This window comes from Podarcis vaucheri (genome assembly GCF_965113315.1).
Source record: "Podarcis vaucheri genome assembly, chromosome: 5".
Taxonomy (NCBI): Eukaryota; Metazoa; Chordata; class Lepidosauria; order Squamata; family Lacertidae; genus Podarcis; species Podarcis vaucheri.
The window spans coordinates 17,804,183-17,945,995 of record NC_138763.1 but is presented as its reverse complement, the minus strand read 5'-3'; the positions used below and the strand labels follow the sequence as shown (position 1 = coordinate 17,945,995).

The 141,813-nt window shown below is 44.7% G+C and overlaps 2 protein-coding genes across 10 annotated transcripts in view; one reads left to right on the top strand and one right to left on the bottom strand.

The window, feature by feature from the left end:
• Positions 1-25,374: 25,374 nt before the first annotated feature.
• GOLIM4 (golgi integral membrane protein 4) lies at positions 25,375-81,585 on the bottom strand. 2 transcript variants are annotated; one of them, XM_082224159.1, is made up of 16 exons: positions 80,580-81,585; positions 57,073-57,147; positions 55,423-55,472; positions 54,491-54,544; positions 53,530-53,680; positions 53,234-53,316; positions 52,173-52,256; positions 47,566-47,733; positions 42,565-42,924; positions 35,032-35,270; positions 33,174-33,250; positions 32,717-32,835; positions 30,360-30,527; positions 28,627-28,695; positions 26,710-26,790; positions 25,376-25,641 (listed from the first exon to the last, which is right to left on the bottom strand). In XM_082224159.1, the coding sequence occupies exons 1-16, from the start codon at positions 80,764-80,766 to the stop codon at positions 25,477-25,479; spliced, it is 2,130 nt and encodes a 709-aa protein (XP_082080285.1). In that variant the 5' UTR covers positions 80,767-81,585; the 3' UTR covers positions 25,376-25,476. The 2 variants fall into 2 exon arrangements, with proteins under 2 accessions (XP_082080286.1, XP_082080285.1); XM_082224160.1 differs by lacking the exon at positions 52,173-52,256 and having other exon boundaries at positions 25,375-25,641.
• Positions 81,586-107,079: 25,494 nt separating this feature from the next.
• LOC309533018 (uncharacterized protein) overlaps positions 107,080-141,813 on the top strand; it is a 219,310-nt gene continuing 184,576 nt past the window's right edge. For all 8 annotated transcript variants that reach the window (XR_014220091.1, XM_082223867.1, XM_082223869.1 and 5 more), the window contains exons 1-4: positions 107,080-107,488; positions 124,532-124,666; positions 125,640-125,752; positions 127,579-127,674. Coding sequence is in view for 7 of the 8 variants with exons in the window: in XM_082223867.1 (XP_082079993.1) it covers positions 107,403-107,488; positions 124,532-124,666; positions 125,640-125,752; positions 127,579-127,674 (430 nt within the window). In the remaining variant the exon portion in view is untranslated. The remainder of the gene's footprint in view (positions 107,489-124,531; positions 124,667-125,639; positions 125,753-127,578; positions 127,675-141,813) is intronic.

Here is a 141,813-nt window from a genome sequence, read left to right as displayed (position 1 = left end):
GAACAGGACAAGAATTAGGAGAAGTCCATACAGATAACTTTGACGCTGATATTTTCAGAAAATTCCAAGTCTTGAGCTTCCGTATGGGAGGAACAGAGAGTTATGCATAGCAAAGTCGCAGGCAAAGTATGGCAAAGTGTCACCAGAAGACCCTTGAACCCTCTAATTGTTTCCTACAAAGACATACTATGTCCTGCCAGAGAATGTGTTGCGCTGACAGATAGCCAAAACATTTGCTTTCTGCCCTCTCCCTCTCCAGCTGATTATAATCAGACCCTTTCCATTCATGGTGACCACTGACCTGTCCATCCCCAAAATTGAAAACTGCAGCAAGCCTGTGGAGAGAATTTCTTGGTCATCAGCACTAAAAGAGAAAAATGAATTTAAGCACACATGTGCTGATGGATGCTCTGATCAATTTGGATGCATGTACAAAAGCACGCAGGGGCACCGTTATGAGAACTCGAGTCAGGCGCATGCTATTAAGCTGTTTCGGAGCCCATCATTTTTCATTTGTGAACTCAATCGCAATATTTATTTCAGGTGGTGTGCACTCTGCCACGCTTAATAATTGAAAGTGCTGACAATAAGGAATGGGGTTCACAGGCAGCATATGCCGGAGATCAAAGGAACTGTATAAACAAATGTAATCAGTTTGAGAAGAATCCTGCAGGCTGAGACAGTGATGAATTAGCAATGACCGCTGCACTCATGAATAGTCAAGGGACAGGATGTCCCTAAAAGCAACAGAAATGACGAGATGCTTTAAATATGGAGAAACAATTGACACTGAAGAGTGTGTTCGTTGTCCTAGCACCGTGGTCCTCCATGTACAAGACTGATATCCTGGGGCTGTGGATGTAGACAGAGAGAGAGAATTGACAGCAAGGGCAACCTTCCTACAATGATCTTGAAACTTTGTGCTGGGGCATGCGAAAGGGCTGCAAAAAGGCACAGCAGTGTCCATTGCCTGTTTTAGTCACCATACTGGATGCATCCATTATGCTAGACACATCTGGGGACGGGGGGTTGTTGCAATGATCCCTTCTTTTATCTCCCACCTTATGGACAGGGGCACCATCCCATCAGATGGATTAAGAATGAGCTGGGATAGCTCAGTTGGTAAAGCACGAGACTCTTAATCAAAGGTCACGGGTTCGAGCCCCGCGTTGGGCAAAAGATTCCTGTATTGCAGAGGGTTGGACTGGATGACCCTTGTGTGGACCAGCTCTACAATTCTATGATTCTACAAATGAACTGGGATTCTTTGGTTATTTACTTAGAGCAGGGGATTTCAGGCCCAGGGGATGCAACCCTACAGGCCTCCTTATTTGGCCACCAGGATCCCACCTCGGCCACATCAGTCTCCCAGAGACACCCATCACAGCCCCTCTGCATGTCCTCCCAGAGGGCTTACAATTGAGACAATGCCTCTTGCTTGCCTGGGTGGGGGATGCAGAAGCATTCGTGTATGTATAGAAACCTCTGACCTTTACCTGTAGCCCATTATACCAGAGTCACATCTGTTACTCTGCCCATTATTCCTTCTGGCCCTGCCGGATCTTGAAGGATGCCTACAAGGGCCTCTGGAACCACATAACACTGGTCCTAAAGGATCTGCACTGGCTCCCAGGAGGCTTCTGAGCACAATTCAAAGTGTTGGTGCTGAAATGCATACCCTCCAACATCAGATGAAAATAGGGACATTTCTCACTCCCCCTCAACTGACCCTCTGCAACTCCCCATTTTTAGTGGAAGCCTGGGAGTGGGGTGAGTTACACACATTTAGGGTTAGTTACATACCTACTTGATGCAGCTTTCTCTGCATGGAGCTGTGGAGAGGAATCCCAGAAATATCAAAATTTGCCCCCCCCCCCCGAAAAGTCCCATTCTTAGGGATAAGCAGATCTGCCTGTTTCTTTTTCTCTCAACTTCCCCATTTTTCCAACCTAAAATTCAGTTTTCCACATCAAATGATAATGATGATGATGATGATGATAATAATAGTTGCTGAAAGCCCCTGGTCTGATCCAGCAACCTCTTATTATGTTCTTATCACCATTTATGGCTAATGGCCATTGATAGACTCCCATGGTTGACTATGCTTAGCCTGGATAAGATGAAACTGGGAAGAGATAAATAAAGGTAAAGGACCCCTGACAGTTAAGTCCAGTCACAGATGACTCTGGGGTTGTGGTGCTCATCTCACTTTACAGGCCGAGGGAGCTGATGTTTGTCCGCAAACAGTTTTTCCAGGTCATATGGTCAGCATGACTAAGCTGCTTCTGGTGCAACGGAACACCGAAACCAGAGCAGCAAACGGAAACGCCGTTTACCTTCCTGCCAGAGCAGTACCTATTTATCTACTTGCACTTTTTGGCGTGCTTTCGAACTGCTAGGTTGGCAGGAGCTGGGACCGAGCAACAGGAGCCCACCCCATCGCGGGGATTCGAACCGCCAACCTTCTGATCGGCAAGCCCAAGAGGCTCAGTGGTTTAGACCACAGCGCCACCCGCAGCCCTTTGGGAAGAGATAGCCCTCTTCAAATACTTAAAGGGCTGTCATGTGGCTGATGGAGCAAGCTTGTTTCAGAGATTCCAACAAAGCGTTAGGAAGAACTATCTGGTGGAAAGAGCTATTTCAGTGAAACATACAGCCTCAGAAGGTGGTGGACTCTCCTTCGCTGGAGGCTTTCAAGCAGAGGTTGGGCGGCCATGTGTCAGGGATCCTTTATCTGTGGTTAGTCTAGATGGCCCTTGGTGTCCCTTCCAACTCTACAATTCTATGATTCTATGACTATTCAATGGGTCTTGATTGGACATGGGTGGCGCTGTGGTCTAAACCACTGAGCCTCTTGGGCTTGTCAATCAGAAGGTCAGCAGTTCGAATTCCTGCAGCAGGGTGAGCTTCCGTTGCTCTGCCCCAGCTCCTGCCAACCTAGCATTTTGAAAGCATGCCAGTGCAAGTAGATAAACAGGTACCACTGCGGTGGGAAGGTAAACGGTGTTTCTGTGTGCTCTGGTTTCTGTCACAGTGTTCCGTTGCACCAGAAATGGTTTAGTCATGCTGGCCACATGACCCGGAAAGCTGTCTGTGGACAAATGTCAGCTCCCTCAGCCTGAAAATGAGATGAGCACCACAACCCCATCCTCGCCTTTACTGGACTTAACCATCCAGGGATCCTTTACCTTTTTTACCTTTACTACTTCAAGGAAGCATGTTTCTAAACATCAGTCACCATGGATCAACTGCAGTCATGTCCTGTTTGTGGACTTTCTATAGACAACTGAGGAAAACTGGACAACGGCCAAATAAGTCTCTGTTCTGATCCATCAGTACCCTTCTTATGTTCTTCTTCTTATTATGTTCTTTCTTCATCAGTTTCTTCATCAGTTTGTTTAATCACCTGTTAAAGTCATTTCAGCTTGGTGGTCATCATAAATTTCAAAAATTAATCATACATTTTATGAAGACATTCTTTCATTTATCCGTCTTGAAACGACTTTTCATCAATTCCATTGGGTGACCTCAAGCTCTAGGAATGAGAAGCAAAATCTCTGTATTCAATTTTCCCCATTTCCTCCCCCCCCCCCCAAGGTGAAAATGAACAAAAGCAATACTAGTTTCAGCATAACACTAGAACGTGTGTGTGTGTGTGTGTGTGTGTGTGTGAAGTTTCTTTCTTTACCCCCCAAAAGTTAAAGAAATATTTAGGCAGGTATCCTTTGGAGGATACTTCAGGAAAAAGGAATTCTGTCTTGGGACTAGGAGGTCACGTGAGATGATGCATTGGATTCCTCGCAGCTCCCTAATTCTTCCTTCTGTATTGCTCTCCGGTTTGTATCATCCATCACTGCAATCAGCGTGTTCAACATTAGCAGGTTGGCATCTCCTATGTAGCCCACGTAGTTCCCATAAATCACAGGTGGAGCAGGTGCGTCTACAGGGAAAGGCAGATCCATCAAGGCTCTCATCAATTCCAGTGTTGTACACAGCGTCCTTGGGTAGTCTTTAGAAGGCAAACACTTCTTCGGGACGAGCGTCTGAAATGGCATATAAAAATGCGAGGGAGAAATAACTAAGAAAAATCATAAATGCACCAAGGTCCCAAAGACCTGTAAGATTAAGCCAGAACACAGGCAAGAGAAATGGTGCCTGAGTTTTTCCTGGTTATACAGAGAATGTGAGAAAAGCCGTGCTGCATCAGATCAAATACCCTTTCCAGTCCTGTTTCCTACAGTGACCTTCCATAAGGCCTTTCCCACTGTTAGGCCCCAGCAGCTGATGCTCAGAAGAAAGTTGATTCTCATCCTGGAGGTAGCATAAAGCAATTATTAGAGGATGTCTCCCGGTACATTTCTGAGCACAAATCAAAGTGTTGCCCTAAATGGCCTCGGCCCAGTATACCTGAAAGAGCATCTCCATCATCCAGCCCAGACACTGAGGTCCAGCTCCGAGGGCCTTCTGGCAGTTCCCTCCCTGCAAGAAGTGAAGCTACAGGGAATCAGGCAGAGGGCCTCTCAGTAGTGATGCCCTCCCATCATATGTTAAGGAAATAAACAACTATCTGACTTTTAGAAGACACCTGAAAGCAACTCTGTTTAGGAAAGTTTTTAATGTTTGCTGTTTTATCGTGTTTTTAATATTCTGTTGGGAGTTGGCCAGAGTGGCCGAGGAAGCCCAGCCAAATGGGTGGGGTATAAATAATAATAATAATAATAATAATAATAATAATAATAATAATAATAATAAGTTGTTGTTGTTGTTGTTGTTGTTTCTACTCAGAGCAGACCCTCTGAAATGGGAAGTTTTATTCACACAGGCACTCCAGTTGCGGTTAGTATGCCAGATTCCTGCTCCCAACACTGGCCCGGGCTTCATTCTAAACACTGTGCATGCTCAGCTACAGACATGAATTTCCTGCACACAGGAGGAAGGCAATACACAGCCTTAAAGCGACTCGTGCGCTTACTATCTCTGTTTAAAATCAGCCAAGATACTCTTTCATTTGAGTGAGCCCCTTGCCTATATTGGAGCCCCTGGATCTTGACCACTGTGAGTAGTTGACTAAAGTTCTTAAGGATCTTTCCCTTGAGCAGTTCCACCTATTTCAGTAATGTTACTTCTGAACAAATATCCTCACTCCTGGAAATGAATTTGTAGAGTTCCACAACTCTTCAATTAGTACACAAGCCCAATATGAAGTTAATAAAGCAAGAGATTTCTGCATGGACAGAATCCAAAGCACGTAGCCTTGCCTTCTGCATCATAATTGAAAACTGCCCCAGCATTGTACATTTTCTGGCACAAAAGGTCTGAATTGCACCATCCAATAAACAGCAGCTGGAGACAGAGGAACAGCTCCCAAACCATGACCGATGGTCCACGGAGTAACTGTCTGAGAAATTAAAGCGAACTAGATTATCCTCAGCAAAACAAATGTGTTATTAAGAAGCTCCCCCAGAGGCGTTTGAAGATGAATAAGCATTTCAGAGGAGAGAGAAAAATTAAATTAGCTGAATACCTTCAAACTAAATGCCATCTAAATGCCAAACTCTAATCCAGAATTCTTATTTACTTTTTCAGTTTCCCTCCCTCCTTGTTTGTCTTAAGCAACTGGCTGGAAATTGTTTCCCCCAATTAAATTCTCAAAGCAGATCTTAACATCCTCCCTCCATCCCGTCCATTTTCTAAAATATTTTTCTTTAAGGGTGTCATGATTTGTGAACATTTCACATCCAGTTTTTAGCGCTGAAAAATTGCCAGAAATAATCCCTACTGCTTTTGTTACAGTAGCACCCCCCACATCCCTGCACCGGCAAGATAGGCAGACCTGTGGAACTAATGAGAATGAGCATTGCAAAGTTAATCCAGTCCACATTGCACTTGAGGGATTCATCCTAACTGAATGGGAACAAGCATCCCAGTTCAGACCTATTGGTTGCATACATGCCCATGTATGTGGATATGTGCATGCACACACATAAACACACACACACACAAGTTAGTTGCAATCAACTAATGTGTACCATTTGTTTCAATGGGACTTATTCATGGCTAACATTAGTTTACCATTCAATTTACATAGCCTGTGACTCCCTCATATCAGCCTCAGCCAGCATGACCAAGGATCAATGGTGACTGAAGTTAGGAACATAAGACGCTGCCTAATACCGTGTCAGATCATTGGTCCATCTCGCTCAATAATGTATACACTGACTAGCAGTGGCTCTTCAAGGTTTCAGACAGAGGAAATTCCCAAGCCTGTTAAGTATAGAAATTTAATCCACCGAAATGGCAAACGTTTGTGTGCATTATTATGTGTTTAAATTTGATTGGTTGGTAACTGAATTCTAGAGAGTTCTCTAGTAGTTCTCATGTGATTGGCTAACGTTGGTCACATGGGAAATACCTGGTGAAGAAGAGTCTCCATTTTATGTGAAGCAAGATGACTGTGTTTTAGAATCTACTGTGAACACTGCTAAATTGACTAGAGAGTTGTAGTGTTTCTTCTCTGCTTGAAAGGAAAAGAGCAAAGCTGCAGGAGAAGCTAAAAGTGGGAATCTCTCATAGGAGCTGCAAGGCATGGCCTAACTGAGATAAAGAAGGCTGAGTGCTGAGCTCTGGAAAGAGAGGGGACATATAGTTGTTCGGAAGTTAGAAGAAGAGACCGCAAGTGTTAAGTTGTGGGTGAACATATCAGACGACACAGCGATTCTTCAAACAGCTCTTGTTTATTCAGAGGCCAGAACAGAACTGACTGAAGGGCTCAGTCAGCCTGCTTATATAGAGCTCCAGTACAACGTTACTGTAGCAACTTTCTAAAACTATCCAATCACTGAACGTCACTTTCGATCCTTCATTTGCATAACTATCTACAGTATCCCCCTGCTGGCCCAGGGTGAGAACTTCAGTACATAACAGCAACCCCATGCTTGGAGAAGCATGTGACTGTAAATAATATTTTAATTCATCTACGGTATATCTATAAGTTTCTGCAAGTAAAGTTTTGAATGTTAAAGTCTGGACATTGGTTTAATTTCCAAAGAACAGTGTCGATCATATATATGATTTGAGCTTCTTAGCTGTGATTTTGCTACCCTTACTTCAACAAAACCTACCAGGAGATTCCAGAGGTTGAACTTGGAACCTTATGCATGCAAAGCAAATGCTCAACAACAGAAGTTGAGAAATATAGTGGACCTGCAAAATTGCATCTACTCTTGTAATTTGTAGCACTTTCAAGAGTTTGGGTTAAGGTATTTACTTGCGACTTCATGACCGCCATTGTTTGCCATTTCTGTAGTCCAGGGGTAGCTCAAACCTTGGTGTCTGAAATTCGGTGGCACCCTGTGCAATGCCAACAACTCTCATCTCATGTCTACTGTTGGACATCATCATTGTGGGTGCCTCTGCTACGGTGCCCCAGAAGCTCCCTCCCCTAGACCTGCCTTTGCTAACGTGATTCTCTCCTGACATTGCTGGGCTACAACTCCTATCAGCCCCAGTGAGCACAGATCACCCACCCTTTAATTTCATATTATAGATACACACACATTTTACAAAGCAAATGCAATGTTACAGAGGGATTTAGGCACGTCATTAGGAAAGGTTCTGCTTATCCAATATTTGTACTTCAGCTCAATCAGTTTCAGGTGCTTGGCATGGTTGCAGGTATTATTCATATTACAGCATGAGCAAGAAGTTCCATCAGCATATTGTGATGTTGGTGCTTTATCACTATTTGTTTCAGCGACATGCATAACAAAATCAAACTGCTGTGAAATAAACACATTCCTATTTACCCTAGCCATTCTTAATTTATTTGGCAAATTTTCCATTAAAGCAATGCTCCGTATCCTTTTGTAACAATAAGCTTTCATGGCCCCTGTAGTATCTTTTCCAAAATTGCTAAGTGGACAGTCAGGCTGGCACTAGTAAGTCACTAATGGTTGATACAGAACCCCTGAGGTTGATGGGACACCGCAGGGAATGAATAAACTCTAGAACAGCCTTCCTCAACCTCGGCCCTCCAGATGTTTTGAGACTACAATTCCCATCTTCCCTGACCGCTGGTTCTGCTAGCTAGGGATTCTGAGAGTTGTAGGCCAAAAACATCTGGAGGGCCGAGGTTGAGGAAGCCTGCTCTAGAAGTTAATAGAGGGCTGAAAAAAGCCTTAGTGTGGAAAAGAAGTTTATGAGGTTTAGTGCAAAAAAATTATTTAGGAACTATGAACCTCAGAAATAAAGAACATCATAGGCATGTGCAGAGCACATTCACCATGCCAGTGAGGAACTTCTGCATTTAATAAAATGATTCCACACCGCAACAAGCCATGCTGCTTTATTGCTTTAAGTCCTGGTTATTTTACATTTTATGATCCCTAGAAATGGCGATGGATGATTAGGAAGTGTTGATTATATATTGATTTTCCTTGACTTTATTTCATTGATATTCCTAAGAATTTGGCTTGAAGTTGACCTCAACTTTATGAGCTCACCAAGGGCTCAAGTTTTGGAAACCCTGGCCTGAATCCATCCATGAGTGGTGCATCCTTTACTTTGTTCCTCAGTGTAGTGGAATGGGGTGGCTAAAACTTCCAGGAGGTCCTGGCTTTTTTTCTGCTGGAACGTTTGAGAATTTCATATGCACAGCAATGAAAACCAGTGAGAACCCGCCTGTTTTAATCTAGTAGCAAAACATCCCTGTGATTTACAGTCTCCTTTGCTGCATCCTATTAAGCTCAATGACATCCCAGAGTATTGAGGCAGAATTTAATTTTGCCTGCTACAGATTTTTATAGGGGGCTATAAAAAAAGTTATGTATCTGTGTTGGTGTGATGGTCCCAGAAAAAAGGCCAGCTCCTATATTTTGGTTCAGAGTTAACGGTTGTTTTCTAGGCCTTCTGAAATTTGAGGTTCTCAGGTCCTGCTAGAATTCAGTGAAGAGGTATGAGCTCAGAGTTAGAGGATGTGAGAGCATGGGAAAAGGCAGGATTGTACCTTTAGGAGTCTGTGCTTTTTAGCAGCTATACAATGGGCCCTAATACGTGGAACTGCCACATCCTCAGCTTCTCCAAACTAAGGAAAGCTGAATTTTGTTAAAAGGAAAGCACAAAGAGCTTCTCAGAACAGTTGGCCCCCAGAAGCTTGCCCAGAGGGGAATGTGGCCCTTTTAATGAAAAAGTTTCCTTTCTCAGCAGTGGCTGGTGCTCACTAGGACTTGAAGGGCAGAAGACAGAGAGCCCAATAACAGGAGGAGTCAGAGCCAATGACAGGTATAACCAATGGATTCTAGTTTTGTCCCCATCAGAGGCGCCAGCATCTCCAGAGTATTGCAGCATCCTCTATTGAGGGGACCCAAGCCCCTGGAAGAAAATATTTAGGGGACCAAAACTGCCTCGGCCCCTAGGAGTTGACAGCAAAGGGCCCCATCCTTCCCCCTGCTGAGTTCTATAAGGGCAACACTGAGACTCCAGAGAAGGAAGTTGAAGAAGAAGAGTTTGGATTTGATATTCCGCTTTATCACTACCCTAAGGAGTCTCAAAGCAGCTAACATTCTCCTTTCCCTTCCTCCCCCACAACAACACTCTGTGAGGTAAGTGAGGCTGAGAGACTTCAAAGAAGTGTGACTGGCCCAAGGTCACCCAGCAGCTGCATGTGGAGGAGCGGAGACACGAACCCGGTTCACCAGAATACGTGTCTACCGCTCTTAACCACTACACCACACTGGCTCTCTCTCTTAACCACTACACCACACTGGTTGGCCAGACAGAAAACATTATGCTGGGTGCTGAACTAGATAAACCTTTGGTCTGATCCAGCAGGGCTTTTCTTACATCCTTGTATACAGAGGATGTGTTCCCCCCTTCCCACTAGAAACACGACTTATAGTCCCTCTGTTAAGTTCTGGCACTGTCACAGCAAAGAAATTTGCCCTGATCTGCACAGTCTTTTTAAAAAGCAGCCAGTTGATGTGATGGATGGGTCTCTCTGCCTTGCCAAGCTGTAAACTGAGCTGAATCCACACCTGATGGCTTTAAATGAAGTGCTGGACGTTCATTTAAACACAATGAAAACAAATGAGGACGTGCCTGTCTCCTTTTAAAGTCAAATTTGATTTGATTTACAGTCTCCTTGGCTGTATTCCTTTCAGTCAAATGTTGTATTGCTCTGAGAACGAGAGAGCAGGCAGGTGAGGTGGAGACTTGGTCAGGCTAGAGGGGCAGAGAGGAGTTGCTCTCCCTCTTTCATACAGCTAGGACCTGGGGTCATCAAAGAAGTTGACTGGTGAGAGATTCAGAACAGACAAAGTGAAATCCTCCTTCATTTGGGTCAGTATCAAGGATCAGCAACAGCAGGTGCCTGCTGAGTGCCTGGAAGTTTAGAACTGCCCATTATGAACCCAACTACCAATGAGGCTCCAACCACTATCAAGACTCACCCGCCCCACCCTTTCCTCTTTGTAGACATATTTACCCAAGCAGCAGTGCTTGTTGCCCAGTTGGCAGCAGCATTTATTGCAGGAGCCAAGAACTGGGTCCGCATAGCTCAAGGAATCAAACATGGTGGCTACCAGAGTTTGGAGGGCAAAGTTCTGAAGCAAAGCGCTTCCCCTACTGATGGAGGCGCCCTGCACAATTTAGAACCCTGTATTGTCACGACTCTTAATGAAGCAGAGAGCCTCCCTGCTTTAGAACTTCACCCTTCAACTCATGGGGAGCTCTTAGGTAGATGGATAGAGATATTATATTGCAAATATATCATTGGCCACTTTGAGAATTTACCTGAAATATGTCAGGTAACTAACTAACTAACTAACTAACTAACTAATAACTCTTAGCTGATGATGGGATTGAGCCAGCAGTAAATCACACAGAACAAGTGATGTTAACTCCTTATTAGCAAAAACAGAATTTGCACAGGAGTGCCAGGCCTAATAAGCACAGCAACTCATCTCCAGTAGCTCTTGCCCCCAGGAAGCAGTTGCTGGGACTGAAGGTCCCTGCGTCCCCACAGCTGCCTAAGTCCCCTCTTCTCCAGGGTTTTCCCCAAGCAATCTGAGACTGTGCCTGCACAATGCTAGTTTCTCCTCCGCCCTTTTCATACCTCTTCTGGTTCTGGGAGACAAGTGGGGAAGGGAGCTTGTCACAGCAGGAGAGGAAGACACCCTGGCTTCTTCACTAGCCGTACTCAATGCTTCCTCTTGGCCTCTCTCCTCTCCTGTTTCAGCTTCTGCCTCTGATTCTGGACTTCTCTCTGCCACAGACTTTCCCCGCTCACTAAGCCCTGTTATCTCTTCAGCTTCCAACACCTCCTCCTTAGTCTTCTCCCTCTGACCACTCATCATCGTCCCACTACCAATCCCCAGGCTCTGAGCTTTCTTCCTTTAGGGTTTCCCCAGTTGGTTCCTCTCACATTCCTCTGCATTTAACCTTTCCATGATATCTGGTTGGATCCTAATTAAGGCAAAACATCTTTTCAGCAAGCCTAGGCAGGCCTGAGGCTTGGTGTCCACCCATTTTCTTCAAGATATATACCCAATGTGTCAAAGGAGAAGCAGACCCTGCCCTAAGGGCCACCGTCTATGCATCTACCACCACCAATGTCTGTACAATCAGTGTGAAGTCCAAAAAGAGTGTCTCCCATCAGAAAGCAATGTGGAGTGTTTAGGGAGGCAGGAGAGGATATATTGTTTAATAATATCCTTCCTAACTTGTGTTAACAAGTTCTATAACTTAGCAAAGTTCCAAACATTCCCCCTTTTAAATTACGCAGCGGTTAGCTTGTTGCTGGCTCGTCTGAGTCTCACTACTTAAGATTCCTGGTAAGATCCCTTCTAATCCCGACATCTCCGGGTTAGCGCCTCCGGCAATGGCAGATTTCCTCTGATCGGGAGGAATCCGCTTCGTGGGAATTAGGGTCTGGACCGCCACAGCGAGGCGGAGACCCACCAAAAACCACAGGCGGGAGAAGCCTGTGGACATGGGATTCGGCTGGCACCTTTTGCGCCTCCCCTACTCACGGGGAAACCCGGTTTCGGGGATCCGGAGCGACGTGGGGTGAGCGGCGCGGTGCTTTGAATCGACTGCTCTTTTCATGGAGTGAAGCCGCATTGCTGTTGCCGGAGAGCGCTGACTTTTTCCTGTGGACAATTGGACTTTAAACAACTACCCGTGAGTAGAACGGAAAATTGGACTATGAAACATCTTAATTTGGCACCGAAGCGGGAAGGTCTAAACAGTAAGTCCGCCTTCCGCTTTTGTAAATAGATTGAAGCAAAGACATTGCAAGCTAAAGTCTGGAAAGTCGTTTGTAAAGGACTAAATTTCCATCAGCTAAAACTACCAAACCCCCCTTGGAAGCAGGAGAAGAGGGGGAAAATCTTAGACTGTTTAAACCTGCAGGAGAGAGAGTAAAGAAAGATAAATTTCCACCATCTTGAACCTGGGAACGGGGTGTCAGAGACAGACGCTTTGGGGAAGTTCATTGACTGTGAATAAAACGTTTTTTGACAGATAGTTAAAAAAGAGAAACATATTGATTCCAATGTTTCCTTTTGCATTTAAAAGGAACAAAATATCTGAAAAACGAAAGGAATTTTGTTGCTGGATCTGCTTTTAAAAAGACGGATACAAACAGAAATTGTTTCCTCTAGAGGGAGCTTGTGAAACTGTTGCTGGAGTCAATCTGGGGAATTTCTACAGCTGTAGAGATTAAAGATCGTGAGAACCAGACATTGACCTTAAACAAGAATGTGCCCAGAAGAAGCCTTAGTGCTTGCTTTTTGCAAGACAAGCGCTTTACTGGAACAGCTACATGAGAAGATGGATTTGATGACTGTTGCAGTTAGCAATTTTGGACAAACAGTGAATACCTATATAGAAACCACTCAGGTACCAACCCAGGAATTTGCTTTGACAGGACAAGTTGTGCAGAAGACAAAGGAGGAGGTTGTTGCTGAACCTCAAGTAATAGAAATGGAGAGAGCCTTGCAGGAACATAAGTTGTTGTTTCTGACGACTGAACCTGGAGAAAGTCAGATTTGGAGAGATGGAGTACTGTTTGGTTTGGAGATGGGAAGTTGGATAGATCCCCCTATGCAGGGATGTTTTGACTTTTGGGATCTGGTTTTGGGCCAGGGGGAGTTTGGAGTTGTGGGGGCCCTTAATATTGGAGGGACTTTGAAATATGCCTTCAAATATTTTTTGGATTTCAGTGCTGACTATGGAGAATGGGCTGACCTGTCGAGAAGGGATAAAGACATTGTCAAGTTGGAGTCTCCCCGAGATCTACCCCTCAGTGAGAAAGGAAGGAAATTAAGAATAAGATCAGCAGAAGACAAAGTGAAGTGCAGGTATAAACATGAAGAAGACCTGCAGAAGGGACATGGAAAAGACTTAAGAGCCTCGGATAGAAGGTCACCAGGTTGATGGACTAGATGGAAGGGATAGAAAGGACTGACAAAACCCGAGACCAGGAAGAAGAGACGATGGATGAAGATTGGAAGAAAGTTTAAAAATTCATTTAGAGAATTATTGTAAAATTAATGAGTGTTAGAAAAAACGTTGGAATGAAACTATTTGGCTTTAGTAGAAATGCTAAAAGGAATTATGTATAAATAAGTTTTAAGTTTTAAGCTTTAGGGCTTTTTATGGCAAGATAAGGTTAAAATAAATTAAGGTAATTTAATGACAGAATATAGTGAAAGATGGAAAGGATTTGCTGAGATAATTAATAACTAGAATACAAAAAAGGGAGGTGTGAGGAGGTCGATGAAACAAGTTAATGAAAGATAAAGATTTGGGAATATTGGATTTGTTTTTAATTTTTTTGTTTGCTTTTGTTTTTGGTTTTGATGTATTGTGTGTTTTGTTTTTTGTTTTTATTGACTTGTTTAATTCCTTTTTTGTCTATCTTTTTTCCTTTTCCTTTTTTTCTCTGTAATTTTAAATTCTCAATAAATATCATTTTAAAAAAATTAAAAAAGATCCCTTCTAATCCCTCTTAAAAAGAATAGACACAAGAATCTGATTAAACTTAATATAAAAGTCGTTTACTCACAGATTCATTCAGGTTCACAGATAGATCCCTGAAGGCAGGCTTAGATTACATAACTATATATCTACATGAACTGTCTCATAAGGGAATTAGTCCCAAGTGACTGCAACTGAGCTGTCACTTCTCCTAACACACAGGAACACAAAATGGAGAAGAAGATCAGAACAACATGGAGGAACGTCTGCTCCTCTGGCCAGAACAGGCCACACCCTCTTCAAGTCACATGCAATGGAAGTCTGTCCCAGCTCTGGAGGAAACAGGAAGTTTTCTCCTGAGTGGTACAAAACATCCCCTAACATGTCCACTGGATGAATGTTGTGCTTGACTGCTATAAGTTTCACATCCCACAAGCAATACACATGTAGGCTCTCTGGCCAGCCCATGCATGAGGTGATGTGGAGTACCTGCTTCAGGCGATGGAAGTGCGAGAGGCAGCACTCTGCCTACCCTCCAACTTCTTTTGCTGGCATTCTGGCACGCAACATTGCTGCTCATCTTCTGCACCCGTGGGTGGAGAAGCTGAGCAACAACGCTTTGAGGAGTCTCCCGGCTCCCGCTGAGTTTGGCGAAAGCTGGGGCATGACTGTGTTGCCGATTGGCTGTCACCCCAGGGGGAAGCCAAGGGGCAATGCTTGAAGGATTTAATGGCTTCTCTCAAATGTCACTAGGATTTCCTTACAACCCTGGACATAGGATCTCAAACAGTAGCTAGAATGGGCTGGAAAGGAAATCTGCTGTTACTAATACAATATTAAAATCCTGTCACAGAAGCCTTTTCCTACTTAAGCCTACTCTTATGTTTCGAGTTCTGCTTTTTAAACAGATTTGCCCAGCTGCACATCCATAATAGTTGTAAAAAAAGAAGAAGAAGAGAGAATTAAGGTGTTACTCTTTCAATAGGGAAGTCACATAAATTCAGTGGATTTCAACCTGAAAGAGGTACCTGCACACATAAGAATTTCACTGAATATTTTCCTCCCATTTGATAATTTTTGTATCCAATTTCCTTTCTCATGAACTCACAGAGAATGGTTAGCAGGAGAGGAGAAGCACTAGTATGTATTGTGATTATATTTTATGTTTATTTCTTTATTTTCATTCTTTGTTAACTTCTTTACTGACCTGTTATCAAGCAAGGTTAGCAAATAAAGCATTTCAAGTAGAAGAGAACAAGTTATTTGCAACACATCAACAGCATAAAAAAGAGGATATTCTTCTCCCTTTTTAAATAAATAAAAAACTACCAATGAAGAGACTGGTGAGATGGGGATGGCAATGATGTAAACAGTCTCTCTGCACCACTTGCATTGGTTTTTGTGGGCAGCTGGGCTTGTAAAATGGGATTCTCATTTTTGTGCAAGCCTGAAATAGGGCTTGGAGGCCCATTATTTCGGAGAGTGTTGCAGTTTCCTAAAAGCATCCTAAAAGCATTACCCATGAACATTTACTGGTTATTCACAGTGCTATCCAATGCATGTCTACTCAGAAGTAAGCCACATTTTAATTAAACTAAACCATTCAGTATTCCATTATTACATCAATCAGAACTTATTTACACTATCAAATTTATCTTAATGCTGCCAACGTTTTCAAATGTACACAATTTCCCCCATATATTCAGTAAACATTTTCCAATCGCCTTTAAACGTATGTTCTTCTTGTTCTCTTATTCTATATGTTAGGTCCGCAAGCTGTGCATATTCCATCAGCTTAAACTGCCATTCTTCTTTAGTTGGGACCTTGCTTGTTTTCCATTTTCGGGCTAACAAAACACAGGCCGCAGTAGTGGCATACATAAATAACCTTTTTTGACACCTGGGAATTTCCATCTGAATTATCCCCAACAAAAAAAGACACTGGTTTTTTGGGGAAAGTACTTTTAAACATTTTTAAAAATTCATTATGGATTATTTCCCAATAATCTTTTACCCTTTTACAGGTCCACCACATATGAAAGAGCGTTCCCTCAACCTCATTGCATCTCCAGCACTTATCTGATTCAGTCTTACACATCTTAGCAAGCCTACTCAGAGTTAAATACCATCTTTGAATCGTTTTCAAGTAGTTCTCCTTCAAAGAATAACATGCTGTAAACTTCAAATCGCTTCTCCAAAGTTTTCCCAGAGATTAAAATCTATATTATGTCCAATGTGTCATAGAGGCTTTGACAAGCTCGTCTTTTGTTTCCCTGACCGGGATTCATTTACAGTCCATTTTTCTTAGGATCAAAGTCTCATATATTTGCATGTACACAGAAGGCACCTGTGGCCCAAATCTAGGACTTCTTGCATTAACAAAGAATTGGAACAGGATTGGTCACAAGGGTCCTGGTCTAGTGCCACTGCAGTAGGATCAAGGAAGCATGTCAGCGGTTAACTCATCTGGTGAGATCCCACAGAACTGGAGGTGGCAACCCTATCCAGGAGACCCCCCCCCCACACACATCATTAGAGCAGTTCACGGTATCTGACCATTAAAATACAAACCCATTCGTGCTGTAAAGTCTTCTGTGTGAGCTACACAGCACAAAGCGCAACAGTATTAAATGTCTGTGCAGATGGGGTGTTAATTGGTGACTGAATGATCAGCAAACAGAGACGTGTGCAGAGAGCTAGATGGGATCTTGCGGAAATTGGCGCTGGCTTCCATCCAAAACTAAATCATTCCACTAAAACAACTTCAGCAGCAGGATTGGGGGGGACAGGACGACGACTGTGCTTGCTATTCAAATAAGGAAGAATGTTTCAAGTCTTGAGGCTCCCTCCTGAAACCATTTCTAGTTATAGGCAGTTGTACTTTACCCCATATTACCCTCAGTGAAATTAGTCACCTATTTATTAACAACTTTTCTCTGGCTCGCAGCCAAAGGACTCTTGTTATCCGCATATAATGAAAGAGTGGGGAAATCAACACTATTGCTACAAGTGGAATTCCTGGACCGGAAAGAGTGTTGTGAATGTGGAGGGGAAGGGAGACACACGCCCCTCCACTAAACCTAAGAAATTAACGAATGCCAGAAGCTAGATAATATTTGGGATGTTGAAGGGAAAATACAAGCTGTAGAGGAATTCCTGGGTTAGCCTATGCAAACCAGCCAGAGCCATTAATGGAGTGCCATTAAGGGCCATTGGCAATGCCAAATAACTTTCCTCTTCCCCCTCTGCGGTGTGAACAAAGACAGGGGGTGGGGAGTGATGTCAGAGGGAAATCTGTCCCGCTTGGAAATCTAAGGGTGTTCTGGAAAGGAGGAGAAAAAGGCCAGTCACCCATGAACTGGAGGTCAGACCATCTTGGCTCTGGCTTGAAGAGGCTATGGTAAGAGACCAAGACTGCTGCTTTGGAACCAAGCTTGCTGAAGCCAAGAGAGCGGCAATGAGAGACACACTTGGAATATAATGTGCTGTGCCTCCTCCATTGAAGACTTCCAGGTGTAAATAAGTGTTGATAAACCGTATTTCTTAAAGACACAATCCTGGGTAAGTGCCAGGATCCCCTGGATTTTCACACCACTCGTGAAGTCCAACTGCTGCTCCATTCATCTCTTGTCAAGGCCAGAGATACACTTCTACAGTTTCTGGGATTACTCATTACCTGGGGTTATTCAGGTGTGTATATTTCTCACAAAGGAATAGATTCTCCACTGTTGTTTTTTCCCCCAACAGAGATCCCATAATGGGAGGTAGAATAGGTTTCTAACCTTTGCAGGGGAAGTAGACTCACCAGCCCCACAACCAGAAATGTGCACGTCCCGTTGTGTTTTCGCTATTCTTAATCACCCTAAGGTCCCAGGGCAGGTTAGAACAACTAAAACACAATGTTTAAAACAACTTACAATTCCGGAAATAAGGTGGAGCCTAAAGAGGTACACCTCAAGTGTCAAAAGCCAGGGTAAAGGGGTGTCTTCAGAAATCACCTAAAGATAGCGATAGTCACTGGCACCCACAAGGATGGCCTTTCAGTTGTTCCTTGTTCATTGGCCATGCTGGCTGGGTCTGATGGGAGTTGCGAGTCTAACATGTGAAGGACCACTGGTTACTCAACCCTAGCAGACACCACAAGCAATGGAAGTTCATATAGCTCCTCCAGCTCTTGTCTGTCTCCAGCTGAAGTGAGCATAGCTCACTGCATGAAAGGCAATGTATGAGTAGATTGGGATGGGAAACTTTATCTGGACAATGTGCCCGTTCTTTATTTTCCCATCCCTCTGCTGGGCCCAATTTGACAGGTGGGAGGGCCTGATCACCTGTCAACTACCTGACATAATGCAGGTGAGGCTGCACTTTGAAGCCCTTGCTACATCCTATAGCAGGCACCCCCAAACTCGGCCCTCCAGGTGTTTTGGGACTACAACTCCCATTTTCCCTAGCTATCAGGACCAGTGGTCAGGGATGATGGGAGTTGTAGTCCCAAAACATCTGGAGGGCCGAGTTTGGGGATGCCCGTCCTACAGCTTCAAAGCATAGCGCAGGCTGCTTGAAAGCCATGTGCAGGCAGCCCTACAGTTCTTTAGACCTCCAAAAACCACAGGTTCATAGGACAGTGTGAGGTTGTTTGCAAAAGGGCTTTCAAATAGCCTTGTATAGCTTCGGCTGTGCACACCTGTTCCCAAGTGAGCAAGATTCAAACGGTCAGTCACTGATGGTAAAGGTAAAGGGACCCCTGACTGTTAGGTCCCATCACAGACTCTGGGGTTGTTGCGCTCATCTCACTTTACTGGCCGAGGGAGTCGGCGTACAGCTTCCGGGTCATGTGGCCAGCATGACTAAGCTGCTTCTGGAGAATCAGAGCAGCGCACGGGAACGCCGTTTACCTTCCCGCCAGAGCGGTACCTATTTATCTACTTGCACTTTGACATGCTTTCGAACTGCTTGGTTGGCAGCAGGGACCGAGCAACGGGAGCTCATCCCGTCACAGGGATTCGAACCGCTGACCTGTGCTTGCCAGTTCCCAGCAGGGGAACTAGCATGTCCAGTCAAAGCAGAATCAAACCTGACCTGCCACTCACCAGCTGACATTGGAATGGCATCAGCTGATTGGCAGGTGGACATGGATTTTTGAAAATGTCCTTGCAGGCCACATTTGACCCCCGGGCAGGCCAGGACTGGCCCATGGCTAAGAGGGTCCCCACCCCTGAAGTAGAGCAATGCACTTGTTTCACTTGGACCCTGCATAACAGCTGTTAAGATGCCTTTCTGCTATGCTTTCCATTCTCAGCAGCTGCAAATATTTATATTTAATACGAAGCAAACTAGTGCCTCTTTTATATTCCAGGATTCAACTAAAGTTCAACATTGACATTTAAATTCCAATAAAAATGTAAGCATGTGTTTTGGCTTGATGTGGCAGGCACATTTATTTCTTATTTTGTTTATATGTATAAAAAAATGGCTGGTGATGACTGAGAAATTAATGAATAAGTGAAAAATTGAGCCAACCCAAAATATTGAATTTCTTCCAGGAAAACTATCAGAAGTAATATTATTATGTCATGCATATTAAGGGAAATGTTTTATCTTGCTGCAGTTCAGCAGCTTTGGGTGAATGGGTCTTGACATTCTGTAAGTATTTCCATTGTTAAACTACAAATGCACCTGCTTATAAATAGCAAACAAATGTGCACTTTCAGAATTTGAAAACCCTCATGAAGGTCACTTAAGAAAATCAATAGAGTGCTGTGAAGCAGCATTAAAATTTAAAACATACTGTCTTCTGTTCAAATATGTTATTGGTTATCTTGAGTCAGTATATATGGGGTAGGGGGTGGGGAGAAGACTTCATAGTCTTTTTGACCGCCTTCACCTCCCCACAAACAAATCCTTTCCTTTCCTGTCATGGCATTCTGTTCCCATTTGTCTCCCAATTATAGGTCTCCATCCCTCAAACTCTAAATTCCCCATCCCTCTACAGTACAAAACTCTTCATCTCAGAAGTTCCTGGGCTTTCCCTGCTCTCTCTTCCCCCCTACATACTTTGACATCCTTCTCCTCAGCTACCAAGCTTCCTTCAAAAAAGTGTAGGTCAGGGAGAACCAGTAACTTCTATGGCGCCCATAAAAGTTCTCAGCAGAAAATGCCCTCAACAAGCCCACAAAGCTAGGAACCTGTGCTTCCTGCTCAGTTCCTGTCGGCATTGGCTTGGCCTCACCTACACTGAACCACCCCTTTAAACTTGCTCATTTTTCACTGGGTGCAGCCGACAGCTTCTCTGCAAGCAAATGTGGTGTTGTGCCAGGCCTTCACAGCAGCCATCTTGTCACTGCCACCCACTGCACTATTTCAAGAGCATGAATGTGCCAACTGACCCATGAAACTTCATCATCCAGTGCCGTTTCTCAACGCTTATCTTGTACTGTCAGTGAAGCGTGAAAGGGTTTTCCCTCACTGTACCTCAACATTTTGGGGGCCCTGCACCCCCTCAGCCCCACTCTTATACCTATGTCCTCTTCCCACACAAATGTACTTGCTTTTCCACTAATAGCAACTGCACATATTTTAATACTTTTTTTATTATTATTACCAGCACCTTGCTCCTTAGCAATTTAGATATGCCTAAGCCAGGCATGTCCAAAGTCCAGCCTGGGGGTTAAAATTCTACAAAAAGCTCAACAACTTCAATCCTAAAAAAAGCTCAACTTAAAAAAGGTCAACCACTTTGGTTGGCCCTCACGCATGTTCACTTCATCAAATCTGGCCCTCTTTAAAAAAGTTTGGACACCCCTAGTAAGCATTCTGGTGACATCCTTTGTTTTAGAAAAGCTTGGAACATAAAGACATGAAGGAAGTCAATGTACTATGATTATAAGGTCAGTAAAACATGGCATATGAGTCAAGACTGATAGGGTTGGGTTGGGTTTGATTAGCTTGAAGTAGAAAAGATGGAAATCGGTAAGACTTCAAAACGCAAGGACCCTTGTCTATCCTGACTGTAGTATGTCCCATTGATTTTAACCATAAGATGTATTTCTACTTGAGTGTAAGGATGTCTCCAAGGCCACCACATATCACTCAGGCACAAGCCAGGCAACTCCAATGCACCCTTGAGCAAAGGGAAGATTCTCCAACTCTTGAGCTAGGTTCTCTTCCTTTCTCCTATCTTACTTCAGAGGCCTATTCAGAGCTGAGGCAGCAACAGGAACACAAACAACTTTCTCTGACGCTTCAGCTTTTGGCCTTCAAATGATAGGAGCCTAAACCCACTTGGAGATATCCAACACTCAAGAGAGAAACACATACACATCACTGGATATGGTCCATCATCCTTTCCCAAGGCAGGAACAGATTGAAGCTTCCTCCGAGGTTCTGTGAAATTTGTTCTAGAAGACTGAGCTGCTTTTTTACCTTCTTTGACGAAGGGCTTCCTATAATTAAAATGTAAATAGTCTGCACCAACTGAAGTGGGTTTAATAAAATATAATTTTCTCGACCATCAGCACATTATGTTTTTTCTCTTCCCACCAAATAAAATACTTTGCTCTTGTGTCAGAGCAGATGCAGTCAAGATGATCCATGTGTGAACATTTCCAACTAAAGATGAAACAGGAAATACTTAATATTTGCAAGCATTCCTTACCTGCAGTTTTATCCATTCATTCTCAGAACAGCTGTGAAACTGCCACCAGAGCAATAGCAAAAAGAGCACCAGACTAACATAGTGGTCAGTTTTGATTCTAGCTTTTATTGATGACCCTAAAATATGCCTCAGAATAATTAAATACTGCCCCATGGCATTAAAAATACACACAAATGTATCAAAATATTTGTATTCCGAAGATTATGTACATATCATACACTTTACAGTCATTTATGTAAACAGGAATATCTTTTCTCCGTGTGATAAATCTTTTTTGTAACATTTAGAAAACTTCAAATCCGCACACACACAGTCCTATGAAATGTTAAGAGTACCCCTACTCTTAAATATATATATATAAAGGAAATAGTTCAAAGCATCTACAAAAGCAAAATTAATAATTAGGTTAGTACAAAAATGAATTATATTACATTCATATAAAAAAGTTAAAATAGTAGCCTATGGGTCATATATATGCAATTTCTTAAAAGATGGAGGAAGTGTTGGAGCCAGCCCAAGACCTTTTGCTTCCAAAATGTGAAGCGTAAGATGGTGCCTCTATCTCAATCCATGTGTAGAAGCTAACTGGCCTGACAGATTAATCTTACTTCCAACATTGGCCGCAGACATCATCTTCTGCCACATCTGTGGGTGGCAGGTTAGCTCAGCAGCCAAAGGGCAGGTCATGTGGCACACACAATTCTGTCCTCCAATACCTTATCCTATTCCCTGCTCACTAGTATCCCTAGGAACAGAAGCGCATGAAGGATGGGTGGTGCAGCATATTCATGGATATAAGCTCTGCAACTCAGCTACGATCTTACAAGCCCACGAGCACAGAACTTGCCACCTGTCCTCAGACAAAGCAGCAGTCACACTTTGTGTCGCCTGCAGAAATCACAGCTATGCACTACACCAGCGTCGCCAAGGTCCTAATTTCTGGCTAGGCCATTGTGAACTGTTGCCCGTAAACCTGGCCCACGCCCGTGATGCTAACCGTACAAGATTGCAGGTGGGTAGGCAGAAGGAAACAGGTGGCCCATGTGGTCACCGTTAAAATTGCAGGAGAAACAATAATATTAGTGGGAGAATAAGAAGCAACAGAGTTGATGGTCCAGTGATTCAGGTACGGTGGGGCTAGTCTATCACTGCTATCAATTCCCAGTGTCTGACATTTAACAATGACTACTTGATCTTTAACCCTTTTGAAGCCAACGTACCATCACATTAAAAAATACAAATAAAATACGTAATGGGGGTATGCAACATATATGATCTGATTGCGGTCCCCAGTTTGAACCCTTAGAGGGATTATGCGGTATAGGACTTGTGTGGCTAAAGATGTGTATCCTCCACCATGCCAGGAAAGAACCACCCATTTTATTTCTGCCAGGTGAAGCCTTTCCGCTTGCCTGGAAAGCAGCACATCATTAGGGAGGTGAGGAATATGGACCTTGTAAGCAGTCCGGTGTACCACATTTTGTACCACACACTTTTCTAACTTAAAATAGAGCTACTGATCCAAGTATCAACAGATTAACATACTCTTTTTTTCACATTCTTTTCATTCTTCTGTCAAACATAATACTAAATTTTATTTGAGGTTAGAGGAGACCATCATCTCCACCCATTTATGATAGGAAAGGTCTGGTTTCAAATCTCATGTTAGCCATATATTCAGTATATGTCTTAATACTATCCGGTCTTTTACACTGGCTAAGCGACCAGAGGGCAAGAAGAAGAAGAAGAAGAAGAAGAAGAAGAAGAAGAAGAGGAGGAGGAGGAGGAGGAGGAGGAGGAGGAGTTTGGACTTGATATCCCACCTTTCACTCCCCTTAAGGAGTCTCAAAGGGGCTAACAATCTCCTTTCCCTTCCTCTCCCACAACAAACACTCTGTGAGGTGAGTGGGGCTGAGAGACTTCAGAGAAGTGTGACTAGCCCAAGGTCACCCAGCAGCTGCATGTGGAGGAGCAGGGAAGCGAACCTGGTTCGCCAGATTACGAGTCCACCACTCTTAACCACTACACCACGCTGGCTCTCTGGCAAGCCACCAGTCTCCAGCCTTCTTATGCATTTATTTGACCTCCTGCCTTCCTTACTGACATCATGACTAAGATTCAAGCCAACAGTGGAAGCCCAGAGAAGGGGAGCTTTTATGCACAAGAGGAGAATGGCTTCAATGACCCCCTGGGTAACCTCCAGCCAGCTGTCTTCTTTAAACATTAGGCTACATCCATTTGGAAATAAGAGGACAGTATTGCTGGTTTACCTTACAAGGGTTGTGGTAAGGATTACTGAGATAATATATGTGAAATACTCCTTTAGCCCTTAAGAAAGGCACTTTACGGTCTACAAACAAAAACAAATCCCACACAACTTTTTGAGAGGTGCACAATGCTAAAGAAAAAGAAATTGTGACTGTGACTTCAAAATGTGTGCATCATATGGTAAATAAACCAAATTTGGGGGGGATCTATATCTATCTTCTTTTGATCTAGAAGGGAATTTGAGTGGTGGTAGAGTCATATCCCAAATATGTTTACTCAGAAGTAAGCTTCTTTGTTTTCCTTGGGGCTTATTCCAAGATTGCAGCCTGAGATAGGGCAATAAGGCTAAGGACAGATCTATCTCCACCAGCACATGACAACAATGTTGGGGTCAGATGTACAATGGCCAAGTCTACATGTGCATAATATTTGAAGCGGTAAGAAGAAACCCTTTGATCCATCTATACTTTATGGCCTGCGGTAACACACTTGTGTGAGTTGGGTACTGCATATATATGGGTAAGACCAAATTGAGCTAATCCAATCAATTACACCTCTATAGGAAGAAGAGCAACAAGAGGGTGTGAAAGACCTGCAACATGAGTCCCACCCAGTGTGTGCGTGAGTGTCACATGCAAAGGGATTCAAACACTGCCATTTTTGGCACACTCACAACTGCCAAGTGATATTCACTTAGATGCTGCAGATACTGTACTGGCCAAATTCATTCAGATCAAAATGAATACACAGAGGTGCTCGAATGTGCTGTCCCGTAGAGAGCTGGATGTAAAATCCAGCATCTCACAGAGATATGGGTGCAACTCTGCAGCCGGCCGTTTCTCAAACTCCAAGAGATTAGGCACTAATGATCAGTCCCCCCTGACCCCCAGCAATACACCTGGAAGCTAAAGTCTGACAGTTTGGACAATGCCAAAAAGATTTAAGTTGAAACTGATCCTCAAACTTCTAGAAAAGAAACAGTATAAAAATAAGGAGGAAAAATAAGGGGGTTGCCACCTCACCTATTTGTTTTTGTCACTTAAAATCTTGTACAAAAGGAATGCTAACCTAAAATATTGCATTTGTATAAAACCACAAAGACTTCTAAGAGAAAAAATTTAAATTATGTATACAGTGGTGCCCCGCAAGACGAATGCCTCGCAAGACGGAAAACCCGCTAGACAAAAGGGTTTTCCATTTTTGAGCTGCTTCGCAAGACGATTTTCCCTATGGGCTTGCTTTGCAAGACGAAAACGTCTTGCGAGTGTTCCGATTTTGTTTCGCTCCCCCCCTTTTTCTAAGCTGCTAAGCTGCTAAGCCGCTAATAGCCTTTTAGCCACTAATCCGCTAAGCCTTTAATAGCCGCTAAGCCTTTAATAGCCGCTAAACCGCTAATAGCGCTAATCCGCTAATAGGGTTGCTTCGCAAGACGAAAAAACCGCTAGACGAAGAGGCTCGCGGAACGGATTAATTTCGTCTTGCGAGGCACCACTGTACATATAAAAAGGCCTTCTCTAGCAACTAAACATTTTCTTCTTTTTTTCCAAGCAGATGCCATTTTGCAGCTCAAGCAAGAATCACATTTCCCCTCGTCTATGAGCCTTTGCTGCCACAGCGCCACCTTCCTCTTCTTCCTCTTCCTCCTCTTCCTCCTCGTAGTTCTCATCACGGCTTTCTTTACGATTATTTTCCTCTTTGACTTCTTGCTCTTGCTCTGCACCCTCACTCATTTTTTCTTCAGCCTGGCAGCATGAGAAAATAATAACCCCAGAACAAAGATAACAAAAGAGAAAACTATTCAGCTTTTTGGAAAACATGTATTTGATGATAAAACTCTGCAGCATTTGCTATGGCGAAATATTTCTTCACACACACACACACACGTCACAGCACAGAACAAAACAGGATTATTGTGCTACTGCAGGCTGTTGAAATTCTATGATTACTAAAGCCTTGAACCGAACTATCCTCTGCTGGGGGAGATCAAGTTGTGACAAACAGCTGGAGCAACATATTGTGCTCTTTTAAGACTCCCTTCAACCCTATTGCTATAAATTCTTCTAAAAAGAATACCAATAATTACACTTGAGGTTTGGGCCAATTAACCTGTCCAACATTGTCAACTGATCACATATTGTTTGACAAAGGTCAAATAGTCCAGGGAAACAAGAATGCCCTGGTGTTCTTTCCATTGCATCACGGAGGCCGTTCAATAGCAACTGCAAGAGCGCAAGCTGCTTGCTCCTCAGCCTGGAGTAGTCGGGGTCTAGGGCCATGTTCAAACAACCTGCTTGCAGCACAAAACATGTTGTGTTTCCTCAAACCAGAATCAATCGTGCTCACCCTCAAAATGCTGCTAGATTGATTCCAGATCCTGCTGTCCACAAAGTTGGGTGTGATTACTTGATATGCCTTTTGAAAAGCCTCCTCTTCTCTTGACTAGGTGACCCATGCCTTCTCCTCCTTGCACATGCCCCAGGTGAATTGGCAAAGTGGCAATTACAATCTTCGCATATGCTTACTCACACTGCCACTGGGCAGGTGAATGAACACACACACACACACACACACATTTCTGGGAGTGCCTATATCTGTTTTCAAATGAGCACACTGTGGGGTAATGCGGAATTAACCCGTGATGAGCTTTCCTTTCTGGAATGAAACCAGTTTGTTATTTTTCTCATTTTATACGTAGACCAGTAGTGTTATGCAGACATCTCTAACCTCAATATTCAAGGTGCAGGAAGCACACAAAGCCTCCCTTAACCACCCATTTTATCAAGCGTCCCCCATCTACGCAGTGTGCCTACATTTTCATCATTTTCGCCGTATGGCTCCTCGCCGTTGTGATCCAGCTCCCTCTTCTTCTCCTCGGTCAGATCTCCCTGGGCCTGAAAAGAGACACATATGCCCAGTTGGAAGGGAAGTAAGAACCCATTTGATGCCACCTAAGGTTTTGTGGCCATTTATTCATTGCATTTATATCCTGCTTTTCTCTCTCTGTGGAACTCAAGGTATTGAGAGCAGGTGGTTTTTATACACAAACAATCCAGTCCAACATGACTGCACAACCTCTTTGGATAATTAGTTTAATTATCCTCCTCATTTAATCCCCACAACAACAACAACAACCCTGCAAGGGAGGTTAGGCTGCTGAGAGGCAGTGACAGGCCCAAAGTCACCCAAGGAGTTTCATGGTTGAGTGGGGATTTTGAACCCTCATCTTCCTCATCTCCCAGTTCGGCACTCTAACCACTATGCCACACTGAAGACATACCTTTGCAATGCATAATAGAGGAAGAAAACATTCGTTAAATACATATGCATATAGGAGGGCCCAAAGTACCTTGACCTGCAGAAAAAGGGGGATTTCTCCTCCTATCTCCTAGAACAGGGGTCTGCAACCCGTGGCTCCGGAGCCGCATGTGGCTCTTTTACACCTTTGCTGCGGCTCCGGGGTGGATACTAGCGAGGGGAGGAGGCGCATTGTGCGCCCCGAAACTCCCCACTGTGGCGGGCGCTGTACTGGCTGTGACGCCGCACGGGGGTGGTGCGTGCGTTGGTCACGCACCGTCCCGACGTCACCTTCCTGCCCGCTGCGGCTCCCAGGTTTTTTTTCTTCGGAAACGGGTCCAAGTGGCTCTTTTTGTCTTAAAGGTTGCAGACCCCTGTCCTAGAATATGCTTTGGTTCATTTCGCAGCCGCAAGAACTCAATTGTACTCAATATATTCCATTTTCTTTCTCCCATATCCTACAGGGAAGGGCCGCAGTTGAGTGTACAGCAAATCTCTTTCTTTTAAACTGTTTTTAATGTGGTGTGTTTTTTTATTTTAAAAAATGCAGTAACCAGCCTTGGGACCGTATGGTAAAGAATGGGTAAGGAACTTAAATAGTAATAATACAGATATATGCTGGCAATTAAGAGAGCTGTTGCTTTGGCTCTTGTCGGTGTTACCATACTTTTCCGTGTATAACATGCCTCCGTGTATAAGACATCGGGGACTCAAATTTAAGGAAATGGGGGGAGATGGCACAGAGTTGTTCAGCTTTTGGTGGGGGGTTACCCAGGGTTGTTGGGCTTTTTTAAGGGGGGATTGCCAAAAATCGCCTCCTGTCTGTCCCATCACCAGCAGAAGCTGCCAATCGCCCAACCAACAGCCAGAGCGTCAGCCAGTCAACACCACCCATTGACGCAGCAACCAATAACACACACAATAGCCGCTGACAGCCATGGCAACAACCAATCAAACGTCCACCCTATGCACTACCCATGTATAAGATGACCCCCACATGATTTTTAAAGAAGAAGATGAAGAAGAAGAGGAGGAGGAGGAGGAGGAGGAGTTTGGATTTGATATCCCGCTTTATCACTATCCGAAGGAGTCTCAAAGCGGCTAACAATCTCCTTTCCCTTCCTCCCCCACAACAAACACTCTGTGAGGTGAGTGGGGCTGAGAGACTTCAAAGAAGTGTGACTAGCCCAAGGTCACCCAGCAGCTGCTTGTGGAGGAGCGGGGAAGCGAACCTGGTTCACCAGATTACGAGTCTACCACTCTTAACCACCACATCATACTGAAAAAAACATAGACTTATACACGGAAAAGTATGGTACTTACCACATTTTTAGCACATTCTTCCTCCAAAGCACTTGTGATGCATACATTCTGCTCCCCCGCCCAGCTATAATCCTCACAACCAGAGAAGTGTGTGTCCTCAGGTTCCTTACCTCTTCTTCTCCCTCTTCCTGGTACTGCTCATCCACATTGTCTTCTTGCTGATCAGGGTTACCCACCATCTGCAGACAAACACATTCCATAGCTAATATCTCCAATATCACTCAAAACCATGCACTGGCTTACTTATTGAAAATCAATTCCAGGGCATCCAGGAGAGGCATAGCTACAAAAAAAAGAAGAAGGATGCAACATGGCAAGGATTTGATTTCCAATGCTCACCTTCCACCAGGAGGTCTGTGCAGGTATAGTTTTGTTTCGTCTTTTAACAGCAATTAATGTTCCTCTACTGGAGTTTATAGTTAAGAAACCAACCATAGTTAAAGCTAGCCACAGTTTTATTACAACCAGGGCTTAGTCACCCTGGACTCCCTTTGGGAGCATGGTATAAATCTAACAAATTAAAATAGATTTGTGTAACATAAACCCAATATTTCTACATTAGCATGCACTCAAAGGAGCTTATGCATTTTGCAATCAGTGAGCAAAAGTGACAGATAATGGATGCAATAATGGAATACTAAAAGGTATAGTTTTTGTAAAATATGCAGGGATTTATGACATGTAAAATGAACCATGGAAAGAGAAGAATGATATCTTAAGGATGTAAAATTAGTATTTTAAGTTGTAAAACAGAAAACTTAATAAAATTCTATATATACAATGCAAAAAAGTGGCTACATTAAAAGGGGGCCTGGAAGAGGCAGAAATTACCATTTAAAAGCAGTAGTAAGGAAAGACATGCTTGCAGCATAACCCTATATGTGAGAAGTAAAATCGGCCGTGTTCAATGGGGCTTATTCTAAACTATGCTTTTAGCATTCTTTTGAAAATGGTCAACGAAAGGCAAAGCATTTAAAGCACATAAAAAAAATCCTGGTTACAAGGGAGCCCATTGCAACAATAAAGACTCGTGTCAATGCAACATTCACTGTGGTTAACGGGAAGAAGGAGCAATTCCAGAGCTCATTCTTGAACATTTAAGCTTAATAGGACACTACCCAGAAACCTGACATATGCTGCCCTGAATAGGATCATGAAAGGTAAAGGTAAAGGTACCCCTGACCATTAGGTCCAGTCACGGACGACTCTGGGGTTTGGGTGCTCATCTCGCTCTATAGGCCGAGGGAGCCGGCGTTTGACCGCACACAGCTTCTGGGTCATGTGGCCAGCATGACTAAGCCGCTTCTGGCGAACCAGAGCAGTGCACAGAAACACCATTTGCCTTCCTGCCGGAGTGGTACCGATTTATCTACTTGCACTTGATGTGCTTTCGAACTGCTAGATGGGCAGGAGCTGGGATCGAACAACGGGAGCTTACCCCGTCATGGGGATTCGAACCGCCAACCTTCTGATTGGCAAGCCCTAGGCTCTGTGGTTTAGACCAGGATCATGAAAGAAAGGTGTAAATAAATGAAAGAAATCAGCTGCGGCAAACTTCACATGTGGTCATTTTAGGAAATTATTCTTGTTGCAATTGGAAGGAAGGTGTGGCAGAATGCAAAGCAGAGCAACCCCATGGAAGCCCATGTCATGGGAAACTCACTTTTGTCTAGAAAAAAATCCTCAATGACCAGCAAACAGGTCAGGCGTTGTAATGCATTGTGTGTGAGGTGAAATGCCTATTTGAAATGGCTATTTCATACATGCAGGTCATCCCTTGAAGCTGCAGCCTTTGTTTGAAACAGGGCCTCCACTTGATAGCGATGGCCTTTTGTATACTGACCACTAAATGTTCTTCCATTTCAGGGTTCCCTTGTTTTGGGTTATTCGGCTTCAGTTGCTTATTCTCATCAGGCAGGTTCTCTTCCCTCTCCTGCTCTGCTTCCTCAAACTCATCTTCCCCTTGATTGTTGGGATCATCAGCTGGGTTGACATCATCCCCGGCTGTCTTCTGCATTTCAAGAGAATTTCAGTAAAGAATAAAGTGCATTTCACGACAACGTCGCCTTAGGTCCATATCCAACACATCACTCAGATCTGATTTAGATTTTCAAGAGCAGGCAAAGTTACAATCTATGGGTTGTACTCAATGAAGCCCTATTCAGAGTAGACTCACTGAAATTTAGTCAGTCCCATTAATGTCAACGGGTCTACTCTGAGTAGCATTGGTACTAGATACAACCTTACATTTCTGATTTTTCATTTTTTATTTATTTATTGAATTTATATACCGCCCTATACACGGGGGCCTCAGAGCCATTCACCACAAGGAGACATATACCCAGATGCAAATCTCCAGCGGCTGCAAATTAAAAAGTCTAATGGGCACCCAGCCAACTCTCAGCTGTTGAACTGAGTGTATGGGATGGCAGTTTAGAGGCCTTCACCCAAAGGCCGCAGGATCAGGGCCAGACTTCTTGATCCTTACAATAGCCCTGTGAAGTAGGTCAAACCAGGAGAGAAACTGACTTGCAAGTTAGCACACCCAGGGTAATTCTTTACAGCATCCACTCCCAGTCAAGGGGCACCACTATAAGAGGAGCAAGTAGGCAGGTGCTCACTGTGTTAAAACTGACAGGGCCATACTGATCTGAGCACATCTCTTCCTACTTCCAAGCTTGATCCATCAAGCCTGTGTAGCATAGCAGCTAAGAAAGCCCAACAGAGACTCCATCTCCTCAGAGTATTGCGAAAGAACGATGTCAATCAGCATTTGAGGATCTCCTTCTACCGGTCAACAACAGAAAGTGTCTTTTCATACTGCATAACGGTGTGGTACACTGGTTTGACATCAACTGATAGGAAGTGCCTACAGAGGCTGGTGAATACAGCACAAGATATTATGGGCTGTCCCGTGAATCCGCTGGATGAAATAGCGGAAGAAAGTTGCCTCTGGAGAGTGAGGAAAATCCTCAGGGATGATTCACACCCTGGCCGGCACTTTCTTGATCTCCTGCCCTCAGGCAGAAGATATAGAAGCATGATTAGTCGCACCAACAGGGTCAAGAACAGCTTCTATCCGTTGGCTGTTAGGCTGCTGAATGAAAAGATAACAACAGGGAAACTGACTTTCGGATTTGGTGGGTGTGCGTCAGTAAACAAGGGGCATTAAGACTAAGAGTGGGGGGTGTTCGTGTAATCTCACTGTATACAAGTTGTACAAGTGACAATAAAGTATTTCAATATTTCAATTTCAATGTTCAGCTGCAAACCAGGAACCCCTTGGAGACAATCTCACCCCTGCCATGAACTTAAGAAACTGCCTTATAAACAAGCCATCCTCTCTCACCTCAACCTTCGCTATGTGGAGAGAATAATTGCCTGTCTTGCCAAGATCAGCTGGCTTTATTGCTCGCTCTCTCTCTCTCTCTCTCTCTCTCTCTCTCTGTGTGTGTGTGTGTGTGTGTGTGAGAGAGAGAGAGAGAGAGAGAGAAATGCTTGACTGCAGTCTAAATTGAGCTATTAAATGGCTTTTGTTTTAAATTCGTTGCAAATCACATTGAAGTAGCATTTGCTTAGAAAGGCAGGATATAAAACCTAAGATAAAAGCATATATATGTAAAACAAAACATGGAACACTTTGAAGACATGGAAGTGCTATATAAATACTAGCTGTTATTATTCGTACTTCCTTCCTAACTCTTCCTTCCTTGAATTCTGAAGAAACTGATTTACTATTTCGAGATATGGCAAGATTCTTGGCCTACATTTTTGTTCTCTGATGTTACCACACCCCATTTATTTGTTTGTTTTATTGCTTTTAAGACAGGACCACCAACCTCAGAGCCAACTGATGAGGAGGGCTCAGCAATGTACTGCTGAATGGGCTCCTGGCCACCATCGTAGTTTTCCCAAAATGCAATGCTCCAAACATTCTGTGGAACTGTTGTTTTTCTTTAAAAAAAAATGGCTGCCACAAAATACCTGGGGAAACTTAAGATGGTGGCCCCAGTCGGTGTCACCGACAATCCCAGGCGGTACCTCTAGGCCAAACAAGCCTTGCTTCTGCCTTTGTTACAAGAAAAAGCACATCCAGCATGGTGCTTGACACACAATTACTGATTTAGCTAGATTCATGTCTATTGATGTCTGTTATAAAATTGCAATTTTAAAATATCAATGTATGCTATTCCCACTCACCGGTTCTTCATTCTGCTCGCTCTCTGCTCGGTGGTCCAGTTCATGATCCTGTTGTCCGTTTGCATTATTGTGGTCTTCTTCCTCCGCTTCATCTGGGTGCTGGTTCTGCCGATCGTAATCTGATCAAAGGCAATTCAGATCATTCATTCAGCCCTCCTTCCATTCAGAAAGGCCGCGTAAGCGGAACACAGTATTTGTAAGCCACGAAAGGAACAGCTTCCATGTGCAATTCAAGATGTATGAAAGTTGGATAATGTAGACAGGGAAAATTTCGGGACAACAAGATAGAGGTGAATGAGCCCCACCCCTTCTCTACTGGCCATGAAATCCAGAAATAAGCCAAGCTAGGCTTTACCTGCTTTAAATATGGCCAACCCATTGATTGCATTTTCAATTACACACATGTCTTATTTCAAAGACAGCGTTAAAGACAAGGGTTGGAGAGAACGTCACTTACTTTCTTCTTCTTCCTGGGCACCTTGTTCTTCTCCTTGCACAATATCCTGATCCAGGTTGTCGTAATGGGATTGGTGACTGGAGAAACATTATACAAACGGGTTAATTCGGATTCACAAGGGGATTTTTATTGTTGTTAAAACAGGGGCGGAGAACCTATTGCCCTCCAGAGGTTGCTGGACTACAACTCCCATCAGCCCCTGCCAGCATGGCCAGGGATGATGATGATGATGATGATGATAGTAATAGTAATAATTTATTATTTATACCCCGCCCATCTGGAACATTAAAAGCTTCCCTAAACAGGGCTGCCTTCAGATGTCTTCTAAAAGTTTGGTAGTTATTTTTTCTTTGACATCTGGTGGGAGGGCGTTCCACAGGGCGGGTGCCACTACTGAGAAGGCCCTCTGCCTGGCCCCTGTAACCTCACTTCTCGCAGTGAGGGAACCGCCAGAAGACCCTCAGCGCTGGACCTCAGTGTCCGGGTAGAACGATGGGGGTGGAGACGCTCCTTCAGGTATACTGATGATGGGCAATGGGGGTCCAGCAACAACTCAGGGGCACACATCCTTGTGAGAAAAGATGGAAGACCAATGCTTGCCATTTGCTCCTTTGCTGGGGTCTGGGCCAGCTAGGCACCTCTTTGTATTACAGAGTGTGTTGGTGGGGTAGGTAGCCTTCCGCCATTGTGGGTTGCACCTCCCACTTTACATGTTTTGCCACAGCAACACAATGCACCCATGCGGAAGTACAGGGCCATTGCTAGCTGCACTGTGAGTGTGAGATGGCAAGAGAGGGTGCTCTTTCATGAGTGGGAAGGATAACCCAACCCAGGACACCAAGTGAGTGCCCCCCCCCCGAACACACACACACACTCCTTTTTCCAGAATCCTCTGCAACGCGCAGGGTTTCCATGAGGGGAACTGTGATAATGAATGCAGACTGGAGAGACGCATGTATGCAAAAGCTCTCACTTTGAATGGCTGGAATGTCGTTCAATATAAAAATGCTAATAATAATAATAATAAATTATTATTTATACCCCACCCATCTGGCTGAGTTTCCCAGCCACTCTGGGTGACTCCCAATCAAGTGTTAAAAACAATACAGCATTAAATATTAAAAATGTCCCTAAACAGGGCTGCCTTCAGATATCTTTTAAAGATAGAATAGCTGCTTATTTCCTTCATATCTGAAGGGAGGGCGTTCCACAGGGCAGGTGCCACTACCGAGAAGGCCCTCTGTCTGGTTCCCTGTAACCTCACTTCTCGCAATGAGGGAACCACCAGAAGGCCCTCGGCACTGGATCTCAGTGTCCGGCCTGAACCATGGGGGTGGAGACGCTCCTTCAGTTATACAGGACCGAGGCCGTTTAGGGCTTTAAAGGTCAGCACCCACTATTCCACCTACTAGGCTGGCATGTGGCCCCTGCAAGACTTCCCTAGAGGGAATGTGGCCCTGAGTCAGGAAAAAGATCCCCTGCTTTAAGGCAATAGAATGCAAAAAGGATTCCTGACAGCAGACACTTGAAAAGCCAGTTTGTAGGCGCCCATGGCGAACGCCATTTTCTAAATGCTTGCTGACAGGACATGGTACAGGTCAAGGAATGGCCCGCATCTTTATCCTGCTCCACTGGCAGCAGTGGAGAAGTGGATCGGCCTGCACCTCCTCATGGGTAGCATATTAGCAGCCTGACCCCCCCACAAAGGCCCTGACCTCCCAGCAGGGGTTTGAAGAAAGTACCAGAAGGTTCCAGAAGGTTCTGGCAATTCTAGTCACTGTCAAAGTCTGAGGCAACCTGAGCTAACCTCCTTTCTCTGAGGCCGACAGGAGCCAAAAGTGCATTTGAGAAAGATAACCTTAGGCGGTGTTTAAATTGCTCTTCGCCCTGCTCTGCCTGCCTGCGCAGTGTCAGCTCTCGCTCCTGAAGCTGCTGCTGCCGTAGCAACTGCTCTTGTAGTCTCCCCTGGTGCAGAGACTCCTGGTGTTCTCTGAGCCGATTGGCCTCCTCCGCTCGCTGGACGGCCAGCCGCTGTTGTTCCAGCTGCTCCTCGTAGGCAGATTTGTATCGGGTTATCGTCTTCACCTTCGGTGGTTCCTGGGCCAAGACAAATAGCTTAAAGTAAAGACCTAAGTAAGAGAAGGCTTAAGTAAATAAAGGCAGAACGAACTGCAAGAACAGTAGCTCAGTGGAAAAGCATAGGCTTTGAAGGCCCAGGGTTCAATCCCCATCACCTCCACTTAAAAGAAACATGTAGCACAGGGGGCAGAAAAAACTTGTTGCAAGAGCCTGGAAGCCACTGCTAGTTGCTGCTGGGCTATACAGACGGAAGGGACCCCTACAGCCATCTCATCCAACCCCCTGCGATGCAGGAATCTCAACTAAGGCATCCATGACAGATGGCCATCCTACCTCTGCTTAAAAACCTCCAGGGAAGGAGAGCCCATCACTTTCTGGGTCATCGTGAGGATTAAAAAAAAGGGAAAGAGGATTAACCCCTCCTTGAGGGGGAGAAAGGGAGAACGAAATATTGCAAATAGATTAAAACAGTAGCCTTTTGGCCACTGTTTTGGCCAGGACCCTCCTTTATCAACGAGATCAAAGCATTTCAAGCGTTCCACCACAACTTCTCCCCCAAATCCCAGAATCTCTTCCTTCCATAGATGAAAGGACCAAAAATAATGGAGGGAAATGACAGGTGGATGCCCAGTCAGAAAGAGGGCTTGAAAGAAAACCTAACTCTCTCTCTCTCTCTCTCTCACACACACACGGGAAATTTGGGATGCTTTTAGCCAGGAAACCCTCTAAAGTTGGGCAGGAGCCCCAGGGGAAATACATTTCACGTAACGATTTGAGCATCCGCCAAGACTCTGGGGCTGAGGGACACTCATGAGTTCTAATGAAGCTTGAAATACAGGATGACTTTGTTAGTCAGATAAACACCAACAAGGTCCTGGGCTGAAACCAAAGGAACAAGCAGATTTTTGCACCCCTGAGACATGACCCAGAAGGCAGAGCCATCTCTCCGAGATTCTATTTACAGCTCTACACAAAACATGACCTGTATGCACTGTACCCTTGAGATGCTCGGTTCCTTGAGGCAGGCTGCTTGCAGAATTAAAATGGCCTGTCAAAATATTAGGGCACATCTGGATGCAAGGAAGAGTGCTCTGGACTCACAAAGGTAAATGGCAAGAACAGATTCTGCCACCAAACGCAAATATACTGCCTGCAGATTGCATACAACTTGTAAAGGGCTCTTTTATTATATTGCCGCTTTTATTTTTAATGATGTTTCCAGCTGGGCTAAAAGCCTTAACAAATTTAATTGAGAGGAAGTTGCCTTATAGAGAGCCAGACCAGCAGTCCACCTAGTTCAGTACTGTCTACGTTACTGTCTTCAGCTGGTGGGTCAAGGACCTGCTAGTGGATCATGACCTGATCCAAGGTGGGTCACAACAGGAGCACTGCCACCATGCAAACATATTGTAAAAGGCTGAGAAATGGGTCCCCTAAATGCATGTTTGGGTTAAAAGTGTGCCATGGGTGTGAAATGTTTGAAGATACCTGGCAGCAGATCTCCAAGGTTTCTGACAACAGTCACCCCTCTGGTGATGCCAGGAACTGAACCTGAGACCTTCTGCATGCAAAACATGTTCTCTACCATTGAGCTAGAGGGACGCAGGTGGCGCTGTGGGTTAAACCACAGAGCCTAGGACTTGCTGATCAGAAGGTCGGCAGTTCGAATCCCTGTGACGGGGTGAGCTCCCGTTGCTCGGTCCCTGCTCCTGCTAACCTAGCAGTTCGAAAGCACGTCAAAGTGCAAGTAGATAAATAGGTACCGCTCCGGTGGGAAGGTAAACGGCATTTCCGTGCGCTGCTCTGGTTTGCCAGAAGCAGCTTAGTCATGCTGGCCACATGACCTGGAAGCTGTACGCCGGTTCCCTTGGCCAATAAAGCGAGATGTGCGCCGCAACCCCAGAGTCGGTCACAACTGGACCTACCTTTACATTGAGCTATTGTCCCTCCACTTCCAGTGAGAGAGTCACTGCAGTGCGCCCTACAGTGCATATAGAATCATAGAATCATAGAATCATAGAGTTGGAAGAGACCACAAGGGCCATCGAGTCCAACCCCCTGCCAAGCAGGAAACACCATCAGAGCACTCCTGACATATGGTTGTCAAGCCTCTGCTTAAAGACCTCCAAAGTAGGAGACTCCACCACACTCCTTGGCAGCAAATTCCACTGTCCAACAGCTCTTACTGTCAGGAAGTTCTTCCGAATGTTTAGGTGGAATCTTCTTTCTTGTAGTTTGGATCCATTGCTCCGTGTCCGCTTCTCTGGAGCAGCAGAAAACAACCTTTCTCCCTCCTCTATGTGACATCCTTTTATATATTTGAACATGGCTATCATATCACCCCTTAACCTCCTCTTCTCCAGGCTAAACATGCCCAGCTCCCTTAGCCGTTCCTCATAAGGCATCGTTTCCAGGCCTTTGACCATTTTGGTTGCCCTCCTCTGGACACGTTCCAGTTTGTCAGTGTCCTTCTTGAACTGTGGTGCCCAGAACTGGACACAGTACTCCAGGTGAGGTCTGACCAGAGCAGAATACAGTGGCACTATTACTTCCCTTGATCTAGATGCTATACTCCTATTGATGCATCCCAGAATTGCATTGGCTTTTTTAGCTGCCGCGTCACACTGTTGGCTCATGTCAAGTTTGTGGTCAACCAAGACTCCTAGATCCTTTTCACATGTACTGCTCTCAAGCCAGGTGTCCCCCATCTTGTATTTGTGCCTCTCATTTTTTTTGCCCAAGTGCAATACTTTACATTTCTCCCTGTTAAAATTCATCTTGTTTGTTTTGGCCCAGTTCTCTAATTTGTCAAGGTCGTTTTGAAGTGTGATCCTGTCCTCTGGGGTGTTAGCCACCCCTCCCAGTTTGGTGTCATCTGCAAATTTGATCAGGATGCCCTTGAGTCCATCATCCAAGTCGTTGATAAAGATGTTGAATAAGACCGGGCCCAAGACAGAACCCTGTGGCACCCCACTAGTCACTCTTCTCCAGGATGAAGAGGAACCATTGATGAGCACCCTTTGGGTTCGGTCAGTCAGCCAGTTACAAATCCACTGAGTGCTAGCATAGTCAAGACCACATTTTACCAGCTTCTTTACAAGAATATCATGGGGCACCTTGTCAAATGCCTTGCTGAAATCAAGGTAGGCTACATCCACTGCGTTCCCTTCATCTACCAGGCTTGTAATTCTGTCAAAAAACGAGATCAGGTTAGTCTGACATGACTTATTTTTCAGAAATCCATGCTGACTATTGGTGATCACAGCATTCTTTTCTAGGTGCTCACAGACTGTTTGCTTAATGATCTGCTCCAGAATCTTCCCTGCTATTGATGTCAGACTGACTGGGCGGTAATTATTTGGGTCCTCTCTTTCCCCCTTTTTGAAAATAGGGACAACATTTGCCCTCCTCCAGTCTGCCGGGACTTCGCCTGTTCTCCAGGAATTCTCAAAGATGACTGCCAGTGGTTCTGAGATCACATCTGCCAGTTCTTTTAATGCTCTTGGATGCAGTTCATCTGGCCCTGGAGACTTGAATACATCTAAACTAGCCAAATATTCTTGTACTATCTCCTTACTTATTCTGGGCTGTGTTTCCTTTGCTGAATCATTTGCTCCAAATTCTTCAGGTCGGGCATTGTTTTCTTTATCGGAGAAGACTGAGGCAAAGAAGGCATTGAGGAGTTCAGCCCTTTCTGTGTCCCCTGTTTGCATTTCACCATCTTCTCCTCTGAGTGACCCCACTGTTTCTTTGTTCTTCCTTTTGCTACGAACATACCCATAAAAGCCTTTTTTGTTGCTTTTAACCTCTCTAGAAAGCCTGAGTTCATTCTGTGCTTTAGCTTTTCTGACTTTGTGTCTACACGTGCTGGCTATTTGTTTGAATTCCTCTTTGGTGGTTTCCCCCCTTTTCCATTTTTTGTACACATCCTTTTTTAATCTTAATTCAGTTAAAAGTTCTTTAGATAGCCACCCTGGCTTCTTTAGGCACCTTCCATGTTTCCGTCTCATTGGTATTGCCTGACGTTGTGCTTTTACTATCTCCCTCTTAACAAACTCCCAGCCATCATGAACTCCCTTTCCTTTTAGTATTGCTGTCCATGGGATCTCACACAGCACTTCCCTAAGTTTTATGAAGTCGGCTTTCTTAAAGTCAAGAAATTGAGTCCTAGTATGCTTGGCTGCTCCTTTCCGCTGTATAGTAAACTTCAGAAGAGCATGATCACTCGCGCCTAATGATCCTTCCACATCTACCCCACTAACCAGGTCATCGACATTGGTTAGGACCAGATCTAAAATGGCTGTTCCTCTTGTTGCTTCTCCCACTTTCTGGACAATGAAGTTGTCTGCAAGGCCAGTGAGGAATCTGTTTGACCTTATGCTCTTGGCTGAGTTTGACGTCCAACAAATATCCGGGTAATTGAAGTCCCCCATTACTACTATCTCCCTTCCTTTTGCATGCTTGGCCATCTGTTCCAGGAAGGCATCATCTATGTCCTCCGTTTGGCTTGGGGATCTATAGTAAACTCCCACAATGAGGTCTCTGTTATTCTTCTCTCCCTTAATTTTGACCCAAATGCTCTCACTTTGGCTTTGAGGTTCTAAATCTTGGATCTCTTCACAGGTATACACATCCCTGACATATAACGCCACTCCTCCTCCTTTCTTGTCTGGTCTGTTTCTCTGAAATAGATTGTATCCCCCCATTATTACATTCCAATCGTGGGACTTATCCCACCAGGTTTCAGTGATGCCTATTATGTCATATTTAGTTTGCTGTACCAAGAGCTCAAGCTCATCTTGTTTATTTCCCATGCTTTGCGCATTAGTGTACAGACATTGAAGTCCATTAATCATTCCCCCGTGTCTCTTATTTAAGGATTTTTTCCTCCCACCATTAGGTCCGCGTGCTGTTTGCTCCATTTGGTCTATGACATCTGGATGATCATCTTCATTAATTGATAAACTCCTACCTTCAGGAGCACTGTCTCCCTCCCCCACATTAGTCAGTTTAAAGCCCTCCTGATGAGGTTTCTGAGATTTTTGGCAAAAACATTTCTCCCAACCATTGTGAGGTGCAGCCCATCACTTGCCAGAAGTCCATCTTCAAGAAACTGCAGTCCGTGATCTAAGAATCCAAACCGTTCCTGTTTACACCATTTGGGAAGCCAGCTGTTCACTTCCACTATTTTCCCCTCTCTCCCTGGGCCACGTCGTTCAACTGGTAGGACAGACGAGATGACAATTTGTGCATTTAGTTGCTTCAATTTCCTGCCGAGAGCCTCGTAGTCTCTTTTGATCTTCTGGAGGCTATTGCTTGCAGTGTCATTGGTTCCCACATGAACCAAGAGGAAGGGGTAATTGTCAGTGGGTTTTATGATTCCTTGCAGTCGTTCAGTTACATCTTGGATCTTAGCCCCGGGGAGACAGCACACTTCCCGAGACATCTTGTCAGGCCCACAGATCACTGTCTCTGTTCCCCTCAGTAGGGAATCCCCTATCACCACTACACGCCTCCTCTTGGGTTTGGTCGGGGTTCTTCCGTGAGCTGTCCGTTCCAAGGTCGCCTGCACATTCCCTGAGGACTGACTTTGCTGCTCGTCTTCATATACCTGATCGACTGTAATGAGGGAGAGATCCTCAAATGGAGTATGCTCTCCGTCTTCCATGCTAGGGGAGAGGACCTCAAAGCGATTGTGTATTTCTAAACAATCAGAGTGAACCCTGGGCCTCCTACTTCTTTGAGTTACGTTTCTCCATATATCTGGCTCCTGTGTTGGTGAACTAGACTCCTTCTCAGGGGAGTCCCCTGTCTCCTCCTTGGTGGGGACGGTGTGCTCTGTTGCTTCCAAGAAGAGCTCCAGCTCTCTAATTCTTTGGAGCGTAGCTACACGTTCCTCCAGTTGCTGGACTTTGTCTTTTAAAAGGGCAATCAACATGCAATTGCTGCAGGTAAAGCTGCCTGCAACCTTTGGCAAGATGGCAAACATTGCGCAGGAATCGCAGGCGACTGCAGCTGTTCCCCCCCCCTTCCATCTTGAGATCGTGTCGTTGGGGGTGGCTACAGAGGTCCTCCATCATAAAAAGCTTGAAGACAGGACAAATAACTTCCCCCACACAAAAAAACCCTAGGTCTCCCCCAACAAACGTTTGAGACTAGTTCCCCTAAATCTAAAAGATGGGTATAACTGCGCGCGCCGCTGCCCTACAAACTCTGATAAGCTCCTCCCACAGCTAATCCCCTGCCTCAACAGAAACCCTGCCCCCTCTGACCTTTACACAGGGAAAACAGCTAATCAGCCACAAAGAAACACACACACAAGAAAACATATGTATGTATGTGTATGCATGCATGCACACACTTATATAATACTCATATAATTCCTGGGCCAGGAAGCAACACAACGCTGGAAAGAAAAGAGTGTCCGATCTGCTTCATTGACATAACCAGGCCCAAAGTCCCTTCTGGCTCCTGCCCACGATTCCTGTTGCCTACACCACTTATGGCATGCATGATGCAGGCTGCTTGGCCACGAATTAAAGCTGAATAAATGTTCCAGCTGCTGCCTCTGCCAGTAATGCAGCTGGATTTCAAATTGAGCACCAGCTAAGGTGACAGTCTAAACAAGGCGGAGGATGAAGAGAATAGGGTGGGGTGCCTGCTATTTAAGCACACAAAAATGTGTTTCGAAAAAGGAATCTAGAAATTCGCTCTGGCTTCCAGTGTCCCGGGGTGATGAATGTGATTTCTTTTTTGAAAGGTTAATAGAGAGATAGTGCAACAAGTTGCTCCCCCACCCCCACCCCTCCTCGCTTGCAAATTTTAGAAATGGAAAGACAACTAGTGTTACCAACTGCATCCGTCACACAGCACATTCTGTAAGATATAGCATGCGCTGCATTTCAAAGTGGCACGATTCCCCTTCCAAAGTGTGGCCGGGTCTGCGCACATCAAATTAATCAATAGGGTGACAGCGACAGCATCGCACTGGCAGGCTCCATCCCTTGCCCTTTGCAAATTGCAGCACACCCCTCTGGTCATGGTGTGTGCAGTGCCCCAGCCTCCATTCTGAAAGGGTTTGTTTGTGACTGGCAAAGCAAAACTAGCTATAAATTGTTTCAAGCCCCCCTCTCTCTCCCTGCTGCTTAAATTGCAATTCCAAACTGACTTACTGAGTCCCGATAGATTTAATGGGGCTTATTTCCTAGCTGGTGTGTTGAACAGTGCAACCCCGCTGAACACAGAGGGGTGCTATTACTATGCAAAGCATGACAGTGCTCTTATTTATGTGTCTATTTCACCAACAGCTCACCTCCGAATGATGGTGTTCGCCCAGGGTGTTGGCTTCTTCCTCGTCAGCCTGCCCTTTCTCCTTCCATTCATGCTCCAAGTTGCCTTGGTCAAGATCCTCTGTCAAGCGTTCAGGCTGCCCAGCTTGCTCCATCTCTTCCTCCTCGAGTTCCTTCTTGTGCTCCTCTGCAACCTGTTCCACACGTTGCTCCTCGTCTTCTCCCGCCTCTTGCTTCTGCTGAATATTGAGTTCCCGCGGCGGGTGACCTTCATTGGCTTTTCTTTCAGGATGAAACGGCTCGGCTCTGCCTTCTCTTCCTTCCAAGTGGATTCCTCTGTTGGCTTCTTCTCCCCCCAGTGGCTGATCACCATTTAGCGTAATCTGCAACAGTGCAGAATATTAAACTTCAAATGGCCCATTTCAAAGACTTTGCTGCTGATTTATTTTATTTTTTAATATAGAGAGACTTCTAGCCCGTCCCTCTAAGTGCTTATGAACCACTCAGGGCAGCTTGCAACAATTAAAAAGAAAACGCAACGTCATGAAACACAACTAAAATACGTTCAACACACAATAATGCAAGGTATGAAAATGTACAACAAAGGCAAGGAGCACAGAGGAAACATGAGCTTTAAAGCGGATACTTAGCAGTGTAGAAGAAGAAGAGTTTGGATTTGATATCCCGCTTTATCTCAAAGCGGCTAACAATCTCCTTTCCCTTCCTCCCCCACAACAAACACTCTGTGAGGTGAGTACGGCTGAGAGACTTCAGAGAAGCGTGACTGGCCCAAGGTCACCCAGCAGCTGCATGTGGCAGAGCGGAGATGCGAACCCGGTTCACCAGATTACGAGACTACCGCTCTTAACCACTACACCACACTGGCGTAGAATAAAATCACAGAATCATAGAGTTGGAAGGGACCCTGAGGGTCATCCAGCCCAACCCCCTGCAATGCAGGAATCTCAACTAAAGCATCTTTATTTCTTAAATGTGATAGGCTACGAATGGGGGATTTGTGGCATGGGCCATGGCTTCTTGCCTGCCTGGTTTGCTTCCCCAAAGCATGTGGCTGATCACTGGTGGTATAAATGCTAGACTGCACAGACCTAAATGTTCAGTAAAGCAGTTCTCCTCTCCTTAGAAGTGTGGCCATATATCCAAGGGAAGAGTTCACACAACAGGCCAGCCTGTCGGCTGCCAAACGCTCAGAGAAGTCAAGCTTTCCTATCACCCCACCATCGCCCATGAGCACAACATATTCCAACAGAGGCAGCTCACACATTCAGTTGTGAATCGGAGCCGAGAGTCTTCAAGGGGATGGGACATCAGTTGGCAGGCACCCAGGTGTGAAATCAGCCCTAAGAAAAAGGGATCTTATTTTGATTACGGAAATGCTCCAATTAGAGTTCAGTTGCCTGCGCAAATCCTTCACGTTGGAACTGCCTGCGGTTTCTGCTTCATATCAAGTCACCCTGCGATGGCAGCGTTTATGGAACCCGTGTCTCCCAACATGTATCGCCAAGAGCTCGGGTTGATGCTTAGTGTGTTGTTTTTATATAAATAGATCAGAGACAGCCTGTCATTGTACTTGACTCTTTCTTTGTTTCGTTATTTTTTAATGAGAATAATAACCGGATTTGCCCTTTTTACATAAAAAAGTGCCGCATACAAACAAGATGACACCAGGGGGTTTAAGCTGCTTTCTTTTGCTCAAACTATAATGATGTGACATTTGGAAAGAGCAAAGATCTTCCATGCTTTATTAAGCGCAAGGATTCACAAAGGAGCCATCGCTCAACACACGCATGTGGCCATCCATATGCGAAGCCAGCAAAGGATGCAAACATTTGCTTGCAGGCTAATCTTAAGGGAGACAAGCCTTTGCCTACAATGAACACAGCACGGACGTGAATTGCCAGGTGAAGCAGATCTGCTACACTACCTTCCCAGCAGGTGGGTCATTGTTGCTTACCAGAAGAAGGGAGAGTTGGTGGGAGGTTAGTGTGGTGCAAACCCTGCTGCCTTGCCCCTCCCAGTAAGCAAATTTGATGAGGGGGCGCTCATCAAATCTGCAGATGACACCAACCTGGGAGGGGGAGCTAATACCACTAAAAACAGAATCAGGATTCAAGTTGACCTTAACAGAATGGAGAACTGGGCCAAAGCTAACAAAATGCCTTTCAATAGGGACAAATGTAAGGTTCTACGCATAGGAAGAGCCAGCTGCACAAATATAAGTCGGGGGACGCCTGGCTTGCCAGTAGTGCATGTGAAAAGAGATCTAGGGGTCTTAGTATGGATGGATGGCGGCTAATGGATTGAGGTTGAATCCTGACAAGACAGAAGTACTGTTTCGCGGGGACAGGGGGCGGGCAGGTGTGGAGGACTCCCTGGTCCTGAATGGGGTAACTGTGCCCCTGAAGGACCAGGTGCGCAACCTGGGAGTCATTTTGGACTCACAGCTGTCCATGGAGGCACAGGTTAAATCCGTGTCCAGGGCAGCTGTGTACCAGCTCCATCTGGTACGTAGGCTGAGACCCTATCTGCCCGCAGACTGTCTCACCAGAGTGGTGCATGCTCTAGTTATCTCCCGCTTGGACTACTGCAATGCGCTCTATGTGGGGCTACCTTTGAAGGTGACCCGGAAACTACAACTAATCCAGAATGCGGCAGCTAGACTAGTGACTGGGGGCAGCCGCTGAGACCACAAAACACCGGTCTTGAAAGACCTACATTGGCTCCCAGTACATTTCTGAGCACAATTCAAAGTGTTGATATTGACCTTTAAAGCCCTAAACGGCCTCGGTCCAGTATACCTGAAGGAGCATCTCCGCCCCCCATCGTTCTGCCCGGACGCTGAGGTCCAGCGCCGAGGGCCTTCTGGCGGTTCCCTCATTGCGAGAAGCAAAGCTACAGGGAACCAGGCAGAGGGCCTTCTCGGTAGTGGCGCCCGCCCTGAGGAACGCCCTCCCACCAGATGTCAAAGCGATAAACAACTACCTGACATTCAGAAGACATCTTAAGGCAGCCCTGTTCAGGGAAGTTTTTAATGTGTGACATTTTAGTGTATTTTTGGTCTCTGTGGCTGGGGTACAAATAATAAATTATTATTATTATTATTATTATTATTATTATTATTATTATTATTATCATCATCATCATTATATCACAAGCTTAACACGAGTCTAGTATTTATTTATATATTGCATTAGCCATGATATAGCATGATATACATTAAAATAACAACATAAAATGGGGGTGGGGAGGTAAAGGTAGATATCGTCCTGGGCGATTACTTAGAGAAAGGGGGGAAAAAACTGCTGAGGCTGGAGGAGGACCGTTATAGGGTCCTTCAGCTCCTCAGATTTGTCCTAACTCGATTGTCCTTGTACAATAAGGCTACTTGGAATTTCGTTCGATTGTGCGGCGTGTCGACTGCAGCTGTGGTGTTAAGGAAGAAGTTAGTGCCGCTTTCCTCTTCATCACACTAAGCAGGAAGTTAGCTGTCATCTTGGTAATCCAGCAATCAGAATCCTGCAAAAAGAGGGACACTATCCAAGGCTGGATTGGGAGATGGAACTTGTTCACGAGGGGAGTTAAAAACCGAGATCTTTCATCTGTCCAGTTGGGACAGAAGAGCATTACATGTTCCATAGTCTCCAGGGACGTGTCATTACAGGTGCATGTTCTTAACACGAGTCAACAGTTAATGCTGCTCTAGGGTGCATCAACAGAGGTCTAGTGTCCCAGTCAAGGGAAGCCGAACAGTGCTGGGTGAAGGGGTTGTAGCAGCCGAAACCATCTTCATTTTCCCAGAATGCCACTGGGCCCAGCAGCACTGAACATCGTGAAGACTGCAGCAGCTGTAGCTGCAGTGATTCTCTACAGAGCATTGGGACCTGAAAAATTGTTTTCAAAAAGGGAGGCTGGCGTCAGCCACGGTGGACTCTCCAGAACTTATTTGACGCAACATGCTGAGCATCAAGGCCAGGCCTGTGAGGGGCTCACGATTTTTATGCTGTTTTTATATTGCTCAGTATCGATTTCTGTTTTTGAAGTATTCTGCGCAAGTCACCTTGAGTCTTTCGGGGATCCCTTGAGATCAAAAGTTCAGGATACAGAGACCATAAATAAATTAAGCATTCAAATCCCAGAAAGTCAGCTTCTGTGAGTCTGCTATGAACAGTTTAAACATATGAAACTAACAAATCTCACCCTCCCCTCTTGTTTGCAAATGCCATCTATCTAACCAATAAGATGCTTTTGCAACGTTGGACACAAATTTTGCTCAGCAACAGCCAATGGTACCACACAGGCTAAATTAGATCCACCGCCACCATTACTAAAGATGGAAATAGCAAAAACGGCAATGTGGGAGCTGCTCCAGAGTTCTAGCCAACCAGCCATGCCTTCTCCCCAATAATCTATTCCATTTCTCTTCTTCATTCAATTCTTCCAATAGCTTGACATTCCCATTTTGGTGTAGGAATCTCCGGAAGCCAACAAAAGGCCATATCTGCGGCCCATCACTTTGAATAGCCACAGCAAACCATGGTTTCTCAACTAAAGCATCCTTAACTGTGGTTTAGTGTGATGCCTGAATTGAGTTATTGTCTGTCCTTCTCAATTTCTCCCCTCCTGCTTGTAATGTGTAATACTGACCTTCCTTGATAGGTTATTGTAATAATTGCTGAGATAATACAGTGGTACCTCAGGTTACAGATGCTTCAGCTTACAGACTCCGCTAACCCAGAAATAGTACCTCGGGTTAAGAACTTTGCTTCAGGATGAGAACAGAAATCGTGCGGCGGCAACGCAGCGGCAGTAGGAGGCCCCATTAGGTAAAGTGGTATCTCAGGTTAAGAACAGTTTCAGGTTAAGAACGGACCTCCAGAACAAATTAAGTTCTTAACTTGAGGTACCACTATATATAGAACCCTTTCTGAACACTGAAAAGCATACTATATAAATGTTAATCACCGCCATCAAGGAAGATGACTTGGCCAGTCGGCCAATATTACCTCCTTTTGCTCTTCAACCATGTCAGGGCCATGTGCTTTGGCGTCCCCTAGAGGGGAAGGCGCTGATGTCACCGGCAGGACATGTTGCTGCTCAAAATTTTCTGGCTTCTGGAAGCTAGGCATCTTTTTGAGCGTCTCCTTCAGCTGTCTGTATTCCTCCACCTGGGACTAGAATTCAAATGCAACCATTAGATATCACTGTCAGATGAACCGCTTCTTATTAAAAACTGCAGGGAAGCTGGAGGCTCCGAGGCAAGTTGGGTATTTTAGCTAAACATGCACATCCGATCAAAAACGCCCATGTGCTAAAGCGAGATCTTTTCTATGCGCCAGGGTGTGCCAATTTAATACATTACAGCAGGCATGCAAAGTCTAGCGTAAAATCCCCACAGCCCAGAAACGGGGATTAGTTTTTCATGCCACGCAGAAGAGGAACAGAACTGTCAGAAGTGAATTATTACATTTCCTTTCAACCCGTTTTTGAGGGGGCTGGGGCGGGAAATCGCAAACAGGGGGAAAGTCCCATGAACTAAAAAGATACAACCAAAAGAGAACGACCGAATGAGTGCGTGTGATGAACAATCACAAGCATCTCTTGAAACGCTTGCAAGGAAACTGGCTTCCCGTTCTTAATGGAATTGTCCAACATATGATGGAAATGAATTTATCCGGAACAAAGGTGTAGTGTTATTTCATGGGTGGTTCACTAAAACAAAATACGCGGTGGACCAACACACTTTCCACATCAAGGCAGCATCACATGGCTGAAAGGCAAGAGATGTGATCCTACCCTTTCCAGCCTAAAAGTGATTTTGGGTGTTCGCTGCTGAAGCTTGCCACACATAGCTGCCCCATTCATAATTTTCTTCCCCATCAAGAAAGGAGAGCGGCACCATGCAGATGGGCCAGCTCTGTCTACGACCTTTGTATGGCATGCCTACACCATCATTTCCCCTATACGCAATGCTCAGGCAGTGAGCGCTGTTCCTAACGTAGCCAAAATAGCACAAGAACACAAGTAGAGCCTGCCGGATGAAACCAATGGCCTGTCTAGCCCAGCATCCTATTCTCACAATGGCCAACTGGATGCCACGCACAACAGGCTTGGAGGAACCGCAGAGTTTGCAAAAGGAGCATACACACACACACACACACACACACACACACTCAACAAGACCTGAGCACACTCATGTTCACAGAAAGCCAACCAACTGTAGGGACAGGAAAACAGAAAACGGGGGCCAGGGGGTTTCAAGTTGGAGGCTGGAGACAGTCAACAATTTCAGAAGAGTTCAGCAGGTTAGTTTCTAGGCGAGAATGCAAGTTCTTTTCTTTGGTCTCATGGCTGCCTTTAGGAAAACGGAACCTACACAAAAAAGCCTATGAACCTAAAGGAATTTGAGGTAGGGGGTTATGCCATAGAGAGCACAGTCTCCATCACACTGCTGGCTTTATCTCCGAAAAAGGACACCATACACATCCAAAGTGTTGTTCATTTTGCAGCAGAGCAACTCCATCCCTGTCAACAAGAAGTTTGAAACACACTGGAAGCTCTCCCTCTCCCTTGGTGTGTACATCCAGCACACACAACCCACCAAGTGGTGTTTGTAAACTCATCACGGTGCAACTCAAACCAATAACCTGGAGCATCCCCCAAACCCCAGCAGGGTTGCGCCTGCAATGCCAAACAACAAGGCTGAGGGTGCTCTCCAAAAGGCATACGAGTGCTCACTGGAAGGACCACTTTAATATCTGCTCTGCCTTATGATGAAACAGAGGTTCCCCCACTGGACGCAGAATCAGAAAAACCACCTTTCACCAAGGTCAGATCACTGGACCATCTACCCAGCGCTTTTCCAAGATCTTGGGCAGAGGTCTCTCTCCCACCCTTCTCCTTTTAAAAACTGGAGACAAATGGGATGGAACCTGGGACTTTGCATGTAAAGTCTGCAGTCTACCACTGAGCTATAGATCTGGTGCTGCCTTGGAGTAAGTTCGCACTGCAAGAAGCCCCTTGGCAAACAACTGTCTCAAGTTCTTTGAGCTCCTAAAAAACAGTAAGGTTTTCTTCCCCTGCTTAAGCATCCTGCCAATCCTCCCCCCCCCGCCCCCCACTTTATCCTATGCATCTCAAAGCTCATCATCCATCCCCTGGGTAACTCTTAAAGTTGTATTGCTTCAATACGCTTTGCATGGGGCTGCCTTTGAAGACACTCTGGAAACTGCAGCTAGTTTAGAGCCCTGTGCCTAGGCTGCTAAAGCGTAGGTGCCAGGCAAAAAAGGATGTTCCTTTACTATTAACGCAAGCACTTTTAAAATAACAAAAATTAAAACAGACCGATGTTCCTGTCTATAGGAGGTGCTGTGAACTGAGTACCTGAGTTTATTTTAAACATGCTGTATTGGTTTGTGCACTTTGTTTTATTATTATTATTATTATCATCACCACCATGAAATTGTACTCCCCCCGCAGTTGCTACTTTTGCTAGCCTCTCTGGGAAACACACCTCGATGCTGAAGGGGGATATTAAATGATGCAGAGCCCTAGCCAAGCCACTAGCCTCACCAGGTGGTGCGGGCCAAGTTGCAATCTCTTGACTTCACTTCTCTCACAGGGCTGCTCAAGGATAAAATGAGATAACCCTGAAGCTCCTTGGAGGGTGAAGGACACACGTCACGAGAAAATTAAAAACAGGCAAGTATAGCCCAGCACTCGGAACACCATATGGAACCACGACAAATCACCTAGCAAATCACCTCCAGGGTTTCAGGCAGGGGTTCTTCCCAGCCTTACCTGGAGTTCCTAGGGACTGGGACGTTCTGCACGCCAAGCATGTGTCCCAGCACTGAGCTACAGCCCTTCCCCTTCGTTGTGCCACAGGTCTCCCATAGAAGCTTTGCTAGGTGCTTACAAAACTGTGTGCAGATAAAAGGGCTGTAGCTGAGTGCACTTGAACCCTGGTGAGGGCTCATCATCGAGCCTGCCTAGTGGCAGTGAAGGCAGAGCGGAAAAGAAGGCTTCCTTTGCTGCCTCCATTGCACCCTCATTGTGCCATCTGGCAGAGCTTTTCCGGGTAGCGCGGGGCCTTTTACAGTCTAGCCCACAGGAGGTGGCAGAACCGACAGTAGCTCGCTGTGACTTGCTTGCAAAGCATTTTGAGGATAAAATTGCATGCATCTGCGAGGACCTTTACTCTGCTCCTATTAAGGGAAAGGTAGAAGACCCCTGGACGGTTAAGTCCAGTCAAAGGCAACTATGGGGTTGTGGCGCTCATCTTGCTTTCAGGTCAAGGGAGCCGGTGTTTGTCTGCAGACAGCTTTCCAGGTCATGTGACCAGCAGGACTAAGCCACTTCTGGCACAACGGAACACTGTGACGGAAACCAGAGTGCACAGAAACACTGTTTACCTCCCTGCCACAATGGTACCTATTTATCTACTTGCACTGGTGTGCTTTCAAACTGCTAGGTTGGCAGGAGCTGGGGCAGAGCAACGGGAGCTCACCCTGTCATTGGGATTCAAACCACCAACATTCTGATCAGCAACCGCAAGAGGCTCAGTGGTTTAGACCACAGCACCACCTGCGTCCCACAGAGACTATAATTCCTCTTATAGCAGAGGAATGTGATGGAGTGTCCAGAGCATTGCCTAGTCCTGCTATATTGGATGATTTTGTTGCATGTGTGGCTTATGGGTTTGCTTTGTTCTTAATATGTATTTTGTGCATTCATTTTGTATTTTTATGCTTTGACCCGCCTTGAGACCTTCAGATGAAGGGTGGTATACAAATTGAATATAATAATAATAATAATAATAATAATAATAATAATAATAATAATAATATCATCTCCTTTGCATGCGGAAGATCTCAGGTTCAATCCCCAGCAAATCTAAGTAGCAGTGGGAACACCACTGTCTCTGAAATCCTGGATTGCCACTGCGGGTCACTGTAGACACAATACCGAGCCAGAGAGACCGGTGGTCTGACTCCGCTTCCTATGTTGCAAGTCCTTAGCACAAATTTGCATGAGCTAATTTATATGCACAGGTGCTGGCTTAGGTCTCTGAGCAAACTGAGATGGAAGGTGGCTGGGGTCTCGCCAGAAGTGTACTCTGCAGAATATTCAGCAGCCCTGCAAATGAAGTCACTTTTTAAAAAAGGGGGTGGGAAGGTGTATATGATTCGGGGGGGACCAGTGCGAAAGCTCCAGGGGCTCTGCCCCCCCCAAGGCACACCCTCACGGCCCCGCTGTATGGAAGCCGTAGCTTGTAGCCTCCTGGACAGGAAAGAAAGATGTGGTTTTTATCCATATATGCATGTATTCACTCGAGCCCATAATGGAGCTGTCAAGAAACAAAAACAATTTACTACGCTATAATTTTGGCAGAGCAGAAATCCTTCGAAGCATGCATTTCTTACCCCGAGAGGGCAGCTGGTTGTTAACCGGAGATCCCCACCCCCCACCAAAGGCGTGCATGCATAAAAGTTGTGGTCAGCAGAAATCAAAAAAGAGAGAAGAAATGTTAGGAAGGTTTTTTTAAATAGACGAAAACAAAAACACCATTCATTAAGAGCAGAGTGGATGCAAAGCCATTTTCTTGGCTGACCTGCGCAGCTTCTAGCGCACTCTTGTGTTCTTCCAGCGTCACTACAAGCTGGTCATGTTGAGAGATTAAACTCTTATGCTGCAGCTACACAAAAGAAAACGCCACCATCAAGGTTGATCCCAAATGCACTTCATCAGACACCAAGAAATAATCTTAGGATTGCCAGCAGTTTAATTGATTCAGCCCCTGCCTTTCATATAATTATTTTTTTTGTGTGTTTACATCTTACCAACACTTCAGTAAAGTTGCCTTTTTGTGCAGAAATAACTATGGTTTTTGCCTCTTGTGCTGCCCCTGTGTTTTGGCTTTGGACTGCGACCCGCCCCCCCCCCTTTTATAGCCCCTGTGAATGGATTTGGGACTGCTGAATTTGGTTTCATCTAAAGCAGGACACTATGTAAATCTGCCATTATTGTTCCCGAGACAGAGAAAGGGGTGTTTGTTAGTGTTTGGAAACCATTTTGAATCAAGATGGCGGACTGAGCCCTTCTGAACTGCCTTGGTTTTAACCAAACATGGCAGGAAACCAGCAAATTCATTACCCATTTATAAACCTCAGGGCTTTTTTGGTTTCTTAGAATTCCCGAGCAACACTGGGTACTTCTTCCCTGGTCTGCTACCTATTTTGGAAAGTTGTTTGCCGGTTTGCTGTGCATTTCAACACCACTTAAGCTACCACAAACAATTTTTACGTGATGGTTTCTGAGATCAAGGAGCAAGGTTTTGTGCGTGCTTGGATTCAAAATGGAGAGCGTTTTGGATCAATTTAGTAGGCTGAATCTTTCAAAACTGCAGTAATTTCAACCACTGGTTTCAAAATTGCACTGATTCTTGGGTTTCTTAGAATTCCCAGGCAATACCGGGTTCGAGGCTGCTAGTAAATAATTAAAAAGTAATATCAGCACGTTTGTGCGCACATCTAAGAAAAACATACCCATCGCATCTTTACTTCCATTAAACAAGAAAAGATCTATTTGCAACCATCATCTTATTTTCCCAGTTGCAAACAAAGAGATTTTTCTCTCTCCCTGCCCCCTGCCTTGGGAGGTCCAAGTTCTTACCTTCACATCTTGTAGCTGAGTATGAATATCTTGGTGGGCTTTCCTCAGCTGCCTGTTCTCTTCTCGCAGATTATACATGGATTCTATTAAAAATTCAGCGCAAACAAAAATTGATCCGACAGATTTATACATAGCAGAGAGAGACACAGAGCATCCTAATTATTCACGAATTTAAATATTTGCAGTCAAGTCCTAATGGAAGCTGCGTTAACGCCAACACGGGTGGCAATTCCAGGGAATGGCCCAGCCCCTCTTCCCCCTCCCCAAAATTTAAATCAAGTAACACAGTGCTGTACCTTTCAGCTTGGAGAGCTCCTGCTCCTTCTCTTGCTGTAACTCCATATATTTTTCCTTATGATCATTGACCACTCTGTTGAAGTCATCTCCCTGCCTCCTGTGCTCCTCTTCCAGGTCTGCGTGCTGCTTCCTCAGTTCTTCATGTTGGCTCTGCAAAAAGGAGAGAGGGGGAAAAACAAGACACATCACAAGGAATTATTTATCTGACCAGCTGACAACTTATGTATTTGGACGTTCAGGGCAACCCCATCCCAGGATGAGAGCATGTTTTAACATAGGCCTGTAGAATTTCAATACTGCCATGGAGTCAGTCTAGTTAAGATGAAAACCATGAGTAGCATTAACCTTGGGTTAGTGTTGGTGGGAGTGTTAACAATGCCTTGATTTGGACATAACGCTGAACCATGGTTTACCTTTCCCTCTCCACTGGTTCATCCTTTTCAAGTTCCACAGTAAACCATGGTTAGTTTCAAACAGGAAGTGGATTTTTCCAATGTCCTCCTTGCAACCATACCATGAAGTAGAGGGGAAGGAGTAGCGTAACTGGCATAGCACTAAATTATTATTTCTGCATTACGTGCAAACCAGATCAGTGATTCAATTTGAATCTTGCCAATGTTGTAAAGTCCTCTGATGGGTCTCTTACCACCTCAGATTGTAGGTGAGGCAGATCGCTGCTTCAGAGCATTCCCCAAGTCAAACACTTCTCGGTGTGTAGAACAACAGAAGATTAAGGCAGCTGCTGGGGTACACATGTTCCAGAACAGTTTAAAATTTTGCACACAATCACCGGGAAGCAAACATTTTGCAACCAAGGCCTTCTCATGACACCCAGAAGGTCTATTGGTGTTGGAGACATCCATTTCCCCAAAATGCCAACTAGGACTGGAAGCAAAAAGTTGTCATCTTTTTCTAACTTCCCTGTTAAGACAGGATGCTTAAGAAGATGCATGTATCTACCTTCAACATCTGGTGTTGCACATTCAGCGCTCCATATCTGCTATTGGAATCTTGCTGCAAAACAAAAAGAGTAATATATAGTTAGCTGACATACTCAGCGGCTTCCTGCATAGCTACAGTACCTCTCTGTAAATTATAATACTAGGAAACTCTGAACTTGCCCATGGATCTACTTATAGGGCTGTCCATGTATCAGGCTCGCAGGGCACAGGACATCTTCAAGTTGCAGATTTCCCACAAACAACAGGCCAACTTTAACCCCCCAAGATGGAGGCAGAACACAGAAGAATAGAGAAAGTTTATAGGTCCTTTTAGTTCACAACGGTCTGTATTGACTGATAGTAGCTCTTCCGAGTTTCATGCCCAGCCCAACTTAGTGATCCCAGGGGTTGAACCCAAGACTTCCTGCAAGCAAAGCAGACCCTCCGCCATTGAGCTACAAAGGTGTCAAACTCTGGAGTGGAAGCAGTAGCAAAGCCTCAGCAATTTTCTTAGACATCCCGACATCATTCTCCACCTTCAGAACATGCAAGTTGCACTTCCCCTTTGTCTCCATGTCTGTAGGAAGGGAATCAAAAGCTCCCACTGTTTAACTTCAAGCGTCCAAAAATCGCCCCCTCCAAATTAAATTGGTCTGGGGGAAAAAACACTTTTTCTGAAGCAAGAAACAGACCCAGCAAATCTACCGGGGGAAACCTCAGTAACCATTGGATAGCCTTATCCTTTGTGAATTTGTTTAATAAGACTCCTTAAGCCTCGTAGGACAAGTCAGCCTCCAAGTAATCTTACTTCTTGTGAATTATAATTATGTATGTTTTCCTTTTTCTTCATACCTTGGAACAGGTTAAATGTTAAGAGCATTCATAACTCTATTATCAGTTCAGCTTATGCAATAAGCAGAAACATCTTGTTCATTACTTCTGCACACTTACCCTTCCTTTATTTAGTGTTTCTTGTGCCTCTAATTTATAAACAAGAAAGTCTAAAAAACAAAAAGGAAGAGAAAATGATGTTAAAAGGCTAAAGTCTATTTATATTTATAATCTCCATCTATACAGCTATCAGGGCAGCATGCAATGTGTTGAAACATTTAAAAGGCATACAATAAATCAACTGCAAACACAATAAAACACATCCAAGAGACAAAGTCAAAACATCTCTGCATACAGGTGGTATCAGTCTAAGCTGCTATATCCTTAATTAGGAAGATGAGTTGCTAATTGGAAAGATGGCCTAAACAGGCTGAACAATGAAACCATCTTGCTGTTTTGAGGAAGAAACCTTCTGCATCTCTCCCCCAGACAAAAGAAATGCAGAAAATCTCTTCAACAATACAGAAAGGTGAATTCATTGTTCATCTCCATTTAGGTCATCCGTGATCAAGAAAGACAAGTTCAAGAGTCCCTCTGGGTATCTCAGTCCAATGAAGGCGTTGTTCATTAATCATAGCATTGCATTATTTTAAGTCAGTGTAACTAAGTCCCATTCAGAGTAGCCCCACTAAAATTAACAGACATTGCTAACTTAGGGCCATTAATGTCAGTGGGTCTTCTCGTGAGCTGAATACAACCTTTTGCTACGGACTCTGCTGAGGCTGTTGGTTTACACATTCAGCTACTAGGAGAGTCTTCTTCAGGCATTTGTTGTGCACACGTAAAGAGGCAAGTGAGAGCACCTGGGACAAACCAAGTCTCCACAATTATGCTACATGCATAGACACAAGCAACACATAATCCATGTTAGTGGGAAGGTTTACTTGTCCTTAGGGTTTCCAATATGGAGATAGGAACCCCAATCAACCACAGACCCAAGTGGGTGGAGCCAATCACCTGTCAATCGCCTGACATCATGGGATGCCAGGCATGTGCCGTGACATCAGGGATTTCCCATCACACACAGAAATATTAAAGCCACAGCTGCAAAGGAAGAGCTGGGAGGGCAAATGAGGCTTGGGAAGGTGGGCATGGACTTATCCAAAACTGCCTCACAGGCCAAATCCAGAGACCTGGGGGGCCTGAAACCCACCACTGGAATAAGGATATACCAGGACTGACTTATTAAGCCTGTGCTACAACTCAGAGATGCAGTGGTATCTCAGAAGTGCCAACATGACCCAGAAAGCACAGCCCTAGCCGAATGAGCAATGGTTATAATGGGATGCCAGGAGACACTGTTACCTGAATTATGCCATAATCTGCAAAGAGTGTTTGCCTATTGTTCTGAGTACTGGCCAGGAAATATATCCATAGGTATTAACTGTAGAAATATAAATGTGTTTTTGAGTGCAAGAATCAAAACTTTATTTTGGGAAAACACTCATGGAGTTTTGTTGCTGTTGTCCTTATCCACTAGATGGCAGTAAAAACTCATTAAGAAACTCCAGAGGTTTGATCGCTCCGAAGCAAAATAGCCAATTCTTATTTTCAAAAATGTTTGGCAAAGCATAACCTATTTTAAAGGAGTCTTGAAAACCGCGATGGCCCTGAATGCAACACAGTGTTCCTGTAATAACAATACAAGTAGGAACAACATTTCTCCTGTTTCCTATCCTTTTTCTTTTTGTGAAAAGTAAAATCTTTTACCTTCTTTTGCTTTCTTATGTTCAAGCCTTTCTTTCTGCAAAGATTTCTCTAATCTTGACCGGTGCTCATATACAACTGAAAAAGGAAAAAAGAAATAAACTGGATGTAAATGAGGAGTAGTTCAACAGGTAACAAAATATGTGTGTGTATCCATTTTGAAAACGTAATAAAAATAATAATAATAAACGGATGTACAAGGAATAGGAGGGAAGGAATCCATAACAAAATCAGCAAAAGAAAGTTCTCAGGAACTATCAGTGAAGTTGCACAAACCATGCAATTTGTGCATCGACAATGTGGCCTTTGGGAAATTACAGGTTGCATGCCTCCATGTAGCCAAAAGCTTCCCACCTTTACAACCTGATAGCATTACAAGAACAAACCATCTGTGTTAACCATTTGAATGAACTTCCTTTCTTTAGCTTTCTGGTGCATTCTGAACTCACATAATTGGGCCCAAGGGTCATCTAGTCCAACCCCCTGCAACGCGGGGAATCTCAGCTAAAGCATCCATGACAGATGGCCACCCAACCTCTGTTTAAAAGCCTCCAAGGAAGGAAAGTCCACAACCTCCCGAGGGAGACTGTTCCACTGTCAGAACAGCTCATACCACCAGAAAGTTTTTGCGTATGTCTATTCGGAATCTGCTTTCCCGCAACTTGAAGCCATTGATTCGAGTCCTACCTTCCAGAGCAGGAAAAAACAAGCTGGCTCCATCCTCCATGTGACAGCCCTTCAGATATTTGACAATGGCTATCATGTCTCCTCTTTCCCAGGCTAAACATACCCAGCTCCTTCGACCGTTCCTCATAAGGCTTGGCTTCTAGACCCTAGAAGGGCCAAAGCTGAGTGGCAGAACATCTGCCTTGCATACAGAAGGTCCCTAGATCATCTCCAGGAGAAAGCCCCAACTGCTGCCAGTCAGTGTAGACAATACCAAGTCTGTCCGTTTGTTTCTTCATTAGATTTCTTTCCCATCTTTCCACCAAGAAGCTCAAGGTCACAGCATGAATGACTTTTCCCCTCCTCATTCTATCCTCACAGCAAGCCTGGGAGGCTAAGAGACAGTGAATAGACTCATGGTCACCCAAGGAGCTTCATGACACAGATTAGATTTGGACCCTGGTCTCCCAGATCCTAGTCGGACACCCTAACCATTACACCACACTGGAGTTCAATGGACAAATGATATGGTATAAGGCAACTTCCTATTTTCAGAAGACAGGATGAGGCCATTAGGGTGCTAAAACCTTTTCGCAATCCTCACATAATTACCGTACTGCCTGGTTTCAAAAGACATAGCTTTTTTAAACTGTCTAAACTGAAAGATGCTGCAATCGTTTAAAGATTCCAGATGTGTGTGTTTTAAAAATGCATATAATGGAAGCAGTTTTTCCTCCCCTTCTGCTTATGTACATAGTGCAATGCGGGAGGGAAAAGGGATACGAAAGTCTGGCATTATAAACAGGGAAAAATCAGTTGGCAGCAGTCAATGGCGGCCCAAAGGGATGATAAACCTAATCACACATCAACACACAGTCAATACATGCCAAGTGAACTAGCAATAAATCAAGAAAAGTCAGAATTATCTTCAATCTGATTATGCATTCTTTCCACCCTTTAATTGGAGCATGGGCGAGGGGAGAAAAAGAACACAATGGAATTGAAAATTAAAAGCCTTTTTCTTCTCCCACCTCTCTGCCACAACCCCCCCCCCCAGTAGATGTGACTTGATTGCAAATTATCATATTATGTGATTAATTCACTCAGCGATTCTTAAGTAAGGGGGGTGGGGGAGTCACAGAACACCCCAAGATGTGCTGATTGCCTCCAAGTTAGACAGGTGTACGAAACCCTGGAGAGTCACTGCTGCCAGTCCGTGTGGACAATACTGAGGTGGTTGGAACAATGGTCTGATGCAGTACTAGGCAGCTTCCTAATAGTTTGGATTTGATATCCTGCTTTATCACTACCCTAAGGAGTCTCAAAGCGGCTAACAATCTCCTTTCCCTTCCTCCCCCACAAGAAACACTCTGTGAGGTGAGTGGGGCTGAGAGACTTCAGAGAAGTGTGACTGGCCCAAGGTCACCCAGCAGCTGCATGTGGAGGAGCGGAGATGCAAACCCGGTTCCCCAGATTACGAGTCTACTGCTCTTAACCACTACACCACACTGGCTCTTATCTGCCTGATGTAGGGTAACTCTGTGGTATGAGCAGGTTCAATCCTTGACATCTTCAGAGGGACTGCCCTCTGTCTGAAATTCCAAAATTCCCCGTTCATTTAGACAATACCAAGGTAGATGGACCAATGGTCTGATTCAGTAGATGCTGTGTTCCTTCACCAGCATACGACCCAACTATCTGAAAGGCCACCTCCTTTCCTACCGGGGTTAAGGATAGCAAAGAAGGCCCTGTTGAGAGGCACCTAGTATTTTCCTTATATAGCTTCCATCGTATGTTGTGGATGCACCTCTTCACTCTGGCCTTTTCATAGAATCATAGAGTTGGAAGAGACCACAAGGGCCATCGAGTCCAACCCCCTGCCAAGCAGGAAACACCATCAGAGCACTCCTGACATATGGTTGTCAAGCCTCTGCTTAAAGACCTCCAAAGTAGGAGACTCCACCACACTCCTTGGCAGCAAATTCCACTGTCCAACAGCTCTTACTGTCAGGAAGTTCTTCCGAATGTTTAGGTGGAATCTTCTTTCTTGTAGTTTGGATCCATTGCTCCGTGTCCGCTTCTCTGGAGCAGCAGAAAACAACCTTTCTCCCTCCTCTATGTGACATCCTTTTATATATTTGAACATGGCTATCATATCACCCCTTAACCTCCTCTTCTCCAGGCTAAACATGTCCAGCTCCCTTAGCCGTTCCTCATAAGGCATCGTTTCCAGGCCTTTGACCATTTGGTTGCCCTCCTCTGGACACGTTCCAGTTTGTCAGTGTCCTTCTTGAACTGTGGTGCCCAGAACTGGACACAGTACTCCAGGTGAGGTCTGACCAGAGCAGAATACAGTGGCACTATTACTTCCCTTGATCTAGATGCTATACTCCTATTGATGCAGCCCAGAATTGCATTGGCTTTTTTAGCTGCCGCGTCACACTGTTGGCTCATGTCAAGTTTGTGGTCAACCAAGACTCCTAGATCCTTTTCACATGTACTGCTCTCAAGCCAGGTGTCCCCCATCTTGTATTTGTGCCTCTCATTTTTGACAGTTAAGGGTGGTATCCAATGCAAAAGAACTTCCCCACTCCCCGTGATGGCTGTTCTCTGTCTCCAGTCAAAGACAGTAATGTTTCTGAGTCCCAGTAGCTGGAGACTATGGTGGGGTTTTTTTCTTCTTGTGCTCAGGTCCTGTCTGCAAGTTTCCTTGTGTCCTCTGTAAAGAACAGAATGCTGGACTAGATGGGTCATTGGCCTGATCCAGGAAGCTCGTCTTATGTTCTCCCCCTGCAGCTTCCCCCAATCTGTTCTAAAGTGCGGGAAACCACAAGAGCAAGTTTAGGGGGTGCATAGGGGGAGGAGAGAGGGGGTGCTCAGCTGTGAAACTGTAAATCCTTGCACTAACATAATGAGTCACTGCTTTGGATACAACCCTAAGGCATTTGGTTTTACAGGACCCCCAACTTTTGTCAAATCTATATTGTTCTGGCTTGAGCTGCAATGGCTTTACTGCCTTATTTGTATTTATCACTGCATCTTTCATTGAGTCTCTTGGGCTTGCTGATCGGGAGGTTGGCGGTTCGAATCCCTGTGACGGGGTGAGCTCCCGTTGCTCTGTCCCAGCTCCTGCCAACCTAGCAGTTCAAAAGCATGCCAGTGCAAGTAGAGAAATAGGTACCACTGTGGCAGGAAGGCAAACAGTGTTTCCGTGCGCTCTGGTTTCTGTCATGGTGTTCTGTTGCGGCAGAAGCAGTTTTGTCATGCTGGGCACATGACATGGAAAGCTATCTGTGGACAAACGCCGGCACTCTCAGCCTGAAAAGCAAGATGGGCGCTGCAACCCATAGTCACCATCAACTGGACTTAACCGTCCAGGGGTCCTTTACCTTTACTTACAAATTACTAGGGGATAAAGCGAAGGGTACTAGTTATGGCGGGACGTGGGTGGCGCTGTGGTCTAAACCACTGAGCCTAGGCCTTGCCAATCAGAATGTCGGCAATTCGAATCCCAGCAACGGGGTGAGCTCCCGTTGCTCAGTCCCAGCTCCTGCCAACCTAGAAGTTAGAAAGCATGTCAAAGTGCAAGTAGATAAATAGGTACCACTCCAGCGGGAAGGTAAACGGTGTTTCCATGCGCTGCTCTAGTTCGCCAGAAGTGGCTTAGTCATGCTGGCCACATGTCCCAGAAGCTGTACACCAGCTCCCTTGGCCAGTAAAGTGAGATGAGTGCCGCAACCCAGAGTTGTCCGCGACTGGACCTAATGGTCGGGGGTCCCTTTACCTTTACTAGTCATGACAGCTGAATGCTACCTTCAGGATCAGAGGAAGCATGACTCTGCGTACAAGTTCCCTGGGGAACAAAAACGGGAGATAGACATGCCCTGCTTTTGGGTTTCCCTAGCTGACCAATGTGCTGGATTTGACAGGCCTTTGGTCTGATCCAGCAAAGCTCTCCTATTGTTCTTACGACCTGATGTTGCAAAGAAAATGAGTTGTGGTGTTCTGAACCATATTCCCCAATAATAACCCAGGGGTCGCATCCTCATCCTTCCTTGGTTCTCCCCATTGACTTCAGCGGAATTTAAGCAAGCTTAAATGTGCCGGACAGCAGCCTCCAATTTATTAAATTCCATCTCAGAGGGTGGTTTGTATTCATTTCACTTACACAACAGCCCTACCTTAACTTAGGACAGCTGCTCAGCTTGTCCTAAACCCATCAACCTGTTTCATCTGTACAAACTTAAATTAAAGAAACGCTGCTAGGAATGACCTGAACAACTGTGTTTCCAAGTCTCTATACTCAGTTCGGCAAGAATCGGCACACTTTGCGCAGTGTTAAGATGGTGCTGTTTCTGGAACGAAACAATTTTGCCACTTCAGCATTCTGCCTCCCAACTGTACTTCCCTCAGTGTCCTGTGGAAATGTGCAAACAGACTATGGTGACAATACTCCTCACTTTAAAACTATTGATTGATTTTAGCAGGAATTTTACCCTGAAGATCACAAAAGCAATTATTCCCTATGTGTAAATAATGAAAAGTTAGTTTTAAAAAATGAAACTACTATCTTATGTTTTAGCTTGGTTATAATAGGATCATGGAAAATTCCCCAAAGTTTTAATACACTTTTTGTAGATGCCAGGGATTGGTCCTGCCCTCCGAAACCCAAAGCAGTAACAACTAATAATGATATGTAATAATAAGGCTGTTGTTGTTTAGTCGTGTAGTCGTCTCCGACTCTTCTTGACCCCATGGACCAGAGCACGCCAGGCACTCCTGCCTTCCACTGCCTCCTGCAGTTTGGTCAAACTCATGCTGGTAGCTTCGAGAACACTGTCCAACCATCTCGTCTTCTGTCGTCCCCTTCTCCTTGTGCCCTCCATCTTTCCCAGCATCAGGGTCTTTTCCAGGGAGTCTTCTCTTCTCATGAGGTGGCCAAAGTATTGGAGCCTCAGCTTCATGATCTGTCCTTCCAGTGAGCACTCAGGGCTGATTTCCTTCAGAATGGATAGGTTTGATCTTCTTGCAGTTCATTGGACTCCCAAGAGTCTCCTCTTAATAAGGTTAGTTACTTAATAAGGCTAGTTACTCCTAATAAGGCTAGTTACTCTCAATTGCCACAGGACTGCGGAATCAAAGGGAGGCATACTCTCTGACCTCTCCCACCAGCCAGGACATTAAGGGCACTGGGAGGCTGTACCTTGTCTCTTATAAAGAATATCATGCCAATGGGGAGTAAAACCTGGTCCCATCCATTGGCCAGTGCAGAAGAAGCTGCCCTAACGCTTGCTTTCCTCTTCCCTCCTTATTCCTTTTTCCTTTTGTATCGTGGCTATTAGATTGTGGGCCTGCAGGCAGGTACTCTCTTATCTTCTGATACGTATAAAATGCTTAGATAATTTCAGGTGCTTTGTAAGTGTTTAATGGTCTCCATAGAGCTGAACGATAATGAAAAATATTAATAATTAGCAAATAATGCTGTGCATATATTGAAACATCTGGTTTAAATAATCTGGTTTAAATACCAGCAAAACATTGACCTTCTGACATCTGTGGTCCAATTCATCACCACAGCCATAGTTTCAGGGTGTTACAAAACTGTGAACTTCTAAACTCAACGATGAAATCATCTTTTTATTACTCTTATTTTTAAAATTAGAAGAGAAAGAGAGAGGGAACTCTAATTAAACACGGTTGTTGTTTTAATTAAGAATGAATTCTTCCAAGTTTCAGGTTAGAAGTGCATAGTGGATTTTTTTTCTGGCTGTTTGTATGTACACTTAAAAAAAAAATAGGCCCACTGTATAAAAGCAGAATCTCTTCCTCCCAAAATTTTCCACTTGGCATAAGAAGCTTCTGAAAACCAAGAGCTTATTCATTCCTTCTGCATTCTCTCATTTCCTTTCAATAAAGCAAGTACCTCAGTACAGAGGGCACTATTAGAAACTTGAATGTTGCAAATTCATATAATTAATGTCATTGGTATATTGGAAGCCTTAACTGGAGTGGGCGGACATTTATTCTTCCACTTCATTATTATAAAATGACAATCGAAAGGATGAGAAATGTTCAGAAAGGATAGGTCTACTAAAGGCTATTAGCTAGGAAGGACATTTGCAGGGGGTAGACACCTCTGATTGCCAGATCCTGGGGACAAAGATGAATAAGAGGCTTTATGGGTAAGAGGCTGACATCTCTTTGCTTTTAAACTTTATGGTTAAGAGGATCACATCTGGTAGAGACCAAAAACCCCAATCCACTAGAGCAGGGGTCAGCAACCTTTTTCAGCTGTGGGCCGGTCCACCATCTCTCAGACCATGTGGTGGGCCAGACTATATCTTTTTTTTGGGGGGGAATGAACAAATTCCTATGCCCCACAAATAACCCATAGATGCATTTTAAATAAAAGGACACATTCTACTCCTGTAAAAACACGCTGATTCCCAGACTGTCCACAGACTGGATTGAGAAGGCAATTGGGCCACATCCAGCCGCCGGGTCTCAGGTTGCCTACCCCTGCACTAGAAACTCTCCAAGCTGATACTCTCAATGTCTTTTGGAATGTAAATGCCCATCATCCCTGGCCAACATCGGAGGGAACCAGTCTGGGGAAGTCTCAGAGGTGAGCCCCGCTGAGTCCAATGGGACTTACCAATTAAAAGTGTGTCTGGGGCTGCAGACCAAGCACTGCTTTCTCCTGCCTTAAAGTTAAAATGGCAGCAAGTGCACAGGTATGAAAATATATTCTACTCTAGCAAAAGCAAGAACCATGGTGCAGATCTATAACAACTAAGGACACAATTTTGCCTTAGCAGTGGTGTTGTTGTTGCTTTTAACATAAATAACTTTAAAGACAACTTTTTGGCTAGGACTCTGTTTCAAAAGTTACTCCATCCTCGACGCAACAGCAGAATTGGTTTTCTAAGATGTTACGGAGCTTATCTGATCCTAACGTTTTAGAATACTATAACCAAACATTATGGGATTCTAGTATTTTTCTTGGCTCAGCCCTCATCTCCAACAATTTCTGGCCAGAGAGAAGAAACCCAGGAGGGAGATGTGGTTACCAATATCTCAAAACTGTTAAAGCCACTTCCTCAAAGCAGTTTTGTTACACAAGGATTAAGACAGATACACTCAAGCAACTAATCTTATGTGGAAAAGCAGAACAGTCAAGGCCCTTGAATTTATATACGTTATGAAGACTCACACCTTCAGCGTCACACATTTCTGTTATGCACATTAACCACAACATAAACACACACGCACAAATTTAATGACATGCATGTGCTTCCCACCGTTCAACACATTTAGAGTTATCTAGAAGTGCAAAGCATAGGGTTTCCAGGTATTTTGAGGCTCGAGACTTAAAGAGAGTGGGGGCTATGAGATAAATAGAGGTGCCCAGCAGATCAGAGGGTGGGAACCTGGTAGGAGCAGCTGTGCCAACTGCATCAGCCTGGAACCAGATGAACATGGAAGGGGGCATTCAATAGCAAAAGCTTTCAAGCCAAGTAGAAAATACTCTTACCCCCGAGATTTAGGACATTCCCTTAGAGATCGAGGTGTGTCTGGAGTGTAAAAAAGAGGTGGAGATTTAGATCCAGCCAACAGACCAGATCCTTATTTCCCCAACCCCTACAGGCCAAATTTGACAAGTATCACCCAATGTTACAATGACATCAGGTGGCCCATTTTTGCCCATAATGCTTAAAATCAAAGGGTGCAGATGAAGGCACTGTGCCTTTCAAGCACCGATGATCAGCTGATTGTCGGCACCTGCAGAGCACTATTTGCAAGCCTCGCCAGTCCCCTGATTGACAGGGCTTGCAAAGGGTTGTGCAGGGGACTTTGCAGGTGCCAACAATCAGCTGACATGGGGTGTCTGGAAACCGCAGCCCAGTCATGTGTTTATCTGCCCCACACCGGGCATCAAACGGGGGAGGCCTGGTGGGTCTGATGAGGCCCGTGGGCTAGGGGTTCCCCATCCCCTGGCTTAAAATTCTGAAATGCACAGCAAACCCCAAGACGTGAGCAACTTAAGGATGCACACTATTATCTGCTGCAAGAAGGAAGGAAGGGATGGATGGGGGAAAGTCACGTGACAGGAGTCCAAGGCACAAAACGGATTCATCAGCTAAGGTGCTGTTAAGGATTCCCTACTGGAATGCACCAGTTTCCCATTAATCCAAAGCACTGAATTTAGACAAGACCTTCTAGTCTGTGAATTATTTAACTGTGCATTACTAGAGCATACATTAGCAGGGTGCTTCGCAACGTGATTTAAGAGGAGTCCTTTTCCTTCTCGCCCAACAAGTCCAAACAAGCGTAGAAGCCATAAAACTTCACTTCTCCACTTCCAACAATTCAGGAGGAGTATTTTATTTCCAGAATGAAAAGTAGAAATGTTTATTAACGTATTTTTCGCTCTATAAGACGCACCAGACCATAAGACGCGCCTTGTTTTTGGAGGAGGAAAACAAGAAAAAAAAATTCTGAATCTCAGAAGCCAGAACAACAAGAGGGATCGCTGCGCAGCGAAAGCAGCAATCTCTCTTGCTGTTCTGGCTTCTGGGATAGCTGTGCAGCCTGCATTCGCTCCATAAGACGCACACACATTTGCCCTTTTTAGGAGGGAAAATGTGAGTCTTATAGAGCAAAAAATACGGTAGTCAGTTTCCACTTCCCAACCCATGGGAAACGGCCTCACCAATTCTGAATCTCCATCCATGCATTGTTGTTTATTATTTGTCATTATTGCTAGGGTTGCCCCTAAGCAATAGAATTGAAATAGCATCCCATTCAAGATCTTAGATATCAATTAGCACTTTCGGCATGTTATGTCAGCAGGTATTAAGAGTCCAAGTAATATCCACTACAGAGCCTTTTGTTTTACAGAGAATCAGAATGACCGTCACAGAACAAAGCTGATGTACTGCAGAGGCTAACAGACAATGCCAGAGATCAGGAAGTCACAAGTTTGGATCTTGCTTCCGCCACAAACTCGCAAGGGGGCCTTAGGCAAGCCAGTCTCTTTCTCTCTCAGGCTCAGTCAGCCCACCTGTAATATGGGGGACTAATAATATACACTAACTTTACAATGTTATTGTAAGGATTACAAGAGGGTAATGTATGTGAAAGCACTCTGAATACTTAAAAGCACTATACAAGTGTCAAATATGATTACTACTTTCAAGCTGCTAATGGAAGGATGGTTCTGAGGAGCTGAACAATCATGCGAAGAATGGAAGATTTGCTGGTTTCAACACCAACTGCATCTATTGCTGTTGCTAAAAGTTCCATGATGCTATCTATAGAGATGGCATGGTCTGACTGTGTCTATTTCAGGAAAAGAAATATTTTTGGCTAGGGAGTTTTATAGATAAATGTAGACTGTGGGGACTTACCCTTCACTGCAAAGCTATTTTTTCCATTTACAGTCCTGACATTTAAGCAAATGACACTGCGATCCCATAGAAGTTGACTCCACTTGAGTTCAATGGGACTGTTGCTGCAATACTAAGCACATTTAGCAGAGGAGTAGTGTTTAAACAAACTTACCAAGGGAGTAGTGTTTCATACCACTTTATTTTTAATTTTTTTAAAAAAAGATTTTTATTGCAAATTTTTTAACAAAAAAGAAATCACCAATCAAGAAGTGGTTTCATACCACTTTAAACAGTTATGGCTTCTCCCAAAGAATCCTGGGAACTGTAGTTTAAGGAAGCTGTAAGCTGTTAACAGACCCCTATTCCCCGCACATAACTATAATTACCAGAGATTTAACAATCAAACCCACTTCCCAGGGAATTCTAGGAACTGTGAGGGGAAGAATGGCCTCTTAACAACCCTGAACAGACTACAGTTCCCAGAATTCCTTGGGGAAGCTATGACAGTTTAAAGTGGTATTATACTGCAGATGGGGCCTTGCTAGTCACTTGGAAATAGGCTGCTTTTTCTGTTAAGATAGCCTACCCCTGCCCACACTCGAAAAAACGCCCATTTTAAAAACTTGCATAATAAGGAAGCACTCCATAAAACTTTTTTTTTATCCACAATATCCAGTAATTAAGAAAGGAGGACCAACTAGGCTACCACACAGATAATTTTTCATGAGTATGTCAATAAATTAAGATGCCTAATGCATGTAATTAGTAAAGCTTTGATTACTGTCTGTACAGGGTGCTGGACTACAAGAGCTATTCAATAATTAGTTTGTTAATTGGCTCCATCCAGGGATGAAACTAAGCTGCTGGAAATTAGAAACCAATCCCTTTGGCATTTAATCAGAAATATTAATAAAAGGGAGGGGTGCTGGGGATAGAACAAATGCGACAAAACCCCACATTTGTCCTCCTGTATAAATATTTAGAAGTTTCTCCTTCCAAGGAACCTGAAAAACCTGCACAGCAGCTAGAAAAGGTTCATCTGAATCTCTTATTTATTATCTGAAAAGAGGGCATACATTTGCAAGTGACACAAAGCACATGCAAATGTGTGTCGTCTTTTGTGTGGGGGTCAGAGTGCCCAAATCACATAGAGAATACCCTGTTGGCACCCTTGGTTTTTGAAGTTACAAGTACAATAAAACATCCTCCATAACACCCAGGAGGCAACTGAGGAATCTAGCACATCCAGAGTGTTGATTTTAATCAACATAGGGAACAATCCTTAACCCTGGCCAGAGTGGCAGCAAAAGGCTCAATGGAACAGCACAGCCAGCCTGCTGTTTGAGGAAGCACACTCTGGCATTCTCGCTGGCACAGCGAAAACCTGTGCCAAGGTGGACCGGGTGTTTGTATTGCTCTGTTAGATTGCAATCTTATTGAAGCTTTCCTCTAGGAAAGCTGCCATAGCCAGGCCCATAAGTCCTCATGCCATATTCCAGCAGCTCTACAAACACTCATTGCCTGTGGTATCTATGGCACCCATAAACTTGATACCCTGAAATAAAAGCCATTAATGCATCATTTGATACAGAGGCTAGATTTGCATATTTCAGGACAGGATTTGCCATATGCAGTGCTGTTTTTCTAGAAAAAGAGGTGCTGGAACTCACCACAAATACCTCCCTTATTCTCTTATAATGGCAATGACGCCCTCCTGAGAGATGCCGGAACTGAGTTCCAGAGAGTTCCAGCTGGGAAAAAAAGCCCTGGTCATATCACACTGGGAACTTTGTAATCAATAGACAAAAAACCACATGAGTTTATGACACTTCCTTGCCTATTTACCCGAAGGCAATTTTAACCTGAAACAGGTGACTGGGACAAATGTGGTAATAAGCTTCCCAGACACAAGAGCTAGATAGTCAAGCTCTTGTGGTTCTTTAATGGTCAGACAGAGAAGATTGGCTTGTCAGAGATGTGGCAATACAGAATTATCTGGCCCTTCAAGTATTTTCCTTATCTAATCAACAGGTAAGCAGTGCGAATATGGAGAAAGATTTCCATCTTTTCAAAAGGCAACCTGATGGTTTCCTCCGAGCTGTGAGCCTGCTCTGTTAAAGATAGCCCAGTTGCTGCCTCTATGAGACGTCTTACTGCAACAAGCCATGGGCCTGGTTCGTATGTCGCGGGAAGGCAAACATCTTGGCCCATGGTTAAGAAGGAGAGAGCACTTAGGCATGATCTCAGGCTCAGATGATGCTTTGGCTTACCTGCTGCACCACACTGAGCTGAAAGGACTGGGGAGGAGTGTGACGGGCGCATATTTGCGCTAAGTCGCAATTTGGCTTAGTGGTATGTGCAAATGCAGCCATATACGTACAAATGCAAAAATGAAATTAGAAAGGTGTCCCTAATCTACCATCAGTGTTCTTTTTCCTGATTAATACCAAACACAGAGGGGGACTTAGGACAGCATGACCGGTTCTGCCACACTGGGCACCAAGCCTAAGGGGTGTTGCAGGGCATTGCAACTATGATGTAGTGAACTGAGCAGAGCAGAAGGTGAGAGGGTGACAAACTTTGGCCTTGCACAGGGCTCCGCTGAAATTTGAAAGAGCAAAGTCCGCCCCTGCCAAACATCAGTGTTGTGAATTAGTACTGTACTGTATTTTGATTCCATGGATCACTTATAGTTTAGATGGGATTTTATGACTGCAATTTTTTCTTGTTAAGCCACTTCTCAGTATTTAAATTGTATAAGTAAGTAAAATAAACATGTCTAAGATTGACCACAATGGTTTTAAGAAGCCAAACAGAAATTGGATGCTGCATCAGGCAGCCCTTTGATCTGAAGCAACAGGGCTTTTCCTTGGTGTTATTTCCATGCAGAAAAAGATGCACTGGTGATATTTTCAGATGCTAAAGCTTTTCTACATAACACGGCCATCATCATCATCATCAAGCTCCCCAAACATTAGATGTCCTACAATTGCAAAGTTAATAAACCATGCCTCCAGATCAGAGGTGGAGCAAGCCAATCGAGTACCTGGGCGGCGCGTGTACCCTGTGCCCAGGGGCGGGGCCAGCCGCCCACAGGGGCAGGGTGAGCTAGGGCAGGACGCTCCGTGGGGCCTCTGAGGAGTCTGCCTGCCTCTTCCCACTCAGTCGCCCTCCAGCTGAGGGAGAGGCGGTGGGCGGACCATTTGGGGAAGCATGGAGCCTGTGGACTCCCAAGCCACCATATCACTCCCAGGAGAGACGCATGGCTCAGGCGTGCTGCAAGCCCCGCGGTGAGTGCCGCCTGGCATTTTGTCTCCCCCCTCAGTGCTGATACCCGGAGCGGCCCACCCCCACCGCCCCCTTCCTCCACCCCTGCTCCAGATATCAGCCTGAGTCAGCATAGCCATTGATTTCGGATGATGGTACTTATTTTTATTACTATTAATAATAGAATTTATATACCACCTTTCATTTCATGAAAGAGGCCATTCAAACAATTAAGAGCCAACAGCCAAATAACAAGAAGAAACCAATTACCGTATTTTTTGCCCTGTAAGACTCACTTTTTTCCTCCTTAAAAGTAAGGGGAAATGTGTGTGCGTCTTATGGAGCGAATGCAGGCTGCACAGCTATCCCAGAAGCCAGAACAGCAAGAGGGATCGCTGCTTTCGCTGTGCAGTGATCCCTCTTGCTGTTATGGCTTCTGGGATTCAGAATTTTTTTTCTTCTTGTTTTTCTTCTCCAAAAACTAGGTGCATCTTATGGTCTGGTGCGTCTTATAGAGCGAAAAATACGGTATTATTTTTTTAAAAAATGCAACCCCCCATAATGCAACTACATTAATCCATGATTAAAATATAAAATAACTCAAGCCCATTAAAGCAGCATAACCATTAAGACATCAATCAAAACAGGAGATTCAGGTCAGAGCAGGGAAATGCTTGTCTAAACAGGTGAGGCTATGAGAACTGTCAGAATGGATCCCAGATTTCGGCAGGGAAAGCATATGGTGCCATCAGCAAAAATGCCCACCTCTGTGATGCCACCAGCTTGCTATAATCACCAGGCCACGGCAAAACTAAAGAGAGTCAAATTGTTGGTCATATTGCCCTTAGTGAGCACTGGAGGCAGTGAGAGCCCCAAACCTCCTGATCACTGCTCCCAATTGCTTTTTACAGATGTTAAATAGCATTTGGGACAATGCAGCTCAGCGTACCTAGATTGCACCAGGCTGGGGAAACCTCCCATAGGCTTACAATCTAAAAGCCAAAGCTTTGGCCCTTCCAACACAGGAAACTGGTAGGCAGGATTGAAAGCCCAGATCTAAGAACAAAGACCAAAGGGAAATTGCAAGATTATTTCAGGCCGGAGGTGAAATGACACGACACTTTTTGATACAGAGGTTTGTCTTTTCATTTGTTCTTCTTTTCAGATGCTCTCTTGCTCCTGCCCCATGAGCCGTTCACTCGCTTTTATTTGGACAACGATGTGGTAACTGTCTAGACCTCCCATGCTATCACATTTCCTGAAGCTCGTTTGGGCATGCAGGGTTTTTAATTCTTACTGAAGACCGCGGAGTAATTCCTATTTTAAGCACTTGGGCAGGCTGAGCTAACATTCCTGCTCTTCCAAAATTACATCAGTATCCATTTCACAAAAGAGCAACTGGTTAAAGCCACGCTGGTAAATGGAGAAAGTATAGGTAACTATTTATAGATTTTTGCCCAAATTGTGCAGGCAGCAAAACATGCATAGATGGCATTGTCTTCATCCCACTGAACACTACATAAACCGCACACAGTATTATACCATTTCAGGCTGCAATCCTATACCCATTTAACTGGGAGAAAGGTCCATCACTACCAATGAGATTTACTTAGGAGTAGACATGTATAAAATGCCATTCCTACCCCCCCCCCATGCAACAAATCCATGTTTTAATATATACGAATAAATTCTATGTTTTTTTCTCATTTAATAAGGGCAGGGATGGGGGAGGGAGAGAAATTATATTCAGTTTGTATTTAAAATGCAAATTTGGACTTTCCAGAACAAAATGTGAGCAAGAATAGCCACCCTTTGAAATTCACATTTCTCCCAATTTTGCAATGCAGTTTTCCAGCCAAGTCATGTGTGTAAGAATGCATATATTGTGGTAAAGTGCATATATATATGCATATAAAATATAAAAATGCTTTATATTAGGAGAAGCTGCTTTGCAAAGGCCAAAACTGCATACAGTGGTACCTCGGTTTATGAACTTAATCCATTCCTTGAGTTCGTTCTTAAACCAAATCCGTTCTTAAACCAAGGCGCACTTTCCCTAATGAGGCCTACCTCTGCCGGTGCCCTTCCACCGTTCGGCTTCCATTCTTAGACCAAGGTAAAGTTCACAAACCGGAACACTACTTCCAGTTTTGCAGAGTTCGTAAACCAAATAGTTCGTAAACAGGACTGTTCGTAAACCGAGGTACCACTATACAAACTTGTATAGGTTTGAATACATTCACACTAAAAGGTTGGTGAATTTTCATGGCTTAAAAAAAAACTAATGTGGAACTGTCCTGAACTTAAGACGGGGGGGGGTGAGAGAAACTGAAACAGACAGATTTGCCTACACCTTATGTGTGAGAAGGTACTGGGAAGCAACAGGCAATGCCAGATGAAATCTCAGAAACCAGGTGAGGGACAACAGTCCATCTCGGTCATCTGCTCTTTCTGCCGTTGTGGGCAGCAGAACAAATTATTCAAACGGTAAAATACGAAACCTTACTTTTGTATAACTTAAGCAGCTTGTGCAATTCAGCTTTTACCCAAGGGGCATTTGGATTACATGGGTCCAGAACCTTTTATTACATTCTTTAAAAAAATAATAAACAGCCTCTCTTTTTTGCATCTATTTGAGATTTTTGCACTCTGCAGCTAAGGAGCCCAGTCCTCTGATCAGAATGGTACCAATGCAAATGTTGCCATGCTTCATGAACTTAGTCCTAAATTAGTGCTGGGGGGGGGGAGCCTAACTCACTACAACGGAGTTTTTTCAGTGGTTGATATCTGTCTCCCATGGAGCTTTGACACAGGTAGAGCAGAAGAATAACCCCATGGTATTTGTTCAGTCAGCCAGAACAGACATTTGTGCTTACAGCATTCCCGTTACCATTCTCCACCATGGTCTTCATTATCCCTTGCTTGCCGATGTGATCTTGAGGGACACGGATTACAGATCAGTGGTACAGGGAAAAGAGAAGCACCTAAAGGCTATATACACTTCTGCATGGAAATACAGTGGTGCCTTGGTTCTCAAATGCCTTTGTACTCAAACAACTTGGAACCCAAACACTGCAAACTAGGAAGTAAGTGTTCCAGTTTGCGAACTTTTTTGGAAGCCGAATGTGCTCTGTTTTGAGTGTTATGCTTCCGACTTGGGTGCCACACTTCTGTTTTGAGTGTTACACTGAGGTCTGTCTGTTTTTGCTATTTATTTTGTGTTTTTGTGGCTCTTTTTTGTTTTTGTGACTGTGTGGAACCCAGTTCAGCTACTGACTGACTGACTGTGTAACTGAAGTACATTATTTATTGCTTTCATTTTATGGATCAATGGTCTCATTAGATAGTAAAATTCACGTTAAATTGCTGTTTTAGGGGTTATTATTTTTAAAAGTCTGGAAGTGATTAATCCATTTTGCATTACTTTCTATGGGAAAGCGCGCCTTGGTTTTGGAACGCTTTGCTTTTAGAACGGACTTCTGGAATGGATTATGTTTGAGAACCAAGGTATCACTTTGCCAAAAGCAAAGAACCACTTAATGCAGATCGGCTGGAACAGAATGGGAACTGGTTCACACATGCCAGTTCATCACTTGATGGTTGCAACACCATGTGATAATTTATTATTTATATATATTACATTTTTTTTATCCCCTATTTCCTGCAAGGAACTTAAGGTGATGTATATCATTCTTCCTTCCCCCATTTTCTCCCCACAACAACCCTGTGAAGCAGTGTTAGCTCACCAGTGAGCTTCATGGCTGGGGAAGGGGGGGGGGTCTAGAACCCTGGTCTGACTCTAACCACTAGACCACAATGTGCACATCAACGCACAGATGAGTGAGCCATCACACACTGAACACCAAAAGCAAAACTTTCGCACTGACCCGCAGAGTGCTTTTCAATGGAATATGTCCCAACGTTCAGCTGAGGGTCATCAACTAATCTCCAGTGCTGCATTCTCATGTGTGTACCATTCATTCTAAGAGTAATATTTTTTTAAAAAAATGGTTAAATGCAGATGAGGATTGTATCTCCACACTTTACACAAACTGTCAGAAAAAGTCCCCCTTTGCTGCGTTTCAGCCATCTCTTCGAGCGAACAAAAGGCTTGACAGAGCATGATGAGAGTTTAATTAATGTGTATTAAATTATCTTGGGAACGCCTTCTCAGATAAATTGCTCTGTGATCCATGATCTGTTCCTCTTCTGACTGACTGCTTCTGTGCAACGGCCTTTTGTGCATTTGCTTATTTTAATAAGAAAAATACTCAGCCGGCATTTGCTCCACATTAAGACAGCAATGTGCCAAAGTTTCCTGTACCGGTACATTTCAGGAGCAATGTTATTTTCTAGTTTGGCAAAAGCAAACTGGCCGGGGGGGCAGACACGCAGGAAAGAAGGCTGACACAGAGTTGTTGGATTTTAACTTCACAAAGGGACATGATGTTCATTTCCAGAAACAGCTCTTCAAATATGTTTGTCAAACGCACCAAGTTGCCAACTTGATCCATCTGCCACACAGTCAACACTAGGCCAGAATGCTTTATGTACCTTTTCAGTATACAGAGGTTTGGCGTACACAGGTTTGTCCCAATGACTGCATCTCTGAAACTGAATGGATGCAACACCTCAACTTCACTGCAGTTCAAAGCTAGGCATGTCTACTCAAAAGTAAGTCTCACAGAGTTCAGCTGGACTTACTCCCAGAGAAGCAGCCTTAGTCACCCATGCAAACCAGGTTTTAAGAACCCCATTACAGTAAATGTTCAGAATTTGATGACTTCCTAGGAACTCAGAAACAGTTGCTTTTGACTGTTGCCTGAATGCAATTCTGAGTCCAAAAAGAGAGTAACTATATCTATGTAACAGTTACAATGTAATTGGTCAAACATTCTAGTCCACAGTATTGCATGAATTTTATTATTACAGTCACAGACCGGTTCCAGCTCACTTACAATATCAGGAAAGTCATAAAACACAACAGGAATACATTGAACTGCAATTGGGTATAACAGAGACAATACAGATATAGCAGCAGTTAAAAATATATATTAAATCTTGATCACTAAAATAAAACCTAAAATTGTCATTTAAAACCTTAATCCTTCTGGTAGTACAGTTTGTTCCCTAAGTTTTATGGCAGTCACACAGAATTTGGCCACCCTTAGCGTGATTTCTAGATCCTTGTCCTCTAGCAGGTGTTTTAGACATTGAAGTTCGGACCCATTTGGAGATTTTTGTATAACAGGAGTGATAAGTACCGAGCTTATATCCCTGTAGAAACGGCAGCGTAACAAGACATGAGAGACAGTTTCTACCTCCACCAAGCCGCAGGGGCAGAGTCATTCCACATATGGTTTACCCTCGAATCCGCCCAGCAATAAGGCAGATGGCAGCACGTTGAATCTAGCGAGGGTAAATGACCAACACAGTATTGGCAGCTTGGAAATAGTTTCTGAAAAAGATGGACATGCTTCACGTTCCAGCATAAAGAAGACAGTATTTAGCACATAGGGGCTATCTCCAAGGGCCATGGGTGCTTGGGTACCCACAATAATATAACTGTGGAGGCTGGGCACACATAAAGTAAATGAGCACAAGCGGCAACAGCACTGCCTTTGAGAGAGAAGTTCACCTCCAACCTCCACAGCCAGGCACCCTTTTCAGGCAGGGCAGGGCTCAGACATGGAGGCAAAGTCTCTCTGCCTCTGAGTCTGAGCCTCTCCCCAAGGAAATGGTGCCTCGCTGGCTGCGGACAGAAGGAGGAAGAGGAACCGCCGCTGCTGCCGCCGCAACGTGGACATGCGATGTCACAAGCACACACCTGCACATAGTGAGTGTGATATAACATTTCCCCAGCCACTCTGGGCAGCTCCCAACAGAATATCAAAAACACAATAAAACATCAAACATTAAAAACTTCCCTAAACATGGCTGCCTTCAGACGTCTTCTAAAAGTAAAATAGTTGCTTATTGCCTTGACATCTGGTGGGAGGGCATTCCACAGGGCAGGCGCCACTACCGAGAAGGCCCTCTGCCTGGTTCCCTGTAACTTGGCTTCTCGCAGTGAGGGAACCGCCAGAAGGTTCTCAGTGCTGGACCTCAGTGTCCGGGTAGAACGATGGAGGTGGAGACGCTCCTTCAGGACATTCGCTACATGTATTCTCTATATTTCAGATACTTCTACTGATATGGAGGTCAGAAATATATTTTTCCACCCAAACTTTTTTTCACAGGTAGTCATTTCTACAATTAAGTAGTCAAGACCTAATGAGAAGACTTCATAACTATGAAGAATGCATGTCTCTTGTGTATTACTCTCAAAATCCCAAGAGGGTATAATCTGTTTCTTATTATCTTTACATAAAACACTGTCTCTACTTTACAAGTAAAAACAAAGGCAGCCTTTAAACAACTTAAAAGTTTGATAGGGCTGCAACAGGGGCAGCTATCATTGGCTATTGCTGGTTGACTGAGATTTTACATATATATATGCGCAAAATGAGTTTTTGGCTCTGTGCTACATAAAATGCCACAGATTACTATAATTATTACTTATACTGGTCCATCGATTTAATGCTCTGACTTGATTAGCCTTAGCAGAATTACTAGCACTCAAAAATATGTTTCCAATATTCATCTGCAACACAATCATTTTCAGAAGATGTGATTGAGAAAGTTTCCATGTGTTATGTTGTAACCAAATGGATATTCCAATATTAAATAGGACATTTTATTATGAGCTGTATTTCTCTTCCTGGTATTGCTTCATGGAACGTTAATTCTCACAAATACACCACAGGGGAGCATTCTTACCTTCCATCATCACATCAACAGCATATGAATGATGTCGGTCGGTATTTTCCAGTTGGTAGGCTTATGCTAATATGGTTTAGAAACTTTTGGGTCAATCCCTGTTTCAAACATTACTTTTTGCAGCTAATCATCTAAAAGACACCGCAACGTTGTTGTTGTTGTTTAAAAAACTGCAACAACACATTGATCCCATTTCAATAATTTAAATTTATAACCCCATCCATTCTGAAGACGCAAAGCAGATAATTCCAAGTCATTTAAATAGAAAGCAAAGTGATACTATACCCCTGTGCATGTCTCCCTATAAGTCTGACTGAATTCAGTAGGAGGCGAAGTGCATTCGATTGCCCCCGAAGAAAAGGAATTTAAAAACCAAGGATGTACAACTTGTGGCTTACAAGCCATGCACAGCCCACCAGCTAGGAAAGCCTGTCTACCAACTACTTGATAAATTCTCATGTTTTGTTGCCTGCCCGGTATTGCAAAAACAGAGCAGGGGAAGATGAAAGGGTGTTTATGAAGCACCACTAGATGTCAAAGTTATTTATTGCCAAGACAGTTCACTGACATATCTCAGGCTTTTGATATCAAGCAGGCGCCTTCACTGTACTTTTTTGGGCGCCTGCTAAAAACATTTTTTGTTTAGACAAGCCTACCCAGACATTTAGAAAGTTGGTGTGAATTTCATTCTCTTTTCAGTCTATTTTTATTTTAACTTTTCAAAAGTCTTAAATTGCTTTTACTCATTTTTCTGATTGATAATTTTATTGTTTTGTCTTTTTGTAAACCACTTTGAGGTTTGTTTTTACAATAAAGCAGTGCATAAATTTTATGAAATAAAAATGAAGAAGCAGGCTCATAGCTCGGATACGAGAGCTTCTCAAGCAAACTGCAAACCTGATTTTAAAAATAATAATAATAATAATAATAATGCTGTTTTCATTGCCTTTTTCAATAATAATTGAAAGAGCATCCACTTTAAGTAATCTGCAGGGCAACAATACAGACAGAACTTTAGCTTGCATATCGGCTGTCGACTTTCCTCAAGTAAGAACCTGTATGGTAAAGCATCACCTTGGCACAGAGACATTTTAGCTCATCAATTTGTCGCTTACTGGAACTTTTTATTACAACAAAAAGCTGGGATGAACAACTTTCTTCCTGAGAGCTGCTCTAAACTCCAGACAGCAGCTCATAGGTAGAGAAGGGTAGAAGTCTATTTCATCACAAAATAGGCCCCTTCCCAACTGATTTATGATAAAGCTTTATGATAACGTTTGAAGACATCTGGCAAACACAGATTCCCAAGTTATAGAGCACATGGGCTGAGACTAACATTGCATAGAAATATGTGGACGGACATGTTCCACGCATCTTATTTGAGGATTCTGTCACTTTACAGTAGTGTAATCTCCTGTTTTCCTGCCTGTCCTGATTACAGCTTGATAACGTGAAACAGTGGCAAATCGTTTACTAGCTCCTGACGAAACTTTTGATAGGAGTGCCAGATAAATTCTCAGCACCTAACCCTCGGGCTAGCAGTTACCTGTTCTTGTCCAAGAGCACTTTGCTCATTAAGCATGTAAACTGCCTACGAGTGAATTTAATGTTTATTTAAAAAAAAAATAGGTGTAAGTTTCTAATGAAAAAATAATAATATAAAAAGGCAATGAATCTTACAGGTGGCTCCACAAAAAAGTTCAATGTGAAGACGAATTAGAAAAGGCAACAGCGAAAAGAAGGGGTTGTTAACAATTTTTGGCATTCACCAATCCTCTGGGGGCCACAAGTCAGCAGTGGGTGTGGTCATCACACAATCTGCCTCTCACAAATCCTGCATAGACACACAGACCAACAGATGCCACCCCCTACTCAGTTGATATGCGCAGAAGTGGGTTAATGACCCTGTCTCCGCTTATCAAATGTTTGACCAGACGATCAGGATACAGGTCATTTTCTATCCCCATCAGGGCGCTGGACTCTGCCCATCCCAGTGCCATGTGTACTTTAAGGGGAGGGAAACTTTTGTCCTTAATACCTGCACAGCTGAACCAAATATTTTGCATAAGTACGGGCTGTCTGCCCAGAACTGGCAGCCCTGAAGATGACAAAGCAGATTCCCCAGGGTGCAAGCTAAGTTCACAATCGAAAGGTTTTTCACATTTGAGCACAATTCTGGTAATGTGAAAACACAAGTAACGGATCAACGAAAATGATCCAAGAAACGTTCCACAACCAATTCACAGCACAATCTTATGTTGTGTGGTGCAGTGGTCAGAGTGCTGGATTAAAACTGGGGCAACTCAGCCATGGAGCTCACTGGGTGAGCCACTAGTATGGCTGAGTCGGGAATCCATTTATGCTCCCTTGAGCTCCTTGGAGGAAAAGTGAGACATGAGCATAATAAACAACTACTCAGAAGTGACTCCCATCATGTTTCCATAGGGCTTGGTCCCAATTAAGGCTATAGGATTGCAGGTCAAGCCTTTTGTTGTTGCTTCTTTGGGGAAAAGACAACTAAGGAGGGGAAGCATGGCAGAGGTTCATAAACCTATGGATGGCACAAAGAGTGAATAGATGGACTTTTTATTTCTTTCCTCCTTTTCTCATACTACTAGATGTCAGCACCACCTACTTCATTGACCAGCAGGAGGTTAATGACGATGAAGGGAAGGTCTTCACAAAATGCATACAGTGGTACCTCTGGTTATGTACTTAATTCGTTCCGGAGGTCCGTTCTTAACCTGAAACTGTTCTTAACCTGAAGCACCACTTTAGCTAATGGGGCCTCCTGCTGCTGCTGCGCCGCCAGAGTACCATTTCTGTTCTCATCCTGAAGCAAAGTTCTTAACCCGAGGTACTATTTCTGGGTTAGCGGAGTCTGTAACCTGAAGCGTATGTAACCCGAGGTACCACTGTAGTTAAATTATGGAATTCTCAATTGCAAGACACGGCAGTGTTTGGCTTTAAATAACTCAATGGAACCTCCATCTTCCATAGCAGTACACCTGTGATTAGCAGGTGCTGGTCGTAAACAAGAGGATATCCATCACCTTCATTCCTTACTGGTGACAGATAAGAAATGGATGGACCAGGATTCAACCCAACAAGGCAGTATGGATGCTGCATCATGCCTGAAATTCCACAGAGCGCTGCATGCGCACAACTCCCATGAATTTCAATAGCGCATGCGCACACACAACTGCACGCCAGAGCTACAGCCCAGCGTAACCAGCTGCAGAACTAGGACGGCTCGCTTTGCTGGGACACAAAAATAAAAATAGCTTTTGGGAGTGTCCCCCCCCCGCCCCCAAAGTGGAAGGGGAGGCAGAGCTTTCGGAGGGGGAGCAGCCAAGCAGCTTTTACCTTGTAACTGAGCTGATAGAGACTCCTGGTGCTGCTGGTATTTGAGGGCCACAGCCTCCGCCTTCCTCAGCTGGCTCTGCAACTCGTAGTAGAGCATTGCCCCGTAGATGAAGCCGAAGACCACGATGAGGAGCAAGAGGGATTGCAGGATCCGCTTCTGCTTTCGGGAACACATCCCGTTGCCCATAGTCCCTTCCTCTGCGGATCCAGGGGCCCGTCCACCTCAAGGCTCCTCTATCCTCAGACAGCAGCCGGAGCACGAAGCAGCCTCAGGGGCAACGGCCCAGGCGGCGGAGGGGCCTCGGAGGAGAGCTGGACCCATAGACCCTGGCGCCAACTTTAACCTACCTGAGCCAAGTTTTGCCAGGCACCTGGGGTCACGCAACAGGCAGGCCGAGCTGGAGGGCTGAGATTTCAAGGGACCCCGAGGAGCAGGCAGCCTTTCGGGCCCCCGGGAAGGGTCAAGCGCGGCTCCACAGGCCCCCTGCCCTCTCCACGGAGTCAACGCTCCCTTTGCGCGTAGGCGGAGGGGGAAGCCTTGGGAGCGCGGATGTCCGGAGGCAGCTCAGAAGAAGCCGGGCATCTCCAGGCACCTCTGCCCTTGCGAGCGGAGTTCTTTTGAGTCTCTAGGAGGGCGATCCCCAAGGTTATTCTGCAAAGATCTCTCCGGATCTGCTTCCCCCCAGATCGGTTCGTTCTAACTGCAGGAACAGTTCGAAGGGACGGGCAGGATCCGATCCCCCAACGTTCCCTTGCTTCTGCCCGCCTTCCCCTCCAAGATCCGTTTCTCCCAAGCGAAGTTTTCCTTTGCAAGATCTCCCCGGGGATCCCTTTCCCTTCGCCCTCCCTCGGGGAGCTAAAGTTACTTTCTGATGCTCCTCCGCTGATGGGGGCAAGAACTTCCCTTCCCCTGCCTTGCCTTGGCCACCTTCCAGCCCCGCACATACGTGTCACCCTCCACTCCTAGGCAGCTTTTGCCAGCGGGATCCCCGAAGGAAGTCCCGCTCAGGCCGCTGCCTCATTGGGCGCAGCCCTAGCTTCTCCCCGCCCCTCGGGCCGGCAACGGTGGCGCGCATTGGACGCAGGCCGCGTCCGTCCGGCCTACCGAGAGCCGCGCTTTCCAGCTCCCGCCCCGCCCCGCCGCTTTTCCCAGCCTGGAGCGCGCGGGAGAATTGAGGAAGTGGGCGGGGTCGCGGGAGCAAGGCGCTCGTCGAACTGGAGGCAGCGGGGAAGGGTCCTCGCCTGTTAGAGCGGGGCTTTGCCCGCGCGCCGCTTTAGAAAGCAGCGTGTGTGGGGCTTGGCCATCTCCCACTTTAGTAAAACTTCTTTATATTTATATGAGGGTATAAATCTTTTTTAAATTTTAATTTTCCATAATTTTTATTAAATTTCCTGTTTTACATTTTAGAACATTCATTTCAACAACCTTAAAATATCAATGACTTCGCTTCTTCTCTTTCCATGCTTCGTTTTGCATAACATAAAACCCTGAAAATTTTATATAAACTAAACCATAGAGCAGTGTTTCCCAACCTTTTTTGGGCAAAGGCACACTTGTTTCATGAAAAAAATCTCGAGGCACACCACCTTTACAGCCCCGTGACGTCAGCGCGCAGCGTCACGCCGGGAGGGACATGAATTGCTAGCAAATTACATAATCACCTCCTTGAGGGCTGGCTCATCTTCTCCGAAGGCAGAACCCCATTAATTAACAGGACAGACTCACACCATAGCCAAGACGAGGGGGGGAAACCTCAGTCATGCACAGTCATGCACATGTGGGGGCTAAATGAGGACGAAGACCGGGCAGAGAGCAGGGTTCAAATCACCCCACCTGGCCAGGACAATCCCTGGGTGCTCCCTTGGGCCACTCGCCTGACCCACCTCGCAGGCTGTTGTTGCGAGGATAACACAGGGAGAACCACGCGCGCCCCCGGGAGCTCCTTGGAGGAGAAAGCGGGCGATGAATGCAATGCATGAAATATACAAGAGGCGACCAGGTTTTGCAGGTGAGGGGCCCCCGCCAGCCTCTGCTTCCAACACCCGGCGCAACGACGCCAAAGTTTCCCCCCGGGCTCGGCTCGGGGAGCAGCGCTGCTCCCCCGGCTCCCCTTCGCCCTCCCGGCTCTCTCTGCCGCCCACTGGGGACCCCCCCTCACCTGCCAAGTCCGGAGCGCCGGTGGAAGTTGCATGCATGCATGCAGGGCGCCGCGTTGCCATTGCATTGCACTGCACTCCATGCAACGCCTGCACGCATGCATTGCCTTGCACGCCTGCCAAGGGGTCTCCCCGCGGTCCGATGCGTCCCCTCCGGCGCGGATGCAGCATTGCAAAAATAAAAAAACCCCGACGCAGCCCTACCTGGGGGGCAGCCTCCGCCGCTCCGCCTCCGCGGGGATCCCCGCGCTCCATCCTGCCGCCCGATCTCTGCGGGGGCACAGTCAGGCTGCGCGGGGTCTGTGCGGAAGAGCCCCTGCCCGCCCGGCCGCCGCCGCTGCGCTCATTCCATGGCCGGGAGAAGAGCGCTTCAAACAAAACGCCCGGCCCGCTGGGAAACGTAGTTCGCGCACCCCACGCGGGCGCAGAGCCCAAGGGTGAGGGGACTACGGATCCCGGCAGCCCCCGCGCCGGGGACGGAGGGGGAGAGGCCGGGTGCAGGGATGGAGGGACGGGTGGGCGAGAAAGTGAGTGGCAGCCGCCAAGCCTTGGCCGAGAGCCAGGAAGGGCCTCCCCGGAGGAGGAGGAGGAGGAGGGTGGCGCAGAGCGGGAGGGAACCCCAGGGGTCATCTAGTGACAGCGCCCCAATCGAAAATTTGACTTAAAAAAAAACACTTTTGAATTTTTTAATTTTTCCCGCGGCACACCAGGCAACATCTCGCGGCACACTAGTGTGCCGCGGAACAGTGGTTGGGAAACACTGCCATAGAGTATTCCATTATTACATCCATCAAAACTAATTTACACTATTGAATTTATCTTAATGCTGCCCACGTTTTCAAATATACACAATTCCCCCCATATAGTCAACAAACATTTTCCAATCTTCTCTAAACATATGTTCTTGTTTTCTTCTTCTATGTGTTAGGTCTGCAAGCTGCACATATTCCATCAGTTTAAGTTGCCATTCTTTAGTTGGGGCTAAGCTCGTTTTCCATTTTTGGACTAACGAAACACAGGCTGCAGTAGTGGCATACATAAATAACCTTTTTTGACACCTGGAGATTTCTATCTGAATTATTCCCAACAAAAAGGACTGGGTTTTTGGTTTTTTTTAAAAAGTACTTTTAAACATTTTTTTTCAATTCATTATGAATTATTTCCCAATACTCTACTCTTTTACCACCACATATGATAGAACGTGCCCTCAGTTTTAATCTCTTTTTTAAAGGAAATGTCACCCATTTATTGAATTGATTTCTCATTCGATTAAATTTTCATGAAAACAATAGTTGGGAGTTTTCAAAGAAATAAACTAAATATGGGTATGGGAAGGGGTTTGCATCCTCGTGAGAATGGGATCTGCAGGATGCCTGCTACTGCAGATGTTCCACTGGGTCTAAAAATAAAAATGTGTTGATCCGTTGTGTTTAACTGAGGGGTACCCTTTCTCGGCTCGGTCCCTGCAGTTCAAAAGCACGTCAAGTGCAAGTAGATAAATAGGTACCACTCCAGCGGGAAGGTAAATGGTGTTTCCATGCGCTGGCCACATGACCCAGAAGCTGTCTGCGGACAAACGCCGGCTCCCTCGGCCAGTAAAGCGAGATGAGCGCTGCAACCCCAGAGTTGTCCACGACTGGACTTAACGGTCAGGGGTCTCTTTACCCTTGCGCTAGTTGATTGCTGGCTGGCACTGAATTTGGTATCACACTTGAGACTCAATAATTATTTGCTGCCCGAATATTTTTAATCCTCCTGTTTGAAGCAGTACTCATATGCTTTGCCTCTTTACATGTAAAACAATCTGATCTTTTTCTACTTCCCTGTGTGAAATAGCCTTTGTTGGGCTTAACAGTTAAAGGGATGTCCTTACAGACTCCATGCAAACGGGTCCATTCCTCTCAGTAGTGTGCATTCCTCTCAGTAATATACAGTAGTGTACTCTGCTATAACTTCTGCCTGAGGCAGAACAACAACCCTGGAAGCCTGTCTCCCGGAGTGTTGTAAGTAAGCCTGATTCCGGGACTGTCTGCTGTTGAGTCCCACTACACTGCCCAAATTACAAGTTTACTGTACCTATAAGACCAGTTTACCTACGAGATTTGCCTTACCCACATGTGCCCACTAGACCACTTCAATCAGGGGAATTGGCACTACTAGAGATGCCACATAAGACCAGTTCTGCGTTTGTAGACGCCTTCATTGTATTGTTTTCAGCACCTACTAAAACATTCTTGTTTAGAAAAGCCTACCCAGATGCTTAAACAATTGAGGCATATTTTAACCCTCTATAGCATTTTAACTTTCTGTATAACCTATTGCTCATATTTCTCTCCCCCCTCCCTTGATTTTCCTGTTTTATCTTTTCATAAACTGCTTTGAGGGTTTTTTTATTCTACAATCAAATGTTGCCTGAATTTTATGAAATAAAGATAGATAGTTATACCTTTGGGGGTGACAAATTATGAACTTATTGATCTTGGGTCATAGCTCAGTTTAATCTTCTAGACTATTTATTTAGTATTGTTGTAGATAGGGTTTTTTTGTCAAAAGTGAGCTCAGAGCAGTTTATATCAAAACAAACATCAATAAGAGTCACAAAAATGAGGAGGGAAAAATTGAAAACCAGCACCCTTATGCAGTGCTGTTATTTCCCTAGTTTTGCCTTAAGTAATGTTCTTGGCAGGGACGCGGGTGGCGCTGTGGTCTAAACCACACAGCCTAGGGCTTGCCGATCAGAAGGTTGGCGGCTTGAATCCCTGCGACAGAGTGAGCTCCCGTTGCTCGGTCCCGCTGCCAACCTTGCAGTTCGAAAGCACAAGTGGGAAGGTAAACGGCATTTCCATGCACTGCTCTGGTTCGCCAGAAGCGGCTTAGTCATGCTGGCCACATGACCCGGAAGCTGTACGCCGGCTCCCTTAGCCAGTAAAGCGAGATGAGCGCCGCAACCCCAGAGTCGTCCGCAACTGGACATAACTGTCAAGGGTACCTTTACCTTTAATGTTCCTGGCAATCACAAAAAGCATTGCAGAAGCTGAGCTGGTAAATCCAACTGGAATTCCTTGCAAACCCTCAGTTCCTCTGCAGGGCTAATTATCATAATTTCTGTAAATTGCTATGGGCAAAAGAAGCATTGCACATTTATTAGAACATACAGCAAAAAAAAAAAAGTAACCAGTTGATCATAAATCCATTGGTTTCAGTGTAGTTTCCTTACTAATAATTTGGAGTGGGGCATTATGTCATATTTACAACATGATTGAAACTAGTGTGGTACAGCGACTGACAAAGTTTGGGAGCTCCCCACTCAGCCATAAAGTTCACTGAACTACGTAGGGGCAATTTCTATGTCTCAGCCTAATCTACCATATAGTCTCAGCCTAATCTACCACTTGGAGGAGGAGAACCTTGGGGAAGGGCAGGAGAAAAAAGCAATAAATGCATAAATAACACAAATCTATGTGATTATCATAGCTTCCCTCAAAAATATGTGGAAATTGAAATTGCTCAGACTCCTGAGTCCTAGCCACACACACACCGCAAGTTGCCAGTCTTGTTACAACAGCTCCACTGCCTACTGACCTGTTTCTGGGCACAATTCAAAATGTTGGTTATGACCTACCAAACCCTATACAGCTTGGGTCCAGGCTGTCTCAAGGACCATATCTCCCTATATGAGCCTGCCTGGTCTTTGAGATATTTTGGGGAGGCCTTTCTTTCGGTCCTGCCACCTTCATAGGCATGTTTGGTGAGGGCATGAGAGAGGGTCTTCTCAGAAATGGAAATGGAAAGAAAAAGATGGTACATTTTATCATATGTGGTGGGAGTGCAAAAGGGTTAGAAATTATTGGGAAATGATACATAATGAATTGGAAAAATGTTTTAAAAGACTTGTTAAGAAACCAGAAGCATTCCTCCTAGGAATTCTAGATCAAGATTTAAAAAAAGAACATTGGAAATTATTTATGTATGCAACAACTGCGGCAAGAATTATATTAGCACAAGCTTGGAAGACAGAATGGCAAGGGAAACTTATGGAATATGCAGAACTGGCAAAATTAACAGATAAATTACATGAAAAGGATAACAAAGATTTTAAAAGAGAATGGGGGCCATTTACAACATATATGAAGAGGCAACATAAAGAATTGGACTCACTGGCAGGGTTTGAATAAACAAACACAGTTGTATAGAACAAAAAGTAAGACTGTATGTACAGTGGTACCTCTGGTTACGAACTTCATTCATTCTGGAGGTCTGTTCTTATCCTGAAAGCGTTCTTAACCTGAGGTACCACATTAGCTAATGGGGACTCCCACTGCCACCGCACCACCGCCATGCAATTTCTGTTCTCATCCTGAGGTAAAGTTCTTCTTTTTTGTATAAAAGTTTTATTAATTTTCAATACAATATACATTTAATACCATATCAAAGGTTTAATCACAAATTATATATTATGGAGTTCCTTCAGCTTTTCTGCCAATCATCCGTAATTAAATCTTAGTTACGCATTTCCTAAATTTAATACTGCCTTTTTATATGCCTTCCTAATCTTATTTTCTTTTTTACAATACTCCTCAACCTTTCACAGAGCTTCTTGAAATCCCACGAACGTTGTTTGTTCATCACGTATATTTTTCAGATATTCTACAAATTTTCCCCAGTCCTCAATGAACTTATGGTCTCGTTGATATCTGATCTTCCCAGTTAATTTGTCCAGTTCTGCATAGTCCATCATTTTCATTCTCCATTCTTCCAGGGTCGGTAATTCCTCCTGTTTCCATTTTTGGGCCATTAATATTCTCGCCGCTGTAACTGCATATTGGAAAAGTTTACAGTCCTTTCTATTTATTTCATTTCCTACTATTCCTAACAGAAGAGCTTCTGGTTTCTTTACAAATGTATATTTCAACATCTTTTTCAATTCATTATATATAATCTCCCAGAAACCCTTCACCTTCTTACATTCCCACCACATATGGTAAAATGTCCCTTCTTTTTCTTTAAATTTCCAACATTTATTACAGGTTTTATACATTTTCGCTAGTTTGACCGGTGTAATATACCATCTATATATCATTTTCATAACATTTTCCTTTAACGTAGTACATGCTGTAAATTTTATTTTTTCTTTCCATACTTTTACCCAATCATCTAGTTGTATATTATATCCAAAATCTCTAGCCCAATGTATCATAACCGACTTGACTTCCTCGTCCTTCGTATGACATTCCAACAACATTTTATACATTTTTGATAAAATTTTACAATCTTTCCCAACGTCCATATGCTCTAAGTTTTTTAACATGAATTCCCATGATATATTGTCAAAGGCCATTTCTGCATCTACAAACATTAAAATAGCTTGTTTCTCATTCCTGGCAGTTAGATATTCCAAAATATTAATTATATTTCTTATATTATCTTTCATCTGCCTCCCTGGAAGGAAACCCGCTTGATCTTTATGAATGATTTCTTGTAATACCCTTTTCATTCTTTTTGCTAAAATTCCTGCAAAGATTTTATAATCTGTATTCAACAATGATATCGGCCTGTAATTTTTAACTTGTATTAAATCGGAATCCTGTTTTGGGATAAATGTAATAAAGGCTTCTTTCCAAGTTTCCGGAATGTCTCTTTCCTTTAAGATATTGTTCATCACTTCTTTCAATGGTACAGTCACATCCTGAGGTAAAGTTCTTAACCCGAGGTACTACTTCCGGGATAGCAGAGTCTGTCACCCGAAGTGTTTGTATCCCGAGGTATTTGTAACCCAAGGTACCACTGTACTGGGAAAAATTTGGGAAACAAGAGGCAGGCTGAGTAATATGGAAATAAAACAAACTGGGAATATGTGGGAAATCCAGGGGAGGGGGGATATGGAAAATTGTTAGAGAAATATTGTTAGAGGATGTATACATGGAAAAACCAATAAAAATATTTAAAAGAGAGAGAGAGGGCCTTCTTGGTGACTGCTCCCAGGTTGAGGAACTCCCTGCAACTGGATGCTAGGCAGGCCCCTTCTCTGCTTTCCTTTCCCTAGCACACAAATACTTTTCTGTCCTGCTGTGGCAGGGTCTTCTGAGTGTCTGTTTCCAGGATTCTTTGGGAGAAGCCATGTGCTTTAAAGGAATGGCGTGCAAACTATTTTGTGTGCATAGTTTTATAAGGCTGCACTTAGGCTATAATTGCTGCATTTTATGGAAATGCTCTTTAAAAAAACCAAGCCTTTTAAATCTGAGCACAGTGTGGAATGAGCAGGAAAAGGTTTTTGCTTCTTCCCTTGTCATAACATGAGAATTCAAGCTCCCCTGGTGTAATGCGGTAGATTCAGGGCAAACCAAAGCAAGTATTTCTTCATGTATCATTATCTCCTGGACTTCACGCCACCACATGATGTGGTGGCAACTGGCCTCACTGGCTTTAAAAGTGGAATATGCACATTCAGGGAGGTGAGGCCTATCAACAGATTTTAGTCACAGCAGCTAAACTGAGCCACATGAGGTTCAATAGATTATACCACGTCCTTGGGAACAGCTTGCTATATATGTGTGCTTGGGGACAAACCTTATGTTGCCTTTATGTCCCATTTATGGACTCCCTGGTACATCTGGCGTGGCCATTTTTTGAAACAGGATAGATGAGCCTGTGGTCTGAATCTGGCAGGGATATTATTATTATTATTATTATTATTATTATTATTATTATTATTATTTCATTCAATTTATATCCTGCCCTTCTTCCCCAAGGAACCCAGAGCATCAAACATATCAATAATAAAACTTTTAAAAAACAATCTCAAGCATTACCAGCAACTGTGTCTTTCAGTCATCACATGCCTGGCTAAACAGGAATGTTTTCAATGTTTTCTCCTGAAAGTCAGTAATGAGGGAGACAGATGCACTTCACCAAGGCAGGCATTGCACAAATGGGGAGCCACCACTGAAAAGGCCCTGTCACAGGTCAGCTCCCAGTGGTGGCACCACCAACAAGGCCCCACCTCCTGGTCGAAGGGTCTTAGATGGCTGATATAGGGGAAAGTGCTGTTTTTGGTAGCTGGGACATAAATCCTTGAGGATTTTATATGCTAGCACCAACACCATGAATTGGGCCCAGTAGTACACCGGCAGCCCATGCGGTGCTTTCTGGATTGGTGACACTTGACCCCATCGGCTTGATCCACTTACCATCCTAACAGCCACATTCTGCCCTATGCCTTTAGGAGAAGGATATGCAAAAATGCACAGATTACAAAGAAATGCACACATTACAAACTTGATCACCATCAACATTCCTTCTAACAAAGAGCAGGTGGTCGGATTTTAAGTAAGTGCTTACACCTGTGTCCATACTTGCCTGACATTCTGACTTGGAGTGGGTCCCCAAGGCTAGTCTGTACAGAGATCTAAATGTAAACATGCCTACATTATTGGATTCTATTTGTGCTACTGGCTTGCAGAGAATGCTACAACCAGGAACTTGGCATGCTTGCATGGCCTATTTTCAGGCCTTAAATGTGTGCTCAGGCAAAGGTAAACAAATGGCTCATACTTCCCTGCTCACCTTTGAGAATCCTGACAAAAGCAAATGCTTCTTTGCACACAATGAAGTATGAAATTTACAAGGGTGGTAATGGCTCTACAGAGCCAAAGTAGAGCAGAATTTTAGTATGATATGTTCTTCGGCCCTTGCTTAAAGACCCAACTTAAAACTTACTTTTAAGGGGGGAGTTTACTTTAGATTCATAGGTGTATCTACATATGTACATCATACATGCATATATAATTTTATCTGTTTGCTGCCTTTCCATAGTTGAAACCATGCCCAAGGCAGCTTACAACCTGAAACAAATTGTGAACATAACAATAGTAGTCATAAACTGAGGCGCAGCTCTGAGGGCCTTCTGGCAGTTCCCTCACTGTGAGAAGTGGGGTTACAGGGAACCAGGCGGGGGCCTTCTCAGTAGTGGCACCCACCCTGTGGAATGCACTCCCATCAGATGTCAAGGAAATGAACTTTTAGAAGACATCTGAAGGCAGCCCTGTTTAGGGAAGTTGTTAACGTTTGGTGTCTTTAATATTCTGTCGGGAGCCGCCCAGAGTGGCTGAGGAAACCCAGCCAGATGGACGGGGTATAAATAATAAATTATTATAATTAATAAAGCCTCAAAAAGTACACAACCAAATTAAGCAATTTCCACAAAAATCATAATAAGATCTAAAACAAGGATACAAAATTGTAATATCAAAAAGAGCAACAACCCCAACAAAACCCCCCCCCAAAATCACCCCAACCCAAGGGTCTGTTCATCAGCCTCAGCTTTTGTAGTTGGAGTCAGTCAGGGACCCACTCTGTCAGGTCAGGAAGAAAAAAGTCTGCAGAGCAGGTCTTCCAGGATTCACAGCCAAGATGGTCTTTGTCCTCTTCAGCCTCCAGGTTCGCAGAAGTACACTGACTACAAACAGAGGCAAACCCTAAGAGTTCATAGAATTGTAGAATTGGAAGGGACTGCAAGGGTCGTCTGGTCCAAACTCCTCTTTTGCACAACATGGGGCTCAAAGATGATGATGAAGAAGAAGAGTTTGGATTTGATATCCCGCCTTTCACTCCCTTTCAGGAGTCTCAAAGCGGCCAACATTCTCCTTTCCCTTCCTGCCCCACAACAAACACTCTGTGAGGTGAGTGGGGCTGAGAGACTTCAAAGAAGTGTGACTGGCCCGAGGTCACCCAGCAGCTGCATGTGGAGGAGCGGAGACGCGAACCCGGTTCCCCAGATTACAAGACTACCGCTCTTAACCACTACACCACACTGGCTCTCACACTGGCTCAAACCCACGACCCTGAGATTAAGAGTCTCATGCTCTAACTCCTGAGCTATCCTGACCACCACCACCTTGCCCTGCACATGAGCTTTGAAGAGGGGCAAACCCACAAAAGAGGTCTACTTGGGCATGGCGGTCAAGGGGTGCTGATTGACTGCTGAATACACATAGAAAACCCTGGGGGAACAGTACATGGACTGGAGGGCATGACTGATTGACTGACTGTAACCATGAACTTGAGAACCCCGCACTGCAACTTTTTGTTGCAGGCCCTGCTTGGCTCATCCTCATCTTCTTAGGAAATTAGGTTTAGTAGTGGTCGCACCTTGACTTCTTTATTAAGCAGCATACTTACTACTTACTTACTAAGTAGCAGCTAAACTGAAGCTGATCAGCACAGATAAAAAAAGAATGGATGTCCCTTACTTCCGAATATCAAGCTTCACTGCAGTTGTAGACACCATATTTGAAGCCTCATTTTTCATAGTGAGCATCGTTTGATAAATGTTGTGTGGCACTAGTTTGGAAACAGCAGAGGGGGAAATGCCAACTATTGAGTGCCACCTTCTGGATTACCAGTGCAACAACAGGGGGAAACTATTTCCTTAATAAGTACCGTATTTTTCGCTTGCATCCGACCATAACACGCACGTAGTTTTTAGCGGAGGAAAATCCGTAGGCATGCCATCCATAGGCATTCCCTCCATAACACGCACAGGCATTTCCCCTTACTTTCTAGGAGGAAAAAAGTGAGTGTTATGGTGCAAAAAATACGGTATTTGAAAGACTTTAGCCAAATACACACCATACCTTTAAAACAGACTCCCTCTCCCCAAGAATCCTGGGAATTTATTTATTTTTTTAATTACTCTTTATTAGTTTTATATATAACATTCATTCAAACAAGACAACACTCAAAAAACAAACAAAAAACATAACATCAAATACTAAGAAATTGTTACATAAAAATAAAATAACTTCCTTCTTTATGTTTTGACTTCTGTCAACCTCAACATGGGTCCTTTGTTTCCTTGGTAGCTGCCTATTACAGTGGTGCCTCGCAAGACGAAAAGAATCCGTTCTGTGATTCTCTTCGTCTAGCGGACTTTTCGTCTTGCGAAGCAAGCCCATTGATGGATTAGCGGATTAGCGCTATCAGCACTATTAGTGGCTTTTAGCGGCTTATCTGCTGATCAGATCAGCTGATAAGCGGCTTAGCGGCTTAGAAAAGGGGGGGAAGGGGAAAAAACCAGCAGGAACTCGCAAGACATTGTCGTCTTGCGAAGCAAGCCCATAGGAAATTCGTTTTGCGAAGCACCTCCAAAACGGAAAACTCTTTCGTCTAGCGAGTTTTCCGTCTTGCGAGGCACCACTGTATATCTTTAATATCTGTTAAGAGTTTATATTTAATTCTGGGTTTCTTCCCCTGCCAGATAAACCTCGATATATCCCTTTGCCACTCTTTGAAGCATGCTGCTCAGAATCCTGAGAATTATAGTTTGTGCCCCACAGAGCTACAATTCCAGCACCCTTAATAAATGACCCTTCTCAGGATCCTTTGGGGGGAAATGAGCTTTAACAGGGTGGCTAGTCTTCCTCAAACTGATGTTCTCCAGATGTTTTGGACTACAATTCCCATCATCCCCAGTCCAAGGAGCTATGCTAGCTGAGGTTGATGGGAATTGCAATTTAAAACACCTGGAGGTCCCAGCTTGAGGGAGGCTGAACTAAGCTAAGGCATATTCTTTATCGTATCCTCCCCCCCCCAAAAAAAACAACCCCCTGAACCTGGCTTGGCAGCTCTCTTAGAGCCAGTGCGGTGTAGTGGTTAAGAGCGGTAGACTCGTAATCTGGTGAACCGGGTTCGCTTCCCCGCTCCTCCACATGCAGCTGCTGGGTGACCTTGGGCCAGTCACACTTCTCTGAAGACTCTCAGCCCCACCCACCTCACAGAGTGTTTGTTGTGGGGAAGGAAGGGAAAGGAGAATGTTAGCCGCTTTGAGACTCCTGAAGGGGAGTGAAAGGTGGGATATCAAATCCAAACTCTTCTTCTTCTTCTTCCCAAAGAATTCTGGGAGCTGTAATTCTCTAAGTGAAAACTGCAATTCCTAGGATTATTAGGTGAAAACTGTTGCACTGGTACAATCCTATACACTTACAATCCTATAATATCGCTTAAAGTTTGCCTTGCAGCCTTGCCTTGTGACACTGGATAGTCTTCAGAAGCCTTAAGGTGATACGGGGGCGGGGCAGGATTCTGTCCCACCATGGACTCTTTTTTTTTGTATCTAACTTTTTTTAAAAAAACAAAAAATACACTGAACACTTGCGGCCTCATGCTGATGACCTAATATACATTTGTGTGATTCAAAAATAAATCAAACATGGCTCTGACCGCTTGCTGTGTTTTACAGACAAGCATTGATTAAATTCTAACACCTATCAGATCGAGAAATTTCAGGGTCGGCCCACCCATAAGGTAAGGCAAAGCAACCGCCTCAGGCAGCAGAGTCCAAAGGGGCAGCAGTCGCAATGCCCATCTTTATTCCTCCCTTGTTTTGTTCCTCATGTAGATCTTCACTCACCCCTTCTTCCCTGGTGGCAGGGACACCATTTGGTGTTTTGCCTCAGGTACCAAGATGTCTTGGGCCGGCCCTGGTTCCTTAGGTTGCTTCAAGACAACCTGTTTACTGAGCGTTCATCCTGATTTGTTTGCAAAAAATATGTGGGGAGTTAATATGATGTTGGCTGTTTATTAAGTACTCACTCTGATTTGTTTGAAATGAAGTTATTTGGCATGCTGTCAAGCAATTATCTTACACTTGCCTTTCAGCCAAAAGTAATAATAATGCATGTGTTCTTTTCAAGCGAGTTTGTTTCACACAAGTCCTAATCCACTTTAATTGTGCACTCTGAATTTACCAGTGTGCCATCGAATCCCACCTGCAAGATAGCAGCAGTCTGCTTAAAGAACCTAAAATATTCTTGTTCAATAAATTATTGATTTTTCAGGTCTTACTGTAGATCTATATATTATCCACCAGATGGCACCAGCTCAGTAATTATGAAGGGAATGAATGTCTACTGAATGGCTGCTCTCTGTTCATGTTACTAGCACTATCATTGGTGTTCGGAAAGGCCTCACAAAGAAGTGTATTGTTTGATTATTTTCCGTATGAGGCTCTGTAAAAAATAAAATAAAATAAAAATCCATTAGTTGTTATAGTTGTACTATTAACTGCTTGTATTGATTAGTGCAGCCTTGGCATTGTTCGTTTTGATTTTTAAAACTCATATACAAGATTGCATTGTAGCCGCACAGATTTGACCCATACAGATGACTACATCAATTAGTTGTATTTTATTTTGTTTGGTTTTAGGTTGTCAACACTTCTATTTTACTGAAAGGGGGAGAAACAGACTGGGCTATTTGTTGAATGTGTGCATACATTGGTATTCAGTACTGAGTACATTCTTGCCTGTACAGCCTAGCACTGGGCATTAAAAAACAAACAACCCCAAGTTCTTTCAAATCCAGAGAAAAGTCAGATGATTGCTAAAGTTCTTCACATTTCATCTCCCTTAACTGATACAATGCCCAGTTGACTTTAAAATTATTTCAGGAAGGGTATAAAAGTTAAGTTCAATAACTTTAAAACTTAAATTCGAACACTCTGACCACGACACCACAGTGGTAATGCCTCTTGCTTGCCCAAATGAAGGCTGGAGGGATGTGTTTGTGTGTAAAACCTGAATGTTGCATAGCTGGAAAGCAGCCTACTATACAAAGTTCTCTACAAAGTTAGAAATCACGTTCATTGTCTCACCCACTTTTTATTTCTGGTATGCTGCTCTAAAAAGGCTGCAGGTCTTGGGCTGCAAAAGTTCCTCACCCCTGCGTTAAATGGTGTTACAAGTTGCCACTGAGAAAGCATCTTCTTCACTGCACTGTTCGGGTTCAGCATGACTTGGTGCTATCTAGGGCAATGGATGGGTCCAGTGGTAACATCCCAAGAAGGCTAAAATGCTTCTTAGTTATGGATGTTCTCAGAGCGGTATGGCACGGCTAGACTGCGTTTGGTGCCTGCTTCCTTTGATCAAGTCCCTGGTGCCTGGCTGCAGAACGGTGAGGAGGCAAATGGCTCATTAAGAAGTTTGAACTACATAGGCATATCTCATTCATTGCAAATCTGAATCTAAATTCCCAGGAGATGGTAGGGGAAGGGTGGGTAGTCATTTTCAAAGGCCTGGATTGGCTCAGAAAAATTATCTGCCTTTCTCCTGGTTTTGTTTGCTTGTTTTGAAGAACATGGACTACATTCGAGCTAATCCAAGGTGAGCTTGCTCGTCTCTAAAACCAACAGAAACAAAAAGTAGTAAAGCAAATATATACTTAAAAAACTGCCATCCCAAGCAGAAAGGTCTTTAGGCTGTAAGATCAGAAGGGATGGAGTGGCAGGTTCTGCATTAGCAGGTGTAATTCTTGAACGGCTGTTTGGGCCCCACATGGCCCTCAACATGGTAATGATACAGTGGTACCTCAGGTTACAGACGCTTCCGGTTACAGACGCTTCAGGTTACAAACTCCGCTAACCCAGAAATAGTACCTCGGGTTAAGAACTTTGCTTCAGGATGAGAACAGAAATTGGGCAGTGGCGGCGTGGCGGCAGCGAAAGGCCCCATTAGCTAAAGTGGTACCTCAGGTTAAGAACAGTTTCAGGTTAAGAACAGACCTCCAGAATGAATTAAGTTCTTCACCCGAGGTACCACTGTACTAAGCAGTGTTGAGGGAAATGTCAAAGGACGCTAGACCCAGCCATTTAGCACTGAATGGAGAGTTGATGCTACTACCATAGCTGTCAACGTTTCCCTTTTCTTGAAAGGAATCCTATTCGGAATAAGGGAATTTCCCTTTAAAAAAGGGAAACATTGATAGCTATGTGCTACTACTGTCACCCACCACTGCCACCAAGACCCATCAGTAGAGGATGGAGGACCCAAGGCTGTCTAAAACCTGAAACTAAATGCACAGTCTTTAAATGCTATTCTGAAGCTCTGGAGAAGCATTAAAGAAGCCCATGCTCCTTATGAATGCCACCTTGGTATTCTGTCCTCCCAGACCCTGGGGGACTCTTTGGGAAAAGATACTTGGGTCGCCCATGCAGAATGCTGCTCCTACTGAATCCTTGGACAAGTCTGCAGTAGTCTAAAGGTAGCCTGAGGAGCTCCATCCAGGGATGCCTTGTGTGGATTCGCCCACCTAAGAACCTCAAGAACCCATCAACAGCCCCACCAGGATCATGTAGAGGGCAAACTTGAAGTGACTAGGGATGGGGTGGATTTTGATTCAGTTTGAATCAACCTGATTTGTGCCCCCCAAAACAATAGGAGAGCCATCCTGTGAAATTTGCTCTTCTCCAAATTTTGCAGTGCAGCTCTCTAGCCATGTCATGTCTACAAAAATGCATTTATTAGAATAAGGTGTCCATAAAAATGAAAATATGACTGAAAACAACACACAACAATACATTACTTTAGGAAAAATTGCATTGTAAAAAAAAAGATGTTTGTTAGTCAAAATTGCACAAAAGCATATGTATTAGGAGAAATTCACCCTAAAATGCTGGTGAATTTCCATGTGTGTTTTTTTTTAAAAATGCAGCCTGTTGTGAATACATGGAGAGCTGAGTTTAAGACTGGAAAAATAAGAAACTGAGAAAAGCAGAAACTGATAGATTTGCCCATTCCTAGAAGTTACTACAGGGACGCGGGTGGCGCTGTGGGTTAAACCACAGAGCCTAGGACTTGCCGATCAGAAGGTTGGTGGTTCGAATCCCCGCGACGGGGTGAGCTCCCGTTGTTCAGTCCCTGCTCCTGCCCACCTAGCAGTTTGAAAGCACGTCAAAGTGCAAGTAGATAAATAGGTACCGCTCCAGCGGGAAGGTAAACGGCGTTTCCATGCGCTGCTCTGGTTCGCCAGAAGCGGCTTAGTTATGCTGGCCACATGACCCGGAAGCTGTACGCTGGCTCCCTTGGCCAATAAAGCAAGATGAGCGCCGCAACCCCAGAGTCGGCTACAACTGGACCTAATGGTCAGGGGTCCCTTTACCTTTACTATAAGTTACTACATGTCTCTCAGTCTCCCCTGGGACTTTGTTGGGTTGACAACTCCCCTTTGAACTCATTAATCCCCAGTACCAGAATCCCCTAGTTCTTCTCCTGCTCCAGCCCTAACATCTGTCACAACTTCCACATCAGGTATTAGTCACAGGCACCTCCAAACATGGAGGAATTTGAAGACGACCAGATTACTTTTCTGAATCTGTACGGGCAGTTTGTATTGGAGGAGGCCCTCCCTGTTTCCTGCATTGTGGCTGAGCCTAACTCTCTGTCATGGGTTCCCCTGGGCAGTGAACTTAATGTATGGCCATAGCGTGTACCTCAGTTTTAATCTGCAGCCTGATTTCCTCCTCAGGTGCTGCAATATTTGCTTCTGCAAAACAAGTTCATGAGAAATAAACGAATGATCCAACTTTTTATCTCCATGGACAGTTGACACCATGGCCTTTGATTTATGGAGCTCTGTGTTCCTAATCAAATATTAATAGAGTAATGGTTGCCCTCGAGGGCCACTTATTAAACTGAACCCTGGTCAACAAATTAGAAAGAGTAAGAAAGTTGTAAGCAATCTATTGTAAACTCCTAAACTGCCTGGCTCTTCAGTTGCACCAAGATTGCACAGAAGGCAAGAGTACTCCAACGGTAGCAGAGATTTTAAGCTTCGATGTTTGTTTGCCTTTATCTTGTCCTGCAAGGCTGTCCTGCAGCTAAAAGACCACTGGGTGGCTCGCAGAATGGAAACAATGCACTTTAAATGCAACCATATCATAAACATGCAATTCAGATAGAACATCACCTATTTTTTGTGTTTATAAAGAAACAGATTTCAAAAAGCAGAGTGAAGATCTAATTAATTATTTTTTTTTAAAAAAAGCAAAAAACAGATATTAAAGCATGTCCACAGAATGGAAAATGGCAGGATCATGAATAATGTGCTCTTTGCGGAGCTGGCTTCAGGCACCAGGCCCGTTGGCAGATCAACTCTGTGTTGCAGAAATGTCTGCAAATGTGGCATGAAGGCTGGCAAGACTGCTAGCACATTTGCAAAACTAAGCATGGTCCAGTATGATTTCAGATTGGATGGGGAACCATGGGTTGAGATTTCTGCATTGCAGTGGGTTGGACTAGATGACGCTTGTGGTCCTTTCCAACTCTACAATTCTATGATTAACTCCACTTTGACAAACACACATCAATCAGCTTTGGCTTGGTGAAAACCTAGAGAAAGCAATGTCTCAGTGAGTTTTATGTTCCAACCCCTGGTACTCTGCTTGAGACCATATAGGGATTTCCATAGTTTACAGACCATTCCCTTCTGTACCTGCATTCTATCAGGTGGAAGCATGTACAGCTCCTCCTCCAAAATCCCGTACAAAAAAAGCTGTGTTCACATCGTGCAGTTTCTCCTCTGCAGCAATCTTGAGCATTAGCAGTGCCTAGAGACCATCATTCCTTTCACAGGAAAAATGACCATGGGGAGGAGCACAGAAAGAAGAAACGCCATGGTACACCTGCAACAGCAAAACTGGGTGCCTCCATCTGCTCCATTTGCAACAAAACATGTTTCTCCCATATTGGTCTCTACAGCCACAGCAGGCGCTGTAAAACTCCAACCATTTGACTTCACCCCCAAAGGCACACGAGACAGACAGATGCCAACAACATTGATAGTAAGTCCCTGGTCTTCTTTTTATTTGTGTTATTAATCATACACCAGACTTACTCTTCATTATTCTTCAATGCAGGACCATCCTCTGTAGAGTAGGACACATGACCACCCATGGGAAAAGGGTGCTGGTACTCCCACTACTCAACTGTTTCCCAGTTCTTTGGGTGGCCTGACGGAAAGATTCAAGGGAGTGAGATGTAAGCTTTGCCATTGTTGTTGTTGTTGTTGCTTAGCATCACCACCACCCACATATTACAGATGCAGCCACCGAGGAAACCATTTAGCACATTAATAACTAAGGGCACTTCCAGACTCTTGCTCTTTTGGGATGGGATTCAATCCCATACCAGCAAATTTAGTTTGCACAATTAGTGTCGATTGGGAGATCTTGCTCAACAAACCTACTTCCCCCAACTGATCAGATGTTTTGCAATAAGTGGTAGGAAAATGTACTGGAAAGTGTGGGATAACAATGGCTCTGGCGCAACATCATCTAACCTCTCTGCAAGCAAATCAGAATGAATGCTCTATAAACAGGGCATCTGGAAGCACTCTGAGATGCATATCAGTGGTTTTTCTGCCCATGGCTTATACTCTCAGCTCCTATGCTAGGCATCCCTTTATGACATTATGATGCAGCATTTACAATTCAGGGCAAGCGAACAATATTAAGTAAGCAGCAACCAAAGTAAGTAGTGAACAAATGAGCTTGAGATGTGGCAGGGAGGCGATAGATCAGAATAGCATGCTTGGGATCTATCACACAGCGAGGGACTGAAGTTTTGTGGTAATATATGGATTAGCTCAGTCTTCCCAACTGTGGAAAAACAAAAGACAATTGGTGATGTATGGAGAAAACTATGCTAAAAAGAGAATCATCAACAAAGAAGCCTGTCAGCACGAAAAGGCAGCGTACAGCCCGCTGCTGCATCCATAAAGCAATTTGGTTTGTAACTCCAGCGCACACAGAGGGAAAACATACAATAGGCCTGCCCAGAGGTTATCCATTAACTGTGTCATCTCAGCGAAGCTACATTTCACACTGGGAAGAGTGGGAAGGAGGGCAAGGAAATAATGGGGTATTAAGCTTTCTGAAACAGAGAGGAATTTTTTTGTCTGTGTGTCTTTGCATTTAAAGTCTCCTCGGCTGCTCCTATGAAGCTGACTTGTACTGGCCCAGTCTGCATGTAATGCCATACCAAACCATAGCCTCACTCTGGGCGGCGGCAGGACCAGAAACATTTATAATTTTTGCTTGTTTTGGCTAAGCCAGAGGTGGGGAACAGCAGGCCTGGGGCCAAATATGGCCCCCAGCCCTCTCTTTGGCCCTGGGGTAGGGTTGCCATATTCCGAAGAGTGAAAAAGAGGACACATTTGCCAGGGGAGAAGGGAGCACACATGTGCTTGTGTGTGCATGGGCACACCATCAGCACACTGCCTAACCATACAAATAACCTTCTGGACCCCAAAAAGAGGACATGTCCAGGAAAACCCAGACATATGGCAACCCGACCCTTGGGACTCTTCCCAGACCTCACACCATTCCCCAGGCTCCACGCTGCTAGCGTGCTGTTTCCTGGTTCGAATGTGTTCTTGGTGTCTATTTTGACATTAGGAGGTATACACAAGGTATACGTATCTTAAGACATGTCACCAAATTATACAGGCTGCGAGATAACATGTTATTAAATTCAAAACATGAATCCAAGGTTTATGATGAGAATAGATTCCCTAGGAATATCAATAGGCATGTCATTAACCTAAAGGTAAAGGGACCATTAGGTTCAGTCGTGGCCGACTCTGGGGTTGCGGCGCTCATCTCGCTTCTTTATTGGCTGAGGGAGCCAGCGTACAGATTCCGGGTCATGTGGCCAGCATGACTAAGGGCAATGTTGTTAAATTTAATTTAAATTTAATTTAACAACAACAACAAAATTCATACTTTCCAGAAGGATGCATAACTTAAATACAGCCATTCTTCAGAATTCCCACCTCTCTGAAATTTGCAATACAGTTCTCCAGCTAAGTAATGTGTACAAAAATGCATAAATATCAGGCTAAAGTGTACATATGAATGCATATATGACCAAAAATGTGTGAGAGAAGCAAAACTGCATACAAAAATGGGAATATTAAGAAAAAATTGCACTAAAATGCTGGTGAATTTTCAAAGGGAAATTTAAAAATAAATAAATAAAACAACAACAACTGACATAAAAAGGCAGGAAACTCAATTTAAGATTGGGAAAAAAGATTGGAGAAACTGCTGTTGACAGATACATTCATCCCTACTGTAAAGGCACCTGCATACAGCCTGTGTCTCAAATCCACAGGTAAACTTACATACGGCAGCCCTGTTATTGTTGTCTGCGCCTTTTCATAAGATTGCAGCAGTGATTGCATATTGCCACCAACTACTAAAAAAACACAGCACTCTTAGCCGGGAGTGTAAGTCTAACATCAATTTGTTGAAATTGGACATAGCTGGGCTTGGGTCTTCTAAAGCCGTAGATAAATAAATGTCAAGAGCATGTGTAAAATGGTTGTCATTTCCTACTGCAGCAGTGTGCTCATTTTGTGGAGCATGGTCATCCAACTCACCCCATTTCCAATTATTTTATTTGCATTTCCCGGCAACTACTGCAGATGCAAATATCCGCCACCCTTGAGAGCGTAAAATTAAGGCTTATTCATCCATCTTCATTGCCTCTGTTCCCTGGAGATGAGAAAGTTCCAACTCTGCTCTGTGTTATATATGGAAACATCCTCTGTGAAAAGTGGATTGGAGAAGGTGTTCAGAGATACGGCTTTTCGGGGGATAAAGAGAAATGAGCTTGGTTATCAAACAGCAAAAAATATTTATCTTACACTTTTAGTAGTTGTTGCTCATAAGTATGCTAGGAAGTATGCTAGTGGACTATGGAGAGCTTGGGTCCTATTTCTGATATAGCTGTTCAAAGGCTCTTTGCATAATATTCTAGACGTTTTATGCTTGGAAATAGAGGAGTGCATATAACATACCAAGACTCACTGTCCATAAACACACACACACACACAGAGAGAGAGAGAGAGAGAGAGAGAAGGAAGGAAGGAAGGAAGGAAGGAAGGAAGGGAAACTATTAGAGATTTTGCTCAAAGTTGCAACCTGTTTTCATATTGTTACACTTGACCCCACTTCCGGCAGTGGTGAAAAGTTTCAGGTTTCAGCACTTACCCAGCTTTGGTTTCCAAAGGAGACATAATGGCATTTTGTAATATTTGTGTTCATTTTCAAATATATGTGCTGAGCATAGATGGAGGCACAGCTGAAGGGCTCCATCAGACAACTGAAGCCCTCTGCTTCCACATCAGACCTCAGGGTCTCCTCCGGATGTCCTTTTTGTCATGCAAGCTAGTGCCACATGTATTGCTCTGCTTTCCTTTGGACCACATCAGTGAGGGCAAGAGGGGTGTCTTGTCGCCTAGGCACCCTAGGACCTCCATACACACTGCCCAGGCAGGTAGCTTTGGTGTTGCTAACACAGTGGTTTAGCTTCACCCCTGAAAGCACACTCCATTGTTTCTAAATACGGATGTCAGCAACAACATCATTATTACCTCAGATGTTGCAATGAGTAAGTGCATCTGGCTGATAACTGGAAGGTTGGTGGTTCAAGCCCACCAAGGGATGGTTGTGGGCAGGATCAGACCAGATGCAGGGAGCTGGGCCAGAAAACCCTCAGGATCTCTTCCAACTTAAACATTCTATCATTCTATGATTTGTGCTCATGATGGTAAAGGTAAAGGGACCCCTGACCGTTAGGTCCAGTCACGGACAACTCTACGGTTGCGGCACTCATCTCACTTTATTGGCCAAGGGAACCAGCGTACAGCTTCCGGCATGACTAAGCCGCTTCTGGTGAACCAGAGCAGTGCACGGAAACGAGCCAGTGTGGTGTAGTGGTTAAGAGCGGTAGTCTCGTAATCTGGGGAACCGGGTTCGCGTCTCCGCTCCTCCACATGCAGCTGCTGGGTGACCTTGGGCCAGTCACACTTCTCTGAAGTCTCTCAGCCCCACTCACCTCACAGAGTGTTTGTTGTGGGGGAGGAAGGGAGAGGAGAATGTTAGCCGCTTTGAGACTCCTTAGGGTAGTGATAAAGCGGGATATCAAATCCAAACTCTTCTTCTTCTTCTTCCCACCGGAGTGGTACCTATTTATCTACTTACACTTTGATGTGCTTTCGAACTGCTGGGTTGGCAGGAGCAGGGACTGAGAAACGGGAGCTCACCCCGTCATGGGGATTCGAACTGCCAACCTTCTGATTGGCAAGTCCTAGGCTCTGTGCTTTAACCCACAGCGCCACCCACATCCCGCTCATGATGGTAGCAGGGCATTTATACATGATCCCTCTTTCAATACTCTTTGTGTCTACAAAAGGGCAGACATACTGCTTGATTTCCAGTTAGCGAATGCCCTATAGCTTCCTGCTGAAATCTTGTAACCTTTTATGCCACAAATGTCCCGAGCTGTTTTTTTGTCCTTGCTATTGTGCAAGAGTCCCCCTCCAGATGGCAATAATACAGCAACATTGGGGGAGCATCGCAGAACAACTAATAAAGTGAAATGAGATGTGGATGATCCAGTAGAAATCCACCACTAATTCACTAGTATTGCCTCAATGACATGTCACAGAATACTTCCACACACAAAACAACCCATCTGGAGGGGCCCACAGCCAGCCCCATCAGGTATTTTCATTCTACTGGAGAATCTGTTGCTTGCTAGGGTTTTTGTTTTTTACTGCAATCCTATGTACACTTACTCAAGAGTAAGCACCATTATACACAATGGGGCTTCCTTCCATATAAATATGCATAGAATCTAGTTGCACATGAACAGTTGCAAAATGTATTCTCAAAGCTACCAGCATGAGTTTGACCAAACTGTGGGAGGCAGTGGAAGACAGGAGTGCCTGGCGTGCTCTGGTCCATGGGGTCACCAAGAGTCGGACACGACTAAACGACTAAACAGCAACAACAAATAGAAAAAAGAAATTAAAAATGTCAATTTAAAAAAACAAACAAACAACCATCGAGCAATTATTATATTAATGTTTTCAACTCTATTTTTGAAAGTCACCTTGTTGGGAGGCTAATCAATCTTTGCCAGTAAACTGCTAAGAGAAAATGATCACTGGTGTATTTTTGGCTGTTCCTTTTTCTTTGTCTCACAGGAAGCTTCAAGTTAGTTCCAGGTTCAGATGATATATCAGCTGTAATTAACACCCAGCCTTGAAAATAGAGCTTTATGGCTTTATCCAAAATCCTCCTGCTGTTGTTCTCACATAAGCACCTTGTTCTCCCCATAAGCACCTTGTTGTCCACTATGACAACAGGATACTGGCCTAAATGTGTCGTTGGCCTCATCCTGCAGGCACTTCTGGTGTTTTCCTTGTCCACCCCTAACCAGAGTTAAATAAATAAAAGGCGACAAAAAAACCCTCTGCTTTCTAGAAGGTAATGAGATTAGTTGAGCCTTTAACATTGCAGAAGATTGAACAAACTACAGTGGTACCTCAGATTACAGATGCTTCAGGTTACAGACGTTTCAGGTTACATACTCCGCTAACCCAGAAATAGTACCTTGGGTTGAGAACTTTGCTTCAGGATGAGAAATCGTGTTTTGGCAGCACGGTGGCAGCGGGAGGCCCCATTAGCTCAAGTGGTGCTTCAGGTTAAGAACAGTTCCAGGTTAAGAACGGACCGTCGGAATGAATTAAGTATGTAACCAGAGGTACCACTGTTTTACAAGTTTTATTTTGTCTGGCATTCAGGCAGCAATCCTAAGCACATTGTGTGAATAGCAGGGCCAGGCCAATATATTTTGGCACCTGAGTCAGACCCCCAAATTGTGCCCACCATGGAAGAAGGGTTGAGGGAAGTCCTACATCAGGGGGAAAAGGGGGAAGGAATATTAACATTGGAATCTGCTGCCCTGTAAATCTTGCCATCAAAGATGGTTGCCTCACCTTGCCTTATGGGTGGACCAGTCCTGGTGGATAGTGTAATTTTGCTACTTGGTCACTAGATGGCACTAGGCTTGGTTATATCTGGCTAGAGTCAGCAGTTTTTGTTTCCTTCCTGTCTAAGAGAAACAATCAACCTTGTCTAGCTTCCTTACTTGTATGTCTTCCATGACACACAAGTTTCATTTGAAAGAATAGATCACTTCCAAGAAGACAGAATGCTGCTTAGAGCCCTGGGGCTGATTCATGGGTTGAGGAAGTATGCTGCTCCCACCTGCTGAAGCCTTAGGGTTAAGAGAGCTCAGTGGGGTTATTTCCCCACCTGTGCCCATACTAGCAGAATCTGTGTTTGAGCAGGGTAGGGCCTTGTCAAGCTGGAAGACAGCTTGATTGGTCTTCATGCATGGACTGCTACTGCTAGAGAACAGGCTCTGGCTGGCTGGCTGAGGTTGCACCTGAAGCTGATGATATAACCTTTATAAATTCCTCTTCCAAGTCTGTTTATCTGTTTATTTATTGGGAGTCATTCTGGACTCACAACTGTCCATGGAGGCACAGGTCAATTCTGTGTCCAGGGCAGCTGTTTATCAGCTCCATCTGGTACATAGGCTGAGACCCTACCTGCCCGCAGACTGTCTCACCAAAGTGGTGCATGCTCTAGTTATCTCTCACTTGAACTACTGCAATGCGCTCTATGTGGGGCTACCTTTAAAGGTGACCCGGAAACTACAACTAATCCAGAATGCGGCAGCTAGACTGGTGACTAGGAACGGCCACCGAGACCATATAACACCGGTCTTAAAAGACCTACACTGGCTCCCAGTATGTTTCCGAGCACAATTCAAAGTGTTGGTGCTGACCTTTAAAGCCCTAAACGGCCTTGGTCCAGTATACCTGAAGGAGCGCCTCCACCTCCATCATTCTGCCCGGACACTTGAGGTCCAGCGCTTATGGCCTTCTGGCGGTTCCCTTGCTGCGAGAAGCCAAGTTACAGGGAACCAGGCAGAGGGCCTTCTCGGCAGTGGCACCCGTCCTCTGGAACGCCCTCCCACCAGAGAAAAATAACGACCAAACTTTTAGAAGACATCTGAAGGTAGCCCTGTTTAGGGAAGCTTATAATGTTTAATAGGTTATTGTGTTTGAGTGTTTTGTTGGAAGCCTCCCAGAGTGGCTGGGGACACCCAGCCAGATGGGCGGGGTATAAATTATTATTATTATTATTATTATTATTATTATTATTATTATTATTACTACTATTACTACTATTACTACTATTACTATCATCTATCTAGGCAGGTTGAAGTTATTCCCTCCCTCCCCATTTCACAGCCAGAAACAGTAAATATGTGTACAGTACTACGGTTACACAATTCCAATTGCAGAATTTAGCATTTCTGGACGCAGAATTCGGGAGGAATTTATTGGGAGTGGAAGCGACCGAAGCGCCGTATTGATTCTACGCAGCCAGTGCAAAGTTAGACGCGACTTGATCGACTGCGAAGGGGAAGCAAATGAGCCTGTCTCCCCCACGTGGGGCTGTAAATTCAGCTAGATCGTCCATCCCCGTTGACGGGTTCTTCTTTCCCCCCCCTAGGAATCCCAGCAGAGCGCGCCTCCCCCCCGCGACCCAAATTGTGGGCGGGGCTAGGAACTTGGAAAGGCGTGATTGGCTCGGCGGAGGCTTTAAATGATTTGGAGGGCTGCAAGCTGCGCCTGGGAGGTGGAGCTTCAGCGGAGCCTGTTGCTTGCGCGGGGCTGGCGAGCTGCGCGGCGAGGAGAGAAGCAGAAAGCTGGAGGGAAATTGCCCTCATCGGTTGCTTCCCCCGTACGCCGCCGGTGCAGCAGCGCTTCCCGATTTTTCAAAAATAATAATTATTTTTTGTTAAACCTCCTTGATCCCTCTTAATCCGAACGCGCAGCGGCCGTCCCCTCTGAAGTTCCCCGATGCCAACTTTCCCGCAGCTCGCTGCTCTTCTGCAGCAGCGCCAGCGCGGGACGGGCAGCTGAAGACCTGCAGCCGGCGGCTTTCGACCTCGGAGCCCCGCCGAGATGACCCCGAGCGGAGCGTGGCTCGTGTGCATCCTTGGCAGCCTGGTGGTCTCGCCCAGCGCGCCGCTGCAACTTCAGCAGGGGATGTGAGTGGAGCGGACGGGTCTTTTTTTTTCCTTAGAAGGGGTAGTTGGTTGCTCAGAGTCTTTTTGCATCTTGTTCTGTGCGGGGAGGGAAACGGAGCGGGGGCGGGTCACTTTGATCCCCGCACAAAGGGTGGAATGTCTTGGAATTCCCGTTTTGTTCCCTACCCCGTCTCTAAAGCTGCTATCCTAACCCCATTCACCTGGGCGTATGCTCCTCATAATTCAGATACGCTTAGTCCTGAGTTTAGGCATGGCTAGTATTGCAGCATCAGAAGACTTTTTATTTAATCACGGAAATGTAGAGTTGCAAGGGTCATCTAGTCCAACCCCCCTGCAATGCCGGAATTTCAACATGTGACCCTCCCCCCCCCATCCAATTTGAAAGCACACCCGTCCCTGCTTAGCATTGCAAATGTATTAGCAGCTTTATTGGGAGAGCATCTGTTGTGCATGCAGAAGTTTCCAGGTTCAATCCCCAGTGTCTCCAGGTAGGGCTGCCTGAAACCCGTGAGAGCTGCTGTTTACTAGTGTAGACAATATTGAGCTAGATGGAGGTCTGTCTCAGTACAAGGCAGGAGGTTCCTGCATTCCTGTGAAGGTTAATAAAAGGGTGCTGTTGCTAAAGTGAAACCGTCCCTATAGGACTCTGCTTCCTGCCAAGTTTGTCCATCCATTCTATTCCCGATATTGTCATGTCTGATGGGCAATGGCTGTCCAAGGTCGCAGGCAGAGTTCTTGGGCAGAGCCACCCCATACATTCAAAGCACTTCCAGCTGCGCATTTAAAGCACATGCATTACAAACTGTAGTTTGTTAATGGTGCTGGGAATTGTAGTTCTTCCAGGGGAAGCTACAGTTCCCAGGATTCTTTGGGGGAAGTCATGTACTTCAAACATGCATTTTATGCGCTTTAAGTTTATGGTGTGGCAGATGTCGGGAATTGAACCAGGAACTTCTTGAATGCAAGATACGGAGGTAAGCATTGAGGGGAGGTGATTTTTCAGGATTTAATAGACTAATCATGTGCAAGTTTATCTGCGGCATTCTGCTTTAGTAAATTAAGGCATCCTTGCTCTTTGGGAGCAGGGGAAGTTTCACTCCCTGCAGTAAGCATTTTTCAGACAAAGGACCAGATTCAAGTAAGTTGTTGTGCTAGCAGAAACTAGTGCAGTGGGTCTTGAGCCCCTCTCCTTCCCCTGCATGGTTTCTCCGCCTCCCCCTGCCCTTTATTATCTCCAAATCTGCTTGGGAGAGTCAGGAGAAACCCTGGAATAGCAGGTTTGTGTAGAGGGGAGACAGCAGATTGTCCGGCAAGCAGGAATGCTTGCACTGATGGAGCAGTTGCCTTAGCACGACACTGAATTCCTCCCAAAGTACTTAAGGCGGTATCTCACTTCAGTTCTAAATGCCCTCACTTTGTGGACTCTTGTTGGCTTCTGTGGAATTCACAGCTGCTTTGTGCATTGACAAAATGTCTAAATGCATTTTGCGTCTGTGCTGACAAGAGTGATCCTTTGGTCATGGCTGAGAAAAGCATACTGTATAAGCATTTCCGTGTGGAGGTGTGGTGGAAAACCCTGATGAGTTGTGGCTTCTAGCTCTTTGCATGTGTAACAGAGATTCACACTGTGCACTCCTTCCATGTGATTTGTTTTTGGTGTTTGCTGTGAGCACGCACCAAGAACAAAGTGAATTCTTTTGTTAGACCCTTTGAGAACAGCCATAGCTCAGTGGTGGAGCATCTGCTTTTCATCCAGAAGGTCCCAGGTTCAGTCCTTGGAATCTCCGGGTAAAGCTGGAAAATGCCTCCTACCTGAAACCTTGGAGAGCCACTGCTCTACTAAGCGACATGGACCAATACTCCCTCTTTCTAAAAGGCAGGTTCCTGCATTGGGTTTCTTGAGTGATGGTGTATGTAGGAAGGAAGCTAGGGGAGGAAGGTGCTGAGCTTCCATCAAACGTGTTTACAGTTGCAACATTGCATGCAATCTGCTTTTGCTTGTTTTTGCTTTCAAGTGATATGTAGTGACTTTAATTTTATTCCAGACAGACCAAGAGTACAGTGGTACCTCAGGTTACATACTCTTCGGGTTACAGACTCCGCTAACCCAGCAATAGTGCTTCAGGTTAAGAACTTTGCTTCAGGATGAGAACAGAAATCTTGCTCCGGTGGCACGGCAGCAGCAGGAAGCCCCATTAGCTAAAGTGGTGCTTCAGGTTAAGAACAATTTCAGGTTAAGTACGGACCTCCGGAACGAATTAAATACTTAACCCGAGGTACCACTGTATTCTAAATGCTACATCCTTCGGGCAGGACACATACCTGGCATGTCATCATGGTTTAGTTATCCAACAGTATGCCTTTATTGATATCCTTATAGTCAGAGTCTAAGGTTCTCTGTGGGTAAAACCTCAGCGCCTAGGACTTGCCGATCGCATGGTCGGCGGTTCGAATCCCCGCTGTGGGGTGAGCTCCCGCTGCTCGGTCCCAGCGCCTGCCAACCTAGCAGTTCGAAAGCATCCCTGGGTGCAAGTAGATAAATAGGGACCGCTTACTAGCGGGAAGGTAAACGGCGTTTCCGTGTGCGGCTCTGGCTCACCAGAGTAGCTTTGTCACGTTGGCCACGTGACCCGGAAGTGTCTGCGGACAGCGCTGGCTCCCAGCCTCTAGAGTGAGATGAGCGCACAACCCTAGAGTCTGTCAAGACTGGCCCGTACAGGCAGGGGTACCTTTACCTTTACCTAAGGTTCTGTGCAGACATGGCGGTCCAGATTGCCAAACCACTGTTTAGGGTTGCAGGGGTTTGCATCCCTTCACTCCTCCCCTTTTCTGCACGAATTTCTTCCTCCCCATAGCTTACTTTAATTGCAGCTTCCCAGTGACATTAATCATTGTTTTGAGGCGAACCCTCTTCAAACCATGGTCAGTGCCGATACCAACAAAACTGGTTGTAGAAAACCATAGGAAGGGACGAGGTAACTCGTCACCAGTGTGCACAAACCCATAGCCTGTCCCTGATCTTCTGGCTTTGGAGACAGGACACATTTCATCCTCTGTAATAAAATGATCGAATTGCTCTTAATGATAATTTCAGTATGTGCTTCATATATGCAGTGGTGATTTGAATTGGCCGTTGTGACAAGAGGTTAGAATCAGGAGGGCTGTAATTATGCTGCATTAATTAACTGGAGTCAAAGAGTGTGGCATTGTGCCTGCTGTGTGAAGTGCCTTGCCTGTTCTTGTGTGTTACCTAATGCTTGAGTGACACTGTCTGGTCTATACTGCAGCCTACAATCGGGGTCAGCCCCATGGCAAAAAGTTTAATTGGATTTCTTTTCTTGACAGCTGCTTTGTGCAATAGCTGCAGACTTCAGGTCTCCGGAGGTTATTGAACAGAGAAACGATTAGGGAGATGTGTAACTTTGCGGTGAGGGCGGGGGGGGGGAGAAGGGAAGAGGGAGCAGGCTGCTGTCTGTACCTCTCGCAACCATCTTTAGGCAGAATTATTCTGGGGAGCGTCTAAAGGGCAGGTTCACAGTTTCAAACTGCTTTTGTTGATATTAGGAGTCATAGATTGTCACTGCATCTTTAGCACCCCATGATAGTGCTCCTATTTTGGGACTGTGTCATTTTTTAATTTCCTTTTCCCCCTGTGACCAATATCTACAGCTTTCCATTGGGAGATGTATATTGGCTTTTTGTATTATTATTTTTTACATGCGATAGCATAGTCCTCACCTGTAAACCTTATCCATCTTTGAAAATAAATTTGGATAAAGGTCTTCTACTAATAAGTCAGAACTTGTAATTAGGTCACAGATGGCTCTCACCAGGGCTATGTCCCATTTTTAATGGTTTTTTTCCTGGTAACTTTCATTTTCTTAAGAGTAGGGAAAGGAAGGACAACAGCAGAAACACAGGGAGCACAAAGGGAAGGGAAAGTGTACAGTGGTGCCTTGGTTCTCAAACGCCTTTGTACTCAAAACAACTTGGAACCCAAACACTGCAAACCTGGAGGTAAGTGTTCCGGTTTGCGAACTTTTTTCAGAAGTGAAATGTGCTCCATTTTGAGTGCCATGCTTCCATTCTGAGCACCACACTTCCGTTCTTAGTGTTACGCTGAGGTCTGTCCTTTTTTTGCTGATTGATTTGATTGTGTGACTGCAGTACATTGTTTATTGCTTTCATTTTATGGATCAATGGTCTCGTTTGATAGTAAAATTCATGTTAAATTGCTGTTTTAGGGGTTGTTTTTAAAAGTCTGGAACAGATTAATTTATTTTGCATTACTTTCTATGGGGAAGTGCGCCTTGGTTTTGGAACGCTTTGGTTTTGGAACAGACTTCCGGAACGAATTAAGTTTGAGAACCAAGGTACCACTGTATTCATTTGGTGGGGGGAGAGGAGAAAAATGGGCATAGTAAACAGTAAACAACTTAAAGTGGTTCCTGTGCACGGTGCTGGGGTCAAAGATAGGTCACAGCGGCGGAAAAGGCAGGGGGATTGTTTTAGAGCAGGCTTCCTCAACCTCACCCCTCCAGATGTTTTTGTCCTACAACTCCCATGATCCCTAGCTAGCAGCACCAGTGGTCAGGGATTCTGGGAATTGTAGTCTCAAAACATCTGGAGGACCGAGGTTGAGGAAGCCTGCTTTTGGGTATTTATGTGAGGCACTTAACAAAGATTGATGACTCATGTGGTTACTGCTGCTACCAGTTTCGTATTCTGATTATTGAGTGATAATTGCCGTTAGCATGCACCTAGCACATTGAACTTCAGGGTTGTTTTCTTCTGAGATAACTAAAATCTTTTTGGAGAGTCCCACTCCTGAGTGAGAACATATGAAATTAGTGTGGTGACATATCTTTTAGTTTTCACCTTTCTCCTAATAATAAAGGCCGGGGCTATCGCTTCCTAGTGTGAGGGCAGGGAAACCTCTGGCCTGGGGGCAAATGCAGCCCTCAAGCCTCTCTCTGTGTTGCCCATGGGACTCTCCACAGCCACAGCCCCTCAACGTGCCTGCTTTGCAGTGGCGTAGCGTGGGTTGTCGGCACCCGGGGCAAGGCAAGTAATTTGCGCCTCCTAACCCGTGGATTTGCGCCCCCTAACCCTAACCCCCCAGATGTTGCGCCCGGTGTGGCCGGCCCCCCCTGCACCCCCCCACGCTACGCCACTGCTGCTTTGTACCATCATTGAGTGGTTTTACCTGGCTGCAGTGGGTCCTTGAACTCAGATAGGGTCTCATTTTTTGCCTGGGGAAGGGCAGAGAGGTTGTATTTGTATTTGCCCTGCGGAGACACCAGCCTTTTGTTTTAAGGTCAAAATCTCCATTTGTTGCTCTTCCCACTTTTGCCTCTGGACCCACCTACCACTGGAATGTGGCCCCTGGATGCTTGCCCCAAAGGGTGAGAGGCCCTCAGGCTGTAAAATGGTTTCCCGCCCCTCTCCTAGTTATGTCCTCTGGGAGGCAAACCTGGATGCGATGTTTTTCTACGATAAAGATGCTGAGAGGTGACGGCTTTGTATTTTAACGATTTTAAAGATTTTATGACACAATCTGAGGTAAATAGTGGCAGTTGCTTCCCGCGTTACTTGCTACATTAACCTTATTGCAACTATCTAAAGAGGTGGCGTGCTTTGGAGCAAAAGTGGCCAGGAATATTAAGACGGTCACACATTTATAAGGGTTGCTATTATGAAGGGCTAGGTTGCTTTGTAAGTCTCGGTGAAAGGAAAAGGGTAAAGGGACCCCTGACCATTAGGTCCAGTCTCGGACGACTCTGGGGTTGCAGCACTTATCTTGCTTTATTGGCCGAGGGAGCCGGCGTACAGCTTCCGGGTCATGTGGCCAGCATGACTAAGCCGCTTCTGGAGAACCAGAGCAGCGCATGGAAACACCGTTTACCTTCCCACTGGCGTAATACCTATTTATCTACTTGCACTTTGACGTGCTTTCGACCTGCTAGGTTGGCAGGAGCAGGGACTGAACAACGGGAGCTCACCCCATCGCGGGGATTCAAACCGCCGACCTTCTGATTGGCAAGCCCTAGGCTCAGTGGTTTAGACCACAGCGCCACCCATGTCCTGTTGTTTATATGCACTCAGCCAAAGTCTCAGTAAGAAGGTGCAAAAATCGACTAATTGGAGCTTCAGTTCACCAACTTGAAGGCTGCAGGATAGCCACACCTGGCTTAAATGCTTCCCACTTCCCATTGCTACATTAAGTTTAGAAAAAGTGCATGTTGATTGCATTCATACAATTAACGTCCGGATTAATTTATTGCCATGCAAAGAGTAATAGGCAACAGCCTACCTTCTAAGACACATGGAGTGGGCAACAATGTGTTGAAAAAATTATCTGTATACAGTTGTACCTTGGATCCCGAACGCCTTGCAAGTCAAACATTTTGGCTCCCAAACGTTGCAAACCTGGCAGTGAGTGTTCCGGTTTGCGAACGTTTTTTGGAACCTGAATGCCCAATGTGGCTTCCGATTGGCTGCAGAAGCTTCCTGCAGCCAATCGGAAGCCGTGCCTTGTTCTGAACATTTTGGAAGTCAAACGGACTTCCAGAAGACTGCCCCCCTTCCCGTACACAATAATATTCCAGGTATTAAGATTGGCAGAGGAAGACCTCTTGTAGTTCTACCGCCCTCAGAAAGAGGAGTTGCCTCCTAGGCCTTGTTATCACTCTCATGAGATGTCTGCAGCCTCCACTCATCAGCCAACAAGCTACCAGGCTAAATTTACGTTGCTAGTGTTGGTGTATGAAGCCTGATGCAGTTTGGGATCGGGTCACCTAAGAGATCATTTCACCCCCTTATATATCCCATTGATCACCACACTCTGCAGGAGAGGGGCTTGCCCAGATGCCATCCCACTCAGGGGTCCATTCCATGTGCTGTAGGCCATCTACCCTTTGCCTTAGCACCTGTTTAGAGAAGTTTTTAATGTTTCATTCTATTTTTAATACAGTGGTACCTCTAGATACAAACGGGATCCATTCCGGAGCCCCGTTCGTATCTAGAAGTAAACGTAACTAGCGATGGCGCGTCTGTGCACGCGCGTGTCGCTTTTCACCGCCTCTGCGCATGCGCGTGACGTCATTTTGAGCGTCTGCGCAAGCGGCGAAACCCGGAAGTAACGCGCTCCGTTACTTCCAGGTTGCCGAGGAGTGCAACTTGAACGCGCTCAACTCGAAGCATTTTCAACCTGAGGTATGACTGTATTCTGTTGGGAGCCACCCAGAGTGACTGGGGAAACCCAGCCAGATGGGCAGGGTATGAATAATAAATTATTATTATTATTATTATTATTATTATTATTATTATTATTATTATTATTATTATTAATTTATTGAAGCCTTTCTCTTCCAACAAGCCTTTTAAGTGGAGATTTTTAAAAAATCCCAATGTTTGTCTACTTTGGTTTAGAAATAGTATTCATATAGGTTTCATTGTGGATGTTTTTATTCTTGAATTGCTTCAGGCTGTTTCATGGGAAGTGATTCATAATGAAACAAATAAATCTAGAACATACAGCTTGTACACTGAAAGGGAAGGCGGATGATGGTGGGCAAGTCGTTGCTAAAGGAGGCTTGCCCTCTCCTTCTGATTTCCTCATTGAAGAATCCCTGATGAACTTTGGAGGAACTCCAGGGTTTCCTGGAACGCATTAGATAGATGATCCCGTCAACTGACGTCAGTGAGTGCATTCATTTGAGTTAGTCCAAGGCTCTCACAAATGCTGCATGTAAGATACTGGTTTTCGTATTTTCAAATAAAAAGAGTGCATCAGCTCTGTTCAGTAGCCTAATCTTCTCTCCGCTTCCTTTATAGGCTTTGCTTAAGTATGGTAACCTTAGAGTGGTTTATTTATTTTTCTGGTAGACTTCACTGTTCTGAAATCTAATTGCATCCCCTGTTCATTGTTTATATGCACACAGCCAAATTTATCTTGCATTAACTGCATAGAGCCATTGAAGGCAGGCGGTGGCATATATAATATTGAACTATGTGCTGGTTAAATACATTGATTGATCAGTGTTCAAGTGAAGATGCCCGGCCTCCAGGATGATGCCAACCTCTTCACCATTTTGAGGTGCATGACTGGGGATCCTTGGATCTTGACTGTTTTCACAGACTAGCAACACATCCTATAGATTTCTATCCATTATATTTTATCTGCACAATCAGAATGAATTTTCAGGAACCAAAAAGTTGTATAAAAATATGACTTTTGAGCCATCCTGCCCCAAAATGGCAACTAGACATTCCATTTTCATAACTGTAACCCTGGTTTAAGGAGCCATTTGGCACCTAGATTACCGTATTTTGCGCCCCATAAGACGCTCCGGCCCATAGGACGCACCTAGTTTTTTGGGGGGGAAATAAAGAAAAAAAATTTATTTCCCCCCCAGGTGCGGGGCTGGAAGAACCAGCTCGGGGAACAGTGGGAAGGCACGCTCTGCCTCCCCGCTGTCCCCCGAGCTTGTGGGGCTGGCGATGGGGAGAAGTGCACTGATCCCGCGACTGCAGGCAGCTCTGCACCACCATCCGGAGCGGAGCGGGACTTAGCGCCCCACTCGGGATGGCGGCGCAGATCTGCCTGCAGTCCCGGGACGGCAGACAGCTCTGCGCCGCCATCCAGAGCCGGGTGGGACTTAGCGCCCTGCTCGGGATGGGGGGGCAGATCTGCCTGCAGTCCCGGCATGGCAGACAGCTCTGCGCTGCCATCCCAAGCGGGGCGGGACTTAACGCCCCGCTCAGGATGGCCGCGCAGAGCTGTGCTGAGCCGGGACTGCAGGCAGCTCTGCGCAACCCTCGGAGCCGGTCTCCCGAGGGTTGCGCAGAGCTGCCTGAAGCCTGGAGAGTGAGAGGGGTCGGTGCGCACCGACCCCTCTTGCTCTCCATGCTTCAGCGAAAGCCTGCATTCGCCCCATAGGACGCACCCAGATTTCCCCTTCATTTTTGGAGGGGAAAAAGTGCGTCCTATAGGGCGAAAAATACGGTATATCTCTGAATTTCGAACGCTATTGATGTAGTTTACGTAGTATAGTTTCATGGCCAGAATATATTTTGAGTGGAATCGGATAGCAGTGAATACCTAAGAGCTGTCCTGAGTCAGATAAAAGCTTATGTTGAGGAGATTTCACCCCTCCCATATCCAAGAATCTGCTGATGTGCTCTGCTGATTCTCCAGTGAGGAGGGGGCGGTTCTGCTCTCTACTTATTTCGCTCCAGCCTCACATCAAAGAGAGAGAGAGAGACACACTGAGTGTTAGAGAGAGAGAGATTGTGTGTATAGATAAGGTTGCTGCTAAGAGCAGCTGCAGACACTCAGTGCAGTTCAGCTTCTCCATTTAGCTCTGTATATAGTTTGTATGATAGTTGTAGATAGAATAAAAGCAGTTATTCTACAGAGCTACTCTCCGAGTCGTTTATGCTCTGCTATACTCTGCTGTGCAACGACTATCTTCTTGTTGGTTTGAATCCGGTGCTCATAACTCTGAGTTGTGAGTCCACAGCACTTTGACCTGTTCCTGTGCAGAAGGTGGTCTCTGGAAGTGCTACCCAGCTTGCCTAGCCCAGTCGGGGCTGAAGTGTGTGAGTCCAGTTGGTGGCACTGGCTCAAGGGCGATGCTGACATATGTAGTCCTGCATCGTGTTACCCACAGTGACCAACCAAATGCCTAGTGGCAGCCTATAGGCAGGGCATGAGTCCTATAGTCCTTGGCTCCTTTGGCAGTGTATAAATTCAATTTAATTAAAAAATTCAGTTCAACAGTAACCCTTTCCTGCTGTTCCTCAATGATTGGTACAGAGGTATGGTGCCTCCAATGCTGGAGGTACTAGATCACCATTATGCTCACTCTACATGGGGCTGCCCTTGAGACTGACACAGAAACTCCAGCGGGTGCAGAATGCTGTGGTGAGACTCCTTACGGGGTCCTTGCCGCAGGATCACATTCACCCAGTACTATACCAGCTGCGCTGGCTCCTGGTGGAGTACAGGATCAGGTTCAAGGTGCTGGTTTTAACCTTTAAAGCCCTATACGGCCTAGGACCTACAGGACCACCTCTCCTGGTATGTCCTACAGAGGACCTTACGGTCTTCAAATAATAACATCTTGGAGATCCCGGGCCACAGAGAGGTTAGGCTGGCCTCAAACAAAGCCAGGGCTTTTTCGGCCGTGGCCCCGATCTGGTGGAACACTCTGTCACAAGAGACTAGTGCCCTGTGGGACTAGGACCTATGGGACCGCCTCTCCTGATATATCCCACAGAAGACCTTACGGTCTTCAAATAAAAACATCTTGGAGATCCCGGGCCACAGGGAGGTTAGGCTGGCCTCAACCAGAGCCAGGGCTTTTTCGGCTGTGGCCCCGATCTGGTGGAATGCTCTGTCACAAGAGACTAGGGCCCTGTGGGACTTGACATCTGTTCCACCAGGCCTTTGGCCAAAGCACAGTCTGACCCCCTCCTTCGGTAATCCTCACAGAACTGTAGCCCAATGGTTGCCATTAATTTGATTTTGAATTGATTTTAGAATGCATTTCAATTAATTGATTTTATGTAAACTGTGTTACTTTTATTGTTGTTAGCCGCTCTGAGCCCGGCTTCGGCTGGGGAGGGTGGGATATAAATAAAATGTTGTTATTATTATGCCTAGCAGCCATCTGTCTTATGTCAGGTCTGTTTCTAGGGCTTTGTTACCATGTGTAAGGAAGTTACAGCAGTCAGTAAACCAGAAAGGTGAAACCTTTGGTCCTCCCAGAGAGAGGACCAGGTGATGGCCAGCACTGATGAGAGTTGTAATTCAATAATCATAGAATTGTAGAGTTGGAAGTGATAACAAGGGTCATGTAGTCCAAGCCTCTGCAATGTAGGAATCTTTACCCAACATGGGGCTCAAACGCACGACCCTGAGATTAAGTCTCATGCTCTGCTGCCTGAGCTATTGGGAGTCACAGGGTTTCCGCTGCAGTAAATTCACATCTGTCTTCTGCTTCTCCATATTTCTGAGCAGCTGTAGGCGAGTATGGTAACATTTGATTTGCCGTATATTTGGAGACTGACAATTGTGGTTTTATAGAAGTGACAATTATGTAGCAAGCTTTTAAATGCATGCTTCTAAAACGTTTTCACCAGCGAGGTTGAAATTAATCTCCTTGGTATGTATAGACAAACCTACAGCCTGCTACATCTCCATTTGTTTCTTTTACTGGAGATTATAGCATGTGTTAATATATATACATAGTCATTGTTAGGGGTTTTTGTGTTTTGTTTGCTCTTGCCAGAGATAAGTCTCCGCAATCAATTGCGGGAAAATTGTACAGATGAGAACAGATCGGCCTGAAAGAACAATTGAGATTCCTGAAGCTTTCTGATTCCTAGGGACAGTTTGAGATTTAAGAAGCTGGTGAAAATGATGCTTCGATCAGGGAAGAGAACCTTTGGGCACAGACGAATATGCTTCCCCAGGATGAGCGCTTTCAGCCTAGGTTAACTCACTGTGTCCTTCTGCCAAGCGCCAAGGATGATTTTACTGCACTTTTAGTGTTGGCCTGTTGTAAAATGATCATATGTACTCATCCAAGAAAGAGGAAAGGATAGATGACAACATGATGTATAGTACAGAGCATGTTAGCACATGCTGATGCACAGTGGCGGTCAACATCTAAAATTCGGTTGCCTCAGACTTTGCTTCCACTTGCACAAGGAGCTTTCTGCACTCTCTTCCCCTCTGTGGCCCCTGGTATTGGCTTGAGATGTTTGTGTCAGGAGAACCCCACAGAATAGCATGCAAGGGGAGGAGAGGTGGGGTCATTTCATCTAGGAAGCTGAAATCCTTGTACAAATGGAATGACTGGAAGAACGCAACACTGAATTCAGAGTACCCTGAAACATCTGAAATCTAGCTTGTAGGAATTGCGAATGATCAACCTTCTTTTGTGAAATTTTGCTCCCAAAGTTTAGATCCATTTGCACATGTGCATACGTTACATAATGGCTTGTCAGTTAATGACTTGAAGCAGAATGTGTGAACGTCACCCACTGAAATGGATTGTCGCTGTTACTTAACTTTGTTGGGGAAAGGTCGTAGATCGGGTTAGAGCAGAGGCTTTGCCTTCAGAAGGTTCAATCCTCAGCTCCTCCATATAAGCCAGGAGTGTCTCCTGTCTGAAATACTGGACAGCTGCTGCCAGTCAGCATAGAGCTAAATGTACCAATTGCACATCAAAAGATGCCCCATGTTATGGGCTGGTTATCTGCCAGTATGATCCTCAAACAACGTACAGTAACAACCGAGACATTGGGGAAGTGTTCTGCCAGTGACCTTTGGCTGTTTCACACATGGAAATCGTCACAAATTGAGAACCAAAACACAGCCATCCCTCGAAATCCACTCTGATTTATTTATTTTGATGCAGTTCTCCAACCAACCAGTATCTACAAAATGCATATATTAGGGACAAGTGTGCATAAATATGATTATATTAGTGAGTACAACATACAAAACTGTATTGGGGAAATCTTTTGCACTCTAAAATGCTGGTGAATTTTCGTGCGGATTTTGCAATGTTTCTGTTTGCAGCTTGCTGCAGAAATGTAGAGAACTGAATTTAAGCTTTAAAAATGAGGCAAGGAGAGAACTGAAATTGACACATCCTTCTAAGCTACTGGCGCTGTTGTTGTTTTATATTACATTTATATCCTGCCCTTCCTCTCAAAGGAACCCTAAAAGTTAAACAATTGGGAGTCAGAAACCCTTTCTGATCTACTGCAAATCACCCAGAGATCTGCCATTATATCCTGCCCTACCATTTCCTTCCCTTCTCTGTCCTTGATGGCTGGGAATCTCTATTCCCCTGCTTTTGGCAGGGATGTCATGTTAGAGCTGGGGGGGAAAGCAGCGGAACCAGTTCATTGTATGAACTGAAGGAGAGAGGGAGAGAGCTAGTTATTAGCTGGCTGTAAAAAAATTAATATATATTTTGGGTTGCAGGGACTCTGTGAACTTTGCACAATAATGATGCGTTTTCTGCCAGCTTTGAAGAACCAGCTTACTTCCACTCACACAGTGCTTGCTTATTTTGTAATAGATATATTCCAAAGACATCTTAAATATTCAGACCTGTGCATCCTCATCCAAGAAAATAAAAGCCTATAGCGTTGCCCCTGAAACGTCTCACTGCTTGTGGGCGGTGGGGTTGCTGTAATATGGCAAATCAAGTGTATCTTGACTTCACAGGGATCAATAGTGTTCAGACAGCAGACACTTCAGTTGACCTGATACAAGCTGGGACACCTTCCGTTTAGTGGGGGCGTGAAAAGACTCTTCTGCTGGATTTAGACGCTTACTATAGTGTGTTTAGAGTGAGCAGCTGCCCACTAAACAGTTTGATCATTTTTCAGTTAATGCAAATTCATAGCACAATCTAAACTTCTCATCCTACACTGGTTATATTTGAGCAGGCATGTCACCCGAGGGCATTCATCTTCCTGCTTTTTAAATCCACTCGATTCATGTTTCTGGATTCTGGTTGGGGGAAATGGTGACTAGATGGCATATTGATGATTAGCCTACAGTTTCCAGACTCCCTTCCTTTTTAGGGAACACGTTTCTGGATAGCTGGCCTAGTGTAGTGGTTAAAGGACTGAGTTTCTGGTTGACTGCGTCCTCGCCATCCTTATTAGGAGGACTTGGAAGCCCCACCACTTCAGCCCTGTCCTGTCCCCACCTGCCACCTGCCACACAAGGATAATCAAGTTTGTAATTCAGGTTAGGAAGGGCTACAGTTCTGCTGTATGGGAAGTGCAAACTTCCTAAAGCACTATATGTAAGTGCCTAGTACTTAGCAAATAGACCCTTCTTCTGAGAAGCCCTTTCATGGCTGGCATTGCAAAGGATTGGGTTCATTGTTGCCTGCATTGGAGCCCAGAATACATCAAACCATACTCTGTGTTTGCACTTTGCAGGAAACCTTTAGGCAAAACTGTATCTTAGAAATGATTTCTCTCTCTCAATAACGCAACACACTTCCTTCTGCACAGCAGCCAAATCAGGCTCATTTGCCAGGTGGGAAACAGTGGGATTATATAAACTCAGAAGCTTCTACGCTGATCAAAAGCCCCTTACAGCTCCAGAAATAAATTTTAAGTTGGGAGATAAAACATGTGGTTGGCTAGAGATACACCAGATTTCTAAACCAGCCAAATATAAGGACTCAAGCATTATGCAGCTGAATTAGTTTTGAAGCAACTACTCAACCAACCCACTAGGAAAAGGAAACATCCCCCAACTAGATAAAATCCTCACACAATTGGATAAAATTAAGACTGAAATGGGGGAAAGGTTTTGGAGACTAGAGGAACAACTGTGGGAACAAATTTGGAATCGGCTATCATTTGGATCCCTCCAAGAAACTCAATAAAATGTTTTAAAGCTAGCACAACGCTGGTACATGTGCCCAGCCAGGATATATAGAATTAATCATAATTTGTTGGTGGGAACTCAATTTACTTGGCTCTCTACGTGTGGTGGTTTTGCCCAAAACTTACTCCCTTTTGGGAAAAAGTTTTGCAAACAATTATTCAAATGATGGGACTATTGCTACAACCAGACCCAAAATTAGCCAGCCTCCATTAACTGCAGCTAGGTTAATGATTGCAAAACATGGGGAAACTTTAAACGCAAATCTTTTTGAAGCCTGGATTTCACAAGTATGGGACATCGTGCCTATAGGCAAATTAACCATTTCACAAAAGGAATATCGATTGGAGTGGGGGGAGACTCACACCTTTTATAGGACATGATGTCCTTTTATTGACTTCGTTAAGACAATCGAACATGGTTTTCACCCTCCATTGACTCATGGAACCTTATGGAGAGACACTTTGGGAGAGATTGCCTTTCCTGGAACGTCTAAAACTACAACTGTCAAATGATATTTTTCTTTTCTGTACAACTACTAAGCCATGTTTTCCTTGTATGGACATGTTACGTTACCTGAAATTAAAAATCAATAAAGGAAGAAAGAAATGATTTTTCTCCTGTTGCTTGTCAGGCTTTCAAGGAGTCATAGAACCGTACAGTTGGAAGGGACCCCTAGGGCAACCTAGTCCCCATGGAATCCAGACACATTCAAGACAAGTGGTCATCCAACCTTTGCTTAAATGCATACCAGGTTTCTTCAGAATACAGCTTGGAAATTACTGCTCTGCAGTATATAGTCTAAAGCAGGGATGGGGAACCAGGAGCCCCCAAGATGATGTTGGAATCTCTCATCAACCCCAGTCAGCATGGGCAATGGCAGGAATGATGGAAACATTAACCGAACATCTGATTCCCCACCCCTAATCTAAGTTTGAAGCAGGCCCCCATTGGAAGGGACGACAGTTGTCCCAGTGGGAGCCCTTAAGTTCTTATTGACTGTGTTTGGGAGCCCATGAGAACATACCTCTCACGTACAGTTTTTGCAGTGCAATGTGTTCTGTTCCTCATTTTGTTGACACAAACGTTAATGGAGCCCATAGGGACCATCGGCATCTCCAGAGTGGGGAGATGCAGAAGCTGTATTCTGGACACTATAGAAATATGTGGAAGAGCTGAGGCGTTTGAACTTCCAACTCCCTTTGGATTCAATTTGCAGTTGAAGCTGCAAGAATAACAGAGAACTCCAAATGGTGGTGTGGGTCTGCCTTCTCTCCAGTGAGACCGTTCATCTTTCCTCCCTGCTACCACTGTGGGAAGGGGCATAGCACAAGAACAGAGCACATACTTTGCATGCAGAGAATCCCAGGTTCAATTCCTGGTACTTAGCCTTTTGTGTGTGTGTTAGTTATTTTATCTAAAAGTATTTCTAAACAAGGGACACAGGTGGCGCTGTGGGTTAAACCACAGGGCCTAGGACTTGCTGATCAGAAGGTCGGCAGTTCGAATCCCTGCGACGGGGTGAGCTCCCGTTGCTCGGTCCCTGCTCCTGCCAACCCAGCAGTTCGAAAGCATGTCAAAGTGCAAGTAGATAAATAGGTACCGCTCCAGCGGGAAGGTAAACGGCGTTTCCGTGTGCTGCTCTGGTTCACCAGAAGCGGCTTAGTCATGCTGGCCACATGACCCGGAAGCTGTATGCCGGCTCCCTTGGCCAATAAAGCGAGATGAGCGCCGCAACTCCAGAGTCGGTCACGACTGGACCTAATAGTCAGGGGTCCCTTTACCTTTACCTATTTCTAAACAGCTTGAAAATCTCTGTGGTAAGTGTTCAGAGTGGTTCATATGTATGGTCTACATCCCTGTAAAATAAGAACATTATTATTCCCCATACTCCAGATGGAGAAACTTAAGGCTGAGAAAGGGTGGCTTGCCTAAGGCCACCTAATGAGATCATCACTGTGGTGACATTTGAACAGAGGACCTCCAGTGATAAGGGACTTCCAAGAGCTACGTTTGACCAGGAGCCACTCTGCAGTGTGTTGGGGAAAGTGAACTCAATAGACAAGGGATGGGAACCTGTGGCTCTTCAGATTATTATTATTATATTACTTTTATATTGCCCTTTATCCATAGACCTCGGGGGGCGGGTGTCACAAGATAAAATTACAATTAAAAAAACACAAAATACATAATAAAAATAAGAACAAAAACAAACCAATAATTCCCCTCCCACAACACATTTAAAAGATGTTTCTGGGCTATGGCTCCCATAATCCTTGAGCATTGTCAGTGCTGCATGGGGATACTTAGAGTTGAGGTCCAACAGTATTTGGCGGACTACAGGTTTTCCATCTCAGGTCTGTACAACCACTTGCTAATTATTCATCGCTGAGCAATTAAGCAGTTGAAGATCAAGTTATGTGTGAATCAACTGGTGAAGAGGCTTGGTCTAAAATTACGTGCTGTTTACAACATAAAGTAGATAGGAAGGTGTTGGTGACTCATATCTGGGTAATCAAAATAAGAATTGGGAGCGTTTGATAGAGTTATCTGGTGTTGAGTGTCTACAGTGCATGCTCTTGATTTATTTTTGTCTCCCAAAATTGCAGGCCAAATGTCTGTTCCGAGCAAGAGTTGGCCATGGTGGGGCATCGCCAGCCATGTGTTCAAGCCTTTACTCGTTTGGTGAAGATGTGGAAGCAGGACTGTGCAGGACAGAGATGGTGCATGGCCTATGAGAGAAGGTAACACGTGGTCCTGTGTTTTTAAAGCATGGTTTGATCAGTGAAGCAGTTTTCATCATCGTAATTAAGCGGGCATACCCAGGATCACCTACCACACATTCGTTAAGTGTTAAGGGATGCTGAGTGCACACCTTTGCTTTACTCTGTTAGGAAAACATTCTTTAAGAAACAGAGAAAAGTTATTGGAAGCTTTAAAGAGGGTTCCAGAATTTTTCTTTAGTGTGTAAGAGTGGCACTCTAGGCTTGATTGGTGTCAGCTGGAGGTGCAAATAAAAGGAGGTTGTTGCAGGCTGCAATTTCCACATGAGGAAAGTGTGTGTGTGCGCACGCGCGCGCACACACACACACACACTGTCAGCACGCACGCTGATAACAAGTTTGGAAGTAAGACAATGTGTGCTGCTGATATTGTGAGTTTTGCTGTGTCAGGATTAATTACTGGACTGAGATTATGCCATGCTGGAGAGAGAAAGAAGGAATGTAAATAGCTTGTATTTAATAGTAACAGAAATGCTTGTACAACCAGTCAAGCAATAAAGAAGCTCTTGATTGTGAATTTGAGTATGACTTCTGTTGTCCTCTGCCTCCGGGGAAAAGTCTGCTACAAACAGCAAGAAGCGGTTTTACTGAGGTGCCACCACACAAGCAGAAAAGCGCAACAGAAGTGTGGGGGCAGTAACCTCTAATATACTCACTAAATATTTTTTTGCCCCTTCCTGTTTCTGTAATATGTGGGTCCCATGGCAGATGCATGGAGGATAAATCAGGTGAGTTCAATGTCAACAGCATTCCCCAAAGAAAGGAAGTTTGAAAACCACTACTATGCAATAACTGATAATGTGTCTCAAAATAGAGATGCTATTTTCTTCCTTGTGTGCTGGATGTAGACCATAGCTGTTGCCTGAACAAAGTAGGGCAGTGTTTTGTCTTAGCACTATCTTATACTGTGCTTTTACTATGATTATTTTTAAAGGACAAGCTATTATACCATTTATAAGCAAGTGTACAGCATGGAACATCATACTATTTTTAAGTGCTGCCCTGGTTGGAGCCAGAAGAAAGATGATGAAGCTGGGTGCTTTCACTGTAAGTTGTGATTGTAGAATGCCATGAGCTGCTTAACTTATTATTCTTTAAAGATGCTTCTTGACTTATTTATTTTTTTAAATAAAACAGGAACACAAGAAGCTCCTTTATACTTGATGGGGTTATACTTCCTCTGAAGAAGTGGCTATGCAGCTTGGGGGTACTACTGAATCCTTGGCTGTGCTTGAGACTCAAATGGTCTTCGTAGCATGGAGTGACTTCCATCAGCTTCAGCTGGTGGCCCAGCTATGCCCCTATCTGAACAGGGATAACCTAACTTCTGTTGCCCATGCTCTGGTAACCTCTAGGTTCTGCAACACGTTATATGTGGGGCTGCCTCTGAGGGAGGTTTGGAAACTTCAGTGGGTGCAAAATTTGGTGGCCAGGCTGCTCATGGGGGCCAAGACAGTTTGAGCATATAACGCCAATTCTGGCCTGACTTTGCGCTGGCTGTCAGTTAGCTTCTGGGCCCAATTCAAAGTGTTGGTTTTGACCTATAAAGCCTTAAATGGCTCAGGACCTCCATACCTCAAGGGCCACCTCTCCCCATATGAATTGACCTGAACCCTGCAATTATCGTCTCAAGGCCCTTCTTTGTGTGCCTCTTCCATAAGAGGTCCAGAGACGAGTCATTTCTGCGGCGGCTCCTTGCTTACGAAATGCTCTCCCCAGCGCGGCTCACCTGGCGCCTTTGTTTACTATCTTTTGGCACCAGGCATAAACATTCCTCTTCTTCCAGGCCTTTGGATAATTACCAAGTTTGAAAGGCCATAAATTGGCTATGGGTGGGGTTATTGTTCTTTGTTTTAACTGTTACGTGTTTTTTCGTTTTTATACTGTAAACTGCCCTGTGATTCTAGGGTGAAGGGTGGCATAGAAATTTAATAAAATAACTGAATAAATACTGAGTCTGACCATTGATCCATCTCGTTTGCTCCATGCAGCTTGGTAATATCTCTACTGCTTGGCAGCAGGACTCCAGGGTTTTAGAGGGGACATTCGCAGCCCTGAGGATTGGCACCTTCTTAATGCAAAGCATAAAGCACTGAGCCTTTGCATTTAATTAAAATAACAACAATGTAGCATGAAATCTGAAACTCTGGATGCAGGTGTATTGTGCACACACATGTTAGGAAAACGCAGCTGCCAGTTGCTGAACATGCATTTATATCCCCCATAATATTCTTTATTGGTTTTCATTTGCACACTCCACATACACATATTGTATTACATTTCACATTTACACCTGCTCCCCAGAGCCAACTTCCCTCCTTCCCTCTTCTGGCCTTTTATATCACATCTAACTTTTTCGCATTGTCTTCATCTGTTTTGTATATTATTGTTCTTCTTTCGTATTTGTCCATAGAGTGTCTATACAGTCAGATAAATCCTCCTGTATATACAATTCTTATTGTCTGTCTATATTTATTTACAACTACCATTGGTTACATGAATCACATTGTACATTTTACTTTTTGTTATTTTCTTTATCCATAAATTTTCTTCGTATTTCACATTATGAGGTTTATTTTAGTTCTACTGGTTTCACTATTTCACCTTATCCTTCCTATGTATGACATAAATTTTTCCCATTCTTTTTGAAATGTTTCATCGCCCTGTTGTCTGAACATGCATTTATAGTTTGTTGCCTTGTTATGTGCGCAAAAGCCCTCAGGGTTATTTTATTAATAATGCTTCCCTTCCCTTCCTGGAGGGAGGACTTGTGCACATTTGCTTTCAAGCAACATTTGTAGTATTAGCGGTATGAGAAGCTCATGGATGCTGCATATAACTGTTGCTTCCTTGTCTCTCCCCTTTTCCTCCAGCATTGTGCTCTGTGGGCAATTGCTTCAATGGAGGGAAATGCTCCGGTGGGATATGCCAGTGTCCAGCAGGATTTCAGGGATCCCGCTGCCAGTATGGTGAGTCAGAAGTTTCATATTTTTCTGGGGAGGTTCTAGCCATGTGGTGACCTAAGCTTTGTTACATCCGGTTTCCTTAATGTGGCATGGCAATTAAAGCCCACTGCGGAAGGATACGACCGCACGGCCTGAGTTGCGTCTTATGGCATTAAGCTGCAAGTTGGAAAGTCAGAGAATTCTGCCAGAAACAGAAGCAGATTGTGTTTTTTGTCTCATGTCTGGAACGACCCAGCAAATACAACCAGATTTGCTCACCACATAGCCCACAACTGATAAGTAATTATTATTATTATTATTATTTAAATCTTTTTACATTGTTTTGATATTTCCTTTCCATGGAAGTAGATGGTGCGCAGATAATTGCATTGTTAGGTTAAATTTGTGACTTAAGGCAAATAAGCACTTAATTTATGTTAAATAGTGGACAAAGAGAGAAATGTACCATTTCATGAAAACTGAGCTGAAGATAGGCCAGAATGGAAATCGCTTTCACCTTGAATTCCTGATTGTAAACTGAGATTGCTTATGATAAGCAACCTGGAAGTTGCCTGATGTTGGCGAAGCTCTCTGTATCTTTATAATGGGTGGATTCAAGCATTCAGATTAGTGGTTGTGTGCCTAGTTGCCTCTTGAAGGTAACCAAACGCAGCTGGTATTCCTTTTAAAAACAAATTATTTATAATTTTCATTGTATGACAAGCAAAAAAACTCTTAAAAATCAAGTTATTTCATATATCGTATATTGACTCCCCTCCCTCTCTTTCTGTGGATCCTTATGTTTATAATATTTTTTACTGCATTTCCAAATTAAACCATGCAGTTGGTAATCCCAGGCAATCTCTGCTGGGGTGTGATCATGTGATTCTGCAAAAGCCGTTTTGTGTGTTTGTGTACCACACTTGGCTCTGTCTTGTTGGATTATGGATTACGAATATTGGGAGAAGGAAGGGATGTGTCTAGTACAGGGGGCTGGGAATCTCGTGTCCTCCAGATGTTGGACCCCAACTCTCATCATCCTTACCCATTGGCCATGCTGAATGGAACTAATGCGGGTTGGATCCCAACAACCTCGGGGGGGGGGTGTCATTGGCTTTCTGTCTTAAAACTCGTCTGAAGTCTTGAACAGGAATCAAAACTTGGATACAGGTGCTGTGATGAGAGTGGGTTGAGGTCATCAGTATGTAGTTGTGGGCACACAAAACATGAGTGCTCATTCCAGGTAACTTTTCCACTAGTGCACTTTCGGCATTGGTATGACTTTCATGTGACCCAGAAGCTAAACCATAGCAGGTATAACAAGGAATTGTTGACATCTGCACAGTGTCCATTTCAGCAGAAGCTCCAGAACTCCCTTTAGCTCTGATGGGGGGGATGTTGGAAGAATCTGAGCCGATGTTTCGAATCTCTAGTTGTTAATGCAGCGATTACCTTAATGTCTAAAACATAAAGGCATTCCCTTGAGCACGCAAGACATAAGGTGGGAGAAACTGTGGAGCTGCAGCGATAAGGTTGGATTCTGGAATCAAAACGAGGATTTTTGCAGTGGTTATTTCCCGGGGAGTTGACTAGAGTGCTGACACGAAACCATTAAAAACAGTGCTGCTTAGTCTGCCATTTCTGGTTCTTTACAGCTTGAAGTTTTATCTCGGTGGTCTGTGCACATTCAACTGATTCCTGAGGGTCTGATTGGAATTCTGGCAGTCATCACTTCTAGCATAGGCTATGAGCTATTGAGAGGCTGCCAGTTCTGGATCTGTAAATGACACTATAGGCAAAATTCACTTTGAAATATTTGTAAAAGCTATTCATGGGTCCTGGAAATGAAGGCAAAGACTTCTGTTGGAAGTACATGGCTCAGAGGTTGCTACTAAGGTGGCAGACCATGCCAAAAAGCACACATCTTTTTAAATTCCAAAAAAAGGTGACATTTTGATTGGCCTGATCATGTAGATTTTGGAATTGTGCTTATGAGCCAACTGCCTTTACTTTTTTATATCAGAAAATTTCAGGGATGGGATCCTGGAATATCCACAATGGATGCAAGGCCCCTGTTGTCCTCCACTGAAGATTACACATCTGTAGCTATTGAAACTTTTCGTCTCTGACATTGTCTTACTTTTGAGGACACATAGAAAGAAGGAATTGGTTAAACCTCGTTCTTTACTCCAAAGTATGTTGGAATGTATAGTTCTAAAATTTCCTATAGTCTGAGTCGTTTCCCCCTTGATTGTTGGGCATTCAAGCCGGCTAATGAGGGGAAAAGGTGGTGAGTAGTTTTGTTTTTGGTTTTTTAAGTGAAGCCATTATTAATGCATTACATCGAACAGGGGCATAGAAAGCTTTTAACAGTTCACTGACATGACCGAGGACAGCCCAGGGATATCATAACAATCTGTAATAGGGAGCGATTCCCTTGCAATTTGCAAGGTAGTCTAATGACTCCCTTAGAGATGTTACAGCTTATTTTGTAAGTCTAAAATACGAGGTTATCTTGATTTCGAGGCGAAGGTTTGCAGAACAGTAAGAAGAAATGCAATTCCTTTCCATCTTTGTATTCCATCAGTTTTTCTGCATAGAATAAGATATTTCAAAACAAAATATAAAAAATATAAAAATACTAGATTGAGCTGTGTAAAGTTCACATTAAAAAAAAGGGTCATCCCCCCAAGTATTTGCCAGTTGTCTTGAAACAGACTTTTATGTGCATTGGTCTTATTTATTTATTTTTAAATAACCACCCAGCTCAAACATGTAAGGAAGACATTCCCATAAAGATTATTCATGTTTTTAATCAGGCAGCACTGAGCAAGCTGTGTTCTTTGAGGGTCAGAACTCTTCTCTTGAGACGTCTTGTGTCAAGGCTGGGATTTGAAATTACTGTTTATCCATTTTGGCTGAGGTGGTAAAGTCGAGGGAAGGAGGATTAAGTAGAGCTTGCTCCCCCTCAGCCAATGTTTTATTTATTTACTATTACGTTTATAACCCACTTTTCCTCCAAGGAGTTCAAGGTGGCGTACATGGTCTCCCCCCCCCCCACTTTTTATCCTCAAAGCAACCATTTGAGGCAGGTTAGACTAAGAGACTGTGATTGGCCAAATGGTACTCAATGTACAGGCAACCTTCCCCCCTTAACGCACATTCAATATTTGTGCGACTGCGCATACACATTGTACCAAACCAGAAAGTAACCCAAAAAGTCACAAAAAGGGGCAGAACGGGGTGGGGAGGGGAGGAGTGTTTGCAGGCTTTTTCAATGGTCTTTCAAATATATGTAAATTTCACTTAAACACTCGGTGTTTCAGAACACTACTGCCACGTAAACCATGGGGTTGGTGTACTTCCTGGCTGAGAAGAAATTTGAACCTTGGTTTCCTACACCCTATTCCATAGCTGCTACATCTCACTGGCCCAATACATTTTTTTTTATCCCACCAGCTCACACCTACAAGGTACTGAGCCCAGGATTAATACTGCCCTCAGCTACTGAAGATGGGTACTAGTCTTGATGGCTTTATGCCACCTCAAGCCAGGGACAGTATGCTTCTAAATGCCAGCTGTTACAGATCACAAGTGTTATTGTGGCTGTTGTGCTGATGCCCTGTTTGTGGGCTTCCCAAAAGCCTCTGGCTGGTCGCTATGGAAACAGAATGCTTTACGAGGTAGGCCTTTGGTCTGATCCGGCGAGGCGCTCTTTATATTCTTACGGGGATGTTCTCTAGTGACCACAATGTGCATTCACAGCCTAGAAAGGTGAAGCATGATGGGTTGCAAGTTTCTATAACCCAGTAGCACCCTTTGCCAACTGGGTGCCCTCCAGTTGTTTTGGACTACAATGCCCATAAGCCCCAGCTAGCATCAGGAATGGCTGATGAACATTGTCGTCCTAAACATCTGAAAGATGTCAGTTTAGCGAAGGGTGTCTTATAGTGCACCTCCCCCACCCCCGGTAGGCACAGTGGACATCCACTTTAGGAATGAGAGGACAAATGTTCCAGAGAATACACTTACCTCAAAATAACTATGATACCAAGTGATAGTACAGAACTGCAGGTAAGATGTCCATAAAAGTTAATTAGTGTCTTATGGCACCTCTTGAAGACCAACTTATTTATTGTGCGGTGAACTCTTGTAGTCCAGAGCCAATTTCATTGTCTGCTACATGTATCTGATGCTAGCAAGCTCTTTTCTGAGAAAGCATAAGCTACATAAGCATTTAAGGTGCAACAAAATCCTCCTTATTGCAGCAGACTTTCATAGCTACTGTTCTAGAAAATGCAAGCCTGTGTGAAGAATTCTGCATGCATCTGGAGACATAAAAATGTTAAGACTCGCTGCTTATTTGCTTAGGTCAGAGGTATTCAACTTTTTGAGTACACGGCTATCTTGACCAACTACATTCTTTCTGCAGCACCCCTGTGGGGCTCAGGAGCCCAGTTAGGTCACCCCTTCCCTGCAGAGCTGGCAGCCTCTCGCCATTTTTTCGAACACCCTCCCTTGTGGAGTGTGCCCTCAGCCTCATCTTCTCTTTGGAAGTCCTCTGGGCAGCTGCAGCTGCCGCCCCTGGTCTCTGAGTTGCCTCCCCATGCCCCAGAGAGAGGTGCTTCCTCACACTGTCCCACAGGGGCCTGAGACTTGTCTGTCCATTCCCAACAGTAAGGGCTGGCAGACTGTTTGGGCTCCTTCACCTGTTTGCTTACTCCGAGGCCACCTCCGCACCTGGCATCCAGCACCCCCTGACCAGCCCCACCTGCGGGGCTTGTAGCCAGGGCTGCTGCAACAAACAGCCGCACAATTCTTTGGGCGGTAGAAACATGAGAGGGTATCAGAGGAGGAAGGGAAAGAACACTGGACAGAGGCCAGTGTTGCCCGCGGCACCCCTGACCATCAAGGCACCCCAGGGTGCCATGGCACACTGGTTGAAAATCACTGGCGTAGGTAGGAAAAACTGAAAAACCCACCCACCCCTCCACCCTAGAGTTCTTCCCTGATTAGCAGGGGCTGCTGACACTTTGGATATGGTGGTGGCTCTGCTCATATAAGCAAGTCTGGGCCCCACTAGTATTATTCTGCCTACTTCCGAATGACATTATGCATAGGAGGCTTCAGTTTTCTATCAAAGCACAAAAGCTACTGCTCAAGGTCTGAGTTTTTAAATGGCCTGTTCCTGAAATTCAGCTAATAAGCATTCATGGCAACTGCAGCAATAATTGGCTCATAATCAAAATCCACAGCAGGAGGCTTGAATATCCCTCACTGTCTTTCCTTTTTGGTAAAATTTCAGCTCATCTAAATTCTCTTGCAATGGGTGTCTGTACATTTTTTAAAATGGACAAATGGAGTAGGAGCCATATTTTCATGTAACCCTAGTAAAAGCGGTTGCTATTCATTTGCACAACAAAGATCATACCGTCTTCATGTCCCCTCTTTTCCTCCTAGTAACCTCAATATAGGTTTCACTTATCACACAAGGCGTTGACCTCTTTTCTGTTCAAAAGAGGCCTCTTATGAAGCTGGTGATTACTGGGAATCAGCTGTGACAAAACAACTATATCTCATGTTCAAGAAGGTTTAGAGTGGCATCAGGAACTGGGCAAGAAGGTAAACAGCTGAAGTGGGTCCTGCTGCTCTGGTCCCTGTGCACTTGACCCCCATCCCCTCACCATCACCCCATGAGTACTTCCTACACCAAACTCTCCTTCCCCATCCCCAGCGTGTCCCACTCCCAGCTACATCCCTTTCCAGGCTTCTCTTCCTCCTCTTCCTCCTCCTCAGTGTCATCCTGCCAGTTCATGACACCATGACACTTTCTCAAAATTCCAAATATGCCTACTGGCCCCCAAAAGTTGGTGAAACCACCCCCCTTCCAGCATTCAGCCTAGACTACTGAGAGATCATTATTGGAATTAAATGAGTTGTCTCCCTCCCTTGCTTTTTGCGTTTGAGCTCTACCACCAAGGATTAAGCCCTTTTTCTAGTCAGGCCCCTCAACTTATTCCCTCCTAGCCTTATCAAATGTATTGACCAGCAGAAATCCAATTAACACATCGTGCCAATTCCTGCACCTCCATTGCTGTAAGAAGTTGTACCTGTTGCATTTCTCCGTTTTGTGCAGAGCACTCCAACAGAAAATGGCTTAGTTAATGGCAGATCATTTTGTCTTGAGAGAGTACTGTGTTCTTCCTCAATGAGACACTGATGCTTTTAGCAGCCCCATGACAAGCAGAAATTCGAAGGTGCCATGTTTCACAGCATGTAGATGCAAGAATGCGAATAGCTGCGTTGACTGGATTTCTGTGTCTGTTAAAGAGCCAGAGCTTCTAGTGGTGGTGGAAATTCTGTTTTAAGGTAAAGGTTTGGAAGCAAACAACTGCAGCTGTGAGTTTCCAGCTGTCAAGGTCAGGATGGGAAGACTAGGCAGAATTAGAGGCAGGGAAACTGCAAGAGGGATTGGATCAAGAAATATTGGGATAGACATGTACAACAAGGCAGGCAAGCTGATGAGACTGGGAAGGAATCCAAAGCAAATGGCGAGTCCATGTTTGTACTCTAGCACAGCAGATTACCTATGTACTGTCCTCTTACACATAACCCACATGCACACACTGAGTTCTCTTGGTCTAAAGCAACCTTCATTAACCAAATGCCCTCTGGATATTTTGGACCACAACTTCCACTTGGAGGGCACCAGGTTGGGGAAGGCTGTTCTTGGAAAAAGATACTGCATTTGAAGACCTGCAGGATTCATAATGTAGGCCTAATTCTGTTAATGCAGAGTGGGCTCTATAAAGGACTGCTGCCACTGCTGCTGCTGCTGCTGGGCAGAGAGGACTCCATTTTGTTTTGGTTTTGTTTAAATTGCTGTTATTTTTTTACCCATGTCATTTTAAGCTGTGGTATTAAAGCTGTATTCTTAGTTTTAGATTTTGATTTATGTGGTTTTCCATTTGGTTGTGCATTTTTTATGATGTGGTTTATTTATTGTTTATGACTTCTGTAATTATGTAAATCTTGTTATGCTATAAGCTGCCTAGAGCATCGTTTTTTAACTATGGAATGGCGGCATACAAATAAAAAATGATGATGGTGGTGCAAACCTCTCCAGTTACCGGCACTTGGTTCAGCAGACAATGCAGTAGATGCAAACAGTATCAAAACCCCACAAAAGTCTTGCTGTTCTGAACAAAAATCGCCAACTCTTCTGCTACCACTTATTTTCCTACTTCGTAGAACAGCAATGTGATGGAAACCAAGTCGCAGCTAAATAAATGGCACTTAAGACTCTCTCTTCCAAGAAATGTGGTGATTGCCAGTCCTACCTTTAGAGGAGCAGATTTATTAGATCAATTTTAGAAGTGAGCTTGATTGTTAACATCTGAAAATTTCTGAGTGGGGTTACAAAAGTTAAAACAGCAAGATGAAACAATAACATAAGCATACAGGTATTATTGAAAGATTTAAAGAGCTGTGTGGGACCTCAACATTGCTGGACCTTGGTCCTCCAGCAAAGGTGCCATGGCAATGTCTGTAGTTGAGTTTCCCATTGCATGGGGGGGGGAGGGAAGAAGGGTGACCTGAATGTTACTTCACCCTTATTTTAAATGCTGGGTCGAATGAAAATGTTCTTGCCTGGTGCCAAATGACAGCAGTGTTGGCACCAGGCAAACCTCTCTAAGCGAGGGCATCCCACTATTGGAGTGCTAAAAAAACCACACCATTTCTCTTGCTTAAAAACCTACTTTACCTCTAGAGCGATGGTAGGGAAAGTAGGGCACTGCCAATTGATCTAATAACAGTTGTGCAGGTTGTTAAGGCAGGAAATGTTCCCTCAAGTGGCTCCCAAGCCTTTTTGTTTTTTTCCTGACTTAGGATGTTAAGATTCCTGTGTGCAATATTTTGCTCTAGAGTATTGCTAGCTGTAGGCCTGCCAGGTGTATATTTTGAAGCCTCTGCGATTCCTCCTTCTTTGCTCCACAGCAATTGGGTTAGAAGAGTGAATGTGGATATTTGGAGATGTGGTTGCTTTGCTGTTCTTTGCTGTTTTCAAACCGGGCGGGTTCTCTGGAAAAGTACAGTGGTGCCCCGCAAGACGAAATTAATTCGTTCCGCAATTTTTGCCGTCTAACGAATTTTTCTTCTTGCGAAGCACGGTTTAAACGGTTTAACAATGTCGCAAGACGTTTTCGTCTTGCGAAGCAAGCGCATAGGGGAATTCGTCTTGCGAGGCAAATCGCGAATGAAAAAACCTTTCGTCTAGCGAGTTTTTTGTCTTGCGAGGCATTCGTCTTGCGGGGCACCACTGTACCACGTTCCGTCTGATCATATTCTAGTTCACTTGGTTACAAGTCCCACTGCATTTTAGAAATATAAGGAGCTGCATGATCAATATAGATCAATATTCTATACATTGACCGGCATCAGCTCTTCAGGGTTTTAGGTAGAGCTCCATCACATCCCTACCTTGGGATACTGGAGCTTGAACCTGGGGCATACCACATGCAAAACAGAGATTCAGGCAGTGAGCTATGGCCCTCCCCCAGGGAGGGACTGCAGCTTTAATCTCTCTCTTCCTCCTCTATCCTACTCTTGCTGTTATTCTATTTGACCTTGGTAGGAACTAGGGGATATATGTTATCCTTAAAAATACCACTTCCCCATCCCCTGTAATCATCCTGGCTGAAAAGGATTTGTATTCAGGTTCAAGTCTACCTACTGCCCATTTCACAACTTGAGGGTCTGATTTTGCAACCCTGGCCTGCAAATATACGATGAAACAAAAGGATGTATGAGTTGCTGTTAGTAGCAGCTGCATTAGCTGAACATTTTGACTCCAGCTTTATTAAATGCACACGAATGAAATTGTTCAGGGTTGCTACGAATGCCTTGTGTATGTGTGCGTTTAGGAATTATGGGCATAATATGTATGTTCTTATGGCCTGATGTAAAATTTGCAGCAGAAGGACAGTCAAGGGAGCTGTCCTCTTCCACACATGCAGTATATACCCTCTGTGGATTTTAAGTGCTCCCTCACATCCGCTAAAAGAGAAGGAGAAAGAAAGAAAACTCTCGACATTTTCCAATGAGAACTGTAAAGTGCAGATTGAAAAATCATTGCCTCGTTCCTGCCCAGATGTGACAAGATATTAATCCACACATCTTGACAAACTGCCCTTGAGTACCTGAACTTTAGAGCTATTAGCAGTGAGCGACAGATAGATAGGCATGAAAACAGCAAAGCGCCGAATGGATGTGACAACAGCAAATGCACTCAAGAATAACCAGCTTGAGAACAAATGCATCCTTAATACCTGCAGTGAAAGAGGCTGTTTACTTTTCTGACTGGGAGAGAAGTGGGGGCTAAGCAGGAATAAATGTGTTCTTCCTCAGCTGCTGGTGCTCACAATGAGTTGGTAAATGTACCAGAAGAAGAGCAGAAAAATAAGATGAATTTTGTTGTTACAATAGGTCTGTTGTGGCCAGCATTAGGATTGGGTGTGTGTGTAGAGGAAGACCTGTGCATGTCCTCTGCAGTAACTCTATTACGGAGATGGGAAACTAATTGTTGTGGGCTTCCAGCTGCCATCATCCCCTTGCCACATGGCCAGTGGTCAGGGATCAATATCAGAATCCATGACAGCAAAGGCATATTGATGATGTAAGATCCACATTGAAATAACATTGCCAGAGATATACAAAGTAACCTGTGGCCCTCCTAGTGTTGATATACTTCAATGCCTATCATCCCTAGAGCCAGTGTGGTGTAGTGGTTAAGAGCGGTAGTCTCATAATCTGGGGAACCGGGTTCGCGTCTCCACTCCTCCACATGCAGCTGCTGGGTGACCTTGGGCCAGTCACACTTCTTTGAAGCCTCTTAGCCCCACTCACCTCAGAGAGTGTTTGTTGTGGGGGAGGAAGGGAAAGGAGAATGTTGGCCGCTTTGAGACTCCTTAAAGGGAGTGAAAGGCGGGAAATCAAATCGAAACAACAACTTCTTCTTCTTCTTCTTCTTCTTCTTCTTCTTCTTCTTCTTCTTCTTCTTCTTCTTCCCTAACCATTGAATATCCTGGCTGGGGGTTACGGTTCCCTACCAGTGTCCTACAGCTTGCACTGCACCCATCTCACCATGGCTAGGTTGGACACCATGGAGGGTATCCATAGACTCATTCATTTCTCTCCTCCATTTCACCACCTCCTTCCATGAATCCCTCCGCTTGTTTATCTAACAAGCTAATAATGCTTGTGTTCGTCCTTTCCGTTGTTCTGTTTGTCTGAGAAGCTCTAGTTTTAGAGCATCTGTGGATGTGACAGAGAAGCATGGGGAGATGTTTGTGCTTCCACCTACAGTCAGGGGGCTATGGGAATTCTGCTGTTGTATGAGCTGGAGAAAGGCAGAGACACTTAAGCTTCCTGTTCCTCTTCTGGCTGCATCTCATTTGAAGGGGAACTAGGAAATATCTGGTAGCTCAGGAGGAGTAGCCAACACAATGTCTCCCAGATGTTTTGGACTACAACTCTAAGAATTCCTGGCCATTGGCCATGCTGGATGGGCCTGGTGGGAGTTTTCATGTTCTCTCTTGTAGCAACTGCAGAAATCAGGAAGACTTAACACTTGCTCTTAGGTGGAAGATAGTAGAGAAGACTGAAGTGGAACTTCAGTAGGAATGTGCTACTTGGCTCCCTTATTGGAAGCCACCAAGGCCATGGTCATGGATGATAGTCTCTGTAGCCCATCACCTTCTAAGGGGCCAAAGGATCCCCACCCAGAGCTGCAGCAAAGGGGTCTGCCTGTATGTACACTTCCCTAAAACAGAAATTCGCACAGAAGTCCCATCCCTAGTCATTCCACCTGTACGCAGAACCAAGCACTTAGTAGCAACAGCCATTCTTATAACTGGGTTTATCACTTGTGTGCACAAGGCAGGAGGAATTAACCAGAATCTGCACCCTTTCTCCTCCTCCTCCTCCCCACTACAAATTTACCAATCAGTTTCCCGAGGCTTTGTGATTAATCATTGTGATTCCTATGCATAAGTAATGTTTTCTAAGTCACTCAAACACCTTTGCGGCTCTGCCTTATAGTTCCTCTAAGAGGGGCAGGAAAGTTAATTACGCTGTCTGTCGAAAAGCCAGGAAGGAGACCCACTGTCAGGCACTCGGTCTTCCTGCTCCCATCAATGAGTGAGCTCGCAGTAGGGGCAGCTGGATCTAATTAGGAGCCAGCAACCCTGTGGTTTCAGCAACAGCTGCTGGAGAATGGATAATGTTGGTAGCCTCCAAAGCAGCTTGCATTAGAGATCCTTTTTTTCCCTTAGAAAAACTCCAACCCTGTCATTTGGGGAGATGGCTCACTGAACAAGTATTAACAGTAGCAAAATTTTCCTAGGAGATGTGGCACATATTAGACTTTTGTTTCTGCTGTTGCTACTATTGCTCTTACAATGACTTCCAGCCCAATCATGCCAGAGGTGCTAACCATTTTAGGTTGGTCATGGCCAACATGGAGTCCTTGAAATGTTTTGGACTATATCCTCCACAATTCCTGGCCCCGCTGCCTGTGCTGTCTGGAGCTCCCAGGAGGTTGCAGTCCACAAAATTTGGAGTGCACCATGTTGGTTACCCATGTAGGCCCATAGTCCTTGAAGAAAAGAAGGATTAACCATGCCAAATAAGGTTTTTAAATGATTGGGAAACACTGGTGGTACTTCTTGCAGATTCACTAACTTTGCGCCATTGAGTCTCGCATCTGCACTATATGTTAAAGTAGTATAAGCTCCCTTGGAAGAGGAATTCATTGTTAAACCACTCTGGAAACTGTAGTTCCTTGAGGGGAATAGGGGTCTCCTAGCAGCTGTCAGAGGGACGCGGGTGGCGCTGTGGGTAAAACCTCAGCGCCTAGGACTTGCCGATCGCATGGTCGGCGGTTCGAATCCCCGCGGCGGGGTGCGCTCCCGTCGTTAGGTCCCAGCGCCTGCCAACCTAGCTGTTCGAAAGCACCCACGGGTGCAAGTAGATAAATAGGGACCGCTTACCAGCGGGAAAGTAGGGACGCGGGTGGCGCTGTGGGTAAAAGCCTCAGCGCCTAGGGCTTGCCGATCGAAAGGTCGGCGGTTCGGTCCCAGCGCCTGCCAACCTAGCAGTTCGAAAGCACCCCCGGGTGCAAGTAGATAAATAGGTACCGCTTACCAGCGGGAAGGTAAACGGCGTTCCGTGTGCTGCGCTGGCTCGCCAGATGCAGCTTTGTCACGCTGGCCACGTGACCCGGAAGTGTCTCCGGACAGCGCTGGCCCCCGGCCTCTTGAGTGAGATGGGCGCACAAACCCCAGAGTCTGTCAAGACTGGCCCGTTCGGGCAGGGGTACCTTTACCTTTACCAGCGGGAAGGTAAATGGCATTCTGTGTGCTGCACTGGCTCGCCAGATGCAGCTTGTCACGCTGGCCACGTGACCCGGAAGTGTCTGCGGACAGCGCTAGCTCCTGGCCTCTAGAGTGAGATGAGCGCCCAACCCTAGAGTCTGTCAAGACTGGCCCGTACGGGCAGGGGTACCTTTACCTTTACCTTTAGCAGCTGTCAACACCCTTAACAAGTAACCAAACAATTAAGCCCCTCTGTTGCAAACAATTATCAGTAATATCCAAGGCAACACGATGACAAAGTACAACAATATGATGTCAATATAAACTCTTCATATAATCTATACAGAACATTGAACAGTATGGAATATATGAAATATGTACTCTCTGCAAAACCAAATAAACATAAATCTTACAAATCTCTGAAAATTACAAAATATGCACTCTTGATGGATTCTCCTGAAAACATAGAACCAAATAAACATAAGTCTTATAAGTCTCTGAAAGTCTTATGCAAGTCTCTGAAAGAAGCAATGGGTCAGATTCTTATCTGGTCAAAACAAGCCATAAATCTTTGTTTGATGATGTTCAACGCTGCCGAAATGGTCCGCAAACAGACGTAGTGAACAGTGATTCTGGATATACCCACTGTTTCGTGAAATTCTTCTTCAGCACAGCAGAAGGATACAGAAATGCTTCATAAACCCATCTATATGGTTATCCTTATGAATGGAATTGTCTAACACAATTGCTATGGAGCTGTGGTCATAAACTACTACTAACGCCCTTAACAAGACTATGGTTCCCTGGATCGTTTGGAGGATGTGTTGAGTGTTTAACTTGGTATGATGCTGCTTTACATCTATAGTTCAGATGCTGCAGGAAATTGAAAGTCTGCAAAGCAGATGTCTAGTGGACACACAACAGGATATTGCAGCTTACAAGGACTCCCTGGGATATATCTCAATGTACTGAGTGCAGGATTGGGCCTCTAAATGGTGGTGTACTGTAGCTCTAATAATCCCTAACCCTTGGCCATGCAGGTTAGGGCTGGTGGGATTTGGAGTCCTACAATGCCTGGAAGGCCACAGGTCAGTGATTTAAGGACTTGTAGCTGCCATTTGCATCGTGTTTTACTGAGAAATCCACAGTACAAATGGAAGCCTTGGAATTACTCCAGTTTCAGCCACAGCAAATGCAATAGCTTCCTAAAGTGCAGAGTGTCCCTCACAATCTTTAGCTCCCCTAAAATGCACCATGATAACTAAGCAGAGTTGAAGATGCCAAATTCTGCCCTCTCCTGCTCCACAGTCACCTTGGAGAAAAGTGGCTGCTCATTTCTTTCCACAGTTCTGAAGCATTTTGATAGTGTTTTTCGGTCTTGATGTACTGGAGTAATGGGGATGGTATTGGTGTTCGCCTTTTATAGAGAACTTATTTCTAACAGTTTCCCTTTTTGTAAATCTAATTGCTTTAGGTTCACCAGGAATTCACAGGCAATTGCTTTCTTGCTGTTGCCAATATTGCAAGCACTTTATATTCAGGGTTGCTGACCTGAATCTGTTTTCTCACACAGTAATTTTGTAGCCTTGCGGAGCTTAGAAAAGCTGACAGAGATGGGAGAGGCAATATCCATCAGTTAGATTGCCGACATTTTGCTTTGCATCCTTCACATTCTGGGAGGGGGAGGGTCAGGAGGGGGAAGTCCTATTGATATAAAAGCTGAGGTTAAAATAATTCCATGTATTCTGGTGATGAAGGACCCTCAAAAGTTTATTCAGTGCAGTCCTAC

Coding starts and splice junctions, on each gene's coding strand:
- GOLIM4 (XM_082224159.1), bottom strand. CDS start 80,766: ATGGGCAACGGGATGTGTTCCCGAAAGCAGAAGCGGATCCTGCAATCC. Junction 53,681..54,490: donor TGCAACACCAGATGTTGAAG/GTAGATACATGC, acceptor TCCTTTTTGCAG/AGCCAACATGAAGAACTGAG. Junction 42,925..47,565: donor TGGTTGAAGAGCAAAAGGAG/GTAATATTGGCC, acceptor GCACTGTTGCAG/ATTACGCTAAATGGTGATCA.